The 144,179-nt window shown below is 46.9% G+C and overlaps 2 protein-coding genes across 2 annotated transcripts; one reads left to right on the plus strand and one right to left on the minus strand.

Annotated features, from left to right (window-relative positions):
• Positions 1-1,156: 1,156 nt before the first annotated feature.
• On the minus strand, positions 1,157-31,439 carry C3H10orf143 (chromosome 3 C10orf143 homolog). The gene is made up of 4 exons (XM_038744259.1): positions 31,365-31,439; positions 24,456-24,596; positions 19,243-19,305; positions 1,157-1,605 (listed from the first exon to the last, which is right to left on the minus strand). The coding sequence occupies exons 1-4, from the start codon at positions 31,437-31,439 to the stop codon at positions 1,579-1,581; spliced, it is 306 nt and encodes a 101-aa protein (XP_038600187.1). The 3' UTR covers positions 1,157-1,578.
• A 9,993-nt stretch (positions 31,440-41,432) lies between these two features.
• GLRX3 (glutaredoxin 3) lies at positions 41,433-97,840 on the plus strand. Its single transcript, XM_038743812.1, has 11 exons — positions 41,433-41,533; positions 47,072-47,180; positions 65,309-65,383; positions 66,343-66,553; positions 80,700-80,872; positions 82,019-82,080; positions 86,325-86,382; positions 89,824-89,876; positions 93,111-93,150; positions 93,258-93,350; positions 97,576-97,840. The coding sequence occupies exons 1-11, from the start codon at positions 41,454-41,456 to the stop codon at positions 97,624-97,626; spliced, it is 1,005 nt and encodes a 334-aa protein (XP_038599740.1). The 5' UTR covers positions 41,433-41,453; the 3' UTR covers positions 97,627-97,840.
• The last annotated feature ends 46,339 nt before the right edge of the window (positions 97,841-144,179 follow it).

A 144,179-nucleotide genomic window follows, 5' to 3' on the forward strand; every position in this document is an offset into this window, starting at 1 on the left:
CTACGTGCAAAGCACTGTTCTAAGTGCTGGGGGGGATACAAGGTAATCAGGTTGTCCCACATGGGGCTCACAGTCTTAATCCCCATTTTACAAATGCGGTAACTGAGGCCTAGAAAATAATAATAATAATGATGGCATTTATTAAACGCTTACTATGCGCAAAGCACTGTTCTAAGCGCTGGGTAGGTTACAAGCTGATCAGGTTGTCCCACTGGGGGCTCACAGTCTTAATCCCCATTTTCCAGGTGAGGTAACTGAGGCCCAGAGAAGTGAAGTGACTTGCCCCAAGTCACACAGCAGACAAGTGGCGGGGCGGCGATTAGAACCCACGACCTCTGACTGCCAAGCCTGGGCTCTTTCCACTGAGCCACGCTGCTTTTTAGCGTTAAGCACTTACTATGAGCTAGGCACTGTACTGAGCACTGGGGTAGATACAAAATAATCGGCTAGGATGCCGTCCCTGTCCCACATAGGGCTCTCCATCTTCCGGATGAAGTAACTGAGGCACAGAGAAGCGAAGCGACTTGCCCAAGGTCACACAGCAGACAGGTGGCGGGGCCGGGATTAGAACCCAGGTTCTCTGACTCTCAGGGTCGTGCTCTTTCCATTAGAGCAGCGTGGCTCCGTGGAAAAGAGCCCGGGCTTTGGAGTCAAAGGTCATGGGTTCAAATCCCGGCTCCGCCACTTATCAGCTGTGTGACTTTGGGCAAGTCACTTCACTTCTCTGGGCCTCAGTTCCCTCATCTGGAAAATGAGGACGAAGACTGTGAGCCCCCCGTGGAACAACCTGATCACCTTGTATCACCTCAGCGCTTAGAACAGTGCTTTGCACATAGTAAGCACTTAACAAATACCAACATTATTATTATTATTATTATTAGGCCACGCTGCTTCTCTATAATCCCCGTTCGACGGGGCCTCGTGGACCATCGGACCGGGACCCCTCATGGAGTCTACCAGGCCCGAAAAACACTAAATGCCACCGACGTCAGACTCCAAATCAAACTCCCACGAGAAAACGAGAAATTTCAATTTCTGTTTTAAAAAGCAGGCCTCTATCTGGTCCCCGCAGCTGGCGCGGTGCGAACGACAGAGACCGCGCTGCCTTTAGCTTTCATCCGACGGAAAGAAACGCCACGCAAGCGTCACCGGCAATTTTTATTAAAAATATACACGTGGGCGTACACACGCCAGTGCTTCCTAGAAAACTCTCTGAGAGTATAAAAATATGTCTTCTCTCGGTTTTGAGGCTGAAATTTATAATGCCTTTCAGACGAGTTCAGTACTGTCTTCTAGGAAGTTGTAATACTGCTCGGAATTCTTATTAAAAAGACGCCTGATTTACCAACTTATTACCTGCTGCTAGAAGAGACGATTGGAAATACCGTCTCCCGAAAATTGTTTTTTGGGGGGTCTTAAAATTGAAGGCGGAGGGTGGGTCTGCGACGGAACGAATCTGCGGAAGATCCCATCTGGCTGCGCTGAGGAGGACTGTGCCGGTCTCTCGGGACTCTCCCTGTGTAGACCGTCGTGGCCGGATCACAGTCCAAACGTCCATCCCCGTCCTTCGTGCTTCTCCTAGCTGGAGGTGTGGTTAAAATGACCCTGAAATGATAATAAATCATAATGATGGCATTTATTAAGTGCTTACTATGTGCAAAGCACTGTTCTAAGCACTGGATAATGACGGCATTTGCTAGGCGCTTACTATGTGCAAATCACTGTTCTAAGCGCTGCGGGGGGATACAGTGTGATCGAGTTGTCCCAGGTGGGGCTCACAGTCTTAATCCCCATTTTTACAGATGAGGTAACTGAGGCTCAGAGAAGTTAAGTGACTTGCCCAAGGTCACACAGCAGACATGTGGCGGAGCCGGGATTTGAACAGTGCTTTGCACATAGTAAGCGCTTAATAAATGCCATTATTATTATAATATTATTATCGTTATTACTTGAACCCATGACCTCCGACTCTAAAGCCCGGGCTCTTTCCACTGAGCCATGCTGCTTCTCAAGGGCTTATCGAGGGCTTTCTGTGTGAAGAGCACTGTAATGAGCTCTCTCTCTCTGGGCTGGGTTGCAGTATTTGTATTTATTGAGCTCTTACTATGTGCGGAGCACTGTTTTAAGCCCTTGGGAGAGTCCAATAGAACAATAAGCAGGCATATTCCCAGCCCATAGTGAGCCGACAGTCTAAATGGTAGGAAACCAGCTAAATAAGATACAAGGGACACAGCTGAATGAGTGCTTTAAAGCACCATATCTAGCCCCTGGGAGAATGCGTTACAAGAGAGTGTGTAGATAGGATCTACACACAAAGAGCTTTCAGTCTAATAAAATAATTATAATTATGGTATTAGTTAAGTGCTTACTATATGCCAGGCACTGTACTAGAGAAGCAGCGTGGCTCAGTGGAAAGAGCAAAGGCTTTGGAGTCGGAGGTCATGGGTTCAAATCCTAGCTCCACCGATTGTCAGCTGTGTGACTTTGGGCAAGTCACTTAATTTACCTGTTCCTCAGTTCCCTAATCTGTAAAATGGGGATTAAGACCGTGAGCCCTCCGTGGGACAACCTGATCACCTTGTAATCTCCACAGAGCATTGAAGCAGCGTGGCTCGATGGAAAGAGCATGGGCTTTGGAGTCAGTGGTCGTGGGTTCAAATCCTGGCTCCGCCAACTGCCGGCTGTGTGACCTTGGGCAAGTCACTTAACTTCTCTGGGTCTCAGTTACCTCATCTGTAAAATGGGGATTGACTGTGAGCCCCCCGTGGGGCAACCTGATCACTTTGTACCCCCCCAGCGCTTAGAACAGTGCTTTGCACATAGTAAGCGCTTAATAAATGCCATTATTATTATTATTATTAGAACAGTGCTTTGCACATAGTAAGCACTTAATAAATGCCATCATTATTATTATTACTAACTACTGGGGTGGATACAAGCAAATCGGCTTGGACGCAGTCCCCGTCCCATGTGATGTTGAACATTCTCTGTGCAGAGCACTACACTTAGGGCTTAGGAAAGTGTACAATATAAGACAAATACGGTATTTGTTAAACCCCGGCAGAGCCAAGATTAAAAAAAAAAACTTTTTTAACGGTATTTGTTAAGCACTTACTACGTGTCAAGCACTGTTCTAAGCGCTGGGGTTAGTACAAGCTAATCAGGTTGGGCACAGTCCCTGTCCCACATGGGACTCACTCCCCGTTTTGCAGATGAGGTAACTGAGGCCCAGAGAAGTGAAGTGACTTGCGCAAGGTCACACAGCAGACAAGTGGAGGAGCCGGGATTAGAACCCATGACCTTCTGACTCCCAGCCCGAGCTCTAGCCGCTAGGCCATGCTGCTTCCCACCGCTCCCTACTCTCTCCTGAACTCTGCAGGCATTTTCTACCCGGATTCTGCTTTAAAAGAGCCCCCGCCTCCTTCCCAGATTGGCTTCGCAATCAATCAATCAATCAATCAATCAATCGTATTTATTGAGCACTTACTATGTGCAGAGCACTGTACTAAGCGCTTGGGAAGTACAAATTGGCAACACATAGAGACAGTCCCTACCCAACAGTGGGCTCACAGTCTAAAAGTCGCAAATGTTCGCGCGACTGTGGTTTTGTTAGTTTTGCTTTCGGCTAAATTTCTGCAAGCAGATATGCTAGCGAGTCGTACCGCTAAATCAGCCAGCTGCTCCGGACCCACGACCGGGATGAAGAAAACCGAAGCCGGAATGGCCCTGTACCGGGAAAAACTTCTTCGGCCGCGCACCGACGCAAAGCAGCATTGTAGGATTTGATTCCCCGGGCATGCGGGATGAAACGAATCGCGAGTAGAAATGGCCTTTGGGAGATTCAGATCTCATTTGGTAGAAAACCATCGCCTCCACCTTCCCAATTTCAGAAGCAGTGTGGTCTCATCGAGAGAGCGGCATGGCCTAGTGGGAAGAGCCGGGCTTTGGAGTCAGAGGTCGTGGGTTCTAATCCCGGCTCTGCCACTCGTCAGCTGGGTGACCTTGGGCAAGTCACTTTCTCTTCCCAGTGCTTAGAACGGTGCTTTGCACGTAGTAAGCGCTTAATAAATGCCATCATTATTATTATTATTATTACCTGTACCTCAGTTACCTCATAGGGATTGAGACTGTGAGCCACAAGTGGGACAGGGACTGTGTCCAGCTTGATTACCTCCTATCTATTGCAGCGCTTAGAACAGTGCTTTGCACATAGTAAGCGCTTAATAAATGCCATTATTATTATTATTATTCTCTGTACCTCAGTTACCTCATAGGGATTGAGACTGTGAGCCGCAAGTGGGACAGGGACTGTGTCCAACTTGATTACCTCCTATCTATTGCAGCGCTTAGAACAGTGCTTTGCACATAGTAAGTGCTTAATAAATGCCATTATTATTATTATTATTATTACCTGTACCTCAGTTACCTCATAGGGATTGAGACTGTGAGCCACAAGTGGGACAGGGACTGTGTCCAACTTGATTACCTCATATCTATTGCAGTGCTTAGAACAGTGCTTTGCACACAGTAAGCGCTTAAGAAATGCCATCATTATTATTATTATTATTCTCTGTACCTCAGTTACCTCATAGGGATTGAGACTGTGAGCCGCAAGTGGGACAGGGACTGTGTCCAACTTGATTACCTCATATCTATTGCAGCGCTTAGAACAGTGCTTTGCACATAGCAAGCGCTTAATAAATGCCATCATTATTATTATTATTATTCTCTGCACCTCAGTTACCTCATAGGGATTGAGACTGTGAGCCGCAAGGGGGACAGGGACTGTGTCCAACTTGATTACCTCATATCTATTGCAGTGCTTAGAACAGTGCTTTGCACACAGTAAGCGCTTAAGAAATGCCATCATTATTATTATTATTATTCTCTGTACCTCAGTTACCTCATAGGGATTGAGACTGTGAGCCGCAAGTGGGACAGGGACTGTGTCCAACTTGATTACCTCATATCTATTGCAGCGCTTAGAACAGTGCTTTGTACATAGCAAGCGCTTAATAAATGCCATCATTATTATTATTATTATTCTCTGCACCTCAGTTACCTCATAGGGATTGAGACTGTGAGCCGCAAGGGGGACAGGGACTGTGTCCAACTTGATTACCTCCTATCTATTGCAGTGCTTAGAACAGTGCTTTGCACATAGTAAGCGCTTAATAAATGCCATCATTATTATTATTATTATTATCTGTACCTCAGTTACCTCATAGGGATTGAGACTGTGAGCCTCAAGTGGGACAGGGACTGTGTCCAACTTGATTACCTCCTATCTATTGCAGCGCTTAGAACAGTGCTTTGCACATAGTAAGCGCGTAATAAATGCCATTGTTATTATTATTATTATTCTCTGTACCTCAGTTACCTCATAGGGATTGAGACTGTGAGCCGCAAGTGGGACAGGGACTGTGTCCAACTTGATTACCTCATATCTATTGCAGCGCTTAGAACAGTGCTTTGCACATAGCAAGCGCTTAATAAATGCCATCATTATTATTATTATTATTCTCTGCACCTCAGTTACCTCATAGGGATTGAGACTGTGAGCCGCAAGGGGGACAGGGACTGTGTCCAACTTGATTACCTCCTATCTATTGCAGTGCTTAGAACAGTGCTTTGCACATAGTAAGCGCTTAATAAATGCCATCATTATTATTATTATTATTATCTGTACCTCAGTTACCTCATAGGGATTGAGACTGTGAGCCTCAAGTGGGACAGGGACTGTGTCCAACTTGATTACCTCCTATCTATTGCAGCGCTTAGAACAGTGCTTTGCACATAGTAAGTGCGTAATAAATGCCATTGTTATTATTATTATTATTCTCTGTACCTCAGTTACCTCATAGGGATTGAGACTGTGAGCCGCAAGTGGGACAGGGACTGTGTCCAACTTGATTACCTCTTATCTATTGCAGCACTTAGAACAGTGCTTTGCACATAGTAAGTGCTTAATAAATGCCATCATTATTATTATTATTATTATTCTCTGTACCTCAGTTACCTCATAGGGCTTGAGACTGTGAGCCCCATGTGGGACAGGGACTGCGTCCAACTTAATCACCTCGTATCTGTCGCAGCGCTTAGAAGAGTGCTGGGCACATGGTAAGTGCTTAACAAATACCATCATTATTATCATTATTATTATTTATTATTATTATCAGAACACAGTCAGAAGGATCCGGGTTCTAATCCCAGCTCTGCCACCTGCCTGCTCTGTGACCTTGGGCAAGTCACTTCAGTTTTCTGGGCCTCAGTTTCTTCATCTGGAAAATGGGGTTGAAATCTTCCTCCCTTCAACTTAGACTGTGAGCCCTGTGTGGACAGGGTCTGGGACCAACTTGATTGACTTGTATCTGCCCCAGCGCTTAGAACCGTGCTTGACACAGAGCTCACCTCCTCCAAGAGGCCTTCCCAGACTGAGCCCCCTTTTTCCTCTCCTCCTTCCCATCCCCCCCACAGCACTTGTAGATATATTTGTACAGCACGTGTATATATGTTTGTACAGATTTATTACTCTATTTTACTTGTACATATTTATATTCTATTTATTTTGTTAATGATGTGCATTTAGCTTTAATTCTATTTGTTCTGACGACTTGACACCTGTCCAGTGTTTTGTTCTGTTGTCTGTCTCCCCCTTCTAGACTGTGAGCCCGTTGTTGGGTAGGGACCGTCTCTATATGTTGCCAACTTGTACTTCCCAAGCGCTTAGTACAGTGCTCTGCACACAGTAAGTGCACAATAAATACGACTGAATGAATGAATGAATGAATGAATGAATGAGTAAGCGTGACCTAGCAGGTAGACCCGGGGGCTGGGAGTCAGAAGGATGTAGGTTCTAATCCCGGCTCTGCCACTCGTCTGCTGGGTGGATGACCTTGGGCAAGTCATTCCACTTCTCTGTGCCTCAGTGATCTCATCTGTAACATGGGGATTAAGAATGTGAGCCCCATGAAGGACATGGATTATGTCTGAACTGATTCTAGACTGTGAGCCTTTTGTTGGGTAGGGACCATCTCTATATGTTGCCTACTTGTACTTCCCAAGTGCTTAGTACAGTGCTCTGCACACAGTAAGTGCTCAATAAATAGGACTGAACGAATTAGTTTGTATCTACCCCAAGGCTTAGTGCAATACCTGACAAATAGTAACCGCTTAGCAAATACCATTAAAAAACCCCAAAACAATGGTATTTATTGATGCTCACTATCATGAATTTCATCTCTAAAGTTAAACTCCTCAAACTTAACATGCTCAAAACAGAGCTCCTTTTCTTCCCACCCAAACCCTGGCAATCAATCAATCAATTAGTCATATTTATTGAGCACTTACTGTGTGCAGAGCACTGTACTAAGCGCTTGGGAAGTACAAGTTGGCAACATATAGAGACGGTCCCTATCCAACAGTGGGCTTACAGTCTAGAAGGGGGACATAGAGAATGAAACAAAACATATTAACAAAATAAAATAAATAGAATAGATATGTACAAGTAAAATAGAGTAATCATCATCATCATCATCATCATCATCAATCGTGTTTATTGAGCACTTACTGTGTGCAGAGCACTGTACTAAGCATTAGGGAAGTACAAGTTGGAAACATATAGAGACAGTCCCTACCCAACAGTGGGCTCACAGTCTAAAAGGGGGAGACAGAGAACAAAACCAAACATACTAAGAAAATAAACAGAATAGATATGTACAAGTAAAATAAATAAATAAATAAATAGAGTAACAAATATGTACAAACATATATACATATATACAGGTGCTGTGGGGAAGGGAAGGAGGTAAGATGTGGGGGTGGAGAGGGGGACGAGGGGGAGAGGAAGGAAGGTGCTCAGTCTGGGAAGGCCTCCTGGAGGAGGTGAGCTCTCAGTAGGGACTTGAAGGGAGGAAGAGAGCTAGCTTGGCGAGTGGGCATAAGGAGGGCATTCCAGGCCCGGGGGATGACGTGGGCCGGGGGTCGATGGCGGGACAGGCGAGAACGAGGTATGGTGAGGAGATTAGCGGCGGAGGAGCGGAGGGTGCGGGCTGGGCTGGACAAGGAGAGAAGGGAGGTGAGGTAGGAGGGGGAGAGGTGATGGATGGACAGCCTTGAAGCCCAGGGTGAGGATTTTCTGCCTGATGCGCAGATTGATTGGTAACCACTGGAGATTTTTGAGGAGGGGAGTAACATGCCCAGAGCGTTTCTGGACAAAGACAATTCAGGCAGTGGCGTGAAGTATGACGTGGGGAGAGACACGAAGATGGGAGATCGGAAAGGAGGCTGATACAGTAAGAGGCCGTCCTCTCTCGGACTTTCTCATCACTGCAGATGGCACCACCAACCTTCCCATCTCACAAGCCCGTAACCTTGGTGTTATCCTTGACTCCTCTCTGTCATTCAATCCGTCACCAAATCCTGTCAGTCTCACCTTCACAACAATGCTAAAATCTGCCCTTTCCTCTCCATCCAAACTACCACCTCGATAATACACTCATTCATCCTTTCCCTAGATGACTACATCAGCCTCCTTGTTGACCTTCCAACCTCCTGCCTCTCCCCACTCCAGTCCATACTACACGCTGCTGCCCAGATCATCTTTCCACAGAAATGCTCAGGTCATGTCACCCAACTCCTCAAAAATCTCCAGTGGTTGACCACCCACCTCCATACCAAACAAAAGCTCCTCAACATTGGCTTTAAAGCAGTCCATCCCCTTGCCCCCTCCTACCTCACCTCCTTTCTCTCCTTCTCCATCCCAGCCCACATACTCCGCTCCTCTGGTGCTGCCAACCTTCTCCCTGGGCCTCCATCTCGCCTGTCTTGCCACAGACCCCTGGCCCATGTCCTACCTCCGGCTTGGAATGCCCTCCCTCCTCAAATCCCACAGATGTTGACCCTCCCCTCCTTTCAAAGCCTTCAAAGGCCCACCTCCTCCAAGAGGCCTTCCCAGACTAAGCCCCGCTTTTCCTCATCTCCCACTCCCTTCTGCGTCATCCTGACTTCCTCCCTTTTTTCTTCCCCCCTCTCCCTACCCACAGCACTTACATATATACCTGCCATTTTATTTATCTATGTTGACAATAATAAAAATAGTAATGGCATTTGTTAAGTGCTTACTATGTGCAAAGCACTGTTCTAAACGCTGGAGGGGATACAAGGTGATCAGGTTGTCCCATGTGGGGCTCACAGTCTTCATCCCCATTTTACAGATGAGGGAACTGAGGCCCAGAGAAGTTAAGTGACTTGCCCAAAGTCATCCAGCTGACAAGCGGCAGAGCTGGGATGCTACTGATGCCTGTCTACTTGTTTTGTTTTGTTATCTGTCTTTTTTTATGATGGCATTTGTTAAGCACTTACTATGTGCAAAGCAGTGTTCTAAGCGCTGGGGAGGTTACAAGGAGATCAGGTTGTCCCACGGGGGGCTCACAGTCTTCACCCCCATTTTACAGATGAGGGAACTGAGGCACAGAGAAGTGAAGTGACTTGCCCAAAGTCACACAGCTGACAATTGGCGGAGCCGGCATTCGAACCCATGACCCCCCGACTCCAAAGCCAGGGCTTTTTCCACTGAGCCACGCTGCTTGTGAACCCATTGTTGGGTAGGGATTGTCTCTATCTGTTGCCAATTTGTACTTTCCAAGCGCTTAGTACAGTGCTCTGCACACAGTAAGTGCTCAATAAATACGACTGGATGAATGAATGAATGAATTTATTGGTATTGCTGTCTGTCTCCGCCCCCCATGCGCGCCCCCGCCAGACTGCGACCTCTTTGTGGGCAGGGATTATCTCTGTTTATCGTTGCATTGTTCTTTCCCAAGTGCTTAGTACAGTGCTCTGCACACAGTAAGCGCTTAATAAACACGACTGAATGAATGAAAGTATTCTTGAGTAAAACGCTTTGGCAAAAGAAGGAAACTGAAACTGAAGTTTCCATAAAAGATTTGCCACATTCATTTTCCCCATGGAACAAAAAAGCTGGAAATAATCTTTGGAGTAAAGATATTGTTATTTATATTAATGGGTCTTAGGTTAAACATTCAATTGATGGCTAGAAATATTATTTAGCTTTACAATGTGCTTTCAGAAAGATGGGTGATGTGGGCTGTGCTGCTAATTGGGGGACTTTTCAGAGTAACAGTGATAGATTGGATCCTTCTGGGCTCCCCGGAATTATACTTGTCTGGAGCAGGCCGGAGGTTGGCGGGTGACGGGAAGGAAGGTGGAAACGGAGGTTGGCTAGTCTCATCACCATCATCATCATCAATCATATTTATTGAGCGCTTACTGTGTGCAGAGCACTGTACTAAGCGCTTGGGAAGTACAAGTTGGCAACACACAGAGACAGTCCCTACCCAACAGTGGGCTCACAGTCTAAAAGGGGGAGACAGAGAACAAAACCAAACATATTAACAAAATAAAATAAATAGAATAGATATGTACAAGTAAAATAAATAAATAGAGTAATAAATATGTACAAACATATATACATATATCTCCAGTTCAATCAATCAGTGGTATTTATTGGGACTTCATTCTTCAACAGCACGTTCATCATTTAGTCACAAGCCAGGTCCATCCTTCCTCAGCGGAATTCTGCAAAGTCCTACACTGGGAATTTGGGTTTAGGAAGCGGTGTGTCCATGTGGAAAGAGCCCAGGCCTGGGAATCAAAGGATCTGGGTCCTAATACTGGCTCCACCACTTACCAGCTGGGTGACCTTGGGCAAGTCACTTCGGTCAGTCAATCTTATTGAGCGCTTACTGGGTGCACAGCACAGAGAAGCAGCGTGGCTCACTGGAAAGAGGATGGGCTTGGGAGTCAGAGGTCATGGGTTCAAATCCCAGCTCCGCTACTTGTCCGCTGTGTGACTTTGGGCACGTCAGTTAACTTCTCTGTGCCTCAGTTACCTCATCTGTAAAATGGGGATTAAGATTGTGAGCCCCACGTGGGACAACCTGATCACCTTGTATCCCCCCCAGCTCTTAGAACAGTGCTTTGCACATAGTAAGTGCTTAATAAATGCCATCATTATTATTATTATTTATCCTTTGTAAAATGGGGACCAAATTCTCCTCCTTAGTCGATCATATTGAGTGCTTACTGGGCGTGGAGCACTGTACTGAGTGTTTGGGAGAGGAGAGTAAAACAATATAAAAGACACATTCCCTGCCCACAGTGAGATTACAAGTTTATAATAATAATAATAATGATGATGGCATTTATTAAGTGCTTACTATGTGCAAAGCACTGTTCTAAGTGCTGAGGGGGGGGGATATAAGGTCATCAGGTTGTTCCGCGTGGGGCTCACAGTCTTCATCCCCAATTTACAGATGAGGCAACTGAGGTCCAGAGAAGTGAAGTGACTTGCCCAAAGTCACACAGCTGACAAGTGGTGAAGCCGGGATTTGAACCCATGACCTCTGACTCCAAAGCCCGGGCTCTCTCCACTGAGCCACGCTGCTTCTCTATAGGTTTATGGGTCCCATGTGGTACAGGGACTGTGTCCAACCTGATTATCTTGTATCTCCCCCAGCGCTTAGTACAGTGCCTGGCATGAAGAATAACAAGGTGCTTCCCCACAGCACCTGTATATATGTATATATGTTTGTACATATTTATTACTCTATTTATTTATTTATTTTACTTGTACATATCTATTCTATTTATTTTATTTTGTTAGTATGTTTGGCTTTGTTCTCTGTCTCCCCCTTTTAGACTGTGAGTCCACTGTTGGGTAGGGACTGTCTCTAGATGTTGCCAACTTGGACTTCCCAAGCACCTAGTACAGTGCTCTGCACACAGTAAGCGCTCAATAAATACGATTGATGATGATGATGATGATGAAGAATAATAAACAGTAGAAGGAGTTAGCACAGTGTGTTGGCAGGGGAGCGGGGCGTGGTGCGTTGAGGGGAGATATTCCTTCATCTGATGACTCAAATCCCAGGATTAGACCCGAATCCAGTGGCCCCGCCACACCTCAGCCTGGGAATCTGTCGAAGAAAAATGGGGGAGGAAAACGGAAAAGATTCTCCGGGGAGCAAGTGACAGTCCAGTGCCCATTTCCTGGATAGCTTTTGGCCGGGAACACCATGGAAAGCCGGGAATTTGTGAGTTGGCTCTCCTATGGCAATCTGCCTCCTGCTTCAGCGGGTCTACCGTGTCCAATAATCATAAAAATAAGGACGGCATTCCTCAGGCGATTACGCCATGCTGGGTTGTCACCGTCCAGGACTCACCAGCCAAGGCGAAAGCGAAGAGTGCAGGCGACGGGAATAATATTGATCAGATTCATTGCTGCATTGTGAAATTTATTATTCAGCAGGGGCCACAGCATTGTGCTCAGTGCTGGAGTCGGTTCAAGGTAACGCACTTTCATTCATTCAATCATATTTATTGAACGCTTGCTGTGCATAAAGCACTGTCCCCTTCTAGACTGTGAGCCCGCTGTTGGGTAGGGACTGTCTCTATATGTTGCCAACTTGTACTTCCCAAGCGCTTAGTACGGTGCTCTGCACACAGTAAGCGCTCAATAAATACGATTGATTGATTGATTGATAGTAAGCACTTGGGAGGGTGCTTCCTGCCCACGACGAGCTCACAGTCTAGAGGGGAAGACAGACATTAATATCAATAAATAAATAAATAGATAAATGACAGATATACACAGATCATCATCATCATCATCATCAATTGTATTTATTGAGCGCTTACTACGTGCAGAGCACTGTACTAAGCGCTTGGGAAGTACAAATCTACATATGTGCTGGGGGGCTGGGAGGGAAGATGAATGACGGGGCAAGAAAGCAGCGCAGAAGGGAGTGGGAGAAGGGAAGAGGAGGGCTTGGTCAGGGAAGGCTTCCTGGAGGAGGTGGGCCTTGGATTTGCCCCCTATTTTCAACCCTCCTTCAGTTCCACGGCTCTGATGTAAAGACCCGTGATTTATGTATATTCGTGTCGGTCCCCCCCCGTCTAGACTTCAAGCTCGGAAGAAGGTGGAACCCCATTTTCTGATGAGGAAACTGAGGTCCAGGGTGGTTCTGTGACTTGCTTTGTTTTGTTGTCCATCTCCCGCCGTCTATACTGTGAGCCCGTTGTTGGGTAGGAATGTGGGCAGGAAGTACTCTCCCAAGTGCTTACTACAGTGCTTTATACACAGTAAGCGCTCAATAAGTACGATTGAATGAATGAATGAACTTGCTTGTTGTCAGTCTGCAGGGCAGTAGTGAGGCCGGGATTAGAACACTGAACAGTGCTTTGCACAGTGCTGAACAGTGCTTTGCACAGTAAGCGCCCCATAAATACGACTGACTGATAGACTGACTTTAAATGCTATTTATTTATTTATACGCTATTAGAGAAGCAGCGTGGCTCAGTGGAAAGAGCCCGAGCTTGGGAGTCATGGGTTCTAATCCCAGCTCCACCACTTGTCAGCTGTGTGACTTTGGGCAGGTCACTTGACTTCTCTGTGCCTCAGTTCCCTCATCTGTAAAATGGGGATGAAGACTGTGAGCCCCACGTGAGGCAACCTGATCATCTTGTATCCCCCCCCCAGTGCTTAGAACAGTGCTTTGCACAGAGTAAGCGCTTAACAAATACCATCATTATCATTATTATTCTCTGGGCCTCAGTTACCTCATCGGTAAAATGGGGATTAAAACTGTGAGCCCTGCATGGGACAACCTGATTACCCCAGTGCTTAGAAGAGTAAGCGCTTAACAACTACCATCATCAAGCCGAGAAGCAGCGTGGCTCAGCGGAAAGAGCCCGGGCTTTGGAGTCAGAGTTCATGGGTTCAAATCCCGGCTCCGCCAATTGTCAGCTGTGTGACTTTGAGCAAGTCACTTCACTTCTCTGGGCCTCAGTTACCTCATCTGGAAAGTAGGGATTAAGACTGTGAGCCCCACGTGGGACAACTGATCACCTTGTATCCCCCCAGCACTTAGAACAGTGCTTTGCACATAGTAAGCGCTTAACAAATACCATCATTACTATTATTATTATCAAGCACTTAGTACAGTGCTCTGCACACAGTAAGTGCTCGATAAATACGATTGAATGAATGAATAAATATTACTGCTTCTCCTCTCCCAGGTGCTTCGTCCAGAGCTCTGCACGCAGTAGACTGTGAGCTTCTCAAGGGCAGAGATCATGCCTATTCATTCATTCATTCAGTCAGTCGTATTTATTGAGCACTTACTGTGTACAAAGCACTGTACTAAGCACTTGGGAGAGTACATATATACACATGCCTAACTCTATTGTCACAAGCATTCCATCCAGGGCTCTGCACACTGCAGACTGGAAGCTTCTCAAGGGCAGGGATCGCGCCTACCAACTCCCTTGTCCTCTTCCAAGTGCTTAGCGCAGCGCTCGATGCCCAGCAGACTGTAAACTCCTTGAGGGCAGGGATCATGTCTACTAGCTCTACTGCCCTTTCCCACTTGGTACAGTGCTTCTGCACATAGTAGCCACTCCTCCTGCCTTCTCTCAAAATCCATCCCCTCCACCTGCACCTCCTACCCCATTTCTTCACACCTTATAGTAATAATAACGATAGCATTTATTAAGCACTTATTATGTGCAAAGCACTGTTCAAAGCGCTGGAGAGGTCACAAGGTGATCAGGGTATCCCACGTGGGGCTCACAGTCTTAATCCCCATTTTACAGATGAGGTAACTGAGGCACAGAGAAGTTAAGTGACTTGCCCAAAGTCACACAGCTGACAATGCGCGGAGCCGGCATTTGAACCCATGACCTCTGACTCCAAAGCCCGTGCACTTTCCACTGAGCCACGCTGCTTCTCACCTTATCAAAGCTTTATCCCCTCCCTTCTTCCCTCCTTGCCTGCCATCTTCTCCAGTTCACTCTCCCATGGCTTCCTGCCCAATGCTTTCAAACATGTTCGTGTCGCCCCATCCTAAAAAAAAAAAAAATTCCTCGACCCCACGGCTCCGACCAGTTATCTCCCCATCTCCCTTCTCCTATTCCTCTCCAAACTCCCAGGGCAGGTTATTTACACCTGCTGGCTCAAGTTCCTTTCCTCCAATTCTCTTCTTGACCCCCCTTCCAATCTGGCTTCCGCCCCCTTCGCTCCACCGAAACCGCCCTCTCAGAGGTCACCAATGACCTCCTTCCTGCCAAATCCAATTGGCTCTGCTCCATCCTAATCCTCCTCGACCCCTCAGCTATTTTCAACACCGCGGACCACCTCCTTCTCCTGGAAACGTTATCCAACCTCGGCCTCACTGACACCCCACCTCTCCTGGTTCTCCTCCTATCTCTCTGGCCGTTCATTCTCAGTCTTCTTTGCGGGATCCTCCTCTGTTTCCCACCCCCTAAATGTGGGGATCCCTCAAGGATCCGTTCTGCATCCCCTTCTATTCTCCCTCTCCACCCATTCCCTTGGCAAACTCATTCACCCTCAAGGCTACAACTTCCCTCTCTGGGCAGATGATTCCCGAATCTCCATCTCCAGCCCTGATCTCTCTCCCTCTCTGCAGTCTCGCATTTCCTCCTGCCTTCAGGACATCTCTACCACCAACACCTCAAACCTACCATGTCCCAGACAGAGCTCCTCATCTTCCCATCCAAACCTGTCCTCCCCCGACTTTCCCATCACTGTAGACAGCACCACTATCCTCCCCATCTCACAAGCCTCTACCCTTCGAGTTATCCTTGATTCACCTCTCTCATTCAACCCACATACTCAATCTGTCATGAAATCCTGTCGATTCAACTTTTACAGCCTTGCTAAAATCCACCCTTCCCTCTCCGTCAAAACTGCTGCCACATTAATCCAAGGACTTTTCCTCTTCTGCGTTGACTGCTGTATCAGCCTCCTTGGAGACCTCTAATTCACTCATTCAATTGTATTTGTTGAGCGCTTACTGTGTGCAGAGCACTGTACTAAGCGCTTGGGAAGTACAAGTTGGCAACATATAGAGACACTCCCTACCCAACAACAGGCTCACAGTCTAGAAGGGGTGACAGACGACAAAACAAAACATGTGGACAGGTGTCAAGTCATCAGAATAAATAGCAATGAACCTAGATCATCATCATCATCAATCGTATTTATTGAGTGCTTCCTGTGTGCAGAGCACTGTACTAAGCGTTTGGGAAGTACAATTTGGCAACAATGCAAAATGCACATCATTAACAAAATAAATAGAATAGTAAATATGTGCAAGTAAAATAAATAGAGAAATAAATCTGTACAAACATATAGACAGGTGCTGTGGGGAGGGGAAGGAGGTAGGGCTGTCTCTCCCGACTCCAGTCGGTACTTCACCCTGCTGCATGGGTCTTTTTTCCACAAAAACGTTCAGGCCATGTTTCCTCACTCTTCAAGGACCTCCAGTCGTTGCCAATCCACCTCCACGTTGAACAGAAACTCCTCCCGCTCGACTTTAAAGCCATCCATCCCCTTGCCCCCTCCTACCTCACCGCGCTATTCTCCGAGTCTAACCCAGCCCACCCACTTCACTCCTCTAACGCCAGCCTATTCACTGGGTCTCCATCTCCTCTATTTCGCCGCCGTTTTTTTTTTTTTTCTTTTTTTTTTAGTATTTGTTAAGTGCTTACTATGTGCAAAGCACTGTTCTAAGCGCTGGGGGGAACACAGGGAGATGAGGTTGTCCCATGTGGGGCTCACAGTCTGAATCCCCATTTTACAGATGAGGGAACTGAGGCACAGAGAAGTGAAGTGACTTGCCCAGGGTCACACAGCAGACATGTGGGGGAGGTGGGATTCGAACCCATTCACTCGCCCACGATCTGCCTCTGGCCTGGAATGCCTTCCCTCCTCAAATCTGCCAGACAATGACTCTCCCCGACTTCAAAGCCTTATTAAAATCATATCTTGTCCAAAAGTCCTTCCCCGACTAAGCCCTCATTTCCTCTTTTCCCACTCTCTTCGGCCTCACCCTGATTTGCTCCCTTTATTCACCCTTCCTCAGCCTCACACCACTTAGGTATATAACCGTATTTTATTTATATTCATGCCAGTCTCCCCTTCTCCACTGTAAGCTCTTTGCCGACAGGGAACGAGTGTGTCTTTTTCAACTCTGTAACACTGTACCATCTCCCAAGTGCTTAGCGCTTAGTACAGTGCTCTCCCCCTTTTAGACTGTGAGCCCACTGTTGGGTAGGGACTGTCTCTATATGTTGCCAATTTGTACTTCCCAAGCGCTTAGTACAGTGCTCTGCACATAGTAAGCGCTCAATAAATACAATTGATGATGATGACGATGATGATATGTTGCCAACTTGTACTTCCCAAGCGCTTAGTACAGTGCTCTGCACACAGTAAGAGCTCAATAAATACGATTGATTGATTGATTGATTGATGGCACACAGTAAGTCTGAAATAATACCACTGATTGATTGTTTGATTGATTATTCCCAGTTTGCAGCCTCTCAGGGTGACTGCAGGGGCGGGCAGCATTGGCAATTGATACAATTGGCAACTGTACATATTTACTCTTCTATTTATTTTATTTTGTTCATATGTTTTGTTTTGGTGTCTGTCTCCCCCTTCTAGACTGTGAGCCCGCTGTTGGGTAGGGACCGTCTCTATATGTTGCCAACTTGTACTTCCCAAGCGCTGAGTACAGTGCTCTGCACACAGTAAGCGCTCAATAAATATGATCGAATGAATGAATGAATGAATGAATGAATGAATGAATGAAATGAGTGTCCGGTCATCTTGAAGGCCATAACAATAACTGTGGTATTTGGTAAGCGCTTACCGTGTGCCAGGCACTGTACTAAGCACTGGGGTGGACACCAGCAAAATTAGGTTGGACAGAGTCCCTGTTCCACGTGGGGCTCACAGATGAGGGAACTGAGGCCCAGAAAATAATAATAATAATAATAATGGCATTTATTAAGCACTTACTATGTGCAAAGCACTGTTCTAAGCGCTGGGGAGGTTACAAGGTGATCAGGTTGTCCCACGTGGGGCTCACAGTCTTAATCCCCATTTTACAGATGAGGTGACTGAGGCACAGAGAAGTGAAGTGACTTGCCCAAAGTCACACAGCTGACAAATGGCAGAGCCAGGATTTGAACCCATGACCTCTGACTCCAAAGCCCGGGCTCTTTCCACTGAGCCGCGGAAGTGAAGTGACTTGTCAGAGACACACGGCAAACAAGTGGAGGAGCCGGAATTAGAACCCAGGACCTCATGACTCCCAGGCATGCCGCTTCTGCATCAGATGCCACCCTAGCTACGCATGGCTCCCTTGGGGGACACGATCCAATGACATTGGAAAACTGGGGGGGAATGGGAAGGGGGCTTGTCTTTGGGGGGGGCCAATAAGTGTGAACGTCTTTGGTTTGTTTTTGTGCACGCCCAGCTACCTCTCCAAAGTCATAGGAGCCAAAAAGAGTCACGTGAATAAAGAAATAGCCTTTATCCTGCCCCCTTAATCTGAATTTGAGAGACTTTTTTTTATTATTTTTACATGGACCTCGTCTGTGGCCTGTCGAGCTATGGCACTGCTCATCTTTGACTCGGTTGCTTTAAATATGCAATTTCGATGAGGGAGGTTTTATCCCGCAGTTCGTGTCTGAATTTTATGCGTAAAGGAAGAGAAAAAGAGAATATTAAAAAAAAATTATTTTTACGGCCACGGGATCTGGGGAAGATATTGTAGAATTTACTTCCCTTAATTCTTACCTCTAAACCAGATACGTGCGGAACCATTTGGGTGATTCTATCTCCAGTCGTGGCCTGATTTTTGATTAAACTGTTTTATCAATCAATCAATCAATCGTATTTATTGAGCGCTTACTATGAGCAGAGCACTGTACTAAGCGCTTGGGAAGTACAAATTGGCAACACATAGAGACAGTCCCTACCCCACAGTGGGCTCACAGTCTAAAAGGGGGAGACAGAGAACAAAACCAAACATACTAACAAAATAAAATAGATAGAATAGATATGTACAAATAAAATAGAGTAAAAAAATTAATAAATAGAGTAAAAAAAAAAAAGGACGTGTGGAAATACATTTTCAAGTTCTCCTTTCAGACTGAAGCAAGGGGGCTGTTAGTTTGCTCTCCGCAGCGAGACGGAGGCACGCCTGAATCGAATCTCTTCTTTTTTATTTACATGCCTTCTTCCTGGGCAACCTCATCGTGTTTTTTATTAACTTGGTTTTATGGATGTAATATCTGAGGACGAGTCCGTCGTCTTTTCGGGCCCGGCAAGGAGGGGAAGGTACTCACGGATTCTCCGGCGAGGCAGCGTAGGCAAGGGTGGCCAGGCCGCCTTCCCTGGCTTGGAAACATCTACTGGACAAAGCACGGAGGCAACAAATCACGATGGTGCCCCAGGAACCTCGCTCTCCAACTTGGTTGGATTTGTCTCCCCGTGGGATTTGTCCCCTTTATCATCATCATCATCATCACATCAATCGTATTTATTGAGCGCTTACTGTGTGCAGAGCGCTTGGGAAGTACAGGTTGGCACCCTTTCCTCAGCTCCACGGCACTTGTGTGCACAGCCATTCATTCATTCGATCGTATTTATTAATATCCTCCTCATCATCATCAATCGTATTCATTGAGCGCTTACTGTGTGCAGAGCACTGTACTAAGCGCTTGGGAAGTACAAGTTGGCACCCTTTACTCACCCTTTCCTCAGCTCCACGGCACTTGTGTGCATAGCCATTCATTCATTCGATCGTATTTATTAATATCACCATCATCAATCGTATTTATTGAGCGCTTACTGTGTGCAGAGCACCGTACTAAGCGCTTGGGAAGTACAAGTTGGCACCCTTTACTCACCCTTTCCTCAGCTCCACGGCACTTGTGTGCATAGCCATTCATTCATTCGATCGTATTTATTAATATCCTCCTCATCATCATCAATCGTATTTATTGAGCGCTTACTGTGTGCAGAGCACTGTACTAAGCGCTTGGGAAGTACAAGTTGGCACCCTTTACTCACCCTTTCCTCAGCTCCATGGCACTTGTGTGCACAGCCATTCATTCATTCGATCGTATTTATTAATATCCTCCTCATCATCAGCAATCGTATTTATTGAGTGCTGACTATATGCAGAGCACTGTACTAAGTGCTTGGGAAGTACAAATTGGCAACGTATAGAGACAGTCCCTACCCAACAGTGGGCTCACAGTCTAAAAGGGGGAGACAGAGAACAAAACCAAACATACTAACAAAATAAATAGAATAGATATGTACAAGTAAAATAAATAAATAATAAATAATATGATTAATACAGTGCAGAGTGCCGTACTAAGCGCTCGGGAAAGTGCAGTACAACAATAAAGAACAACATTCCCTGCCCACAATGAGCTTGCAGTCTAGAGGGGGGAGCGTTTCTTTATTTAAATTCATGTCCGACCCCACCTCTAGACTGTCAGCTCATTGCGGGCAGGGAGTGTGTCCGTTTATTGTTGTAGTGTCCTCTCCCAAGTGCTTACTAATAATGACAGCATTTGTTAAGCGCTTACTATGTGCAGAGAACTGTTCTAAGCGCTGGGGGGATACAAGGTGATCAAGCTGTCCCACGTGGGGCTCACAATCTTAATCCCCATTTTACAGATGAGGGAACTGAGGCTCAGAGAAGTTAAGTGACTTGCCCAAGGTCACACAGCAGACATGTGGCTGAGCAGGATTCGAACCCATGACCTCTGACTCCAAAGCCCGGGCTCTTTCCACTGAGCCACACTGCTTTGTACACAGTGAGTGCCCAGCTCTGCAATTTATCTGCTGTGTGACCTGTGCCTTGGTTACCTCATCTGTAAAATTCATTCATTCAATCGTATTTATTGAGCACTTACTGAGTGCAGAGCACTGTACTAAGCGCTTGGGAAGTACACGTTGGCAATATATAGAGACGGTCCCTACTCAACAGCGGGCTCGCAGTCTAGAGGGGGGAGACAGACAACAAAACAAAACGTATTAACAAATGGGGATTAAGTAGGGACTGTCTCAATCTGTTGCCAAATTGTACTTTCCAAGCGCTTAGTACGGTGTTCTGCACTCAATAAGCACTCAATAAATATGACTGACTGAATGAATGATTGAATTTTGAGCCCCACGTGGGATAACCTGATTACCTTGAGTCTACCCCAATGCCTAGAACAGTGCTTGACACATAATAAGCGCTTAACAAATATCATCATTATTTATTATTAATAAATACAACTGAATGAATAAATGAATAATAATAATAATGATGGTATTTGTTAAGCGCTTACTATGTGCCAAGCACTGTTCTAAGCGCTGGGGAGGTTACAAGGTGATCAGGTGGTCCCACGTGGGGCTCACAGTCTTAATCCCCACTTTTTTTACAGATGAGGTGACTGAGGCCCAGAGAAGTGAAGTGACTTGCCCAAAGTCACACAGCTGACAGTTGGTGGAGCTGGGATTTGAACTCATGACCTCTGACTCCAAAGCCCAGGCTCTTTCCACTGAGCCACACTGCTTCTCATAATGAACGCTTAGTACAGTGCTCGGCACACAGTAAGCGCTCAATAAATACGATTGATTGATTGACTGATTGATAATGAACCTCCAGACTGTAAGCTCACTGTGGGCAGGGAATGGGTCTGTTTATTGTTATACTGTCCTCTCCCAAGTGCTTAGTACAGTGCTTTGCACACAGTAAGTGCTCAATAAAGGCAATTGAATGAATGAATGAACCTCCAGACTGTAAACTCCAGTTGCCCACCAACTCTATACTACCGTCCTCTCCCAGGCTCTTAGTAAAGTGCTCTGCACACAGTAAGTGCTCAATAATAATAATAATAATTATGGCATTTGTTAAGTGCTTACTATGTGCCAAGCGCTGTTCTAAGCCCTAGGGTAGACTCAAGATAGTCAGGTTGTCCCATGTGGGGCTCACAATCTTAATCCCCATTGTACAGATGAGGTAACTGAGGCCCAGAGAAGTTAAATAATAATAATAATAATGATGATGATGATGATGGCATTTGTTAAGCGCTTACTATGTGCCAAGCACTGTTCTAAGTGGTGGGGGGGATACTAGGTAATCAGGTTGTCCCACGTGGGGCTCACAGTCTTAATCCCCATTTTACAGGTGAGATAACTGAGGCCCAGAGAAGTGAAGTGACTTGCCCAAAGTCACATAGCTGAGAAGTGGCGGAGCCGGGATTAGAACTCCTGACCTCTGACTCCCAAGCCCGGGCTCTGTCCACTAAGCCCTGACTTGCCCAAGGTCACACAGCAGACCAACGGCAGAGCCGAGATAGACTCCCAGGCTGGGCTCTACCCACTAGGCCACGCTACGTCCCTCAATAGACACTGAATTCAATAGACATTGAATGAATGAATGAATTAATTAATTAATACGAGCTCATCAGGTTGGACACGGTCTGTATCCCATGTGGGGCTCACGTACTTATCCCCATTTTACAGATGAGATGATCGGGATGCAGTGAAGTGACAGGCCCATAGTCACAGTAGGTGAGTGGTGGAATTAGAATTAGAACCCAGGTCCTTCTGACTCTCTGCCCCTGGGATCTATCGATTATTATTATCATCCTTTTAGACTGTGAGCCCACTGTTGGGTAGGGACTGACTCTATATGTCTCTATACTGTCTCTGTCCTAATCCTCCTCGACCTCTCAGCTGCCTTCGACACAGTGGACCACCCCCTTCTCCTCACCACGCTATCTGACCTTGGCTTCACAGACTCCGTCCTCTCCTGGTTCTCCTCATACCTCTCCGGTCGTTCATTCTCAGTCTCTTTTGCAGGCTCCTCCTCCCCCTCCCATCCTCTTACTGTGGGGGTTCCCCAAGGTTCAGTGCTTGGTCCCCTTCTGTTCTCGATCTACACCCACTCCCTTGGTGACCTCATTCGCCCCCACGGCTTCAACTATCATCTCTACGTTGATGACACCCAGATCTACATCTCTGCCCCTGCTCTCTCCCCCTCCCTCTCTCCAGGCTCGCATCTCTTCCTGCCTTCAGGACATCTCCATCTGGATGTCCGCCCGCCACCTAAAGCTCAACATGTCGAAGACTGAGCTCCTTGTCTTCCCTCCCAAACCTTGCCCTCTCCCTGACTTTCCCATCTCTGTTGACGGCACTACCATCCTTCCCGTCTCACAAGCCCGCAACCTTGGTGTCATCCTCAACTCCGCTCTCTCGTTCACCCCTCACATCCAAGCCGTCACCAAAACCTGCCGGTCTCAGCTCCGCAACATTGCCAAGATCCGCCCTTTCCTCTCCATCCCTACCGCTACCCTGCTCATTCAAGCTCTCATCCTGTCCCGTCTGGACTACTGCATCAGCCTTCTCTCTGATCTCCCATCCTCGCGTCTCTCTCCACTTCAATCCATACTTCATGCTGCTGCCCGGATTATCTTTGTCCAGAAACGCTCTGGACATATTACTCCCCTCCTCAAAAACCTCCAATGGCTACCGATCAATCTGCACATCAGGCAGAAACTCCTCACCCTGGGCTTCCAGGCTGTCCATCCCCTGGCCCCCTCCTACCTCACCTCCCTTCTCTCCTTCTCCAGCCCAGCCCGCACCCTCCGCTCCTCCACCACTAATCTCCTCACTGTACCTCGCTCTCGCCTGTCCTGCCATCGACCCCCGGCCCACGTCCTCCCCCGGGCCTGGAATGCCCCCAATCCCTCTGCCCCTCCGCCAAGCTAGCTCTCTTCCTCCCTTCAAGGCCCTGCTGAGAGCTCACCTCCTCCAGGAGGCCTTCCCAGACTGAGCCCCTTCCTTCCTCTCCCCCTCATCCCCCTCTCCATCCCCCCATTTTACCTCCTTCCCTTCCCCACAACACCTGTGTATATGTATATATGTTTGTACATATTTATTACTCTATTTATTTATTTTACTTGTACATATCTATTCTATTTATTTTATTTTGTTAGTATGTTTGGTTTTGTTCTCTGTCTCCCCTTTTAGACTGTGAGCCCACTGTTGGGTAGGGACTGTCTCTATATGTTGCCAATTTGTACTTCCCAAGTGCTTGGTACAGTGCTCTGCTCATAGTAAGCGCTCAATAAATACGATTGATGATGATGATGATGATGATACACAGTAAGGGCTTTCCCCAGACTGAGCCCCCTCCTTCCTCCCTCTCCCCCTCGCCATCTCCCCCCTGCCTTACCTCCTTCCCCTCCCCACAGCACCTATATATATGTATATATATATGTTTGTACATATTTATTACTCTATTTATTTTACTTGTACGCATTTATTCTATTGATTTTATTTCGTTAATATGTTTTGTCTTGTTGTCTGTCTCCCCCTCCTAGACTGTGAGCCCGCTGTTGGGTCGGGACCGTCTCTATATGCTGCCAACTTGTCCTTCCCAAGCGCTTAGTACAGTGCTCCGCACACAGTAAGCGCTCAATAAATACAACTGAATAAACAAATGAATGAAACGGTCGGTCGATGGATCGCTGGGCGGATGGGAGCGTACCGTCGCGTTTGGCTTCTCGGGCAGATTTCCTGGAGTGGATTCCGGGCTGAAGGCAGGGAGCGGTGACTGGCTCTCCGGGCCCCAAAACTCCATCGGACAGTCCTCGCCGGCTGCGATTTCCAAACGCCTGCATGCTCGTTTCTGCACAAATAACCCGGGAGGATGCCGCTGATGATGATGGGTCATTCGTTCAGTCATTCAATCATATTTTTTGAGCACTTACGGTGTGCAGAGCACTGTACTAAGCGCTTGATTGTTCCCCTTCCCCTCCTCAGGCTTGTGCTTTGGGTCAGAGAGGTGAGCCCCGCCTGCTCTCTAACCCAGAGCCCCACTCATCATCATCAATCGTATTTATTGAGTGCTTACTATGTGCAGAGCACTGTACTAAGCGCTTGGGAAGTACAAATTGGCAACATATAGAGACAGTCCCTACCCAACAGTGGGCTCACAGTCTAAAAGGGGGAGACAGAGAACAAAACCAAACATACTAACAAAATAAAATAAATAGAATAGATATGTACAAATAAATGAAATAAATAAATACATAGAGTAAAAAAAAATATGTACAAACATATATACATATATACAGGCGCTGTGGGGAAGGGAGGGAGGTGAGATGGGGGGATGGAGAGGGGGATGAGGGGGAGAGGAAGGAAGGGGCTCAGTCTGGGAAGGCCTCCTGGAGGAGGTGAGCTCTCAGCAGGGCCTTGAAGGGAGGAAGAGAGCTAGCTTGGCGGATGGGCAGAGCCTTGGCTGCCTCGGGGCATCCCCAATCAATCAATCAATCGTATTTATTGATACGATTATCCCCAGGCCTTATCCCCCACTTATCCCCAGGCCTTCCCCCACTCCCCACTTATCCCCAGGCCTTCGGAGCCCACCTAAAGCCCAAAGGTTCTTCTTCATTTCCATCCCCGCCATGGCTCCAAACCACAGTCTGGCACGGTTCATTCATTCAGTCATTCAATCATATTTATTGAATGCTTACGGTGTGCACAGCACTGTACTAAGCGCTTGATTGTTCCCCTTCCCCTCCTCAGGCCTGTGCTTTGGGTCAGAGAGGTGAGCCCCGCCTGCTCTCTAACCCAGAGCCCCTCTCAGAGCCTTGGCTGCCTCGGGGCATTCCCAATCATCATCATCATCAATCGTATTTATTGAGCGCTTACTGTGTGCAGAGCATCCATCATATCATATTTATTGATACGATTATCCCCAGGCCTTCCCCCACTCCCCACTTATCCCCAGGCCTTCAGAGCCCACCTAAAGCCCAAAGGTTCTTCTTCATTTCCTTCCCCGCCATGGCTCCAAACCACGGTCTGGCTTGGGCTCCATCCTCAATCGTATTTATTGAGCACTTACTGTGTGCAGAGCACTGTACTAAGCGCTTGGGAAGTACAAACTGGCAACATATAGAGACAGTCCCTACCCAACAGTGGGCTCACAGTCTAAAAGGACGTGACGTGAGGGGAAGGGGTTTCAAACTGCCTTGTCCCGTTCTGCCCTCGCCGTCCAAGTAGGGCCTACAGTGCAGAGAGGGGGCTTTCTCCCATCCCCAGGCCACATGGCTCTAAGATAATAATAATAATAATAATAATAATAATAATAATAATGGCATTTGTTAAGCGCTTACTATGTACAAAGCACTGTTCTAAGCGCTGGGGGGGATACAAGGTGATCAGGTTGTCCCACGGGGGGCACACAGTCTTAATCCCCATTGTACAGATGAGGGAACTGAGGCACAGAGAAGTGAAGTGACTTGCCCAAGGTCACACAGCAGACGAGTGTGGATTAGAACCCACGACCTCTGACTCCCGGGCCCAGGCTCTACCCACTAGGTCACACTGCTTCTCCTGTTATAAGCGCTTACTGTGTGCCAGACACTGTTCTAAGAGCTGGGGAAGGTCCAAGTTAATCAGGTTGGACCTGGTCCCTGTTCCACATAGGGATCACAGTCTTCACTCCCCCATTTTACAGATGAGGGAACTGAGGCCCAGAGACATGAAGCGACTGGCCCAGGGCCACACAGCAGACAAGTGGCGGAGCCGGGATTAGAACCCAGGACCTTCGGACCTCCAGGACTGGGCTGTTCCCACTAGGCCACGCCACTTCTTGCTGTTTATAGGAATCAATCAATCAATCATATTTATTGAGCGCTTACTATGTGCAGAGCACTGTACTAAGCACTTGGGAAGTACAAGTTGGCAACATCTAGAGACAGTCCCTACCCAACAGTGGGCTCACAGTCTAAAAGGGGGAGGCAGAGGACAAAACCAAACATACTAACAAAATAAAATAAATAGAATAGATATGGACAAGTAAAATAAATAAATAAATAAATAGAGTAATAAATATGTACAAACATATATACATATATACAGGTGCTGTGTATATACATATATACAGGAACCCAGGCTACCTGGGGAAGTCAGACTGGGAGCCCGTTGTTGGGTAGGGACCGTCTCTATCCGATGCCGATTTGGACTTTCCAAGCGCTTAGTACATAAGCACCGTGGCTCGGTGGAAAGAGCCCGGACTTCGGAGTCAGAGGTTGTGGGTTCTAATCCCCCTTCTAGACTGTTCTCCCCCTTCTAGACTGTGAGCCCACTGTAGGGTAGGGACCGTCTCTATATGTTGCCAAATTGTACTTCCCAAGCGCTTAGTACAGCGCTCTGCACTCAGTAAGCGCTCAATAAATACGATTGAATGAATGAATGAATGAATAATCCCAGCTCTGTCACTTGTCACTTCATTCATTCATTTATTCCGTCGTATTTATTGAGCACTTACTGTGTGCGGAGCACTGTACTAAGCGCTTGGGAAGTAGGGAAGCAGCGTGGCTCAGGGGAAAGAGCCCGGGCTTCGGAGTCAGAGGTCATCGGTTCAAATCCCGGCTCTGCCACTTGTCAGCTGGGTGACTTTGGGCAAGTCACTTCACTTCTCTGGGCCTCAGTTACCTCCTCTGTAAAATGGGGATTAAGACTGTGAGCCCCACGTGGGACAACCTGATCAGCTTGTAAATTCCCCAGCTCTTAGAACAGTGCTTTGCACATAGTAAGCGCTTAATAAATGCCATCATTATTATTATTATTATTATTATTATTGTCAGCTGTGTGACTTTGGGCACGTCACTTTGCTTCTGTGTGCCTCAGTTCCTGCATCTGTAAAATGGGGATTAAGACCGTGAGCCCCACGTGGGACAACCTGATCACCTTGCATTCCCCCCAGGCTTAGAACAGTGCTTGGCACATAGTAAGCGCTTAACAAATGCCATCATTATTATTATTATTATTCATTCATTCAATCGTATTTACTGAGCCCTTACTGTGTGCAGAGCGCTGTACTAAGCGCTTGGGAAGTACAAGTTGGCAACATATAGAGACGGTCCCTACCCAACAACGGGCTCACAGTCTAGAAGGGAGAGACAGACAACAAAACAAAACATGTGGACAGGTGTCAAGTCATCAGAATAAATAGAAATAAAGCTAGATGCACATCAGTAACAAAATAGAATAGTAAATTACAGTACTTTGCACACAGTAAGTGCTCAATAAATGCTTGAAAGAATGAATGAACAGACAAATAATAATAATAAGGATGGCATTTATTAAGTGCTTACTACGGGCAAAGCACTGTTCTAAGTGCTGGGAAGGTTAAGAGGTGATCAGGTTGTCCCACGGGGGGCTCACAGTCTTCATCCCCATTTTACAGATGAGGTAACTGAGGCCCAGAGAAGTGACTTGCCCAGAGTCACACAGCTGACAATTGGCAGAGCTGGGATTTTTTTTTTTTTTTTGGCATTTATTAAGTGCTTACTATATGCAAAGCACTGTTCTAAGCACTGGGGAGGTTACAAGTGTCACCCGTCGTCCGGGGACGGGTTCGTTCAGTGATTGGCGAGGAGAGAAAGAGAGAGACTGGGGACGGAAAGCCTATATACATTCATTCATTCATTCAATCGTATTTATTGAGCGCTTACTGTGTGCAGAGCACTGTACTAAGCGCTTGGGAAGGCCAAGTTGGCAACATATAGAGACGGTCCCTACCCAACAGCGGGCTCACAGTCTAGAAGGGGGAGACAGACAACAAAACATATTAACAAAATAAAATAAATAGAATAAATATGTGGAAGTGAAATAGAGTAATAAATACATACAAACATATATACATATATACAGGTGCTGAGCCCCCTCCTTCCTCTCCCCCTCCTCCCCTTCCTCATCCCCCCCCCCCCCCCCCCCCCCCCCCGCTTTACCTCCTTTCCCTCTCCACAGCACCGGTATATATGTATATATGTTTGTACGGATTTATTACTCTATTTATTTATTTTATTTGTACATATTTATTCTATTAATTTTATTTTGTTAATATGTTTGGTTTTGTTCTCTGTCTCCCCCTTCTAGACTGTGAGCCCGCTGTTGGGTAGGGACCGTCTCTATGTGTTGCCGACTTGTACTTCCCAAGCGCTTAGTACAGTGCTCTGCACACAGTAAGCGCTCAAATACGACTGAAGGAACGAATGAACTTATACTTCCGAAGCGCTTAGTCCAGTGGTCTGCACACAGTAAGCGCTCAATAAATAGGATTGAATGAATAAATGAACTTGTACTTCCCAAGCGCTTAGTCTAGTGCTGTGCACACAGTAAGCGCTCAATAAATACGACTGAATGAATGAATGAACTTGTACTTCCCAAGCGCTTAGTCCAGTGCTCTGCACACAGTAAGCGCTCAATACATACAATTGAATGAATGAACTTGTACTTCCCAAGCGCTTAGCCCAGTGCTCTGCACAAGGTAAACGCTCAATAAATATGATTGAATGAATGAATGAATGAACTTGTACTTCCCAAGCGCTTAATATAGTGCTCTGCACACAGTAAGCGCTCAATATGATTGAATGAATGAACTTGTACTTCCCAAGCGCTTGGTGCAGTGCTCTGCACACAGTAAGCGCTCAATAAATACGATTGATTGATTGATTGATATTTATTTCTTTTACTGGTACATATCTATTCTATTTATTTTATTTTGTTAATAATATGTTTTGTTTTGTTCACTGTCTCCCCCTTCTAGACTGTGAGCCCGCTGTTGGGTAGGGACCGTCTCTCTATGTTGTCAACTTGGACTTCCCAAGCGCTTAGTACAGTGCTCTGCACACAGTAAGCGCTCAATAAATACGATTGAATGAACGAACTTGTACTTCCCAAGCACTTAGTCCAGTGCTCTGCACACGGTAAGCGCTCAATAAATACGATTGAATGAACGAACTAACTTGTACTTCCCAAGCACTTAGTACAGTGCTCTGCACACAGTAAGTGCTCAATACGATTGAATGAATGAATGAACTTGTACTTCCCAAGCGCTTGGTGCAGTGCTCTGCACACAGTAAGCGCTCAATAAATACGATTGATTGATTGATATCTATTTATTTTACTAGTACATATCTATTCTATTTATTTTATTTTGTTAATATGTTTTGTTTTGTTCTCTGTTTCCCCCTTCTAGACTGTGAGCCCACTGTTGGGTAGGGACCGTCTCTATATGTTGCCAACTTGTGCTTCCCAAGCGCTTAGTCCAGTGCTCTGCACACAGTAAGCACTCAATAAATATGACTGATGATGATGATGAAGAATAACAAACAGTAGTAGTAAATATGATTGAAGGAATGAACTTGTACTTCCCAAGCGCTTAGTCCAGTGCTCTGCACACAGTAAGCGCTCAATAAATACGACTGAATGAACGAACTAACTTGTACTTCCCAAGCGCTTAGTACAGGGTTCTGCACACAGTAAGCGCTCAATATGATTGAATGAATGAACTTGTACTTCCCAAGCGCTTGGTGCAGTGCTCTGCACACAGTAAGCGCTCAATAAATACGGTTGATTGATTGATATTTACTTATTTTACTGGTACATATCTATTCTATTTATTTTATTTTGTTAATATGTTTTGTTTTGTTCTCTGTCTCCCCCTTCTAGACTGTGAGCCCGCTGCTGGGTAGGGACCGTTTCTATATGTTGCCAACTTGTACTTCCCAAGCGCTTAGTCCAGTGCTCTGCACACAGTAAGCACTCAATAAATACGACTGATGATGATGATGAAGAATAACAAACAGTAGTAGTAAATATGATTGAATGAATGAACGAACTTGTACTTCCCAAGCGCTTAGTCCAGTGCTCTGCACACAGTAAGCGCTCAATAAATACGATTGAATGAATGAATGAACTTGTACTTCCCAAGCGCTTAGTCCAGTGCTCTGCACACAGTAAGCGCTCAATATGATTGCATGAACTGGTACTTCCCAAGCGCTTGGTGCAGTGCTCTGCACACAGTAAGCGCTCAATAAATACGATTGATTGATTGATTGCTATTTATTTATTTTACTGGTACATATCTATTCTACTTATTTCATTTTGTTAATAATATGTTTTGTTTTGTTTCCCTGTTTGTTTCACTGTTTCCCCCTTCTAGACTGTGAGCCCGCTGCTGGGTAGGGACCGTCTCTATATGTTGCCAACTTGTACGTCCCAAGCGCTTAGTACAGTGCTCTGCACACAGTAAGCGCTCAATAAATACCATTGAATGAATGAATGAATGAATGAATGAAAGGAACGCTGGGGGGGGTTGGTAGGGGGCTCTTCAGGCAGGGAGCCCTCGGATTGGCGGGCGGGTTGATTGGCAGGCGGAGGTGCCCCCGGATTGGCGGGCGGGACGAGCCCCCCGATTGGCGGGCGGATTGATTGGCGGGGAGCCGGCCCCGCCCCCGCGCCCCCGGATTGGCGGGCGGACTGATTGGCAGGCCGCCGAGGCCCCGGATTGGCGGGCGGACTGATGGAGGGCGGCAGGCCCCGCCCACTCCCCCCCACCGCGGGTCTCAGGCCCCGCGCGCCCTCAGCGCCTCGCGCTCCTCACCGCGTCCCCGCAGTCTCCCTGCTGGTCCGAGACCTCCGGACAACGACGCCGACGCCGCAGCCCCAATCCGTCCATGCGCGCGCGCTTGCGCATGCGCACACCCGAAACCTGCCCGGGCGCGCGCGCTCCCTCGCGCATGCGCACACGCTCCCTAGGCCGGCCGCGTGGAAAGCCCCGCCCCCTGCTCCGTCCACCGCCCCGGGGACCATTCATTCATTCAGTCAATCATTCATTCATTCATTCAATCGTCTATTGAGCGCTTACTACGTGCAGAGCACTGTACTAAGCGCTTGGGGAGGACAAGTTGGCAACATATAGAGACGGTCCCTACCCAACAGCGGGCTCACAGTCTAGAAGGGGGAGACAGACAACCAAACAGATTAACATGATAAAATAAATAGAAAAAACATGTACAAATAAAATAAAAGAATAAATAGAATAATAAATACATACAAACGTATATACAATCGTCTTTATCGAGCGCTTACTGTGTGCAGAGCACTGTACTGAGCGCTTGGGAAGGACAAGTTGGCAACATAGAGAGACGGTCATTCATTCAATCATATTTATTATAATAATAATAATGGCATTTGTTAAGCGCTTACTATGTGCACAGCACTGTTCTAAGCGCTGGGGGTAGATACAAGGTGATCAAGTTGCCCCACATGGGGCTCACAGTCTTAATCCCCATTTTACAGATGAGGTAACTGAGGCTCACAGAAGTTAAGTGACTTTCCCAAGGTCACACAGCAGACACGTGCCGGAGCCGGGATTCGAACCCATGACCTCTGACTCCAAAGCCCGGGCTCTTCTCCACTGAGCCTTGTGGTATTTGTTGAGTGCTTACTGTGTGCAGAGCACTGTACTAAGCGCTTGGGAAGGACAAGTTGGCAACATAGAGAGATGGTCATTCATTCAATCGTATTGAGCGCTTACTGTGTGCAGAGCACTGTACTAAGCGCTTGGGAAGGACAAGTTGGCAGCATAGAGAGACGGTCATTCATTCAATCATATTTATTGAGCGCTTACTGTGTGCAGAGCACTGTACTAAGCGCTTGGGAAGGACAAGTTGGTAACATATAGAGATGGTCATTCATTCAATCGTATTGAGCGCTTACTGTGTGCAGAGCACTGTACTAAGCGCTTGGGAAGGACAAGTTGGCAGCATAGAGAGACGGTCATTCATTCAATCGTATTGAGCACCTACTGTGTGCAGAGCACTGTACTAAGCGCTTGGGAAGTACAAGTCGGCAACATAGAGAGACGGGCCCTACCCAACAGCGGGCTCACAGTCTAGAAGGCAGCTCTCATACTACATAATAATGATAATGATAATAGCGGCATTTGTTAAGCGCTTACTATATGCCAAGACTGTCCTAAGCACTGGGGGCGACACAAGGTGATCAGGTTCATTTATTCATTCATTCAATCGTATTTATCGAGCGCTTACTGTGGGCAGGGCACTGTACTGAGCGCTTGGGAAGGACAAGTTGGCAACATACGGAGACGGTCATTCATTCATTCATTCAATCGTATTTATTGAGCACTTACTGTGTGCAGAGCACTGTACTAAGCGCTTGGGAAGGACAAATTGGCAACTTATAGAGACGGTCATTCATTCATTCAATCGTCTTTATTGAGCGCTTACTGTGTGCAGAGCACTGTACTAAGCGCTTGGGAAGGACGTCGGCACATAGAGAGACGGTCATGCATTCATTCATTCGATTGTATTGAGCGCTTACTGTGTGCAGAGCACTGTACTTAGCGCTTGGGAAGGCCAAGTCGGCCACATAGAGAGACGGTCCCTACCCAACAGCGGGCTCACAGTCTAGAAGGCGGCTCACATATTACATAATGATGATAATAATAATAATAATAGTGGCATTTGTTAAGCGCTTACTATGTGCCAAGGCTGTTCTAAGCGCTGGGGGGATACAAGGTGATCAGGTTCATTCAGTCATTCAATCGTATTTATCGAGCGCTTACTGTGTGCAGAGCACTGGACTAAGCGCTTGGGAAGTACAAGTTGGCAACATATAGAGACGGTCATTCATTCATTCATTAATCATATTTATTGAGCGCTTACTGTGTGCAGAGCACTGTACTAAGCGCTTGGGAAGGACAAGTGGGCAACATATAGAGAGGGTCATTCATTCATTCATTCAATCGTATTTACTGAGCGCTTACTGTGTGCAGAGCACTGGACTAAGCGCTTGGGAAGTACGAGTCGGCAACACATAGAGAGACGGTCCTTACCCAACAACGGGCTCACAGTCTAGAAGGCGGCTCACATACTACATAATAATAATAATAATAATAATAATCATAATCATAATAGTGGTATTTGTTAAGCGCTTGCTATGTGCCAAGACTGTTCTAAGCGCTGGCGGGATACAAGGTGATCAAGTTCATTCACTCATTCAATCGCATTTATCGAGCGCTTACTGAGTGCAGAGCACTGTACTAAGCGCTTGGGAAGGACAAGTTGGCAACATATAGAGACGGTCATTCATTCATTCATTCAATCGTATTTATTCATTCAATTATATTTATTGAACACTTACTGTGTGCAGAGCACTGTACTAAGCGCTTGGGAAGGACAAGTCGGCAACATATAGAGACGGTCCCTACCCAACAACGGGCTCACAGTCTAGAAGACGGCTCACATACTACATAATAATAATAACTATAATGATAATAATGATAATAATAACAGTCGTATTTGTTAAGCGCTTACTATGTGCCAAGACTGTTCTAAGCGCTGGGGGGATACAAGGTGATCAGGTTCATTCATTCAATCGTATTTATTGAGCGCTTACTGTGTGCAGCGCACTGTACTAAGCGCTTGGGAAGTACAAGTCGACAACCTAGAGAGACGGTCCCCACACAACAACGGGCACACAGTCTAGAAGAGGGAGGCAGACAACAAAACAAAACATGGAGACAGGTGTCAAGTTGTCAGAACAAATAGAATTAAAGCTAGATGCACATCATTAACAAAATAAATAGAATAGTAAATATGTACAATTAAAACAGAGTAATAAATCTGTACAAATATATATACAACACCTCACCACTTATGTCCCCATCATCATCATCATCGTCATTCATTCAATCGGATTTATTGAGCACTTACTGTGTGCAGAGCAGTGTACTAAGCGCTTGGGAAGTACAAGCCGGCAACGTATAGAGACGGTCCCTACCCAACAACGGGCTCACAGTCTAGAAGGGGGAGACAGACAACAAAACAAAACATGGAGACAGGTGTCAAAATCGTCAGAACAAAAAGAACTAAAGCTATATACACGTTAACAAAATAAATAGGATAGTAAATATGTACAAGTAAAACAAAGAGTAATAAATCTGCACAAATATATATACGACACCTCACCACTTATGTCCCCATCATCATCATCATCATCATCATAATTCATTCAAATGTATTTATTGAGCGCTTACTGTGTGCAGAGCACTGGACTAAGCGCTTGGGAAGGACAAGTCGGCAACGTATAGAGACGGTCCCTGCCCAACAACGGGCTCACAGTCTAGAAGGGGGAGACAGAAAACAAAACAAAACATGTAGACAGAGAAGCAGCGTGGCTCAATGGAAAAAGCACGGGCTTTGGAGTCAGAGGTCATGAGTTCAAATCCTGCCTCCACCAACTGTCAGCTGGGTGACTTTGGGCAAGTCACTTCACTTCTCTGGGCCTCAGTTACCTCATCTGTACAATGGGGATGAAGACTGTGACCCACCGTGGGACAACCTGATCACCCTGTAACCTCCCCAGCGCTTAGAACAGTGCTTTGCACATAATAAGCGCTTAACAAATGCCATTATTATTATTACACAGGTGTCAAAATCGTCAGAACAAATAGAATTAAAGCTATATACACATTAACAAAATAAATAGAATGGTAAATATGTACAAGTAAAACAGAGTAATAAATCTGTACAAATATATATACCAGACACCTCACCACTTATGTCCCCATAATAATAATAATAATAATAATAATTCATTCATTCGTATTTATTGAGCACTTACTGAGTGCAGCACACTGTGCTAAGCGCTTGGGAAGTATAAATCGGCAACATATAGAGACGGCCCCTACCCAACAACAGGCTCACAGTCTAGAAGGGGGAGACAGACAACAAAACAAAACATGTAGACAGGTGTCAAAATCGTCAGAACAAATAGAATTAAAGCTATATACACATTGACAAAATAAATAGAATAGTAAATATGTACAAGTAAAAGAGTAATAAATCTGTACAAATATATATACAAGCCACCTCACCACTTATGGCCCCCATCATCATCATCATCATCATCATCATCATAATGATAATTCATTCAATCGTATTTATTGAGCGCTTACTGTGTGCAGAGCACTGTACTAAGCGCTTGGGACGTACAGGTTGGCAACATATAGAGACGGTCCCTATCCAATAATAGTGGTATTTGTTAATCAATCAATCGTATTTATTGAGTGCTTACTATGTGCAGAGCACTATGTGTCAAGCGCTGGGGGAGAAACAAGGTGATCAGCTTGTCCGCCTTGGGGCTCACAGTCTTCATCCCCATTTGACAGATGAGGGGACTGAGGCCCAGAGAAGTGAAGTGACTAGCCCAACGTCACCCAGCTGAGAATAATAATAATAATGATGGCATTTATTAAGTGCTTACTATGTGCCAAGCACTGTTCCAAGCGCTGGGGAGGTTACAGGGTGAACAGGTTAGGTTGTCCCACGTGGGCTCACAGTCTTCATCCCCATTTTCCAGATGTGGGAACTGAGGCCCAGAGAAGTGAAGTGACTCGCCCAACGTCACCCAGCTGAGAATAATAATAATAATTATGCCATTTATTAAGCGCTTACTATGTGCAAAGCACTGTTCTAAGCGCTGGGGAGGTTACAAGGTGATCAGGTTGTCCCACGGTGGGTCACAGTCTTCATCCCCATTGTACAGATGAGGGAACTGAGGCCCAGGGAAGTGAAGCGACTTGCCCAAAGTCACCCAGCTGACAATTGGTGGAGCCGGGATTTGAACCCACGACCTCTGACTCCATTGAGCCACGCTGCTTCGCACAGCTGTTCTCCTTTGTACTTAGGAACTATCTTTCCTCCCTCTAGACTGAAAGCTCGTTGTGGGCAGGGATTGTCATTCTTTATTGCTGTGCTGGACGTTTCCAAGCGCCTAGTACAGTGCTCCGCACGCAGTACGCGATGAACGAATGAATGTATGTAGGGAGGTAAGTATGTATGTGGAAAGAGCCCGGGCTTTGGAGTCAGAGGTCATGGGTTCAAATCCCAACTCCGCCAGCTACTACTACATAATAATAATGATAATATTATATATATTATTATATATAGAGTGGAGCAGGGATTTGAACCCGTGACCTCTGACTCCAAATCCCGGGCTCTTTCCTACTGAGCCACTCTGCGTCTCAATAAATGCCATCATCATTATTATTATTAATAATAATATTTGTTAAGCGCTTACTACGTGCCAAAGACTGTTCTAAGTGTTGGGAGGGATACAAGGCGATCAGGTTGTCCCACGCGGGGCTCACAATCTTCATCCCCATTCGACAGATGAGGGAACTGAGGCCCAGAGAAGTGAAGTGACTTGCCCAAGTCACGCAGCTGACAATTGGCGGAGGCGGGATTAGAACCCATGACCTCTGACTCTCAAGCCCGGGCTCTTTCCACTGAGCCACGCTGCAAATCTTAAAGTCAAGCAGGGAAGACGGATATTGCAAAAATTTGCAGATAGGAGGAGGGAAAGAGTGCTACATATGCAGAGAAACAGCCTAGCTAGTGAATAGAGCGCTTAGAACAGTGCTTTGCACATAGTAAAAGCAGCGTGGCTCAGTGGAAAGAGCCCGGGCTTTGGAGTCAGAGGTCATGGGTTCGAATCCCAGCTCTGCCACTTGTCAGCTGTGTGACTTTGGGCAAGTCGCTTCACTTCTCTGGGCCTCAGTTCCCTCATCTGGAAAATGGGGATTAAGTCTGTGAGCCCCATGTGGGACAACTTGATTACCTTGTATCTACCCCAGCGCTTAGAACAGTGCTTTGCACATAGTAAGCGCTTAATAAAATGCCATTATTATTATTATTAGTAGTAGTAAGCGCTTAATAAATACCATCATTATAGAGCATGGGCCTCGGTGTCAGAGGACCAGGCTCTAAACCCAGCTCGGCCAACTGTCTGGTTTTGGCTCAGTGGAAAAGAGCTTGGGCTTTGGAGTCAGAGGTCATGGGTTCAAATCCCGGCTCCACCAACTGTCAGCTGGGTGACTTTGGGCAAGTCACTTCACTTCTCTGGGCCTCAGTTCCCTCATCTGTAAAATGGGGATGAAGACTGCGAGCCCTCCGTGGGACAACCTGATCATCTTGTAATTTCCCCAGTGCTTAGAACAGTGCTTTGCTCATAGTAAGCGCTTAATAAATGCCATCATCATCATTGTGACCTTGGCCAAGTCATTTAACTTCTCCGTGCCTCAGTTTCCTCCCTGGCAAAATGGGGATTGGATACCTTTCCTTCCTCCTACTTAGAATGCAAGCCCCGTGTAGCACAGGGATTGTGTCCAACCTGATTAATTTATATAAGGAAGCAGCGTGGCTCAGTGGAAAGAGCCCGGGCTTTGGAGTCAGAGGTCATGGGTTCAAATCCCAGCTCCGCCGCTTGTCAGCTGTGTGACTTTGGGCAAGTCACTTCACTTCTCTGGGCCTCAGTTCCTTCATCTGGAAAATGGGGATTAAGTCTGTGAGCCCCACGTGGGGCAACATAGTAAGCGCTTAATAAATGCCATCAAAAAAATAAATAAAAAATCCCGGCTCCACCACTTGTCAGCTGTGTGACTTTGGGCAAGTCACTTCACTTCTCCGCGCCTCAGTGACCTCATCAAGTCACTTCACTTCTCTGTGCCTCAGTTACCTCATCTGTCAAATGGGGATGAAGACTGTGAGCCCTGCAGGGGAGAACCTGATTATCCTGTGTCTCCCCCAGCGCTTAGAACAGTGCTCTGCACATAGTAAGCGCTTAACAAATACCAACATTATTATTATCTCCCCCCAGCGCTTAGTATAGTGTTTGGTGGATAGCAAGTGCCTCACCAGTCCCATCATCGTCATAGTCAATCAATCAATCAACCGTATTTATTGAGCGCTTACTGTGTGCAGAGCACTCTACTAAGCGCTTGGGAAATACAAGTTGGCAACATAGTCATTATTATGAGAAGCAGTGTGGTGAGCCCACTGTTGGGTAGGGACCGTCTCTATATGTTGCCGACTTGTACTTCCCAAGCGCTTAGTACAGTGCTCTGCACACAGTAAGCGCTCAATAAATACGATTGAATGAATGAATGAATGGAAAGAGCCCGGGCTTTGGAGTCAGAGGTCATGGGTTCAAATCCCAGCTCCCCCACTTGTCAGCTGTGTGACTTTGGACAAGTCACTTCACTTCTCTGGGCCTCAGTTCCCTCAACTGTAAAATGGGGATTAAGACTGTGAGCCCCATGTGTGGGACAACTTGATTACTTTCTATCTATCCTAGCATTTAGAACAGTGCTTTGGACATGGTAAGTGCTTAATAAACGCCATCCAAAAAAAAAAATAAAAAATCCCGGCTCTGCCATTTGTCAGCTGTGTGACTTTTAACTTCCCTGTGCCTCAGTTCCCTCATCTGTCAAATGGGGACGAAGACTGTGAGCTGCCCGTGGGACAACCTGATCACCTTGTATCCCCCTCAGCGCTTAGACTAGTGATTTGCACATTAGTAAGTGCTTAACAAATGCCATCATCATCATCATCATCATTATCATGATTATTATTATTGTAGCTATGTATATATGTTTGTACGTATTTATTACTCTTTTTTCTTTGTACATATTCATTCTATTTATTTTATTTAGTTAATATGTTTTGTTGTCTGTCTCCCCCTTCTAGACTGTGAGCCCGCTGTTGGGTAGGGACCGTCTCTGTATGTTGCCAACTTGGACTTCCCAAGCGCTTAGTTCAGTGCTCTGCACACAGTGAGCGCTCAATAAATACGATTGAATGGATGAATGAACAGTAAGCGCTCCATAAATACGATTGAATGAATGACTGAACAGTAAGCGCTCCATAAATACGATTGAATGAATGACTGAACAGTAAGCGCTCCATAAATACGATTGAATGAATGACTGAACGGTAAACGCTCCATAAATACGATTGAATGAATGAACAGTAAGCGCTCCATAAATACGATTGAATGAATGAACAGTAAGCGCTCCATAAATACGATTGAATGAATGAACAGTAAGCGCTCCATAAATACGATTGAATGAATGAATGAACGGTAGGCGCTCCATAAGTACGATTGAATGAATGAATGAACGGTAAGCGCTCCATAAATCCGATTGAATGAATGACTGAACGGTAAGCGCTCCATAAATACGATTGAATGAATGAATGAACGGTTAAGAGCTCCATAAATACGATTGAATGAATGAATGAACGGCAGGCGCTCCATAAATACGATTGAATGAATGAACGGTAAGTGCTCCATAAATCCGATTGAATGAATGAATGAACGGTAAGCGCTCCATAAATCCGATTGAATGAGTGAATGAACGGTAAGCGCTCCATAAATGCGATTGAATGAATGAATGAATGAAGGGTAAGCGCTCCATAAATCCGATTGAATGAATGAATGAAGGGTAAGCGCTCCATAAATCCGATTGAATGAATGAATGAACGGTAAGCGCTCCATAAATCCGATTGAATGAATGAATGAACGGTAAGCGCTCCATAAATCCGATTGAATGAGTGAATGAACGGTAAGCGCTCCATAAATGCGATTGAATGAATGAATGAATGAAGGGTAAGCGCTCCATAAATCCGATTGAATGAATGAATGAACGGTAAGCGCTCCATAAATCCGATTGAATGAATGAATGAACGGTAAGCGCTCCATAAATCCGATTGAATGAATGAATGAACGGTAAGCGCTCCATAAATCCGATTGAATGAGTGAATGAACGGTAAGCGCTCCATAAATCCGATTGAATGAATGAATGAACGGTAAGCGCTCCATAAATCCGATTGAATGAATGAATGAACGGTAAGCGCTCCATAAATCCGATTGAATGAATGAATGAACGGTAAGCGCTCCATAAATCCGATTGAATGAATGAATGAACGGTAAGCGCTCCATAAATCCGATTGAATGAGTGAATGAACGGTAAGCGCTCCATAAATGCGATTGAATGAATGAATGAAGGGTAAGCGCTCCATAAATCCGATTGAATGAATGAATGAACGGTAAGCGCTCCATAAATCCGATTGAATGAATGAATGAACGGTAAGCGCTCCATAAATCCGATTGAATGAATGAATGAACGGTAAGCGCTCCATAAATCCGATTGAATGAATGAATGAACGGTAAGCGCTCCATAAATACGATTGAATGAGTGAATGAACGGTAAGCGCTCCATAAATGCGATTGAATGAATGAATGAACAGTAAGCGCTCAATAAATGCGATTGAATGAGTGAATGAACGGTAAGTGCTCCATAAATACGATTGAATGAATGAACGAACGGTAAGTGCTCAATAAATGCGACTAAATGAGTGAATGAACGGTAAGCGCTCCATAAATACGACTGAATGAATGAATGAACGGTAAGCGCTCCATAAATACGACTGAACGCTTAGGCCAGTGTTCTGCACGCAGTCGGCGCTGCATAAATACGATTGACGACGATCCATCCATTCATTCATTCGTATTCATTCGTATTGAATGAATGACATCGATCGAATCGTAGTTCCGGAACGCACACTGAGCGGTCGGGGGCCCGGCCCGAGCTCGGCGGTCGTCTATGGGGGCCTGGGGGGGGGGGGCCCTTCGGGCGCTGCCTCGGCGCTCGATTGTGCGGGCCTGCCTGGCGGGCGGGCGGAGGGGCCCGAGCTCGGCGGTCATCTAGCGCTGCCTGGGGTGGGGCGGGGCGGGGCTCGGCGTTCGGCCGGCGCTGTCTGGGCCGGGGGGGGGGGAGGAGGAGGAGGAGGAGGAGGAGGAGGACGGTGGTGCGGCCCTGGGCACGATGGCGGCGGCGTTGACGGGTGTGCTGCTGGACGTGTCCTCCCCCGGACAGTTTGAGGAGCTGCTCCGACTCGCCGACAGGTCACACACATACACACACGGGGACACACACACACACCCACACACACACACACACACACCCCGCACGAAACAGCCCAACGCCCCCCCTCCTCCTCCTCCTCTTTCCCTTCTCTTCCCCCCCTCCTCCTCCTCCTCCTCCTCCTCCTCCTCTTTTCTTCCTCCCCCTCCCTTTTCCTTCTCCTTCTCCTTCCCACAGCCCAGCCCGCCCCCTCCGCTCCTCCACCGCTGTCCTCCTCCCCGTACCTCGTTCTCTCCTGTCCCGCCATCGACCCCCGGGCCCGGAATGCCCCCAATTCCTCTGCCGATCCGCCAAGCTCGCTCTCTTCCTCCCTCCAAGACCCTGCTGAGAGCTCACCTCCTCCAGGAGGCCTTCCCACACTGAGCCCCTTCCTTCCTCTCCCCCTCGTCCCCCTCTCCATCCCCCCCATCTTACCTCCTTCCCTTCCCCACAGCACCTGTACATATGCATATATGTTTGTACATATTTATTACTCTATTTATTTATTTATTTTACTTGTACCTATCTATTCTATTTATTTTATTTTGTTAGTATGTTTTGGTTTTGTTCTCTGTCTCCCCCTTCTAGACTGTGAGCCCGCTGCTGGGTAGGGACCGTCTCCATCTGTTGCCAACTTGGACTTCCCAAGTGCTTAGTACCGTGCTCTGCACACAGTAAGCACTCAATAAATACGATTGATTGATTTCCCATCTTCTTTCTCTCCCTTCTTCTCCCCTTCCTCCTCTTCCTCCTCTTCCTCCTCCTCCTCCTCTTTCTCCTCCTCTTCCTCTTTCTCCTCCTCCTCCTCCTCTTTCTCCTCCTCTTCCTCTTTCTCCTCCTCCTCCTCTTCCTCCTCCTCCTCCTCCTCTTCCTCCTCCTCCTCCTCTTCCCCTCCCCCTCTTCCCCTCCTCCTCTTTCTCCCCCTTCCCTCTCCCTCCTCCTCCCTTCCTCCCCACCTTCCCCCCCTTCCTCCCCTTCCTCCCCCACCTTCCCCCTCCCCCTTCTTCCCCTTCTCCTCCTTCCCCTCCTCCTCTTCTCCCTCCTCTTTCTCTTCCTCCTCTTCCTCCTTCTCTTCCCCTTCCTCCTCTTCCTCCTCCTCTTCCCCTTCCTCCTCCTCTTTCCCCTCCTCCTCCTTCCTCTTTTCTTCTCTTCCCCCTTCCTCCTCCTCTTCCCTTTCCTTCTCCTCCTCCTCCCCCTCTTCTCCTCCTCCCCCCCTTCCTTTTTTCTCCCCTTCTCCTCCTTCTCTTCCCCTTCCCCCACCTCTCCTCCCTCCCCCTCCCCCCATTTCTCCCTCCCCCCCATCCATCAGTCAGTGTTACCTATTGGACACGCTTCCCCCCCATTCGTTCCATCACATTTACTGAGCGCTCCCCGCCTACAGAGCGCTGCAGTGAGCAGTTGGGAGAGGACAGTGGAAGGACCAGCAGACCCCTGGCCTGCCCACAGCAAGCAGACAGTCCAGAGGACCGGCTGACATCCATCTCCCCCTCCTCACCCCCGGCCCCGTCCCCCCCCCGGACCCCCAAGAAGTGGCGTGGCCTAGCCGGGAGAGCCCGGGCCTGGGAATCGCAGGGACCTGGGTTCTCGTCCCGGCTCTGACACTTGCCTTCTGCGGGACCTTGGACAAGCCCCTTCCCTTCTCTGGGCCTCAGTTCCCTCATCTGTCAAATGGGGATGAAGACCGTGAGCCCCACGTGGGGCAACCTGGTTACTTTGTATCTGCCCCAGCGCTTAGAACAGTGCGTGGCACATAGTAAGCTCCCCATTGCACCTGTATATATGTTTGTATAGATTTATTACTCTATTTATTTTGCTTGTACATATTTACTATTCTGTTTACTTTGTTAATGATGTGCATGTAGCTTTCCTTCTATTTATTCTGGTGTCTTAACCCCTGTCCACATGTTTTGTTTTGTTGCCTGTCTCCCCCTCCTAGACTGTGAGCCCGTTGTTGGGTAGGCACCATCTCTATATGTTGCCGACTTGTACTTCCCAAGCGCCTAGTACAGTGCTCTGCACACAGTAAGCGCTCAGTAAATATGATTGAATGAATAAGCAAATGCCATCATTATTATTGTGATTATTATTTTCCTCCTCCCCTTTTCATTCTCCCCCCCACCTCTCCTCTCCCATCTCCCTCTCCCCCCAACCCATTCCCGGGAGTAATAATAATATTAATGATGGTATGTGTGAAGCGCTTACTATGTGCCAAGCACTGTTCTAAGCACTGGCACAGATATAAGGTGGTCAGATTGTCCCACCTGGGGCTCACGGTCTTCATCCCCATTTTACAGATGAGGGAACTGAGGCCCAGAGAAGTGAAGTGACTTGCGCAAAGTCACCCAGCTGACAAGTGGCGGAGCCGGGATTAGAACCCAAGGCCTCTGACTCCCAAGCCCGGGCTCCTTCCATTAAGCCACGCTGCTCCTCTGAGGAGGAGGACCCTGCAGATTTCTCCCCCTGGCTTAGCCTGGTGCCAGTCGTGCCCCAAAGCTGAGGGGGAGGAGGGGAGAACCATCCCCATCCAGCCCACCAATCAATCAATCAGTTGTATTTATTGAGCGCTTACTGTGTGCAGAGCACTGTACTAAGCGCTTGGGAAGTACAAGTTGGCAACATATAGAGACAGTCCCTACCCAACAGTGGGCTCAGAAATCAATCTAGACTCCGGTCTACGCCATCTGTAGACAATCGGACCCTCCACCTTGTGTCACGAGCTCCCGGCCCCACAGTGCTCCTCCGTCCCTTTAGACTGTGAGCCCACTGTCGGGTAGGGACCATCTCTGTATATTGTCAACTTGTACTTCCCAAGCGCTTAGTACAGTGCTCTGCACACAGTAAGCGCTCAATAAATACGATTGAATGAATGAATTCAGCTCACACATTCAGTCCATCCCTAAATCCCGTCAGTTCCGCCTTCACGACGTCGCTCCAATCCGCCCTTCCCTCTCCAGCCAAACGTGCGCTGCCACGTTAGTACGGTCGCTCGTCCTCTCCCGCCTGGATGACTGCATCGGCCTCCTCGCTGACCTCCCAGCCTCCTGTCTCTCCCCACTCCAGTCCGTACTTCACTCTGCTGCCCCGATCGTTTTTCATCATCGATCGTATTTATTGAGCGCTTACTATGTGCGGAGCATATGTAGAAAAACATATGTACGATGTTTTTCTACAGAAGCGTTCAGTCCGTGTTTCCCCACTCCAGAAGAACTTCTGGTGGTCGTCCACCTAGACTGTAAGGCAGGATAGCGAGCTAATTCTCTTGTATTGTACTCTCCCAAGCCCTAACCACCCCCTTCTTCTGGAAACATTATCCAACCTCGGCTTCACTGACCACTCTTCGCCTAGGCAGCTCTTTGAGTTGTCTCCACCCGCTGTCTCAAATTCCTCTCTTTGAGTTCTCTGGCCCCCTCCAATCTGACTTCCAGCCCCTTCGCTCCACAGAAACCACCCTCTCGAAGGTCACCGTTGACCTCCTTCTGGCCAGATCCGACGGCCTCTACTCCATCCTAATCCTCTTCCGCCTCTCAGCTGCCTCGGACACTGTGACCCACCCCCTTCTCCTGGAAACATTATCCAACCTGGGCTTCCCCGACCCTGTCTTCTCCTGGTTTTCCTCCCAACTCTTGGCTGCTCCTTCTCAGTCTTCATCATGGGCCCCTCCTCTGCCTCCTACCCCCTAATTTCTTCAGTGTTCATTTCTGGGTCCCCTTCTGTTCTCTCTGCCCACCCATTCGCTCCCTTGGCTTCAACTCCCATCTCTGTGCAGATGATACACAAATGTACCCCTCCAGCCCTGATCTCTCTCTCTCTCTCTCCCTCCAGGCTCGCATCTCCTCTTGTCTTCAAGACATCTCTACTTGATTGTCCTCCAGTCACCTCAGTCTTAACATGTCCAAAACGGAGCTCCTTATATTCACCCCCAAACCCTGTCCTCCCCCTGAATTCCCATCACTGGGAGTGGCACCACCATCCTTTCCGTCTCACACGTCTGTAACCTTGGCGTTATCCTCGACTCCTCTTGGTCAACCCACATAGTCAATCCGACACTAAATCCTGGTTGTTCCACCTTCCCAACGTCACTAAAATCCATCCTTTTCTGTCCATCCCAACTGCTACCCATCCCAAGCGCTTAGTACAGTGCTCTGCACATAGTAAGCGCTCAATAAATACGATTGATTGATTGATTGATTGCTACCACATTAATCCAGTCACTCATCCTCTCCTGCCTAGATGACTGCATCAGCCTCCGCGCTGACCTCCCAGCCGCCTGTCTCTCCCCACTCCAGTCCAGACTTCACCCCGCTGTCCGCATCATTTTCCTACGAAAACACCGAGTCCGCATCTCCCCACTTCTCAGGAACCTCCAGTGGTTGCTCATCCACCTCACCCAAAAACCCCTCACCATCGGCTTTTAAAAGAAGCAATCAATCAATCAGTCGTATTTCAATCAAGCAGCGCGGCGTTGTGGTTACAGCCCGGGCCTGCGAGTCAATCAATCATTCAATCGTATTTATTGAGCGCTTACTGTGTGCAGAGCACTGTACTGAGCGCTTGGGAAGTACAAGTTGGCAGCATATAGAGACAGTCCCTACCCAACAGTGGGCTCACAGTCTAGAGTCAGAAGGTCGTGGCTTCTGACCGCGGCTGTGCCACTTGTCGGCTGTGTGACCCTAGGCAAGTCGCTTTACTTCCCTGGGCCTCAGTTAGCTCAGCTGTAAAATGGGGATTGAGACAGTGACATGGGACAGAGACTGTCCAGCCCGATTTGCTCGTATCCACCCCAGTGCTTAGTACAGTGCCTGGCTAAGCACTTAAATATCATCATTATTATTATTATTTAAAGCCATCCATCACTTCCCCCCCCGTCCTACCTCACTTCGCTCCTCTCCATCTACAACGCAGCCCACACGCTCCGCTCCTCTGGTGCCGCTAACCTTCTCCCCGGGCTTCCATTTCTCCCGTCTCACCACCGACCGCGGCCCACGTCCCGCGTCTGGCCCGGAACGCCCTTTCTCCTCAAATCCCACCGACGATGATCCTCCTCCATTTCAGAGCCTTACTGAAGGCCCATCTCCTCCAAGAGGCCTTCCCTGACTAAGCCCCCCATCTTCTCTTCTCCCACTCCTGCGTCGCCCCGACTTGCTCCCCTCATTCATCCCCCCTCACAACCCCACAGCACTTACGTCCATGTCGGTCATTTATTTCTGTTCACGTCTGCCTCCCTCTCTAGACTGAAAGCTCACCGTCGGCAGGGCACGGGTCTGTTCTGTTGTCCTCTCCCAAGCGCTTAGTACAGTGCTTGTACACAATAAGCGCTCAGTAAATGTGATCGATAGCCTGCCCCTGGTTAGGGCTCACTGGATACAATTGGTGGGTTGACTGATGGACGGATTCCCGTCCCGTGCCGGGTTTGGCGTTTTCGGGGTTGCTGGTTGTTATTACTATCACGGTATTTGTTAGGCGCTTACTGTGTGCCAGGCACTGTTCTAAGCGCTGATTGAGAAGCGTGTTTTGCGCCTTATGTGTGTCATTCCGTGCAGGCCTCTGGTGGTGATCCATTTCTGGGCCCCGTGGGCTCCGCAATGCGCCCCCATGAACGACGTCATGGCTGAGCTGGCCAAGGAACACCCGCAGGCCGCCTTCGCCAAGGTAATAATAATCATCATCATCATCATAATAGTATTTATTAAACACTTACTATATGCCAAGCACTGTTCTAAGCGCTGGGGTACATACAAGGTAGCCCACCCCTCCCCTCTCGCCACGGATCCATGCCCAGCCCGGGAGGCGTCCCCACCCGAATGCCGTGTGGAAGTGGGGCAGACGAGAGAAACGGGAAGTGGGGAGTTTTTTGGGATGCATGGAGATCTGGGTTTGCGGAGGAAAATGAACCATATTGGCATTTATTAGACTGTGAGCCCACTGCTGTGTAGGGACTGTCTCTATATGTTACCCACTTGTACTTCCCAAGCGCTTAGTACAGTGCTCTGCACACAGTAAGCGCTCAATAAATACGATTGATGATGATGATTTATTAGTGACGGAAGCAGCGTGGAGGAGGGGATAGAGCCCGGGCCTGGCGGTCCAAAGGTCATGGATTCTAATGCTGACCCCGCCACTCGTCTGCGTTGTGACCTTGGGCAAGTGACTTCATTTCTCCGGGCCTCAGTTCCCTCATCTGGAAAATGGGGGTTGAGACGGTGAGGCCCACGTGCGACAGGGACTGCGTCCAGCCCGATTTGCTTGTCTCCACCCCAGCACTTCATATAGTGCCTGGCACATAGTAAGCGCTTAACAGATACCATCATTATTATGATTATTATTAGGTCCTTACTGTGGGCCAAGTACCGAGGTACGTGTAAGAGAAGAATCAGTCAATCGATAGTATTTATTGAGCGCTTACTGTGTGCAGAGCACTGTACTAAGCGCTTGGGAAGTACAAGTTGGCAACATATAGAGACAGTCCCTACCCAACAGTGGGGTAGAATAATCGTGATGGTATCTTTTAAGCACTTACTGTGTGTCAAGCACTGTTCTAAGCACTGGTGAAGATACAAGCAAATCGGGTTGGACACAGTCCCTGTCCCGCGTGGAGCTCTTGGTTTTTGCCCCCATTTTACAGATGAGGGAACTAAGGCCTGGAGAAGTGAAGTGACTTTCCCAAGATCCCACAGCAGACAAGTGGCAGAGCCGGGATTAGAACCCAGGACCTTCTGACCCCCAGGCCTGGGCCCCAGCCCCGAGGCTGCCTTGCAGATTCCCCGTCCTCGTGGTGTGTGTTTGGCGCTTACTGTGCGCCAAGCCCTGTACTAAGCGCTGGCATAGATAGAAACTCGTCAGGTTGGACACCGTCCCCGTCCCACCTGTTGGGCTACCAGGCTAAGAGGAAGGAGGATGTCCCATTTCACAGCTGAGGAAACTGAGGCTCAGAGAAGCGAAGAGGCTTGTGCAAGGTCACAGCAGACGCCTGGCAGAGCCGGAATTTGAATTCAGGGCGGGGGTTTGGCCCACGGATGACTGACGGCCAAGAGCCAGGGAGCGGCCTCCTGCTCAGCAGGGAATGTGTCTGGCTGTCATTGTCTGGTCCTCTCCCGAGCACTTAGTACAGTGCTCCGCACACACAGTCAGTGCTCCCTAAATAACATTGAATGAATAAAGAGTTGGGGCCGGCTTGGGGAAAACTGGGAATCCGCAGTCGGGAAAGGGAGCGGGAGCTGGAGGGAGGCGACGGGGCGGAGGTTTGGAGGGAGGATGCGGCTCGGCTCTGTGCCCAGCCCCCTGCCCTGCCTGCCTCCACTCTCTCCGGGGCCGCTTTCGAACCATAGCAGGGTCACTTGAGAGCGGCGTGGCTCAGTGGAAAGAGCCCGGGCTTGAGAGTTAGAGGTCCTGGGTTCTAATCCCGGCTCCACGAATTGTCAGCCGTGTAACCATGGGCAAGTCACTTAGCTTCTCTGTGCCTCAGGTACCTCGTCTGTCAAATGGGGATTAAGACTGTGAGCCCCACGTGGGACAATCTGTTAACCTTGTATCTATCCCAGAGCTTAGAACAGTGCTTGGCACGTCGTAAGCGCTTAATAAATGCCATCATTAGTATTATTGTTTGAGGGAACTTGGGAGGGTGTTGGCCCCGCTGGCTGTCCCGTCCAGGTCGGTCTGGGCTGGGATCCCACCGTCGGTGGTCCGGAGGGAGAGGAGGAGGAAGAAGAAGAGGAGGAGGAGGACAACGATGACGAAGAAGAGGAGGAGGGAGAGGAGAAGGATGATGGTTTAGTACAGTGCTCTGCACGCAGTAAGCACTCAATAAATACGATTGAATGATGAAGAGGAGGAGGAGGAGGAGGGAGAGGAGAAGGAAGAAGAAGAGGAGGAGGGAGAGGAGAAGGATGATGGCTTAGTACAGTGCTCTGCACCCAGGAAGCGCTCAATAAATATGATTGAATGATGAAGAGGAGGAGGAGGGAGAGGAGAAGGAAGAAGAAGAGGAGGAGGGAGAGGAGAAGGATGATGGCTTAGTACAGTGCTCTGCACCCAGTAAGCGCTCAATAAATACGATTGAATGATGAAGAGAGGAGGAGGAGGGAGAGGAGGAGGAAGAATAAGAGGAGGAGGACGACGATGATGAAGAGGAGGAGGGAGAGGAGAAGGATGATGGCTTAGTACAGTGCTCTGCACACAATAAGCGCTCAATAAATACGATTGAATGATGAAGAGGAGAAGGAGAAGGAAGGAGACTGAGACTTTTAGACTGTGAGCCCACTGTTGGGTAGGGACTGTCTCTATATGTTGCCAATTTGTACTTCCCAAGCACTTAGTACAGTGCTCTGCACATAGTAAGCGCTCAATAAATACGATTGATGATGAAGGAGAGGAGGAGGAGGGAGAGGAGGAGGAAGAATAAGAGGAGGAGGACGACGATGATGAAGAGGAGGAGGGAGAGGAGAAGGATGATGGCTTAGTACAGTGTTCTGCACACAATAAGCGCTCAATAAATACGATTGAATGATGAAGAGGAGAAGGAGAAGGAAGGAGACTGAGACTTTTAGACTGTGAGCCCACTGTTGGGTAGGGACTGTCTCTATATGTTGCCAATTTGTACTTCCCAAGCACTTAGTACAGTGCTCTGCACATAGTAAGCGCTCAATAAATACGATTGATCATGAAGGAGAGGAGGAGGAGGGAGAGAAGGAGGAAGAAGAAGAGGATGATGATGACGAAGAGGAGGAGGGAGAGGAGAAGGATGATGGCTTAGTACAGTGCTCTGCACACAATAAGCGCTCAATAAATACGATTGAATGATGAAGAGGAGAAGGAGAAGGAAGGAGACTGAGACTTTTAGACTGTGAGCCCACTGTTGGGTAGGGACTGTCTCTATATGTTGCCAATTTGTACTTCCCAAGCGCTTAGTTCAGTGCTCTGCACATAGTAAGCGCTCAATAAATACGATTGATGATGAAGGAGAGGAGGAGGAGAAAGAGAGGAGGAGGAGGAAGGAGAGGAAGAGGAGAAAGAGGAGGAGGAGGAAGGCAGGAGGCTGGCCAACACCTTGGAGCGACAGGGAGGAGGAAGCAACCTAATTGAGAAGCAGCATAGCCTAGTGGATAGAGCACAGGCCTGTGAGTCAGCAGGACCTGGGTTCTAATCCCACCTCCGCCACAAGTCACTTCACTTCTCTGCGCCTCAGTCCCCTCATCTGGAAAATGGGGATTAAGACTGTGACCGTCCCGTAGGGGACAGGGACCGTGTCCAACCTGATTACCTTGGATCCGCTCCAGCGCTTACAACAGTGCCTGGCACCTAGGAAGCGCCCTACGAATACCCTAAAAATAAAGAGAGGGTCGGTCAGAGTCCGGACGGTATCGCGTCTTTCGGTCGGGAGGTTTTTAAAATCCGAGGAGGAGAATCTGTCAGATGGGCAAGAAGGAGCCGAGGCGTCGGCTGCCGTAACCTGAACGCGCCCACTCGTGAATCATTTGAAGGAGCAGTTAAAGCTGCGTGTTTGGACCGGGATGAAAGATCACCACAACAGGCCAGAGTCACCCCTCATCATCATCAATCGTATTTATTGAGCGCTTACTATGTGCAGAGCACTGTATTAAGCGCTTGGGAAGTACAAATTGGCAACATATAGAGACGGTCCCTACCCAACAGTGAGCTCACAGTCTAAAAATCACCTGGTCAACCAAGACAGAGATCAGCGTCTGGCTTGGTTTTTACGAGTGGGATGTTACTGGTTTTAGCACCACGTTGTCTCCGTCCTTCATTCAATCGTATTGATTGAGCGCTTACTCTCTGCAAAGCACTGTACTAAACTCTGTCGGCAGCCAGGGCCTGATTTATTCCCACCGCATATGCAAGAGATTTCTCACTTTGGTCCCTTCTCTTTTAAATTGACATTTGTCACACGATCGCCGCGCGCCCAGCCCTGTACTAAGCGTCGGGGTAGAGGCGAGATCATCAGGTTTGTACATATGTACCTATGTTTGTACATATTTATTACTCTATTTTACTTGTACATATCTATCCTATTTATTTTATTTTGTTAGTATGTTTGGTTTTGTTCTCTGTCTCCCCCTTTTAGACTGTGAGCCCACTGTTGGGTAGGGCCTGTCTCTAGATGTTGCCAATTTGTACTTCCCAAGCGCTTAGTACAGTGCTCTGCACATAGTAAGTGCTCAATAAATACGATTGATGATGATGATGATCAGGTGTCGCACGATCTAAGCCGGAGGCGCTAGGGTTTCATCCCCATTTTACAGCGGAGGATGCTAAGGCAGAGAAGAGCAAAGGTGACTTGCCCGGGGTCACACTACAGACAAGTGCAGACAAGTGGCCGGGCCGGGATTAGAACCCAGGTCCTCTGACTCCCAAGCCTGTGCCCTTCCCACTCCCTTCCCCCCAACTCCCAAGCCGGCTAAGGTTGAGCTGCCGGAATGTCGGCCTCCTCCACGGGGATTGGGGAAATCTGCAGGGAAACTGGTTTCAGAAAAACTAGCCAGAACCCTGAACGGTCTTGTCAAGGGCTGAATCCCATTGATAGCAATCAGTCAGTGGTCTTGATTGAGCGCTTACTATGTGCAGAGCACTGTACTAAGCGCTTGGGAGAGTGCAATAGAAATAGCGGACACGATCCCTGATGTCAAGGAGCTGCTAATAATAATAATAATAACGATGGTATTCGTTAAGCGCTTGCTATGTGCCCTCCTTCCTCTCCCCCTCTCCACCCCCCGCCTTACCTCCTTCCCCTCCCCACAGCACCTGTATGTATGTATGTATGCATTTATTACTCTGTTTTATTTGTACATCATCATCATCATCATCAATCGTATTTATTGAGCGCTTACTATGTGCAGAGCACTGTACTAAGCGCTTGGGAAGTACAAATTGGCAACACATAGAGACAGTCCCTACCCAACAGTGGGCTCACAGTCTAAAAGGGGGAGACAGAGAACAAAACCAAACATCCTAACAAAATAAAATAAATAGAATAGATACGTACAACTAAAATAAATAAATAGAGTAATAAATCTGTACAAACATATCTACATATATACAGGTGCCGTGGGGAAGGGAAGGGGGTAAGATATTTATTCTATTTATTTTATTTTGTTAATATGTTTTGTTCTCTGTCTCAACCTTCTAGACTGTGAGCCCGCTGTTGGGTAGGGACTGTCTCTATATGTTGCCAGCTTGTACTTCCCAAGCGCTTAGTACAGTGCTCTGCACACAGTAAGCGCTCAATAAATACGATTGAATGAATGAATGAAGGTGGCGGATCCGGGATTGAAAGCCCGGTTCCTCTCACCCCCGGGCCCGGGCTCTAGCTGCCCACCGTTAATTTTGGATCGGGAGAGAGATCAACTGCTCTCTGAGACCCGCATTTTGACAGAACTCGGGCCGGGCCCCCAAACTCCCTCGGGATGTTCTCGGCTCTGCGTTCTGGATACCGAAGCGCTTAGTACAGCGCTCCGCACACAGTAAGCACTCAGTAAATGCGATCGATTGATAGCCTCGGCCGGCTCCCGCCCTTTATCCTCTCGGGGAACGTTATCAGAGGTAGGTCACGGAGGTGATGGGGAAGCGGCGTGGCCTGGTGGACCGAGTCCCGGCCCAGGAGTCAGAAGGACCTGGGTTCTAATCCCGGCTCTGCTGCTTGTCTGCTGGGTGACCTTGAGCAAGTCACTTCATTACCCTGGGCCTCTGTTCCCTCATCTGTCAAATGGGGATTCATTCATTCATTCAGTCGTATTTATTGAGCGCTTACTGTGTGCTGAGCACTGTATTAAGCGCTTGGGAAGTACAAGTTGGCAACATATAGAGACGTTCCCTAATCCAACAGTGGGCTCACAGTCTAGAAGGGGGAGACAGAGAACAAAACAAAACATTAACAAAATAAAATAAATAGAATAGTACATATGTACACGTAAAATAAATAGAATAATTAATATGTACAAGCAAATATACAGGTGCTGTGGGGCGGGGAAGAAGGTGGCGGGGGGATGGGGAGGGGGAGGAGGGGGAGAGAAAGGAGGGGGCTCTGTGGGAAGGCCTCCTGGAGGAGGTGAGCTCTCAGTAGGGCTTTGAAGGGAGGAAGAGAGCGAGCTTGGCGGATGGGCGGAGGGAGGGCATTCCAGGCCAGGGGAAGGACGTGGGCCGGAGGTCTATGGCGGGACAGGCGAGAACGAGGTGCTGTGAGGAGGTGAGTGGCACCGGAGGAGCAGAGGGTGTGGGCTGGGCTGTAGAAGGAGAGAAGGGAGGGGAGGTAGGAGGGGGCGAGGGGATGGACAGCCTTGAAGTCGAGAGTGAGGAGTTTTTGCCTGATGCGTAGGTTGATTGGTAGCCACTGGAGATTTTTGAGGAGAGGAGTGACATGCCCAGAGCGTTTCTGCACAAAGACGATCCAGGCAGCAGCGTGAAGTATAGATTGAAGTGGGGAGAGAAAGGAGGATGGGAGATCAGAGAGGAGGCTGATGCAGTGATCCAGTCGGGATAGGATGAGAGATTGAACCAGCAAGGTAGCAGTTTGGATGGAGATGAAAGGGCGGATCTTGGCGATGTTGCGGAGGTTGAGACTGGCACGTTTTGGTGACGGGTTGGATGTGAGGGGTAAATGAGAGAGCGGAGTCGAGGATGACACCAAGGTTGCGGGCTTGTGGGACGGTAAGGATGGTAGTGCCGTCAACAGTGATGGGAAAGTCAGGGAGAGGGCAGGGTTTGGGAGGGAAGATAAGGAGTTCAGTCTTGGACATATTGACTTTTAGTGACGGGCAGACATCCAGATGGAGATGTCTTGAAGGCAGGAGGAGACACGAGCCTGAAGGGAGGGAGAGAGAGCAGGGGCAGAGGTGTAGATTTGGATGTAGATGTAGATTGAGAGTGTGAGCCCCATGTGGGACAGGGAATGTGTCCAACCTGATTGGCTTGTGGCTACCCCAGTGCTTAGTATAGCGCTTGGTGCATCGGAAGCTCTTAAATACCAATATTATTATTTTTATTATTATTAATAGGACAGATCCATTTTCCATTATATAGACTGCCCAAGTCTTGTGATTAGTGCCCTTAAGCCATCTGTAAATTTTGCCCAGTTTTGGACCTTTCTTGGTCGGGGGCGGATGGAAAAAAAGAAGACACTGGAAAGTTTCTTTGGCTGCAAACGTTGGTGGCTTGAACTGTGGTTTGGGTGGAGGAAGGGTCTCATTCATTCATTCAATCATATTTATTGAGCGCTTACTGTGTGCAGAGCACTGTACTAAGCGCTTAGTCCCGAGCAGGAAGAACTTCTAATCCCGACTTTCAACAGAGCCTGGGTTTGGGAGTCAGAGGTCGTGGATTCTAATCCCGGCCTCGCCACTTATCAGCTGTGTGACTTCAGGCGAGTCACTTCACTTCTCTGGGCCTCAGTTCCCTCATCTGGAAAATGGGGATGAAGACTGTGAGCCCCACGTGGGACAACCTGATGACCTTGGATCTACCCCAGCGCTCCGTACAGTGCTTGGCACGTAGTAAGCGCTTAACAAATGCCATGATTATTATTATCATTAAGTCATCTCACTTCTCGGGGCCTCAGTTCCTTCATCTGGAAAACGGGTTCAATCCCTGTCAATCAGTCAATCAATCAATCGTATTTATTGAGCGCTTACTGTGTGCAGAGCACTGTACTAAGCGCTTGGGAAGGACAAGGTGGGTCCTCTCCCTTTGACGCGAGGCCCATGTGGGACTGGAACTGTGTCTGATCTGATGATCCCGTATTAACCCCCACTGTTTAGCGCGGTGCTCATCACGCAGTAATAGCGGACAGTTATCTCAGCGACGAGGCGTTGAGCCCGTTATCTTCTTGTGGGCAGGGTATGCGTCATTCTCTCCTCTTCCAAATGCTCTCCCAAACGATTGGAGAAACCGATAAAGCATCATACCGCGTTATAGCTGCAGGAACTCAAAGATATCAGTCAATCAGACGGGCCGGGGAAAGGGTTCTTAAAAATGTAGTAGACGCTTCTCTTTGTTTCCACAAAGCCCACAGATTTCCGCCGGATTCTCCGTCGGAAACTTTGCCCGGGCAGCCCGGGTTGCCGAAGTTGGGCCTTGCCTTGCCTCTTTCAGCGAGGAGATGAAGTAAAACCCGAGACCCCTTTGGCCCCTGGGTGGACTGCGTTTGATGTTATAGCGTCCTCTCCCAAGCGCTTACTATAGTGCTCTGCACAATAATTAATTATATGAATTATAATTAATAATAATAATAGACTCTAAGGTCATTGTGGGCAGAGAATGTCGCTGTTTATTGTTGTGTTGTCCTTTCCCCAGCGCTTAGTACAGCGCTGAGCACACAGTAAGCACTCAATAAATACGATTAATAACACTGGTCACTGTATCATCATCATCAATCGTATTTATTGAGCGCTTACTATGTGCAGAGCACTGTAGGCAGAGAATGTCACTGTTTATTGTTGAATTGTCTTCTCCGAAGCGATTATTACAGTGCTCCCCACCCAGTTAGCCCCCAGCCCCTCGATATCTCCGGTTTAGGTTTCTGAGAAGCAGCCTGCCCTAGAAGGCAGAGCGCAGACTTGGGAGGCCCAAGGACCTGAGTTCTAATTCCGGCTCTACCCCGTATCTGCCGTTGACCTTGGGCCAGTCACTTGTCTTCTCTGGGCCTCAGCTATCTCACCTGTCAAATGGGGCTTAAGAGCGTGATCCCCACGTGGGACAGGGACTGCGTCCGACCTGATGAACGGGCGTCTACCCCGGCGCTTCGAACGGCGCCGACGAGTACCGTAATATTAATTATTATTGTGATTATAAGCGGTATGTACCCCTGATCGGTTGTGGAACAAAGAGCAAAGTCCAGTGCTCTGCACACAGTAAGCGCTCAATAAATACGATTGATGAAGGGCCGAAGGCTCACGGGAAAAGAGAGCGGAGAGGAAAAGAGGTAAACCAGCTCACCGGAGAGGGCTTTTGGGTCGAGGGAGCATCAGAGCAGAGGGAGGCGTCGAGTAAGTTAGCAGAGTTAGTCATAATATTCGAACCAAGGAGCCTTGATTTCCGTGGAGTTTGGTAGAAGAGAATAGATAAATACATGGTACTGAGGAAATAGTAATAGTTTTTTTTTTAATGGCATTTATTAAGCGCTTACTATGTGCAAAGCACTGTTCTAAGCACTGGGGAGGTTACAAGGTGATCAGGTTGTGCTTTGCACAGTGAACAAGGTGAACAGTGCTTTGCACATAGTAAGCGCTTAACAAATGCCGTCATTATTATTATTATTATTATTATCAGGTTGTCCCACGGGGGGCTCACAGTCAATCCCCATTTTACAGATGAGGGAACTGAGGCACAGAGAAGTTAAGTGACTTGCCTGAAGTCACACAGCTGACAAGTGGCGGAGCCGGGATTTGAACCCCTGACCTCTGACTCCAAAGCCCGGGCTCTTTCCACTGAGCCATGCTGCTTCTCTCAGTAATTGTGGTATTTGCGAAGCGCTTAGTCTGGGCCAGGCACTGTACTAAGCGCTGGGGTGGGTACAGTACCTATCCCACAGGGGACTCTCAATCTCTGTGGAAAGCAGTGTTGTATGGCGGATAGTAATAATGATAGTGATGGCATTTATTAAGCGCTTACTATGTGCAAAGCACTGTTCTAAGCGCTGGGGAGGTTACAAGGTGATCAGGTTGTCCCACAGTGGGCTCACAGTCTTCATCCCCATTTTACAGATGAGGTAACTGAGGCACAGAGAACTGAAGTGACTTGCCCAGAGTCACACAGCTGGCGGTTGGCGGAGCCGGGATTTGAACCCATGACCTCTGACTCCAAAGCCCGTGCTCTTTCCACCGAGCCACGCTGCTTCTCTGCGTACTCTGGTTAGAGTACAGACCTTGGAGTCAGGAGGTCCTGGGTTCTAATCCCAGTTCTGCCACTTGTCTGCTGTGTGGCCTAGGGCCAGTCACTTCACTTCCCTGGGCCTCAGTTCCCTCATCTGAAAAATGGGGATGAAGACTGTGAGCCCCATGTGGGACAGGGACTGTGCCCCGCCCGGTTTGCTTGTATCCACCCCAGTGCTTAATACAGTGGCGGGCACACAGCGCTTAACAAATACCACTATTATTATTATCATTATTATTGATGGAGGTGCAGTAAAATCATAGTAATAATTGTGGCTTTTATTAAGTGCTTATTATCTACCAGGCAGTGTACTGAGCGCTGGCCGGGGTAGAAGTAGAAGATAATAAGGTCGGATCCAGTTCCCATCCCTTTTGGGTATCCCAGTCTTCTCTGCTAAGCCATCTTCTAGACCGTGAGCCCGTTGTGGGCAGGGACTGTCTCTATTTGTTGCTGCATTGTTCTTTCCAAGCGTTTAGCACAGTGCTCTGCTCACAGTAAGCACTTAGTTTGTGCCAGGCACTGTACTAAGCGCTGGAGCAGTTGCAAGATAAGGGCTAACGAATACCATTTCAAATAACTCCTATCTAGCCCAGCGTCTACTGTAGTACCCGATGCCCAGCGAGGGCTTAACAAATACCATTTGCAACTATATATATATATATATATATACACACATATATATACACAAATACCATTTGGAACTATATATATATATATATATATATATATATATATATATATATATATATATAGTTGCAAATGGTATTTGTGTATATATATATATAGTTGCAAATGGTATTTGTGTATATATATGTGTATATATATATATATATATACACACACATATATATACACACACACATACCATTTGCAACTATATATATATACACATATATATACACACACATATATATATGTATATATATGTATATATATATATATATATATATATATCTCTCTCTCATATACATGGACTTCAGACATACTCACAACTCCAAATTAGAGCAGTTGCAAGCACTTATTGGAGCAGTTGCAAGATAATGGCTAACGAATGCCATTTCAAATAACTCCTATCTAGCCCAGCATCTACTGTAGTACCCGATACCCAGCGAGGGCTTAACAAATACCATTTGCAACTATATATATATATATATATATATATATATATATATATATACACACACACACACACACACACACATATATGCATATATATATACACATTATATATATATATATATATATATATATATATCTCTATATATATCCTATACATGGACTTCAGACATATTCACAACTCCAAATTAGAACTCAGTGCCAGTAAACTCTTCTAGATTGGATTTTATAAACGGATCCTTCCGAAGAAAAATAGCCATATCTGATCTTTCTCCTTCCCAACCCTGTCAATTTCGTATGATCGGAGAAACCAATAAAGCATCACACCACGTTATCATCATCATCATCATCATCATCAATCGTATTTATTGAGCGCTTACTATGTGCAGAGCACTGTACTAAGCGCTTGGGAAGTACAAAGTACACGTTATACCATCAGAGAAGCAGCGTGGCTCAGTGGAAAGAGCCCGGGCTGGAGAGTCAGAGGTCGTGGGTTCTAATCCCGGCTCCTCCACTTACCAGCTGTGTGACTTCGGGCAAGTCGCTTCACTTCTCTGGGCCTCGGTTCCCTCATCCGGAAAATGGGGATTAAGACTGTGAGCCCCACCTGAGACAACCCGATTACCTTGTATCTCCCCCAGCGCTTAGAACGGTGCTTGGCACATAGTAAGCGCTTAACAAAAACTGTCGTTATTATTATTGTACCTGCAGGAACTCAGATGTATCGATCAATCAGACGGGCCCGGGAAAGGGTTCTTAAAAATGTAGTAGACGCTTCTCTTCTTTCCACAAGGCCGACACATTTCCGCCGGATTCTCCGTCGGAAACTTTGCCCGGGCAGCCCGGGTTGCTGAAGTTGGGCCTTGCCTTGCCTCTTTCAGCGAGGAGATGAAGTAAAATCCGAGACCCCTTTGGCCCCCGGGTGGAACGCGTTTGATGGTATAGCGTCCTCTCCCAAGCGCTTAGTACAGTGCTCTGCACACAGTAAGTGCTCAGTAAATAATAATAATAATAATAATGGCATTTATTGAGCGCTTACTATGTGCAAAGCACCGTTCTAAGCACTGGGGAGGTTACAAGGTGATCAGGTTGTCCCACGGGGGGCTCACAGTCTTAATCCCCATTTTACAGCTGAGGCAACTGAGGCACAGAGAAGTTAAGTGACTTGCCCAAAGTCACACAGCTGACAATTGGCAGAGCCGGGATTTGAACCCGTGACCTCTGACTCCAAAACCCGGGCTCTTTCCACTGAGCCACGCTGCTTCTCTTAATTATTATTAAAATAATAATTTTATACTTATTAAATATGATTAATAATAATACTAATAGACTCTAAGATGGTCGTGGGCAGAGAATGTCACTGTTTATTGTTGTATTGTACTTTCCCAAGAGCTCAGTACAGTGCTCTGCACCCAGTGAGTGCTCAATAAATGCGATTAATAATAATAGACTGTAAGGATGTCATGGGCAGGGAATGTCATTGCTTTATGGTTGTATTGTCCTCTCCCAAGCCATCAGCGCTTAGTACAGGGCCTGGCACGCAGTAGGTGCTTAACAAATACTATCTCTGTCATTAGTCTAGGGGTTTGCATACAGTAAGCGCTCAGTCAATCCGAGGGATTGTTTGGATGACACCGACTCCAGGCTGGGTGCCTTGGTTCCTCCCCCACCCCCTCCATGGGTGGTCAATCAATCAATCAATCAATCGTATTTATTGAGCGCTTACTGTGTGCAGAGCACTGTACTAAGCGCTTGGGAAGTACAAGTTGGCAACATATAGAGACAGGGTAAGGGGGGGCACGGATCACCCCCGGCCCGGGACCTTCCCACGCCTGTTGCCCAGCAGCCCCCCGAGATCTTAAGAGCCCGCAACTAATAATAATAATAATAATAATAATAATAATAATGATGGGATTTGTTAGGCGCTTACTGTGTGCCACACACTGTACTAAGCGCCGGGGTGGATACAAGCAAATCAGGTTGGACACGGTCCCTGTCCCACATGGGGCTCGCAGAATCAATCCCCATTTTCCAGATGAGGTAACTGAGGCGTAGAGAAGTGAAGTGACTCGCCCAAGGTCATACAGCAGACCAGCGGTGGAGCCGGGATTAGAACCCATGATCTCTGGCTCCCAAGCCCCGGCTCTTTCCATTCATTCATTCATTCATTCATTCATTCAGTCGTATTTATTGAGCACTTACTGTGTGCAGAGCACTGTACTAAGCGCTTGGGAAGTACAAGTTGGCAACATATAGAGATGGTCCCGACCCAACAGTGGGCTCAATCAATCAATCAATCGTATTTATTGGGCGCTTACTGTGTGCAGAGCACTGTACTAAGCGCTTGGGAAGTACAAGTTGGCAACATATAGAGATGGTCCCGACCCAACAGTGGGCTCACAGTCTAGAAGTGGGGGACAGAGAACAAAACAAAACATAAACAAAATAAAATAAATAGAATAAATATGTACAAATAAAATAGAGTAATAAGTACGTACAAACATACATACAAACATATATATTTCCACTGAGCCACGCTGCTTCTCAAAAGTAATAATTATGGGATTTATTAAATGCTTACTATGTTCTAAGCGCTGGAGTAGATAGAAGGTAATCAGGTTGTCCCACGTGAGGCTTACAGTCTTCATCCCCATTTTCCAGATGAGGGAACCGAGGCTCAGAGAAGTGAAGGGGCTTGCCCAAGGTCACACAGCAGACAAGCGGCAGAGGGGGGGATTAGAACCCACGTCTTCCGACGCCCAGGCTCTTTGAGCTACACTGCTTCTGTAATAATACCAACGATTATAGTCATGATCATCATCATCAATCGTATTTATTGAGCGCTTACTGTGTGCAGAGCACTGTACTAAGCGCTTGGGAAGTACAGGTTGGCAACATATAGAGACAGTCCCTACCCAACAGTGGGCTCACAGTCTAAAACGGGGAGACATGATGTTTGTTAGGTGCGTACTATGTGCCATCATCATCATCAATCGTATTTATTGAGCGCTTACTGTGTGCAGAGCACTGTACTAAGCGCTTGGGAAGTACAAGTTGGCAACATATAGAGATGGTCCCTACCCAACAGTGGGCTCCAGTCTAAAAGGGGGAGACATGATGTTTGTTAGGTGCGTACTATGTGCCATCATCATCATCAATCGTATTTATTGAGCGCTTACACTGTACTAAGCGCTTGGGAAGTACAAATTGGCAACATATAGAGACAGTCCCCACCCAACAGTGGGCTCACAGTGCCAGGCACTGTACTAAGCGCTGGGTCAGATACAAGCTATTCAGTTTAGATGCAGTCCCTGTCCCAGATGGGGCTCCCAGTCTTAATCCCCATTTTAGGGTTGAGGGAACTGAGGCCCAGAGAAGTGAAATGACTGGCCCGGGGTCACCCAGCAAGGCGGGATGAGAACCCAGGCCCTGCTGACTCCAATTTCCGGGCTTTCTGCACCATCATCATCAATCGTATTTACTGAGCGCTTACTGTGTGCAGAGCACTGTACTAAGCGCTTGGGAAGTCCAAGTTGGCAACATCTAGAGACGGTCCCTACTCAACAGTGGGCTCACGGTCGAAAAGGCCGCGCTGCTTCTCGTGGCGCCTCCTCCGAGCCGCGCCCCGGATTACTCCCTTCCCTTCTGAATCTGGCGGTGATCTATTCGGCGCCTACCGTGCGCCAAGCGCTGGGGTGGCCACCGGCCCAGTCCCCGCCGGGCCTTCGTCCACCTCGCGGTCCAAGTGGGGAGAGAGGCAATGTCCCCCATCCCCCTTTGTACCCAGGAGGAAACCGAGGCACAGAGCAGTTGAGGGACCTGGCCGGAGTGGCCCAGCAGGGCCAGCGGCGGGGCTGGGGGGAGACCGTCCGGCCTGGGCGTCCTCTCCATCCCCCCCATCTTACCTCCTTCCCTTCCCCACAGCACCTGTATATATGTTTGTATATATTTATTACTCTATTTATCTATGTATTTTACTTGTACATATCTATTCTATTTATTTTATTTTGTTGGTATGTTTGGTTTTGTTCTCTGTCTTCCCCCTTTTAATAATAATAATAATAATGATAGCATTTATTAAGCGCTTACTATGGGCAAAGCACTGTTCTAAGCGCTGGGGAGGTTACAAGGTGATCAGGTTGTCCCACGGGGGGCTCACAGTCTTAATCCCCATTTTACAGATGAGGTAACTGAGGCCCAGAGAAGTGAAGTGACTTGCCCGAAGTCACACAGCTGACAATTGGCAGAGCTGGGATTTGAACCCATGACCTTTTAGACTGTGAGCCCACTGTTGGGTAGGGACTGTCTCTATATGTTGCCAATTTGTACTTCCCAAGCGCTTAGTACAGTGCTCTGCACATAGTAAGCGCTCAATAAATACGATTGATGATGATGATATCTATTCTATTTATTTGATTTTGTTAGTATGTTTGGTTTTGTTCTCTGTCTCCCCCTTTCAGACTTTGAGCCCACTGTTGGGTAGGGACTGTCTCTGTATGTTGCCAATTTGTACTTCCCAAGCGCTTAGTACGGTGCTCTGCACATAGTAAGCGCTCAATAAATACGATTGATGATGATGGATGATGGGCGCTGCCCGCTAGGCCACACTGCCCCTCGTTCCTGCAGAGGACTAGCCCAGCCCCGGGCTGCCCCGGCTCCGGCCCGCCCCTTCCCGGGAGAATCAATCGATCGTATTTATTGAGCGCTTACTGTGTGCAGAGCACTGTACTAAGCGCTTAAGAGAAGCAGCGTGGCCTAGCGGAGCGTGGAGCCCCTCGGGCCCGGGAGACGGAAGGACCTGGGTTCGAATCCCCAGCTCCGCCACTTGTCTGCTGGGTGACCTTGGACAAGTCACTTCACTTCTCTGGGCTTCAGTTCTCTCACCTCATCATCATCATCATCATCGTATTTATTGAGCGCTTACTGTGTGCAGAGCACTGTACTGAGCGCTTGGGAAGTACAAGTTGGCAACATATAGAGACAGTCCCTACCCACCAGTGGGCTCACGGTCTAAAAGGGGGAGGCAGAGAACAAAACCAAACATACTAACAAAATAAAATAAATAGAATAGATATGTACAAGTAAAATAAATATATAAATAGAGTAATAAATATGCACAAATATTTATATACATATATATAGGTGCTGTGGGGAAGGGAAGGAGGTAAGATGGGGGATGGAGAGGGGGACGAAGGGGAAAATGGGGATGAAGACTGTTCATTCATTGATTCAGTCGATCGGATTTATAGACCACCTACTCCATGGAGAGCACTGTACCGAGATGGAGAGCACTGTACTAAGCGGTTGGGAGAGGACAATAGAATAATTAATAAATATGTACAAATATATATATATACATATATATAGGTGCTGTGGGGAAGGGAAGGAGGTAAGATGGGGGGATGGAGAGGGAGACGAAGGGGAAAATGGGGATGAAGACTGTTCATTCATTGATTCAGTCGATCGGATTTGTTGACCACCTACTCCATGGAGAGCACTGTACCGAGATGGCGAGCACTGTACTAAGCGGTTGGGAGAGGACGATAGAATAATGAACAGGCATTCCCTGCCCGTAAGAGAAGCAGCTTGGCTCAGTGGAAAGAGCCCAGGCTTGGGAGTCAGAGGTCGTGGGTTCTAATCCTGCTCCGCCACTTGTCTGCCGTGTGACTTTGGGCAAATCACTTACCTCCTCTGTGCCTCAGTTCCCTCATCTGTCCAATGGGGATGAAGACTGAGCCCCGCGCGGGACAACCTGATGACCTTGTATCCCCTCCAGTGTGTAGAACGGTGCTTGGCACATAGTAAGCGCTTAACAAATACCATTATAATAATAATAATAATAATAATAATGTTGGCATTTTGTTGGCATTATAACAAGCTTGCAGCCAAGAGATGAGTTTACAGATGGTGAGACAGGGACTGTGTCCAGCCCTGTTTGCTCGTATCCATCCAAGCGCTTCGTAGAGCGGCTGGCACGTAGTAAGCGCTTAACAGGTACCGTGATGATGTTATTAGTAGCATTTTTATTGTGTCTTAACGCGGGGTTCTTTGAGTACAGTTGGGGAAAATCACCCAGTTCGGTGAGTCTCCTCTTTCAGCTCTCCGAGATTGTCAGTCAGGCGTATTTATGGAGTGCTTAGCGTGTGCAGGGCAGATTTCAACGCGGGAGAAACCGGTGGGGTCCCCGACGGGCTCCTTCGGCTTCCTCTCCGCTAGCCCGGCAGGAGTTAACGGTCAAATTGAGCAGACATCAATAGTTTATTGAAGAAAGACTCCTCTTTGCTTCATAATTTGCAGAAGGCTGCAGCTGTCAGTCATGATCTACTGCCTCTTGAAATTAGTCAATAGAGCCAACAGCGAGAATCGCTGTGGGCGGAAAATAAGCACTGTAATCATGACATAACTGGGGTCAGTGATTTATGGATTTCAATATAGCAGTCGCTGCATATGATTGAAAATTTACTAGGTCACTAGTGCGCCCCAAATTTTATTCGGCGCCCGCGGGCATCCTTTGAAATGTGCAACAAAATAAAAACCTCTGAACCTGTTTTGACACCGCCGACTCGGCGGATGACAGGCCCCGGCCCCTGCGAGCCTCATTTAAATGCAAATGACCCAAAGTGTCCCAGGAATCTCTTTTTTTAAATCGAAAATCCCGGCGGCAGCCGCCAGCCGGGTCCGCTCTAGGAAAACCGCCCAGGTGGTTTTGGTTTTTTTGGGTTTTTTTTTTTTTTGGCTTTTTCTCTCCTTTAACCATCACCACTTTCTCTTCTCTCGTTTCCAAGCTGGAAGCCGAGGCCGTCCCCGAAGTGTCGGAAAAATACGAAATCAGCTCCGTGCCAACGTTTTTGTTTTTCAAGGTAAGGCGGAAGCTGAGGTCTCCGGGGGATTTGGGGCCCGCGGGAAGGGCCGGAGGGCTCGTCCCTTAATAGACGCTCCTCGCCTGTAAATTCATTCATTCATTCAAGCGTATTTATTGAGCGCTTACTGTGCGCAGAGCACTGTATTAAGCGCTTGGCAACATATAGAGACAGTCCTTACCCAACAACGGGCTCACGGTCTAGAAGAATCCTCCCCTCCACCGGTCCTCCACCCCGGGGTCCGCCTCCTGAGCTTTTTGCCCTCGGAGACCGGTTTGTGATGGACGATAGTTGGCGGCGTCCCGGGCCTGAGCCGGCAGGTTGGTTGCCTTCTCCCTCCCCGCTTCCCTGAGGCGTCGGAAGCTCCAGGGTCCGCTCCGGTGGGAATGGCAAGGCCTGCTGGAAGCGCCGCTCCCCTCCAATAATAATAATAATAATAATAATGATGGCATTTGTTAAGCGCTTACTATGTGCAAAGCACTGTTCTAAGCGCTGGGGGGATACAGTGGGATCAGGTTGTCCCACGCGGGGCTCACAGTCATTTTACAGATGAGGGTAACTGAGGCTCAGAGAAGTTAAGTGACTTGCCCAAGGTCACGCAGCAGACGTGGTAGAGTCGGGATTCGAACCCCTGACCTCTGACTCCAAAGCCCAGGCTCATTCCACTGAGCCACGCTGCTTCTCAAAACGTCTGGGGGTCTTCTCCTCAGGGCCCGTCGCGCTCGGCCCTCCGAGAGGCCTGGGCCGGTGGGCGCCGCGGGCCCCAGCGTGGAGATCCCGGCGGATCCGAGTCCGTCCCCTGCCTCCCTCCCTCCCTCCCCGGGGCTCGTTTCGGGGGGCCGGGGGCGTCGGACGATCGTTTCGCCCCGAGGGCCGGCTCCCCGGGGGGTTGCCCAGTGGGTCCTCCTGGGGGGCCGAGGGCCGGCCCAGTTTTCCAGGATCCCTTTCGGCTCCCCCAGAATTCCCAGCGCGTGGACCGGCTGGACGGCGCCCACGCCCCGGAGCTGACCAAGAAGGTCCAGCGGCACGTGACTTCAGCCGCATCCCTGGTCCCACCGCCGCCCGGCGCCGCCCGGCGCGGGGAGGACCTGACCGGCCGCCTGAAGAGACTCATCCACGCCTCCCCCTGCATGCTCTTCATGAAGGGGACCCCCCAGGAGCCCCGCTGCGGTAAGACCCTCCCCGGGGCGCGGGCGATGGAGAGAGCCGGAGCCTCACGGTCCCAAGGACCTGGCTTCTCATCCCTGGGAAGCAGCGTGGCTTAGTGGCTAGAGCCTGGGCCCAGGAGTTTCTAATAATAATAATAATAATAATGGCATTTATTAAGCTCTTACTATGTGCAAAGCACTGTTCTAAGCGCTGGGGAGGATGCAAGGTGATCAGGTTGGCCCACGGGGGGCTCACAGTCTTCATCCCCATTTTGCAGATGAGGTAACTGAGACCCGGAGAAGTGAAGTGACTTGCCCAAAGTCACACAGCTGACAAGTGTCACTGTACCTCGCTCTCGCCTGTCCCGCCATCGAACCCCGGCCCACGTCATCCCCCAGGCCTGGAATGCCCTCCCTCTGCCCATCCGCCAAGCTAGCTCTCTTCCTCCCTTCAAGGCCCTGCTGAGAGCTCACCTCCTCCAGGAGGCCTTCCCAGACTGAGCCCCTTCTTTCCTCTCCCCCTCGTCCCCCTCTCCATCCCCCCGTCTTACCTCCTTCCCTTCCCCACAGCACCTGTATATATGTATATATGGTTGTACATATTTATTACTCTATTTATTTATTTATTTATTTATTTATTTTACTTGTACATTTCTATCCTACTTATTTTATTTTGTTGGTATGTTTGGTTCTGTTCTCTGTCTCCCCCTTTTAGACTGTGAGCCCACTGTTGGGTAGGGATTTTCTCTATGTGATGCCAATTTGTACTTCCCAAGCGCTTAGTACAGTGCTCTGCACATAGTAAGCGCTCAATAAATACGATTGATTGAAGTGTCGGAGCCGGGATTTGAACCCATGACTTCTGACTCCAAAGCCCAGTCTCTTTCCACTGAGCCACGCTGCTTCTCTGCCGGCTTCTAATCCCGGCTCTGCCCCTTGTCTGCTGTGGGGCCTTTTTGCAAGTCGCTTCACTTCTCCGGGCCCTAGTTCCCTCATAATAATAATAATAACGACATTTATTAAGCGATTACTATGTGCAAGGCACTGTTCTAAGCGCTGGGGAGGTTACACGGTGATCAGGTTGTCCCACGGGGGGCTCCCAGTCTCAATCCCCATTTTACAGATGAGGGAACTGAGGCCCAGAGAAGTGAGGTGACTTGCCCAAAGTCACAAAGCTGACAATTGGCGGAGCCGGGGTTCGAACCCGTGATCCCCGACTCCAAAGCCCGGGCTCTTTCCACTGAGCCACGCTGCTTCTCATCTGTAAAGTGGGGATTGAGACTCTGAGCCCCATGTGGGATAGGGACTGTGTCCGAACTAGCGCTTAGTACAGTACTAAACTTAGTACAGCACACCTGGGCAGTTTTCCTAGAGTGGACCCGGCTGGCCGCCGGGATTTTCTATTGAAAAAAAGAGTTTCCGGTGACACTTTGGGCCATTTGCATTTAAATTAATCTCGCAGGGGCCGGGGGCCTGTCATCCGCTGAGCTGGCAGTGTCAAAGCAGGTTAAGCCAAGCACTTAACAAATACCATAATTTATTATTATGATTATTATCGTTATTATTATGATTATTATCCCGGCTGTGCCCCATTTCTGCTGGGTGACCTTGGCCAAGTCACTTGATGATGATTATGATATCCATTAAGCACTTACTGTGTGTCAAGCACTGTTTTGAGCGCAAGCACTGTTTTGAGCGCTGGGATAGATAAAAGTTAATCAGGTTGGACCATGTCCCATGTGGGGCTCACAGTCTTCACCCCCATTCTCCAGATGAGCGAACTGAGGCTCAGAGAAGTGAAGTGAGTTGCCCAAGGTCAGTGGCAAGAGGTGATGACAGGATTAGAACCCGGGTCCTTCCAACTCCCAGGCCTGGGCTCTATCCACTAGCTATTCATTCAGTCGTATTTATTGAGCGCTTACTGTGTGCAGAGCACTGTACTAAGCGCTTGGGAAGTACAAGTTGGCAACATATAGAGACGGTCCCTACCCAACAGCGGGGTCACAGGCTATGCCGCTTCCTTATGCTATGCTGCGCACTTCACTTCTCTGGGACTCGGTTTTCGCGTCTATTACTCTATTTATTGATTTATTTTACTTGTACATATCTATTCTATTTATTTTATTTTGTTAGTATGTTTGGTTTTGTTCTCTGTCTCCCCCTTTTAGACTGTGAGCCCACCGTTGGGTAGGGACTGTCTCTATATGTTGCCAACTTGTACTTCCCAAGCGCTTAGTCCAGTGCTCTGCACACAGTAAGCGCTCAATAAATACGATTGATTGATTGATTGATCTATTAAATGGGGATTGAGGGTGTGAGCCCCATGTGGGACAGGGGCTGTGTCCAACCCGATTTGCTGGTATCCACTGGAGCACTTAGTACAGTGCCTGGCACCTAGTTAAGTGCTGAACAAATATCATAAAAAACTCCCCCAAAACCCCCAACAACCAGTTTCCAGGTTCCATTCTTCCTCTCCCCATCCTTCCCCTGCCACTGGACCTATCATCATCAATCGTGTTTATTGAGCGCTTACTATGTGCAGAGCACTGTACTAAGCGCTTGAGAAAGTCCAATAGGAGTTGGTAGGCCCGATCTCCGCCAGAAAGGGGGAGACAGATGTTAAATTAGATGAGGGAGTGGGGAAATAGTAGAGTGTAATAGTTACCTAAATATTGGAGGGCAGGGTGGATATCCACGCGCAAAAGGGAGCTCACAGCCAAGTTCCTAGTCGACGCAGAAGGGAGGGCGGAGAGGGGAACCATCATCATCATCAATCGTATTTATTGAGCGCTTACTATGTGCAGAGCACTGTACTAAGGGCTTGGGAAGTACAAATTGGCAACATATAGGGACAGTCCCTACCCAACAGTGGGCTCACAGTCTAAAAGGGGGAGACAGAGAACAAAACCAAACATACTAACAAAATAAAATAAATAGGATAGATATGTACAAGTAAAATAAATAAATAGAGTAATAAATATGTACGTACATATATACAGGTGCTGTGGGGAAGGGAAGGAGGTAAGATGGGGGGGATGGAGAGGGGGACGAGGGGGAGAGGAAGGAAGGGGCTCAGTCTGGGAAGGCCTCCTGGAGGAGGTGAGCTCTCAGCAGGGCCTTGAAGGGAGGAAGAGAGCTAGCTTGGTGGAGGGGCAGAGGGAGGGCATTCCGGGCCCGGGGGATGACGTGGGCCGGGGGTCGATGGCGGGACAGGCGAGAGCGAGGCCCGGTGAGGAGATTAGCGGCGGAGGAGCGGAGGGTGCGGGCTGGGCTGGAGAAGGAGAGAAGGGAGGTGAGGTAGGAGGGGGCCAGGGGATGGACAGCCTGGAAGCCCAGGGTGAGGAGTTTCTGCCTGATGCGCAGATTGATTGGTAACCATGAGGGTTGGAGTCTGGGAAGGCTTCTCGGAGGAGACGGGATTCTGAGGAGGGAGAGTGGAGGATATGAAGGGGGAGAGAGGATGTGGGCAAGGTGCCCGGTGGCGAGCCAGGCGAGGTGGAGGTACAGTGAGAAGGTTGTGTTAGAGGAGCCAAGTGTGCGGGCTGGCTTGGAGTGGGAGAGCAGCGAGGTGAGGTAGGAGGGCGGCGGGGGCGAGGGGATGGACGGCTTCAAAGCCGCTGGTGACCAGCTTCGGTTTGATGTGGAGGTGGATGGGCAACCGCTGAAGGTTCTTCAGGGAGGGAGGGAGACACGGCCTGAACGCCTCTGTAATAATAATGATAATAATGAAGGTTTTTGATAAGCGCTTACTATGTACGTATTCATTACTCTATTTATTTATTTAAATAAATAAATTTTATTCATTTATTTATTTACTATTCACTATTTATTTATTTATTTATTCATTTATTCATTTATCTACTATTTACTATTTACTATTCATTTATTTATTCATTTAATTTATTTATTTATTCACTATTTACTATTCATCTATTTATTTATTTATTTATGTATTTACTATTTACTATTTATTATTTATTTATTTGTTTATTCATTTATTTATTTACTATTTATTATTATTTATTTATTTATTTACTATTTACTATTTATTATCTATTTATTTATTTACTATTGTTTATTTATTTATTTACTTATTTACTGTTTACTATTTACTACTTATTTATTTATTTATTTACTATTTACTATTTATTTATTGTTGCTTATTTATTTATTTATGTATTTACTATCTACTATCTATTATTTATTTATTTATTTACTATTATTTATTTACATTTATTTATTTATTTATTTACTCATTTATTTATTTATTTATTTATTTATTTATTTAAGCTCTCAGCATGGCTCAGTGGGAAGAGCCCGGGCTTGGGAATCAGAGGTCATCAGAGGTTCTAATCCCGGCTCTGCCACCTGTCTGCTGTGTGACCTTGGGCTAGTCACTTCAATTCTCAGAGCCTCAGTGACCTCCTCTGTAAAATGGGGATTAAGACTGTGAGCCCCACGTGGGACAGTGCGATCACCTTGTGTGCCCCAGCGCTTAGAACAGTGATTCGCACATAGTAAGCGCTTAACGAATGCCGTTATTGTTCCCCTTTTAGACTGTGAGCCCACTGTTGGGTAGGGACTGTCTCTATATGGTGCCAATTTGTACTTCCCAAGCGCTCAGTACAGTGCCCTGCACACAGTAAGCGCTCAATAAATGCGATTGATGATGATGATGATGATTTATTTATTTTACTTGTACATATCTATTCTATTTATTTTATTTTGTTAGTATGCTTGGTTTTGTTCTCCGTCTCCCCCTTTTAGACTGCGAGCCCACTGCTGGGTAGGGACTGTCTCTCTATGTTACCAACTTGTACTTCCCAAGCGCTTAGTACAGTGCTCTGCACACAGTAAGCGCTCAATAAATACGATTGATGATGATGATGATGTGCAAAACACTGTTCTAAGCTCTGCGGGGATTACAGGGTGATCAGGTTGTCCCACGGGGGGCTTACGGTCTTAATCCCCATTTTACAGATGAGGGAACTTGCCAATTTGTGCTTCCCAAGCGCTTAGTACAGTGCCCTGCACATAGTAAGCGCTCAATAAATGCGATTGATTGATTGATTGATTGAAGCGACTTGCCCAGAGTCACACAGCCGACAAGTGGCGGCGCGGGGATTAGAATCCACATCCTCTGGCTCCCAAGCCCGGGCTCTTTTCTTTTAGACTGTGAGCCCGCTGTTGGGTAGGGACTGTCTCCATGTGTTGCCAACTTGTACTTCCCAAGCGCTTAGTACAGTGCTCTGCACACAGTAAGCGCTCAATAAATACAATTGATTGATTGATTGATTGACTTTCACTGAGCCACCGCCGCTCGTCTCTGTAGAAAAGTGATCCGGGCAGCAGAGCCAAGTATGGACTGGAGTGGGGCGAGACGGGAGGCCGGGAGGTCAGCGAGGAGACCGATTCAGTAGTAGAGCGTTTGGACCAGCGTGGTAGCCGCTTGGATGGAGAGGAAAGGGTGGACCCTTGAGGGTCGCGGAGGGACTGACAGGATTTCTCGACGGCTCGAACGGCGGGCTCGAACGATAGAGCCGAGCCAAGCGTCTGGCCTCGGTTCTGGCCTTCCGGGCCGGGGAGGATGGTGGTTTCGTCTACACTGCTGGGAAAGTCAGCGGGAGGCCGGGGTTTGGGCGGGCTGACTCTGTTCTCATTTCTTCCTAGGCGACGAGCTCCGGGTATAGTCCCCTCCCGAGCACTCGGTTCGGTGCCCCGTGCACAGTAAATAATAATAATAATAATAATAATAAAGGCACTTATTAAGCGCTTACTATGTGCAAAGCACCGTTCTGAGCGCTGGGGGATACAAGGTAATCAGGTTGTCCCACGGGGGGCTCACAGAGAATCAATCAATCAATCGTATCTATTGAGCGCCCGCTGTGTGCAGAGCGCTGTACCGAGCGCTTGGGAAGTCCGAGTTGGCAACATAGAGAGCCGGTCCCTACCCAACAGTGGGCTCACAGTCTAGAAGGGGGAGGCAGAGAACAAAACCGAACATACTGACAAAATAAAATAAATAGTATAGAAATGCACAAGTTAAATAAATAGAGTAATAAATCTGTACAAACATATATACAGGTGCTGTGGGGAAGGGAAGGAGGTAAGATGGGGGGGCATGGAGACGGGGATGAGGGGGAGAGGAAGGAAGGGGCTCAGTCTGGGAAGGCAAGGGAATAATAATAATAGTAATAATAATAATGGCACTTATTAAGCGCTTACTATGTGCAAAGCACTGTTCTAAGCGCTGGGGGATGCAAGGTCATCAGGTTGTCCCATGGGGGGCTCACAGAGAATCAATCAATCGTATTTATTGAGCGCTTACTATGTGCAAAGCACCGTTCTAAGCGCTGGGGGATGCAAGGTAATCAGGTTGTCCCAATGGGGGCTCACAGAGAATCAGTCAATCAATCGTATTTATTGAGCGCCTACTGTGTGCATAGCACTGTACCAAGCGCTTGGGAAGTCCAAGCTAAATAGCTTTGGTGGACTCTTCCGTTGCAGGGAGCGGCTAGTTTTCCCTAAATCGGGTTCCCACCGTGCTCCCGTCCTGTCACCGGCTTCTGTGGAAGAACAAAATCTCCGCCGTGTTCAATGGAAGCGATTCGTCCCTGAAGCCGTCCCTCACCAGCCCCCTCCCCTCTTACTTTGCTCCCCCGGGTGAGAAGCAGCGTGGCCTCATGGAGAGAGCCCTGTCCTGGGAGGCCGAAGGACCTGGGTTCTAATCCCGGCGCGGCCCCCTGTCTGCCTGGGTGACCTTGGGTCAGTCACTTCTCTGGACCTCAGTCCCCTCATCTATAAAATGGGGATTGAGACTGTGAGCTCCCACGTGGGATAGGGACTGTGTCCAACCTGATTACCTTGTCTCTATCCCAATGCTTAGTACAGTGTCTGGCATATAATAATAATAATGATGATGGCATTTATTAAGCGCTTACTATGTGCAAAGCACCGTTCTAAGCGCTGGCATATAATAAGCATATAATAAGCCCCTAACAAATGACAAAAAAAAAAGGCTACACTCAATCTGAAGCTGGCCCAGTGGTCCTCCCCTCATCCCTTCTCCACAACTCCTAATAATAATGAGTAATAATAATTATGGAATTTAAGTGCTTACTGTGTTCCAGGCACTTTACTAAGCGCTGAGTGGATACGAGCAAATCGGGTTGGACACAGTCCCTGTCCTGCATAGGGATCACAGTCTTATTCCCCGTTTTACAGACGAGGTAACTGAGGCACAGAGAAGGGAGTGGCCCGAGGTCACATAGACAAGTGGCCGAGTCAGAATTAGAACCCATGACCTGACTCCCAGCCCTGGGATCCTACTACTCCTCTCCTAATCTGGGGAGGCCCAAGAGCTGAGAAACCCAACTCTTAGAGTATTTCTCGTGCCCGCTACAGAGTATGTGGTGGGATGTAGTAATGATAATAATAATAATAATGATAATAATAATAATAATAATAATAATAACTGTGGTGTTTGTTAAGCACATACTATGTACGAACCACTGTTCTAACCTCTGGGGTAGGCACAAGATAATTGAGACGGACACAGTCCCTGCCCCACAATAGGGCTCACTGTCTTAACCCCCATTTTACAGATGAGGGGACTGAGGCTCAGAGAAGTGAAGTGCCTCGCCTAAGATCAGACAGGTGGCAGAGCCGGGATTAGAACCCAGGTCCTTCGGAGTCCCAGGCCCGGGCTCTGTCGACAGCTATTACTAGAGAGAAGCAGCGTGGCTCAGTGGAAAGAGCCCGGGCTTTGGAGTCAGAGGTCATGGGTTCGAGTCCCGACTCCGCCACCTGTCTGCTGTGTGACCTTGGGCAAGTCACTTAACTTCCCTGAGCCTCAGTTCCCTCATCTGTAAAATGGGGATTAGGACCGTGAGCCCCACGTGGGACAACGTGATCACCTTGTATCCCCCCAGCGCTTTGAACAGTGCTCTGCACATAGTAAGCGCTTAAATGCCATCATTATTATTATTACTAGGAATTCTGAAGTTGACGGGAGTGTCCCGTAGGCTGGGAAAGCTTGCCGTCCTTTTCGGATTATCGATCGATGGTATTTATTGCGCGCGGCACTGAACTGAACGTTCCGTCTGTCGTCGGATATTTATCGTAAATGCGTAGTATTAAAGTTCCACAAAGTTTCATTTTTCCTTAATGTAGCCCCGGACCTCCAGAACAGCTCTCTGGTTGAGAGAGAACGATGAGGCCGTGAAGTTCCCTGGGTAGAGAACAGAACCTGGGCCCTGGAGTCCGAGGGTCCTGGGTTCCAATTCTGGCTCCTCCACTGGTGCGCCCCGTGATCGTGGGCAAGTCGCTTCACTTCTCCGTGCCTCAGTTTCCTCATCTGTAAATGTGATCTTTTAGACTGTGAGCCCACTGTTGGGTCGGGACTGTCTCTATATGTTGCCAATTTGTACTTCCCAAGCGCTTAGTACAGTGCTCTGCACATAGTTAGCGCTCAATAAATACGATTGATTGATTGATTGATCTAGAGGGTAGAGCAGGGCCCTGGGAGTCAAAAGGTCCTGGGCCCTAGTCCCCGTTCCTCTGCTTTTCTGCTGTGTTACCTGGGGCAAGTCACTTGACTTCTCTGTATATATTTGTTACTCTATTTATTTATTTATTTATTTTACTTGTACATATCTATTCTATTTATTTTATTTTGTTAGTACGTTTGGTTTTGTTCTCTGTCTCCCCCTTTTAGACTGTGAGCCCACTGTTGGGTAGGGACTGTCTGTATATGTTGCCAACTTGTACTTCCCAAGCGCTTAGTACAGTGCTCTGCACACAGTAAGCGCTCAATAAATATGATTGATGATGATGATGACCTCGTCTGTAAAATGAGGATCAAGACTGTGAGCCCATGTGGGGCATGGACTGTGTCCCACCTGATCAGCCGATATCTACCCCATTGCTTAGAGCAGTGCCTGGCACATAATGATAATGGTGGCATTTGTGCAGAGCACTGTTCTAAGCGCTGGGCGGGGGATACAAGGGGATCAAGTTGTCCCACGTGGGGCTCACAGTCTTAATCCCCATTTTACAGATGAGGTAACTGAGGCTCAGAGAATTTAAGTGACTTGCACAACGTCACACAGCAGGCAGGTGGTGGAGCGGAATTCGAACCCACGACCTCTGACTCCAAAGCCCGGGCTCTTTCCACTGAGCCCCGCTGCACATTGTAAGCGCTTAACAAATACCACAATTATTATTATTGTTGTTATTACTAAAATGGGGGCTAAGGCAGCGAGCCCCACGAGGGACACGGACTGTGAGTCTTTTCGACTGTGAGCCCACTGTTGGGTAGGGACTGTCTCTATATGTTGCCAATTTGTCCTTCCCAAGCGCTTAGTACAGTGCTCTGCACATAGTAAGCGCTCAATAAATACGATTGATGTGTCCAGCCTGATTATCTTGTATCTGGCCAGTGTGCCCGGCTTGTAGTAAGCGCTTAACAGATACCATAAAATAGCCGCTCAGTAAATTTGATTGAATGAATGAAAAAAATTCTCTGTGAGATGTGGAGAACTATAGGGCATTTTTGCTTCTTGTTCGTTTGTAGAAGCCAAGCGTGGTGTTAAAAATCGGGCCCTTCCTCTAACCAGGTGAAAGCTGACTTTTCACATTTTTCAGCCGTGGGTTTAGTGTTGTAAGGTTATAATTTTTCCTTTTGCCTTATGTCTCTTTTGTCTTTTATAGTTGGCCCTACTCCCGGTAGAATGCAGGTTAGAAAGAGTGTTACCGGGGACACGGAATTTAATACGTTCCCCCGTCCCCCTCCCCGCCAGCTTCAGTTATTCTTCTTCCATTCACGGGTCCCTCTTCCCAAATCCAGCGTAAATCTTTTGTTACGAGAGTAACCCGGCGTTACTCTTTTACCCCTCGGCGTGACATTTCCAGCCCGCTCCTTTAACCCTTAAAAATGAAACGCCACCAATCAATCTTCCCAACCCGCCCGCAGCCGCCTCAGGCGAAACCGGAGTTGCGTCTCGCCCGGTTACAGTAGAAGTAGGTTAATATATCGGCAACGGAAGAACTACGGGCCATCAGCCGTTAGCTGTTTACTAATGAAGTCCCGGATGAATGAGAAATTTCGGCATCGGTGTTTCGCTCCAGGCGGTACACGAACTTAACACTTCGGTCGGTTGGAAGAAGGAGGAAAAAACAACAAAAAAATATAGAACTTTAGGGGTAGTACGAATAGATACCGGTACTTCATATGTCAGTAAATTGTAGACCTTGTGAAAGCTCCGCGGAGCCGAACGGCGAATCCGTATTTCGAAACTTTAATGGAGGTGACTGAGCAGAGGCTAATTCTTCAGCGGTTCGTCCAAGCGGATATCTAAAACGATTTCAAAGCTAGGTCGTCTAGCGGGATTTATAACGGGTCAGAAGTCGGTTTAAGGGCCCAGCCTGGTTTAGAAAAGCGGGAACCTCGCTCCATTCTGGGGGGAAAATCACCGGCGTTGCCCGCCCCCCGGTTTGGGACGACGAAGAGACGGGCCCGTCGTGGAAGGAGAGATCCGCCGTATTGAAAGGCGGGCGTTCTTCCAGGCCCGACTCAGGGTGTTAGCGGAGGAGGGTGTTTGTTCTCTTCTTATCGTTTGGTGCCAAAGTCATCATAAGAAAGTAATGTCAGAAAAGCGCCTACCAGCAATGTGACACCAAAGTATCATAAAATCAGAGTACGTAATAAAAAACGGTCACCGCAGTGCCATAAAAATCACATTCCATACTTTGGGGAGGGTAAATGGTTTTAAAAATGAAACTGTCAAGTTCCTGGGCCGGGGCGGGGGGGGGAGAAGGGACCATCGCGGGTAGTCGACACCTCCCTTGCGGCACGGAGACCCCTTCATCATCATCAATCGTATTTATTGAGCGCTTCCTGTGTGCAGAGCACTGTACTAAGCGCTTGGGAAGTACAAGCTGGCAACACACAGAGACAGTCCCTACCCAACAGTGGGCTCACGGTCTAAAAGACCCCTTCCATCCCACCTCGTTCCCTTTCCTTTAGTCCTCCGCTTGTCCGGGGCGGAGAGACACAGACACACAGAGAGACACCCATGGGAGCTAAAGATGGAGGGAAGAGTAGCCGGCTGTAGCCAGGCGGCTCGCTCAGACAGCCTGTCACTCAATCAATCAATCAATCAATCAATCGTATTTATTGAGCGCTTACTATGTGCAGAGCACTGTACTAAGCGCTTGGGAAGTACAAATTGGCAACACATAGAGACAGTCCCTACCCAACAGTGGGCTCACAGTCTAAAAGGGGGAGACAGAGAACAGAACCAAACATACCAACAAAAGAAAATAAATAGGATAGAAATGTACAAGTAAAATAAATAAATAAATAAATAGAGTAATAAATATGTACAGCCATATATACATATATGCAGGTGCTGTGGGGAAGGGAAGGAGGTAAGATGGGGGGATGGAGAGGGGGACGAGGGGGAGAGGAAGGAAGGGGCTCAGTCACTCGCTCGTATTTACTAGCGCCGACTCGGTGCAGAGCCCTGTGCTCAGCACTTGGGAGAGTCCAGCGCGACAGAATCAACAGGCACACTCCCGGCCGGTAACGAGCTGAAGTCAGAGAAGGAAATGGAGTGCCACCTCATTCGGCGCCTGTATATATGGTTGTACATATTTATTACTCTATTTATTTATTTTACTTGTACATTTCTATCCTATTTATTTTATTTTGTTGGTATGTTTGGTTCTGTTCTCTGTCTCCCCCTTTTAGACTGTGAGCCCACTGTTGGGTAGGGACTGTCTCTATATGTTGCCAATTTGTACTTCCCAAGTGCTTAGTACAGTGCTCTGCACATAGTAAGCGCTCAATAAATACGATTGATTGATTCGGCGGTGCATATGGAGCGCTTTGTTCCAGGCGCTTGGGAGAGGACAACCCCGCGGGGTCGGAGGGCACGCTCCCCCGGGAGTTGGGAGCTTCCCGACCCTCTCCTGGGAAGACGGACCCGTCGTGGATGCGAGGGGCCGCGGATGGGCACGGGGAGAGACGTGACCGGGCCGAGCGGCGTCCGGGGCACCTTGGTACCTCGTTCTCTTGACTCGCGGCAATCAGGCAGGTCGTGTTTATCGAGTGCTTACTCCGTGCAGAGCGCTGGACTAAGCGCTTGGGAGAGTCCAGCGGCATTCGAACCCGTGACCTCCGACTCCAAAGCCCGTGCTCTTTCCACTGAGCCACGCTGCTTCTCCAAACCTCATAAGACATAAACCTCACTAAGCAACATCTCGGTGAACTCTGTAGACGGAGGGAGACTTGGTATGCCATGTGATCCAGGCATCGATCCGCAGCCAGACTGTAAACTAGATATTTTTAATTCTGCTTGTTCTGATCATTTTGACACGTGTCTCCATGTTTTGTTTTCATTCATTCATGTTTTGTTTTGTTGTCTGTCTCCCCTGTATAAACTGTGAGCCCGCTGTTGGGTAGGGACCGTCTCTATATGTTACCGACTTGTACTTCCCAAGCGCTCAGTCCAGTGCTCTGCACACAGTAAGCGCTCAATAAATACGATTGAACGATTGATTGAACAGACACAGTCCCTGCCCTCAGTGAACTTATGTTCTAGAGGGAGCTTAACTTATAAATATACCTGTAATTTGTGAGTATTAATGTCTGTCTCCTCCTCTGTAAGCTCGTCGTGGGTAGGGAATGTGTCTGTTTATTGTTACATTGTACTCTTCCCCAGTGCTTAGTAGAGTGCTCTTCACACAGTACGCGCTCGATAAATGCGTTCGATTGTTGTCCTTTCCATCATTCATTCAGTCGTATTTATTGAGCGCTTACTGTGTGCAGAGCACTGTACTAAGCACTTCATCATCGTCATCATCAATCGTATTTATTGAGCACTTACTGTGTGCAGAGCACTGTACTAAGCGCTTGGGAAGTACAAGTTGGCAACATATAGAGACAGTCCCTACCCAACAGTGGGCTCACAGTCTAAAAGGGGGAGACAGAGAACAAAACCAAACATACTAACAAAATAAAATAAATAGAATAGATATGTACAAGTAAAATAAATAAATAGAGTAATAAATATGTACAAACATATATAATAATAATAATAATAATGGCATTTATTAAGCGCTTACTATGTGCAAAGCACTGTTCTAAGCGCTGGGGAGGTTACAAGGTGATCAGGTTGTCCCACGGCGGGGCTCACAGTCTTAATCCCCATTTTACAGATGAGGGAACTGAGACCCAGAGAAGTGAAGCGACTTGCCCAAAGTCACACAGCTGACAATTGGCAGAGCTGGGATTTGAACCCATGACCTCTGACTCCAAAGCCCGGGCTCTTTTCCACTGAGCCAGGCTGCTTCTCATCTATATATATACATAAGCACTTGGGAAGTACAAGTTGGCAACATATAGAAACGGTCCCCGCCCATCAATGGGCTCACAGTCTAGAAGGGAGAGACTTAGTACAGTCTTAGTACATCGCACTTAGTACAGTGCTCTGCAAACAGTAAGCGCTCAGTAAATCATCATCATCATCAATCGTATTTATTGAGCGCTTACTATGTGCAGAGCACTGTACTAAGCGCTTGGGAAGTACAAATTGGCAACATATAGAGACAGTCCCTACCCAACAGTGGGCTCACAGTCTAAAAGGGGGAGACAGAGAACAAAACCAAACACACTAACAAAATAAAATAAATAGAATAGATATGTACAAATAAAATAAATAAATAAATAAATAGAGTAATAAATATGTACAAACATATATATATATATATATATATATATATATATAAGCAATTGGGAAGTACAAGTTGGCAACATATAGAAACGGTCCCCGCCCATCAATGGGCTCACAGTCTAGAAGGGAGAGACTTAGTACAGTCTTAGTATATCACACTTAGTACAGTGCTCTGCAAACAGTAAGTGCTCAATAAATGCGACTGACTGTTGTATGGCCTCTCCCAAGTGCTTAGTCCAGTGCTCTGCACGTAGTGCATGTTCAATAATCACCATTGTTTGATTAAGAAAAAAAAATCCGGGGCAGAGGAGGTGGGTGACAGAGCGAAACGGGAGAACGGTGAGTGTTTCGTAAAGTCAGCCCGGTGTCCTTCCGCCCTCAGTACAGTAACAGTGATGGTAATAATCAGAATAATCCTTCCGTGTCGCGCAGGCTTCAGCAGACAGATGGTGGAGATCCTGACCAAACACAACATCCAGTTCGGCAGTTTTGACATCTTCTCGGACGAAGAAGTTCGCCAGGGGCTGAAGGCCTACTCCAACTGGCCCACTTATCCCCAGCTCTACGTGTCCGGAGAGCTCATAGGAGGACTCGACATCGTCAAGGTGGGCGGGTGGGGCCACCCTCTCCCCCTGCTCCTCCGCCTCCCTCCCGCCTGTCCCTCCAGATGGCTTTCCCTCAATAATAATAATAATAATAATGGTATTTGTTAAGCGCTTACCGTGTGCCAACGCACCGATCTAAGCGCTGGAGCAGATACAGGGTAAACAGGTTGTCCCACGTGGGACTCAAGGTCTCAGTCCCCAGAGGAGGTAACTGCACATAGTAAGCGCTCAGTAAATACGATTGATTGATTGATTGATTAACTGAGGCACAGAGATGTTAAGGGGCTCGCCCAAGGTCGGACAGCAGACAGATGGCAGAGCCGGGATGAGAACCCACGTCCTTTTGACTCAAGACGGCCGGGGAGCGGGAGCCTTTTAAGACTGGAAGGTGGTGGTGGGTGGGGAACGGCGTCCGCTGGTTCGGTTGGACTGGACTCTCTCAGGCGCTTAGCATGGTGCTCTGCACCTAGGAAACCGTTGATCGATCGAGAGTGAATTTAATAATCATTTATTGAGCGCGTCCTGTGTGCTGAGCACCGGACAGAGTGCCTCGCCCGCGAGGAGCTTGCAGGCCTCCGTAAGCGATGTCATGCGAGCCCTAAGGAGGAGCTTTTTAGACTCAATATCTGACAATAATAATAATTATGGTATTTGTTAAGCGCTTGCTATGTTCTAAGCACTGTTCTGAGGCAAGGTGCCCCCGGTTAAATACCACTTTCCCGATATTCTGTCAGTCGGTCGCTTGTATTTATGGAGCACTCACGAAGCAGCGTGGCTCAGTGAAAAGAGGCGGGGCTTGGGAGCCAGAGGTCATGGGTTCTAATCCTGGCTCCGCCACTTGTCAGCCGTGTGATTTGGGGAAGTCACTTCTCTGTGCCTCAGTTACCTCCTCTGTAAAATGGGGATGAAGACCGTGAGCCCCACGTGGGGACACCCTGATCGCCTTGTAGCTATCCAAGTGCTTAGAACAGTGCCTTGCACATAGTAAGTGCTTAACAAATGCCATCATTATTATTATTACAGTACAGTGCTCTGCACGTAGTAAGCGCTCAGTAAATGCGATTGATGATTATTGTTACTGTACCGAGCCCCGGGAAGCGGGGTGGGGAGGTTTGCTGAAGCCGTCCATCCACCCATCTCTTTCAGGAACTTGAAGCCTCTCAGGAACTAGAAACAATTTGCCCGAAGGCCCCAACGTTAGAGAAGAGGTAAGATGCTGATTTTTTTGTCTTCCTCCTCTTGCCCTCTCCCATTGCGTGATCGCGTAGGCGCTCAAAACATCTCCCGCATCCGTCGGCCCTCAGCTTGGCTCGCCTGCCGTTTGACCGCCTCGTCAGCCAGACTTCATTTTCACGGCCCGACCCTGGATCCGTTCATTCGTTAGGTCCTATTTATTGAGCGCTTTCTGTGTGCTTACTGGGATGCTTGGGGTACTGGGCAGAAAGGCCCGGGTTGGTGGTGGGGGGTCAGTCATCTTTATTGAGTGCTTACTTTGTGCAGAGCACTGGACTAAGCACTTGGGAGAGGACAATTCAATAATATAGTGCCCATTCCCTGCCCAAAGCGAACTTTCAGTCTAGAGGGGGAGACAGGCAGCAGTAGAAGCAGCATGAGAAACAGCGTGGTGTAGTAGATGATACAGCTTGAGCCTGAGAGTCATAATAATAATGATAATAATAATGATGGCATTTGTTAAGCGCTTACTATGTGTAAAGCACTGTTCTAAGCGCCGGGGGATACAAGGTGATCATGTTGTCCCACGTGGGGCTCACGGTCTTAATCCCGATTTTACAGAGGAGGTAACTGAGGCTCAGAGAAGTGAAGTGACCTGCCCAAGGTCACAGAGCAGACATTTTTGGGAGCCAGGATTAGAACCCATGACCTCTGACTCCCAAGCCCGGGCTCTTTCCACTGAGCCACGCTGCTTCTCAGGAGGTCGTGGATTCTATTCCCACCTCCACCGCCTGTCTGCTTTGTGACCTTAGGCATGTCACTTCACTTCTCTGTGCCTCAGTTACCGCGTCTCTAAAATGGGGATTGAGAGTGTGAGCCCCGCGTGGGACAGAGACTGCATCCAACCCAATTTGCTTGTATCTACCCCAGTGCTTAGTAATAATAATAATGACAGCATTTATTAAGTGCTTACTATGTGCAAAGCACTGTTCTAAGCGCTGGGGAGGTTACAAGGTGATCAGGTCCCACGTGGGGCTCACAGTCTTCATCCCCATTTTACAGATGAGGGAACTGAGGTCCAGAGAAGTGAAGTGACTTGCCCAAAGTCACACAGCTGATGTGGCGGAGTCGGGATTTGAACCCATGACCTCTGACTCCATAGCCTGTGCTCTTTCCACTGAGCCATGCTGCTTCTCAGTGCCTGGCACATAGTTATGGCTTAACAAGTGCCATAATTATTATTATCATTAATAATAGAAAAAAATCAATTATGGATGTGGACACAAGTGCTGTGGGGCCGGGAGGGGGGATTAATCAAGGGAGCAAGTCAGGGCGACACGGAAGGGATTGGGAGAAGGGGATAGGAGGGCTTAGTCAGAGAAGGCCTCTTGGGTCTAGAGCCCGCCTGAGGCTTTGTGGCTGATGTCCATGTGTGATAGATGACCGTCGTTGAAATCCCTCCAGATCAATCAGTCGATCAGTATTTATTGAGCGCTTCCTGTGTGCAGAGCCCCAGACTAAGTGCCCGGGAGAGGGCAGAACGACAGAGTCAGTAGACGCATTCGCTGCCCAAGAGTTTTCCGTCTAGAGGGGTCAGAAGTGGGATTCGAACCCAGGCCTCCATTCGGAGACCAGAAGGCGGCGCGGCGAGGGGAAGTGTCGGCTTGAGGCTGGCTGGCTTAGACGGAGCGGGCCGTCCTCACGCCTGTTGGCTCCAGGCCCCGTTCCCGTCCTGGATGGGCTGGGGCCTGGGCCCGACCGATGGAGCGTGGCTAGGTGGTGGGGGGAGTCAGTCATTCAGTCCAGTTTATTGAGCAATCAATCAATCAATCAATCAATCGTATTTATTGAGCGCTTACTGTGTTCAGAGCACTGTACTGAGCGCTTGGGAAGTACAAGTTGGCAACATAATAGAGACAGTCCCTACCCAACAGTGGGCACCTCCTCCAGGAGGCCTTCCCAGACTGAGCCCCTTCCTTCCTCTCCCCCTCGTCCCCCTCTCCATCCCCCCCATCTTACCTCCTTCCCTTCCCCACAGCACCTGTATATATGTTTGTACATATTTATTACTCTATTTATTTATTTTATTTGTACCTATCTATTCTATTTATTTTATTTTGTTAGTATGTTTGGTTTTGTTCTCTGTCTCCCCTTTTCAGACTGTGAGCCCACTGTTGGGTAAGGACTGTCTCTATATGTTGCCAATTTGTACTTCCCAAGCGCTTAGTACAGTGCTCTGCACCTAGTAAGCGCTCAATAAATACGATTGATGATGATGGGCGCACAGTCTAGAAGGGGGAGACAGAACAAAACCAAACATATTAACAAAATAAAATAAATAGACTAGATATGTACAAGTAAATAAATAGAGTAATAAATATTTACAAACATATATACATATATACAGGTGCTGTGGGGAAGGGAAGGAGGTAAGACGGGGGGATGGAGACTGGACTAAGCGCTTGGGCCGCAGTCAGTAAATCAGTCAAATTGTATTTATTGAGCACTTCTCATGTGCAGAGCACTGTACTAAGGGCTTGGTCTTGTCTTATGCTGTCGATTCATCACCGACCCATGGCGACTCCACGGACGCATCTCCCAGAACGGCCCACTCCCCGTCTGCGATCGTTCTGGGAGTGGATCCAAGAGAGTTTTCTTGGGAAAAATCTGGAAGTGGTTTCCAGTTGCTGCCTTCCGTGCGGTCAGCTTGAGTCTCCTCCCTCGACTCAGTAAATACAATTGATTGATTGATTGATTGATTGACTCTCTCGCGTGCCGCCGCTGCCCAACACAGGGGAGTTTTGCCTTGTAGCCGATGGCCGGCCACTCGCTCGCCACTGCCCAAGCTAGGAATGGCATGGGTAGGCCTCTGCTTGACTCTCCCTCCCATAGCTGAGACGGGTAGAGGAGTGAAAACTCTCCAGGGGCCATTCTGAGAGGGTTGCTTGGTAATAAAAATAATAATAATAATAATAATAATAGCATTTATTAAGCGCTTACTATGTGCAAAGCACTGATCTAAGTGCTAGGGAGATTACAAGGTGATCAGGTTGTCATTCATTCATTCAATCGTATTTATTGAGCACTTACTGTGTGCAGAGCACTGGACTAAGCGCTAGGGAAGTACAAGTTGGCAACATATACAGACAGTCCCTACCCAACAGTGGGCTCACAGTCTAGAAGGGGGATACAGAGAACAAAACATATTAACAAAATAAAATGAATAGAATAAATATGTACAAATAAAATAGAGTAATAAATGCGTACAAGCATATATGCATATATACAGGTTGTCCCACGGGGGGCTCACAGTCTTAATCCCCATCTTACAGATGAGGTAACTGAGGCCCAGAGAAATTGTGACCTGCCCAAAGTCACACAGCTGACAATTGGCGGTGCCGGGATTTGAACCCATGACCTCCGACTCCAAAGCCATTGCTCTTTGCACTGAGCCACGCTGCTTCTTTTACTTCTTTTGGTAGGGTACACTCTAACAATATAACAGACGTATTCCCTCCCCACGGGACAACAGAAGTAGCAGTAACATTATCTGCCCGCAGCGAGCTTACAGTCCAGTAGGGGAGACGGACATTAATAGGAATAAGTAGGTTATTTATAATATAAAATTTAAAGATGCGTACAAACGAGATGTACATATACATCTCTAGAAAGTTGCATTTTTTTCCCATTTTTTTTTCTCCTCTTCCTTGCCAAACTCCACTGGCCCCGGTAGGTGCCATCCATCAAAATTCCTGACAAAAGTAGATCATGCCGTTCGCGGGTTTGGAAGCAAATATCAAACGTAATAAAAATATGAAGATAAATGCATCTGACCCCGGTGGTTTCAGCAGCCAAAGCCCGTCCCCGCTCAGCCTTCCCAAGATTTCACGTCGCAACCCCGGCTTCAAAACGAGCAGGAGAAGGGCCCGCTTCGCACGGAACGAGGCATCCCGGAGCCGATCCCGGAAAAAGTCTCCGCAAACTCCCTTACTGGTTCCTTTTTTTTTTTTTTCTCCTCGGGACTCTTGAGTTTCAAGGCTTAAATTGCGACTTTTAGAAACCTCACTGCTTCAGAAGTAATATTGTCGTTTACAGCGGCTTAGGGAGAGGAGGAAATAAAAGGAAATATCAATTTGTTGGCTTGGCGACTGCATCACGAGGAAGCGGCAAACCGTCCTCCCCTCGCCCCTCAGATATGAACGTTAATCATGGAGTAGGAGCCGAAGTAGACTTTAATCATTGGACGGAGGCATTTCATCTCTCTCTCTCCTCTCTTTAGGCTTAAAGAACTCACGAATAAAGCTTCCGTGATGCTATTCATGAAGGGAAACAAACAGGTAAAGAACTCAGAAATGGTCGCGCCTGTCATCTCTTTGGGTTTTAAAAATGGCAGCAAGGGGGTCGTTAGCCAATCTTCTCCCGCTCGAGCTAATGGAGCCGTGGCGGTTTCAGGAAGCCATCCCGGTTTTAATCGGTGATTATGTAGCCCGCAAGACGTATGCTGCAACTTTCAGGACTCTGTTGGCAACGTCTCAGCGGGCCGCGTTTCCTTGCCTTGACAAACCCCGGGAGTCAACTCGGTCAGCTCCGCCGAAACGCCTTGGTAGCTCCCTCGCGATGTCTCCATTGCGGCGTCGTGTGTTTCAAGTGATTTCTAGTGATCCCCGGTCATCGCGGTTCACGGGTGTGAAGGTACTATATCGAATCGATCGGCCTTTACGACATTGGGTGAGCGATTCTAGGTGTGGGGCTCGGAGAGCGTACCAGAGAAGGAAAAGATCTGATCCCGGCCCCGTTCGGCAGGAATACAGATGTCGGTCTAAAGTAAGCGACTGGATGGGCTTAAAACTTGCATTTCAGAATTGATAGGTTTTAATCCTTCCTTTCAGTTTAACAGCTGGAGATTCGAAAATGTCAGTTTGTGAAGAGCCACGTCAGCACTGTTTTCTCAGTGCTGGATGGTATCATTTAAAAAAAAAAATTGTAGCGGCCTTTGTTAAACACTTACTGTGCTGAGCCCTGGGGTAGATAGAAGATAATCAGGTCCCATATGGGGCTCACAGTCAAAGTTGGAGGGAGAAAGGGGATTGAATCCCCGTTTTGCAAATGAGCGAAATGACTTGCCCCAGGTCAGCAAGGAGGTCGATGCAGTAATCAAGGTGGGATAGGAGAAGTGCTTGGATGAACGTGGTGGCAGTTTGGATGGAGAGGACAGGGGGGATTTTAGCGATGTTGTGAAGGTCCAACTGACAGGATCTGGTAACAAATACGTGGGTTAGTACAGTGCTCTGTACACAGTAAGTGCTCAATAAATACGATTGATGATGTGGGTTGAATGAGAGATGAGTTGAGATTACGGGTTTATGAGACGGAGGATGGTGGGAAAGTCCAGGGGGAGGACAGGGTTTTGGGGGGCACATGCGCAGTAGTGTTTTGGGTATGTTAAATCAGAGATGTCAGTGGGATATGCAAGTAGAGATGTCTTGAAGGTAGGAGGAAATGTGAAGCTGCAGAGAAAGAGGGAGATCAGGGCTGGAGATGGAGATTTAGTAATTATCTGCACAGAGACGGTAGTCGAAGACACAGGAGCGAACGAGGTCCCCAAGGTTTAGACTCAACTCTAAAAGAGTTTGACCTCTAACTCAAAGAGGTCCCCGGCTTTGTACCCCATTCTTTCACTCCGTCCCCGACTTTCACTCTCTCTCTTTTTTTAAAAGTATTTGTTAAGTGCTTATTATGTGGCAGCCTCTGTCCTAAGCCCTTGGGTAGATAGAAGCTAATCAGATTGGACGTAGTTCCTGTCCCACAAGAGGCTCACCGTCTTGATCCCCATTTTATAGATGAGGGAACTGAGTCCCAGGGAAGTGAAATGACTTGCCCAAGGCCACCCAACAGGCAGAGTTGGGATTAGAACCCAGATCCTCTGACCCCCAGGCTTGGGCTCTTTCTGCTCGGCCACACTGCTGCTTCCCCCTTCTCTGTCCCAGGTTTGGTTCCCACCTCCGTCCCCCGCAGATGGAGATCTTGGCCGTGAGTCCCATGAGGAACAGGGGACCACCTCTGATCATAATCCCACCTCTGCTTCTTGTCTACTGCGTGACCTTGGGCCAGTCATTACACTTCTCTGGTCCTCAGCTCATCTCTAAAATGCGGATGAAGACTGTGAGTGAGCCCCATGTAGGACAGGGACTGTGTCATCATCATCATCATCATCAATCGTATTTATTGAGCGCTTACTGTGTGCAGAGCACTGTACTAAGCGCTTGGGAAATACAAGTTGGTAACATATAGAGACAGTCCCTACCCAGCAGTGGGCTCACAGTCTAACCCAATATGTTTGTAATAATAATAATAATAATAATAATGATGGTATTTGTTAAGCGCTTACTATGTGCCAAGCACTGTTGTAAGCGCTGGGGTAAATACAGAGTTGTCAGGTTGTCATTTATTCAATCATGTTTATTGAGCGCTTACTGTGTGCAGAGCAGTGTCCCACGTGGGGCTCCCAGTCTTAATCCCCATTTTACAGATGAGGCAACAGGCACAGAGAAGTTAAGTGACTTGCCCAAAGTCACACAGCAGACAAGTGGCGGAGCCAGGACTAGAACCCAAGACCTCGTTAACTCCCAAGCCCGTGCGCTTTCCACTATGCCGCGCTGCTTCTCTACCCACCCCGGCGCTTAGTACAGCGCCTGGCGCATAGTAAGCACTTAAAAAAATACCGTCATTATTCATCATCATCATCATCATCATCAATCGTATTTATTGAGCGCTTACTATGTGCAGAGCACTGTACTAAGCGCTTGGGAAGTACAAATTGGCAACATATAGAGACAGTCCCTACCCAACAGTGGGCTCACAGTCTAAAAGGGGAAGACAGAGAACAAAACCAAACATACTAACAAAATAAAATAAATAGAATAGATATGTACAAGTAAAATAAATATATAGAGTAATAAATATGTACAAACATATATACATATATACAGGTGCTGTGGGGAAGGGAAGGAGGTAAGAAGTGGGGGATGGAGAGGGGGACGAGGGGGAGAGGAAGGAAGGGGCTCAGTCTGGGAAGGCCTCCTGGAGGAGGTGAGCTCACAGTAGGGCCTTGAAGGGAGGAAGAGAGCTAGCTTGGCGGATGGGCAGAGGGAGGGCATTCCAGGCTCGGGGGATGACGTGGGCCGGGGGTCGATGGCGGGACAGGCGAGAGCGAGGTACGGTGATTATTATGATGATGATGATGATAAGCTAGCCCCTGCAGCCAGCCCTCAGCACTGGGCCGGACACGTAAGCAATAGCCCCTTTCCCGTGCACAGCTGAGGAGTCCGAGCCGTCCGTCGGCCCTGGCATCTCTGTCTGGACCCTGTGTGCCTCTTCCTGCGGGCTTGGGGGAGGTCCCTCTGCTCTCAGAATGCTCCAGCGGGGCATAACTCGGTTTCCCGGGGCACCAGTTTGTTGGGCCCTGCCTTGCCCAGGTCTGTGGGCTTCTGGCTCATTTTTTTGCCTGCCCGGGCCTGGGCTGTCGCACGTTCGCCCACACTGGCTCCCGCCAGGTCTCTCCCACCTCCTGGGGAGTCTTCCAAGCCCTCCTCCTCCTCTTCTTTCTCTTCCCCCGCCGGTCACCCTCCTCTCCTCCTCGCCGTGCGGCCCCGACTCGTTGCCCGCCGCCAACAGAGCCAGAGAAGCAGGCGTCCGTGGCCCCGGTCCCAGCTGCGGGCTTGTAGCTTTTGTTCCCCGGACTGAGCCTTCAGCCGGGTTTCCATTTTCTCTTCTTGCAGATGGCCAAGTGCGGATTCAGCAAACAGATTCTAGAAATTCTGAACAGCAGCGGGTAGGTGAATTCTTTTTTTCGTCGGTTTCGTTCCGCACGCCCCCCCAGATGGCACTCGAAGAAGGGGCGCTTCCTCTCCTTTCGGGTCACGGATGCTGTGGTTTGGATGCCCGCCGGACTCATTGGTTGGTTAAGGGCTGGTTGTTGTCAGGGCCGATTGGCTATGGGCTGGTGACAGCCGGTGACAGGTGACAGCTGGTGAAAGCTGTGCACAGCTTTTAGACTGTGAGCCCACTGTTGGGTAGGGACTGTCTCTATATGTTGCCAATTTGGACTTCCCAAGCGCTTAGTACGGTGCTCTGCACATAGTAAGCGCTCAATAAATACGATTGATGATGATGATGGTGAGGCTCGGGTCCGATTGGCAACGAACTATTATAGGTCCTCGGGGCTGATTAGCTGAGAGCTAAGAGATCGGCTAAGAACTTGTAGTCTTCAGGGCCGGTGGACCTAGGTCCTCGGACCAATTGGCTAAGAACTATTGGTCCTTGGGGTCAATTGCCTAAGAACAATTGGTCCTCGGGCCCAATTGGCTGAGAACTATTGGTCCTTGGGGCCCGATTGGCTAAGAACTATTGGTCCTCGGGCCTGATTGGCTAAGAACTATTGGTCCTCGGGGCCGATTGGCTAAGAACTATTGGTCCTTGGGGCTGATAGGCTAAGAACTGTTGGTCCTGTGGGCCGATTGGCTAACAACTCTTGGTCTTCGGGGCCGATTGGCTAAGAACAATTGGTCCTCTGGGCTGATTGGCTACGAACCACTGGTCTTCAGTGCCGGTTGGCTAAGAACTATTCATTCAGTCGTATTTATTGAGCGCTTACTGTGTGCAGAGCACTCTGCGAGCCGCTTGGAAGGTACAGTTCAGCAGTAAAGAGAGACAATCCCTGCCCACGATGGGCTTGGTCTTCGGGGCCGATCGACGAAGAGCCACCGGTCTTCGGGGCCGATTGGCTAAGAACTGGGGGTCCCCAGGGTGGATTAGCTAAGAATTGGTGGTCCCCGGACCTCTGAGGAGAAGCCCCCGGCGTGACTCTTCCTCTCATTTGTCACCTTTGGCTCCAGACCCCCATGGCGATGTCCAATAAGCAGGAGGAGCTGAGGGTGGAGGGGCTGGGATCAGAGCCGGGGGTCTCCCGCCTGCTGGCTGTGCCAACCTCAACTCCGAAACAGAGAAGCAGCGGGGCCTAGGGGAGAGAGCCCGGACCTGGATTCTAATCCGGCTCCGCCACCTGTCTGCTGTGTGTGCCCTTGGGCAAATCGCTTACTTAGTAATAATAATAATAACGATGGCATCTATTAAGCGCTTGCTATGTGCAAAGCACTGTTCTAAGCGTTGGGGAGGTTACAAGGTGATCAGGTTGTCCCACAGGGGGTTCACAGTCTTAATTCCCATTTTGCAGATGAGGGAACTGAGGCACAGAAGTGACTCGCCCAAAGCCACGCAGCTGACAAGTGGCGGAGCCGGGATTTGAACCCATGACTTCTGACTCCAAAGCCCGTGCTCTTTCCACTGAGCCATGCTGCTTCTCTGTGATATTTATTGACAGCGATAGTGATATTTATTGGGCGCTTACTATCTGCAGAGTACTGTACTAATTTGGGCGAGCGCCATACAACAGAATGAGCAGACACATTCCCTGCCCATAATGAGCTAAACTTCTCTGTGCCTCAGTTCATTCATTCATTCATTCAATCGTATTTATTGAGCGCTTACTGTGTGCAAAGCACTGTAGTAAGCGCTTGGGAAGTACAAGTTGGAAACATATAGAGATGGTCCCTACCCAACAACGGGCTCACAGTCTAGAAGACATGTTCTTCCTTTCTCCCTCCTCCTTAGACTGTGAGCCCCATGTGGGTTGGTGTCTGTCCGACATAATTGACTTTTATCCACCCCAACGCTCAGAACCGTGTTTGACACATAGTAAGTGCCTAACAAATACCCTAAAAAAATAAAGTAAAATCTTTCCACCCACTACAACACTCTCCTCCTTGCCTCACAAGCCCATTACCTTGGTATTATCGTCGCCTCATCTCTCTCACTCAACCCACATATTCAATCTATCACCAAATCCCATCAGTTCGACCTTCAGCGTATGGCTAAATCCATCCATTCCTCTCCACCCTAACTGCTTTCCGTGTCGATCCAAGCCCGCCTCGACTGAAATCCCAGCCTCCTGTCTCTTCCCTCTCCAGTCCTTCCTTCATTCTGCTGCCCAGATCATTTTTGTAAAAAAAAAAAAAAAACAATTCAACCCACATAATAATAATAATTATGGTACTTGTCTGCTGTGTGGCCTTGGGCAAGTCACTTCACTTCTCTGGGCCACAGTTCCCTCGTCTGTCAAATGGGGATTGAGCCTGTGAGCCCCACGTGGGTCGGGGACTGTGTCCAACCCGATTTGCTTGTATCCACCCCAGCGCTTAGTACAGTTCCTGGCACATAGTAAATGTTTAACAAATACCACAGTTGTTATTATTATTGTGGCCCCCTTAAGCATTTGATACTTTCCATATTCCTCTTCATATCCTTATCCTCTGCCATTTCCTCTATCTGAAATCTTTTGTCTCTGAAATTCATTCAGTCATTCAATCGTATTTATTGAGCACTTACTGTGTGCAGAGCACTGTACTAAGCGCTTGGGAAGTACAAGTTGGCAACCTATAGAGATGGTCCTTACCGAACAACGGGCTCACAGTCTAGAAGGGGGAGACAGACAACAAAACATATTAACAAAATAAAATAAATAGAATAGTAAATATGTACAAGTAAAATCTCAGGGACTGTAGGCTACTGGTGGGCAGGGGTCATGTCTACCAACTCTGTTGTATCCTACTTGACTAAGTGTTTAGTCCAGTGCTCTGCCCACAAGAAGTGCTTAATAAATACCGTGGATCGACTGAGGGCAAGCGGGAGGCAAATAGGGATTGGTCTAAGGGAAACTCAACTGTAGAAGAAGTAGAACTGTAGAAGATTTGCCAACTTGTACTTCCCAAGCGCTTAGTACAGTGCTCTGCACACAGTAAGTGCTCAATAAATATGATTGAATGAATGAATGAATGAATGGTCCCTTGTCTAAAAGAGGAATCTTGCTTTTCGGTCAAGTATATGGGCTCCGAATAGATGAGGTTATGAAGGATATAAAATCAATTTTGGCAAATCGGGCTATTGTAAAGGAAAAGAAAATAATGTCCTAAAAGATCTTGTAACTTTTCCAAAACTTTATTTCTTGCAGCGTGGAGTATGAGACCTTTGATATATTAGAGGATGAAGAGGTAGGCTGTGCGCCCTTGATTCATTCTCTCAGTTCTCTTTATTTAACGTAATTGCATCGCGGGCTGCTGGGGAAAGTCTTAATATGTTAAAAAAATGATTTCTTTAGGTGAGGCAAGGATTAAAAACCTACTCAAACTGGCCAACGTACCCTCAATTATATGTGAAAGGTGAGCTTGTCGGAGGATTGGATATCGTTAAGGTAAGAACCAAAGTCTTTTTTTTTTAATTTTTCATTGAAAGAATGATCCTTTTCTAGAAGCAGTCTTGCCGGTCTGTAATAATGCTTTTAGGGCTGCAGTCGTCGATAGGATCACATTAATTCATCTTCAGTTAATAATAATGATAATCACTGATTTCTTAAGCCTTTAATATATGCTAAGCACTGTTCTAAACACTGGGGTAGGTACAAGGTAATTAGGTTGGACAACAGTCCCTGTCCCACGTGGGGCTCACGCTCTTAATCCCCATTTTACAGATTAGATAACTCAGGACCAGAGAAGGACAGTGACTTGCCCAGGGTCACACAGCAGACATGTGGCAGAGCTAGGATTAGAACCCAGGTCCTCTGACTCCCAGGACCGTGCTCTTTCCACTAGGCCTCGGTAGGAAGTATCAGCGACTGTGCTGTTTGTGGGGGTAGCAGTTCATTCATTCATTCAGTCGTATTTATTTATTGAGCGCTTACTGTGTGCAGAGCATTGTGCTAAGCGCTTGGGTAGTACAAATAGAGATGTTCCCTACCCAGCAACGGGCTCACAGTTGTTACCGTTTAGCAGAAATGTTACTCGAGTATGCGGCAGGACAATTTTTTCTTTGTTTTCTGACTTTAGACGTGACGTAGCTCTTCCCACGTTTCAAAAGGAGAGATTTATCTTTAGTTGACCATCTCCTTCCCGAAAAAGTCGGAAAGTGGTCGGATTTTGGAGAGGTCCCACCCTCTCCTCCCTCCCGAAGCACCAAAGAGCAGTCTGCGTTTACTCCCGAGGTTTTCATTTTTCTTCTGTGGAAGAAGCAAGCCCGGAGTCCAAAATCCTGGGTGCCAGATCTCGTATGAAGGTTTCTCTGGGCCCCAGCTAATCCCTGCATCACTGTTACACGATTATAATTTACTGTTACAATTTACTATTCTATTTATTTTGGTAATGATGTGCATTTAGCTTTAATTCTTTTCGTTCTGACGACTAGACACCCGTCCACCTGTTTTGTTTTGTTGTCTGTCTCCCCCTTCTAGGCTGTGAGCCCGTTGGTGGTTAGGGACCGTCTCTATATATTGCCGACTTGTACTCTCAAGCGCTTAATACGGTGCTCTGCACACAGTAATCAATCAATCAATCAATCATATTTAATAAATACTGTAATAAATAATTACAGTATATAATAAATTAATATATAATGATATATTATTGTAATATAATATATAATTATATATACAATATATAATAATATGTTACAGTAAATAATAAATACTGTAATAAGCGTACTGTAATAAATACGCTTAATAAATATGATTGAATGAATGAAAGAATTAGTTCCAAAAACAAACCAAGTAGGGTGAAAAGGTGTCAGCATCAGCTTATTTCTTCCCAGAGCCGCTAGCGTGCCCTGTCGATTTAGGCAGATGGGAAGGTTTGACCGCCATGCTCTTCTTGCTTGGAAACATCACCGACCTAAAGGGGAGGATTTGGAAGCGATCCCCCGATCTTGGGGGTTTGGAGGGGGACGAGTTGGGCCCCCTGGAAATCCATTCATTAAATCAATCATATTTATTGAGCGCTTACTGTGTGCAGAGCACTGGACTAAGTCGGCAACATAGAGAGACGGTCCCTACCCAACAACGTGCTCACAGTCTAGAAGGGAGAGACAGACAACGCAACAAAACATGTGGGCAGGTGACAAGTCGTCAGAACAAATCATCATCATCATCATCAATCGTATTTATTGAGCGCTTACTATGTGCAGAGCACTGTACTAAGTGCTTGGGAAGTACAAAGTGGCAACATATAGAGGCAGTCCCTACCCAACAGTGGGCTCACAGTCTAAAAGGGGGAGACAGAGAACAAAACCAAACATACTAAGAAAATAAAATAAATAGAATAGATATGTACAAGCAAAATAAATAAAGAGTAACAGAATTAAAATAGAATATAGAATTAAAGCACAAGACTGGGAGTCAGGAGACTTGTAACTTCCAACTTGTACTTCCCAAGCGCTTAGTACAGTGCTCTGCACACAGTAAGCGCTCAGTAAATCCGATTGATTGATTGAGACTTGGGTTCTAGTCTCAGCTGTGCCCCGGCCTCACGTGTGACCCTGGGCAAGTCACTTAACCTGTATGTACCTCAGCCTCATCCTCTGTAAAATGGGGATGAGAGGTAACTGTTGTCCATCCTTACAGGGTGAGCCCCGTAGGGGAGGGGGACGGGGACTGTGTCCGATGTAATTGTCTTTGTATCTGCCCCAGTGCTCAGTGAAGGGCTTGGCACAGCCTCATTCATTCACTTGTATTTATTGAGTGCTTACTATGTGCAGAACACTGTACTAAGCGCTTGGGAAAGTGCAATTAAACGAACATTCCCTGCCCACAGTGCCTGACACGTAGTAAGTGCTGAACAAATACCACAATAATTAGTGAAATCATCTGTAAAAGGGGATTAAGCAGTCTTTTAGTCTTTTAGACTAGTCTTTAGTCTTTTAGACTGTGAGCCCAATGTTGGGTAGGGACTGTCTCTATATGTTGCCAATTTGTACTTCCCAAGCGCTTAGTACAGTGCTCTGCACATAGTAAGCGCTCAATAAATATGATTGATTGATTGATTAAGACTGTGAGCCCCTTGTGGGACATGGGCTGTGTCCAAAGTGATTAGCATGTATCGAACCTAGTGCTTAGAACAGTGCTTGGCACATAGTAACATACTTTCCCCCCCATCCCCCTCTCCATCCCCCCATCTTACCTCCTTCCCTTCCCCACAGCACCTGTATATATGTATATATGTTTGTACATATTTATTACTCTATTTATTTATTTATTTTACTTGTACAAATCTATTCTATTTATTTTGTTAGTATGTTTGGTTTTGTTCTCTGTCTCCCCCTTTTAGACTGTGAGCCCACTGTTGGGTAGGGGCTGTCTCTATATGTTGCCAATTTGTACTTCCCAAGCGCTTAGTACAGTGCTGTGCACACAGTAAGCGCTCAATAAGTACGATTGATGATCTGTAAAATGGGGATGAAGGCTGTGAGCCCCGTGTGGGACATGGACTTGATTTCACCCCAGCCCTTAGCACAGAGCCTGGCACATGATAAGCGCTTAACAAATGCCACAGTAATTAGTGACCTCATCTGTCAAATGGGGATTAAGACTGTGAGCCCCATGTGGGACAGGGGCTGTGTCCAACCCGATTGCCTTGGGTCTACCACAGTGCTTAGAACAGTGCCTGGCACATAGTAAACGCGTACCAAATACCAAAGTAACAAATAAAAAAGCCTCCCATTCACCTCGGGGGGAGAGTCTTCCCGGCGGGGAAGGAGGGGCATGAACCCAGGCATAAATAAATAAATACTCTATTTATTTATTTATTTGTTTATTTTACTTGTACATATCTATTCTATTTATTTTATTTTGTTAGTATGTTTGGTTTTGTTCTCTGTCTCCCCCTTTTAGACTGTGAGCCCACTGTTGGGTAGGGACTGTCTCTAGATGTTGCCAATTTGTACTTCCCAAGTGCTTAGTACAGTGCTCTGCACACAGTAAGCGCTCAATAAATACGATTGATGATGATGATGATGATGATCCAGGTGCCCCCCCACAGGACCGGGGCGGGAACTCTCTGTGCCTCAGTTGCCTCATCTGTAAAACGGGAATTAAGACTGTGAGCCCCACGTGGGACAACCTGATTACCTTGTATCTACCCCAGCGCTTAGTGCTTGGTACATAGTAAGCGCTTAGCAAATACCATGATTATTATTATTATTTCCCCTCCACCACCTCTGTGGCCTCTTTCTCGGCCCCTCTCCTCTCCTCTACCCAGTTTTCCTCCTTTTCCACCCTTTGCTCCATCCGTCCGTCTCTGTCTTCCTCCATCCCTCTTCTCTCCCCGCCCTTCCTCCATCTCTTCATCTCCTCCCGCCCTCCCCCTTTTCCACTTTTCTCACTTAAATGAGGGCATGCATAGAGATGGAACTTCAGTGCCGAACTCCCTTATTTTAGCTCAAGGTTTACGCATTTTAATCCAGCAGGATTCTATTTTAAAACCGTGTGATGGGATTTAAATGTCAGATTCCATTTGATATTTTCGGTTTCATCCTCAGAGGGCTTGCATTTTTGCATTATTTTTGCAATCTTGTTGGGTTTTCTTTTAATCCTTCAGGTGGGTTTTAGCTTCCGAATGTGTTCTGTAAAGTTTTTCATTCTGTTTTTTTCTTAGGAATTGAAAGAAACTGGAGAATTGCTATCTACGCTAAAGGGGGAAAATTAATGCACGTTATTGATGAAAACCTAAAAGTCGCCAGAAAAGTTGAATAAACGTGGAACGATACATGATTTAGTTCCAGGGAGTTGACAAGGAGTAGGAAAAAGATTCGGAACCTGCTCGGCGTACTTCACGGAATTGTGCTAAATTAATTTTTTTTTCCCCCCTTACCCAACGCAGTGCTGTATAAACCTTGAAATACAATGAAAGTGGTCAAAAACTTGTTTCCTTTGGTTGCTCTGTGTACCTAGTCACGTTCTACACAACTTTAAGATTTTTTTCCACCATTAAAGCCAGAGAAGCGGCCTGGCTTAGTGGAAAGAGCATGTGCCTGGGAGTCGGAGAACCTGGGTTCTAATCCTGACTCCACTACGTGTCCGCTGTGTGATCTTGGACAAGTCACTTCACTTCTCAGTTCCCTCATCTCCAAAATGGGGATTAAGACTGTGAGCCCACGTGGGACAGGGACTGTGTCCAACCTGATTATCCTGTCTGGGTAGTGAACGTTTCTGCTAATTCTGTTGCAGCGTTCCCTCCGAAGCACTTAAATACTCCTCACATCAATCAATCAATCAATCAATCGTATTTATTGAGAGCTTATTGTGCGCAGAGCACTGTACTAAGCGCTTGGGAAGTACAAGTTGGCAACACATAGAGACAGTCCCTACCCAACAGTGGGCTCACAGTCTAAAAGGGGGAGACAGAACAAAACCAAACATACTAACAAAATAAAATAAATAGAATAGATATGTACAAGTAAAATAAATAAATAAATAGAGTAATAAATAATTGAGCACATACTAAGTGCTCAATAAATACGATCGATTGATAATAATTCTGGTGCTAGTTAAGTGCTTACTATGTGCCAGACACTACTAAGCACTGGGGTGGATATAAGTAAACTGGTTTGGACACAGTCCCTGTCCCGCGTGGGGCTCACGGTCTTGATCCCCGTTTTGCAGAAGAGGGAAGTGAGGCACAGACAAACGAAGTGACTTGCCCAGGGTCACACAGCAGACGTGCGGTGGAGCCAGGATTAGAACCCATGACCTATAATGGGAATACCCATTATTCCATGCTGCTCCAGGGAAGCAGGGTGGCCTAACGGGAAGAGCCCGGGCCTGGGAATCAGAGGACCTGGGTTCTTCTCTCTGCTATGTCATTACCTGCTTTGTGGCCTCGGGCTAGTCACTTAGCATCTCTGGGCCTCTGTTTCCTCATCTGTAAAATGAGGATTCAATATCTGTTCTGTCTTCTGCTTAAACTGTAATACCCATTGCGGAGCCTGATTATCTTCTACCTACCGCAGTGCTTAGTACAGTGCTTGACACATAGTAAGTGTCTATACCCAGACTGAGCCCCCTCCTTCCTCTTCCCCTTCTCCCCCTCCCCATCCCCCCCACCTTCCCTCCTTCCCCTCCCCACAGCACCTGTATATATGGATATATGTTTGTACGTATTTATTACTCTATTTTATTTGTACATATTTTGTTAATATGTTTTGTTTTGTTGTCTGTCTCCCCCTTCTATTATTTATTTATTTATTAACGCCGTTTATTAAGCGCTTACTGTGTGCAAAGAACTGTTCTAAGCGCTGGGGGGATACAAGGTGATCAGGTGGGGCTCACAGTCATCATCCCCATTCTACAGATGAGGGAACTGAGGCTCAGAGAAGTTAAGTGACTTGCCCAAGGTCACACAGCAGACATATGGTGGAGCCGGGATTCGAACCCATGACCTCTGACTCCAAAGCCCGGGCTCTTTCCACTGAGCCACGCTGCTTCCTTCTAGACTGTGAGCCCGCTGTTGGGTAGGGACCGTCTCTCTATGTTGCCAACTTGGACTTCCCAAGAGCTTAGTACAGTGCTCCGCACACAGTAAGCGCTCAATAAATACGATTGAATGAATGAATGAATGAAGTGCTTAACAAATACCATGGTTATCATTTATTCAGTCGTATTTATTGAGCACTTACTGTGCAGAGCACTGTACTAAGCGCTTGGGAAGTACAATTCAGCAACATATAGAGACGGTCCCTATCCAACAATGGGCTCACAGTCTAGAAGATAATAATGATGGCATTTATTAAGCACTTACTATGTGCAAAGCACTGTTCTAAGCGCTGGGGAAGTTACAAGGTGATCAGGTTGTCCCACGGGGGGCTCACCGTCTTCATCCCCATTTTACAGACGAGGTAACTGAGGCCCAGTGAAGTGACTTGCCCAAAGTCACTCAGCTGAGAAGGGGCGGAGTTGGGATTTGAATCCATGACCTCTGACTCCAAAGCCCGGGCTCTTTCCACTGAGCCACACTGCTTCACTCCTACTGTCTAGAAGCAATGTGGGTTAGTGGATAGAGCCCGGGCCCGGGAGTCAGAAGGTCCTGGATTCTAATCCCGGCTCCGCCACATGTGTGGTGTGTGACCTTGGGCGAGTGTCACCCGTAACCCGGGGATGGGTTCAGGAATCGGTGTGGCGCGAGAGAGAGACTGCGGTCAGAAAGGCTGAGTTTATACACATTTATCACGTGCGGCGAATTGAACTTCCTTTTTGGGAAAGGTACGATTTAATTATTTTGGACGTGGCGAGTCGGACTTCCCTTTCGGAAGGAATATGATCATTCAGTTATTTGGACGTGGCGAATTGAACTTCCCTTTCGGGAAGAACGTGATCATTCAATTACTCGGACATGGCGAATTGAACTTCCCTTTTGGGAAGATGATTATTCAATTACTTCGACGTGGCGAATTGAACTTCCCTTTCGGGAGGAATATGGTTTATATAATTATTTGGATGCGACGAATCGAACTTCCCTTTTGGAAAGTATATGATTATTCACTTATTTGGATACGGCGAATTGAACTTCCCTTTAGGGAGGAATATGATTAATGATATTGGAGCTTCCCTATCGGGAGGGATAATACTTAAACACCTTAGTTGCATGTTCCGTGCCATGTTTATTCTGATGGTATTATTGACACCTGTCTACTTGTTTTCTTTTGTTGTCTGTCTCCCCCTTCTAGACTGTGAGCCCGTTGTTGGGAAGGGACCGTCTCTATACGTTGCCGACTTGTACTTCCCAAGCGCTTAGTACAGTGCTCTGCACACAGTAAGCGCTCAATAAATACGATTGAATGAACGTGGCGAATATGCAGTGGAAAAAGCCACCCACCCACCAACGCTTTCCACCTGGGAGGACTCCATTTGTGCGTTCCCTGCCCGTGGCAGAGCGGCCTGGTTTCCAGCCTCCCGACCATTGAGCGGGATGCTGTCCCATCCCATGGCTCCTCACTGAGTTCAGGGCGAGTGGACACCCCATGCTCCGGGCAGAGGGGACCCGCAGCCTGTTGCTGGGAGATGGGTTCGAATCCCGGCTCTACCAATTGTCAGCAGTGTGACTTTGGGCAAGTAACTTCACTTCTCTGCACCTCAGTTACCTCATCTGTAAAATGGGGATGAAGACTGTGAGCCCCCTGAGGGACAACCAGATCACCTTGTAATCTCCCCAGCACTTAGAACAGTGCTTTGCACATAGTAAGTGCTTAATAAATGCCATTATAAAAAAAAAGTTCTCTGTGCCTCAGTTTCCTCATCTGTAAAATAATGATAATAATAATAATAATGGCATTGAGGCCATTATTAATCCCCATAAGGCTTTGAAGGAGGGGAGAGTCAACGTCTGTCGGATATAATAATGATGGTATTTGTTAAGCGCTTACTATGTGCCAAGCGCTAGGTATGAGGAGGGCATTCTAGGCCAGAGGCAGGATGTGGGCGAGGGGTCAAAAAATGGGGAAAAATGGGGAAAAAATGGGGATTGAGACTGCGAGCCCCCCATGGGACAACCTGGTAATAATAATAATGGTATTTATTAAGCGCTTACTATGTGCAAAGCACTGTTCTAAGCGCTGGGGAGGTTACAAGGTGACCAGGTTGTCCCACGTGGGGCTCACAGTCTTCATCCCCATTTTACAGATGAGGGAACTGAGGCCCAGAGAAGTGAAGTGACTTGCCCAAAGTCACACAGCTGACAAGTGGTGGAGTCGGGATTTGAACCCATGACCTCTGACTCGAAAGCCCTGGCTCTTTCCACTGAGCCACGCTGCTTCCCTGTAACCTGATCTCCTTGTAACCTCCCCAGCGCTTAGAACAGTGCTTTGCACATAGTAAGCGCTTAATAAATGCTATCATTATTATTATTATTACCCAGGAGGTCAGAGGCCGCAGGGTTACACAACCGACAGAAGCAGCCTGGCGTCGTGGGTAGAGCACAGGCCTGGGAGCCAGAAGATCGTGGGTTCTAACTCATTTTCCAGATGAGGTAACTGAGGCCCAGAGAAGTAAAATGACTCACCCAAGGTCACACAGCAGTCACGTGGCAGAGACGGAATTACAACCCACGTCCTCTGACTTCCAAGCACTTCTCTGTGCTTCAGTTTCCTGTAAAAAGGGGGTTGATACCTCTTCTCCCTCCCCTTTAATAATAATAATAATAATGGCATTTATTAAGTGCTCACTATGTTGTAAGCGCTGGCTTGTTTGTTTGCGAACCCTATTTAGGGAAGGGATTGTGCCCTGCTCAATTATTTTGTATCTGCTCCAGGTTTTAGAACAGTGCTTGACACAGAGTCAGCGCTTGACGAAGACCACAATTATTATATTATTTTAGGATTCTCTCCACTGACCCCTCGCCCACATCCTGCCTCTGGCCTAGAATACCCTCCTCATACCTAGAGCTTGGCACGTAGTAAGCGCTTCCAACAAATACCATCGTTATTATATCCGACAGACGATGACTCTCCCCTCCTTCAAAGCCTTATTAAAGGCACATCACCTCCAAGAGGCCTTCCCAGACTAAGCCCCCCTTTTCCTCATCTCCCCCTCCCTCCTGCATCCCCCTGACTCTGAGCTCCCTTTGCTCTTCCCTTTTCCCCACCCACACCACGTATCCGTATCTGTACTTTACTTCTATTCATGTCTGTCTCCTTCTCGACTGTCAGCTTGTGTGGGCAGGGAATGTGTCTGTTATAATGTTATATTGTACTCTCCCAAGCCCTTTGAATAGTGCTCTGCACACAGTAAGTGCTCCATAAATACCACGGACTGACTGTCTGACTGACAAAGGCCACACATCCAAGATGATGCAGAAGGGAGAGGGAGGCGGGGAAAGGAGGGCTTCAACTGGGAAGACCTCTTCGGGAGTCCACATCTTGCCCCAATGTTGGGTAGGGACTGTCTCTATGTGTTGCCAATTTGTACTTCCCAAGCGCTTAGTACAGTGCTCTGCACATTGTAAGCGCTCAATAAATATGATTGATTGATTCCCACTCCTCAAGAACCTCTTGAAGTTGCCCATCCACCTCCACATCAGAGACTCCTCCCCATCTTATCCTGCTTTGATTATTGTATCAGCCTTCTTGCTGACTTCCTTGCCTCCTGTCTCTCCCCACTCCAGTCCATACTTCACTCTGCTGCCTGGGTCATTTTTCTACAAAAACGTTTAGTTTACGTTTCCCCATTCCTCAAGAACCCCCAGTGGTTGCCCATCCACCTTGGCATCAAACAAAAACTCCTCACCACTGCCTTTAAAGCACTTAATCACTTTGCCCCCCCCAATACCTCACCTTGCTACTCTCCTGCTCCAACCCAGTTTGCACACAACCTTCTCACTGGGCCTCCATCTCGTCTTCCTCGCTGCCAACCTCTTGCCCACATCCTGCCTCTGGCCTGAAACACCCTTCTCCCTCCTCCCTCCTCGTATCCGACACCCTTAATTGAAGGCCCACCTCCTCCAAGAGGCCTTCCCTGAATAAGCATCCTTTTCCTCTTCTCTCACTCCCTTTTGCGTCTCCCTAACTTGCTCCCATTATTCATCCTCCTTCCCAGCCCTTCAGGACTTAATAATGATGGTATTTGTTAAGCGCTTACTCGCTTACTCTGTGCAAAGCACTGTTCTAAGCGCTGGGCACTGTTCTAAGCACTGGACTTATGTCCATACCTGTTATTTATGTATTTCCATTTGTGTCTGTCTCCCCCTCTAGACTTTAAGTTCATTTTGGGCAGGGAATGTGTCTGTTTGTTGTATTGTTGTGTCTGTTGTATTGTTTGTTGTATTTTAGACTGTGAGCCCACTGTTGGGTAGGACTGTCTCTATATGTTGCCAATTTGTACTTCCCAAGTGCTTAGTGCAGTGCTCTGCACACAGTAAGCGCTCAATAAATACGATTGATGATGATTGTCCTCTCCCAAGCACTTTAGTGCAGTGCTCTGCACACAGTAAGTGCTCAATAAATATGATTGAATGACTGACTTTAAAGCAGTCAATCCCCTTGCCCCCTCCTATTTCACCTCACTACTCTCCAACTACAACCCAGCCCACAAACTTTGTTCCTCTAATGCCAACCTACTCACTGTAATATAATAATAATAATAGTAACTGAGGTATTTGTTAAGCACTTACTATGTGCCAGGCACTGTACTAAGCACAGGGGTGGCTGCAAGCAAATCAGGTTGGACATAGTCCCTGTCCCGCGTGGGGCTCACAGTGTCATCCCCATTTTCCAGATGAGGAAAGTGACATGAAGTGAAGTGACATGCCCAGGGTCACACAACAGACAACTGGTAGAGCTAGGATTAGAACCCATGACCTCCTGGCACCCAGGCCTGGGCTCTTTCCACTGCATCAGGCTGTTTCTCATTCATTCATTCATTCGTTCATTCATTCATTCGTTCATTCATTCATTCATTTGTATTTATTGAGCGCTTACTGAGTGCAGAGCACTGTGCTAAGCGCTTGGGAAGTATAAATTGGCAACATACAGAGACAGTCCCTACCCAACAATGGGCTCATAGTCTAGAAGGGGGAGACTGACAACAAAACAAAATAAGTAGACAGGTGTCAACACTATCAAAATAAATAGAGTTCATTCATTCATTCAATCATATTTATTGAGCGCTTACTGTGTGCAGAGCACTATACTAAGCGCTTGGGAATACAAGTTGGCGACATAAGTTTTAGCTAACATATATACCATAAGAGTTATAGCTATATACACATCATTAAGAAAATAAATATGTAGAAATATGCACAAGTGCTGTGGGGAGGGGAAGGGGGTAGAGCAGCGGGGGTGGCGATGGGGAGGGGAGGAGGAGTAGAGGAAAAGGGGGGCTTTAGTCTGGGAAGGCCTCCTGGAGAAGGTGAGCTCTCAATAGGGCTTTGAAGGGAGGAAGAGAGCTAGTTTGGTGGAGGGAGGGCATTTCTGGCCAGGGGGAGGACATGGGCCGGGGGTCGATGGCGGGACAGGCGAGCACGAGGCCCGGTGAGGAGGTTAGTGGCGGCAGAGGAGTGGAGGGTGCGGGCTGGGATGGAGAAGGAAAGAAGGGAGGTGAGGTAGGAGGGGGCGTGGGGATGGACAGCCTTGAAGCGGAGGGTGAGGAGTTTTTGCTTGATTCGTAGGTTGACAGGCAGCCACTGGAGATTTTTAAGGAGGAGAGCGACATTCCCAGAGCGTTTCTGTACAAAGATAATCCAGGCAGCAGAATAAAGTATAGACTGAAGCGGAGAGAGACAGGAGGATGGGAGATCAGAGAAGAGGCTGATGCAGTAATCCAGTCGGGTTAGGATGAGAGAGTGAACCAACAAGGTAGCAGTTTGAATAGAAAGGAAAGGGTGGATCTTGGCGATGTTGCAAAGATGAGGTTCCCACTGTTCCTCAATCTCGTCTTTCTCGCCGCTGACCTCTTGCCCACATCCAGCTTCTGGCCTGGAATTCCTTTTCCCTTCATCAGTCGATCAATGATATTTACTAAGAGCTTCCTGTGTGCTGAGCATTGTACTAAGGGCTTGTAAGGGTACCACACAACAGCGTTGGGCGACCCGTTCTCGGCCCACAGTGAGCTTCCAGACTAGAGGGGAGACAGATGTAATTATAAACAAATGATTGATGGATCTGTATAGAAGGGCTCTGGGGCTGAGGTTGGGGCGAAAATCATACGTCCAAAAGGGACATATAGTTGACAGAACACTACCCTCCTTATCTTCAAATCATCATCATCATCAATCGTATTTATTGAGCGCTTACTATGTGCAGAGCACTGTACTAAGCGCTTGGGAAGTACAAATTGGCAACATATAGAGACAGTCCCTACCCAACAGTGGGCTCACAGTCTAAAATCATTACTATAATCACATCTCCTCCAAGAGGCCTTCCCTAATACCTCATTTGTATTATTATTATTATTACTATTATTATTATTATTATTATTATTATTATTATTATTTACTTCCCCAACTCTTCACCCTCTCTTTGTGTCACCTATACACTGAGGTCTGAACCCCCTAAAAGCTGGATTCCCCAGCCCCAGAGCCCTTCCTCATCTAACCTCTACTTATTTAAATATCCATCTTTCCCACTAGACAGTAAGCTCCTTGAGGGCAGGTATCATGTCTACCAATTCTATTGTACTCTAGTACTTAGAATAGAGAGGCAGCGTGGCCTAGTGGGTACAGCCCGGCCCTGGAGTAAGAAGGACTTGGGTTCTAATCCCAGCTCTGCCTCTCGTCTGCTCTGTCACCTTAAGCAAGTCATTTCACTTCTCTGGGCCTCAGTTCCCTCACCTGTAAAATGGGGATGAAGACTGTGAGCCCCAAGTGGGACAGGGACTGTATCCAACCTGATTATCTTGTATCTACCCCAGCGTTTAGAACAGGGCCTAGCTCATATTTAGTGCTGAACAAATACTATATACTCAAAAGAAAACAAAACAAAACCCCAAGGTCACACAATAGACAAGTGGCAGAGCTGGGATTAGAACCCAGGTCCTTCTGACTCTCAGGCCCTGTGGTCTATCCGTTAGGCCACACTGCTCAATGGAAAATAAAGGCTATCTGAGAGGAGAGACCTCCAGATACCAGAATCATTCATTCGGTTGTACTTATTAATAATAATAATGATGGCATTTATTAAGCGCTAACTATGTGCAAAACACTGTTCTAAGCGCTGGGGAGGTTACAAAGTGATCAGGTTGTCCCACTGGGGGCTCACAGTCTTAATCCCCATTTTACAGATGAGGTAACGGAGGTACAGAGAAGTGAAGTGACTTGCCCAAAGTCACACAGCTGACATTTGGCGGAGTCGGGATTTGAACCCATGACCTCTGACTCCAAAGCCCGGGCTCTTTCCACTGCTTCTCTATTGAGCGCTTACGGTAAGCAGAGCTGTGTACTGAGCACTCGGGAACGTAGGTTCTTCGATGGGTTCTTCTCCAAAGCCTTGTCTACCAAGGTACCAAGACTTGGTGGGGGGGAAATTTACTTCCAAAGCCGGCATGATGCAAATGACTAAATAATGAAAAAATAATAATAATTGGAGCAAAGTAAGAAATGCGTCACCCCCAGCTTCTGACTCCTTGTGGTTACAGCAACAAAGGTTGCTCAGCGAAAGAGCTCATCACTAAGTAAGAAGCGCTAAATAAAATGTTGTTTCCCAAAGGAGAAATAGGACAAAAACGCACTCCTAAAATCCAAAAAAATTGACCCAAGCACTGTAAACAGATTCTCGAAAAGGACTGAAAAAAATTACAGTAGAGTTGCATCCTCAAATAGGAGTGTAAATATGTACCAATAAACAACGTTCTTCTTTGAGTACACATGTAAATATTAAATATTCAAAGTGTTTGCTTTTGCCTTCTATTCAGCAGAGGGACGCCGTCTACTGACACGCTGAAGATTCATTATTTAGCTAATGCAAAGTGGAAAAAAAAATGACCGTTGAAGTGGATTTTTAATCTCTCGATTCAAGTCAGATCAATTTAGAGAAGCAGCGTGGCTCAGTGGAAAGAGCGTGGGCTTTGGAGTCAGAGGTCATGGGTTCAAATCCCGCCTCCCCCACATGTCTGCTGTGTGACCTTGGGCAAGTCACTTCGCTTCCCTGTGCCTCAGTTCCCTCATCTGTAAAATGGGGATTAAGACTGTGAGCCCCACATGGGACAACCTCATCTCCTTGTATTCCCCCCAGCGCTTAGAACAGTGCCTTGCACATAGTAAGCGCTTAACAAATACCAACATTATTATTATTATTATTCGAGAAGCAGCGTGGCTCAGTGGAAAGAGCCCGGGCTTTGGAGTCAGAGGTCAGGGGTTCGAATCCCAGCTCTCAATTATTATTTCCTTATTTTTAATCTCACTAGAAAAAGGCCACTTGAGAGCAACGAAAAGCACACGTTGGCGCCTGCAGACCATAAGCTCCTTCTGGGCAGTGATCATGTCTGCCAATTCTGTGGTATCATCCTCTTCATCATCATCATCATCATCAATCGTATTTATTGAGCGCTTACTATGTGCAGAGCACCGTACTAAGCGCTTGGGAAGTACAAATTGGCAACATATAGAGATAGTCCCTACCCAACAGTGAGCTCACAGTCTAAAAGGGGAAGACAGAGAACAAAACCAAACATACTAACAAAATAAAATAAATAGAATAGATATGTACAAGTAGAATAAATAAATAAATAAATAGAGTAATAAATATGTACAAACATATATACATATATACAGGTGCTGTGGGGAAGGGAAGGAGGTAAGATGGGGGGGATGGAGAGGGGGACGAGGGGGAGAGGAAGGAAGGAAGGGGCTCAGTCTGGGAAGGCCTCCTGGAGGAGGTGAGCTCTCAGCAGGGCCTTGAAGGGAGGAAGAGAGCGAGCTTGGCGGATGGGCAGAGGGAGCAGGGCATTCCAGGCCCGGGGGAGGACGTGGGCCGGGGGTCGATGGCGGGACAGGCAAGAACGAGGAACGAGGTACGGTGAGGAGAACTAGGTACGTTCCAAGTAATTATTCCAAGTAATAATAATAATGATGGCATTTGTTAAGCGCTTACTATGTGCAAAGCACTGTTCTAAGTGCTGGGGGGGATACAATGTGATCGAGTTGTCCCACGTGGGGCTCACAGTCTTAATCCCCATTTTTACAGATGAGGGAACTGAGGCTCAGAGAGGTTAAGCGACTTGCCCAAGGCCACACAGCAGACTTGTGGTGGAGCCGGGATTTGAACCCCTGACCTCTGACTCCAAAGCCCGGGCTCTTTCCACTGAGCCACGCTGCTTCTCTACTTAATACAGTGCTCTGCACACAGTAAGTAGTCAATAAATGCCGTCGATTGATCGACTTTAAATAGCGTTCTTTGGTGTAACGGGAAAATCTAGTGTTAATGATTGTCCTCGTAAAAGGAAACTATGTCCCTGTCCAAAAAAAAAAAGTTTTATTTCATCTCTGAAAGTGACTTCCACTGTATTCCAGTCTCTTGGAACTGCAAAGCATTTACCTCCCTCATCAGAGAAGCTTGTACAAAAAAGTGTTTTCCCTGCGGTCACATTAGACGTTGAGAGCGTAATTAAACCAAGTTTTAAATGGGAAAATAATTTCAGGGTTAATTATTTCATTAAATCAGTTTTCTTGCATTTGATAACTTGTTCCTTCAGTTCGATCCATCCTATTTTAAGTTTTCGCCGTCTGCACGCACGGGCTCGTTTAGTTGGAGTTTATTTGGTTTTTCTTCGCCCCAAGGGAAATGTTGATTTCTCCTGATGCACGTGAATTGACACAGCCTCTTTATGTTTCGCGGATTGAGGGAATCATTCAACTCCGCCACCGCAACGTGTTGTCAGGTATTCGAATCATCATTCAAACTTCAGCATTCGCAGAACCGACTGCGAAGTTCTGAGGGGGATAAAGAGCCCGGGCTTTGGAGTCGGAGGTCGTGGGTTCAAATCCCGGCTCCGCCACTTGTCAGCTGTGTGACTTGGGCAAGAAGTTAAGTAACTTCTCTGGGCCTCAGTTCCCTCATCTGGAAAATGGGGATTAATTAAGACTGGGAGCCCCCCGTGGGACAACCTGATCACCTTGTAGCCTCCCCAGCGCTTAGAACAGTGCTTTGCACATAGTAAGTGCTTAATAAATGCCATTATTATTATTATTATTATTATTATTATTATTATTGTTATTATCATTATTATTATTTCCACTCGATGTCAGTTCTGCTCAGCACGTGTTAAAGATTGTTGGGTGAGGACTGGTGTTTGGAGGAAATCAGGGAAGCGGCGTGGCCTAGTGGAAAGAACCCGAGCCTGGGAGTTAGAAGGCCTTGGGTTCTAATCCCGGCTCTTTCACGTGTCTGCTGTGTGACTTTGGGCAAGTCACTTCATTTCCCTGGGCCTCAGTTACCTCATCTGTAAAATGGGGATTAATTAAGACTGTGAGCCCCCCGTGGGACAACCTGATCACCTTGTAGCCTCCCCAGCGCTTAGAACAGTGCTTTGCACATAGTAAGTGCTTAATAAATGCCATTATTATTATTATTATTATTATTATTATTATTATTATTATTATCATTAGTATTATTTCCACTCGATGTCAGTTCTGCTCAGCACCTGTTAAAGATTGTTGGGTGAGGACTGGTGTTTGGAGGGAATGAGGGAAGCGGAGTGGCCTAGTGGAAAGAGCCCAGGCCTGGGAGTTAGAAGGCCTTGGGTTCTAATCCCGGCTCTTTCACGTGTCTGCTGTGTGACTTAGGGCAAGTCACTTCATTTCTCTGGGCCTCAGTTACCTCATCTGGAAAATGGGGATTAATTAAGACTGGGAGCCCCCCGTGGGACAACCTGATCACCTTGTAGCCTCCCCAGCGCTTAGAACAGTGCTTTTCATATACTAAGTGTTTAATAAATGCCATTATTATTATTATTATTATTATTGTTATTATTTCCACTCGATGTCAGTTCTGCTCAGCACCTGTTAAAGATTGTTGGGTGAGGACTGGTGTTTGGAGGGAATCAGGGAAGAGGCGTGGCCTAGTGGAAAGAACCCGAGCCTGGGAGTTAGAAGGCCTTGGGTTCTAATCCCGGCTCTTTCACGTGTCTGCTGTGTGACTTTGGGCAAGTCACTTCATTTCCCTGGGCCTCAGTTACCTCATCTGTAAAATGGGGATTAATTAAGACTGTGAGCCCCCCGTGGGACAACCTGATCACCTTGTAGCCTCCCCAGCGCTTAGAACAGTGCTTTGCACATAGTAAGTGCTTAATAAATGCTATTATTATTATTATTATTATTTCCACTCGTCAGTTCTGCTCAGCACCTGTTAAAGATTGTTGGGTGAGGACTGGTGTTTGGAGGGAATCAGGGAAGAGGCATGGTCTAGTGGAAAGAGCCCGGGCCTGGGAGTTAGAATCAATCAATCAATCGTATTTATTTAGCGCTTACTATGTGCAGAGCACTGTACTAAGCGCTTGGGAAGTACAAATTGGCAACACATAGAGACAGTCCCTACCCAACAGTGGGCTCACAGTCTAAAAGGGGGAGACAGAGAACAGAACCAAACATACCAACAAAATAAAATAAATAGGATAGAAGTGTACAAGTAAAATAAATAAATAAATAAATAAATAGAGTAATAAATATGTACAACCATATATACATATATACAGGTGCTGTGGGGAAGGGAAGGAGGTAAGATGGGGGGATGGAGAGGGGGACGAGGGGGAGAGGAAGGAAGGGGCTCAGTCTGGGAAGGCCTCCTGGAGGAGGTGAGCTCTCAGCAGGGCCTTGAAGGCCTTGAAGGCCTAGAAGGCCTTGGGTTCTAATCCCGGCTCTTTCACGTGTCTGCTGTGTGACTTTGGGCAAGTCACTTCATTTCTCTGGGCCTCACTTACCTCATCTGGAAAATGGGGATTAATTAAGACTGGGAGTCCCCCGTGGGACAACCTGATCACCTTGGAGCCTCCCCAGCGCTTAGAACAGTGCTTTGCACATAGTAAGTGCTTAATAAATGCAATTATTATTATTATTATTATTATTATTATTATTTCCACTCAATGTCAGTTCTGCTCAGCACCTGTTAAAGATTGTTGGGTGAGGACTGGTGTTTGGAGGGAATCAATCAATCAATCAATCATATTTATTGAGCACTTACTGTGTGCAGAGCACTGTACTAAGCGCTTGGGACGTACAAGTTGGCAACATATAGAGACAGTCCCTACCCAACAGTGGGCTTACAGTCTAGAAGGAATCAGGGAAGCGGCGTGGCCTAGTGGAAAAAACCCGGGCCTGGGAGTTAGAAGGCCTTGGGTTCTAATCCCGACTCTTTCACGTGTCTGCTGTGTGACTTTGGGCGAGTCACTTCATTTCTCCGGGCCTCAGTTCCCTCATCTGTAAAATGGGAATTCAATCCTACTCTCTCCTACTTAAACTGTGAGCACCACGTGGGACTCTGTCCAACCTGATGAACTTGTATCTACCCCAGTGGCTCAGAGAGTGCTTGGCACATAGTGAGTGCTTAACCAGGATCAGAATGACTTGTATCTACCCCAGTGCTTAGCACAGTGCCTGGCACATAGTAAGCACTTAAGAAATACCACAGTTATTATTATTCTCCCGCTACAACCCACTTTTAGGGCCAACCTTCTCGCGGTAACTGGATCTCGCCTGTCTCGCCGCCGACCCATACTTGTTGCCAGCTTGTACTTCCCAAGCGCTCAGTACAGTGCTCTGCACACAGTAAGCGCTCAATAAATACGATTGATGATTGATGATGATGATGATGACCCCTCGCCCGCGTCCTGCTTCTGGCCTGGGACGCCCTACCTCCTCAAACCCAACGGACAGACAGGATCCGACACGTCACGGGGTTGGGAGAATTGGCTTCCCTGGCTGCCATTGGGAGGGCAGTGGTGGTGATCGACTGATCGATTGGCAGGCCTCCCAATCAAGCTCAATCAATCGTATTTATTGAGCGCTTCCTGCACGCAGGGCACTGGACTAAACGCTTGGGAGAGGGCAATGGAACAGTAAACAGACACATTCCCTGCCCACAGTGAGCTTAGAGAGTTTTGTGGCTGCCACTGGGAGGTGGCAGGCCCCCATTAATTGGTTGATTCCCTCCCCCTCCTCCCCTGTAATAGTCACCCAATTGAATTATTTTTTGAAAGGAATTGATGAATTAAAATTAATTAATTAATTGATTAATTAAATTGATTAAATACGATTGATTGATTAAGCACTTACTATGTTCCAGGTGCTGTCCCAAGCACTGGAGTTTTGTTTGTTTAGTATTTGTTAAGCGCTTACTATGTGCCAAGCATCATCATCATCATCATCAATCGCATTTATTGAGCACTTACTATGTGCAGAGCACTGTACTAAGCGCTTGGGAAGTACAAATTGGCAACATATAGAGGCAGTCCCTACCCAACAGTGGGCTCACAGTCTAAAAGGGGGAGACAGAGAACAAAACCAAACATACTAACAAAATAAAATAAATAGGATAAATAGGATAGAGCACTGTTGTAAGCGCCAGGGGAGGTACAGGGTAATCAGGTTGTCCCACGCGGGGCTCATGCTTTTAATCCCCGTTTTACAGATGAGGCAACTGAGGCACAGAGAATCAATCATCAATCATATTTATTGAGTGCGTACTGTGTGCAGAGCACTGTACTAAGCGCTTGGAAAGTACAATTCAGCAACAGATAAAGACAATCCCTACCCAACAATGGGCTCACAGTCTAGAAAGGGGAGACAGACAACAAAACAAGTGACTTGCCCAAGGTCACACAGCAGGGAAGTGGCGGAGTCGGGATTAGAACCCACGTCCTCTGTCTCCCAAGTCCAGGCTCTTTCCACTAAACCATGCTGCTTCCCGTGATCATCAGCATGACGGGGTGGATTCAGAACAGGCCAAGGACTCATAAGGTCATGGGTTCTAATCCTGACCCTGCCACCTGTTTGCCGTGTGTGGTCTTGGGCAAGTCACTTCACTTCTCTGGGCCTCAGTTCCTTCATCTGTAAAATGGGGATTGAGACTGTGAGCCCCACGTGGGACAGAGACTGTGTCCAACCCAATTTGCTTATATTCACCCCAGCGCTTCGAACCGTGCCTGGCACGTAGTAAGCGCTTAACAAATACCACAATTATTATCAGGTTGGACTCAGTCCCTGTCCCACATGGGGCTCACTGTCTAAATAGGAAGGAGAAGGGGTGTTGCATCCCATTTTACAGATGCTGAAACTGAGGCCCAGAGAATAATAATAATAATAATAATAATAATAATAATAATAATAGCATTTATTAAGCGCTTACTATGTGCAAAGCTCTGTTCTAAGTGCTGGGAAGATAAGGGACTTGCCCAAAGTCACACAGCAGGCAAGTGACAGTCCAAGGATTAGAACCCAGGTCCTTCTGACTCCCAAGCCACTGTTTCTCAGGTTTCATTTCATCCAATCAGAAGTCATGGGTTCAAATCCCGGCTCCGTCAGTTGTCAGCTGTGTGACTTTGGGCAAGTCACTTAAGTTCTCTGGGCCTCAGTTACCTCATCTGGAAAATGGGGACGGAGACTGTGAGCCCCACATGGGACAATCTGGTCCCCTTGTATCCTCCCCAGCGCTTAGAACAGTGCTTCGGACATAGTAAGCGCTTAACAAATGTCATCATCATCATCCAATCACCCAAACACTTTGGTGGGACCAGAACAATCAGTCAATCAATCAGTGGTGTTTGGGGAGCGTTTAGTGTGTGCAGAGCATTGTTCTAAGTGTTCGGGAGAGCAAGATATAAGTGTATTGAATCAATGTCAGTCAATCAAAGGTATTTATTGAGTGCTTACAGTGTGCTGTGCTAAGCATTTGGCTGAGCACAATATGGCAGAGCTGGTAGACACTTTTCCTGCCCACAATGAAGTCATAGTTTAAAGGGGGAGATGGACATTCACATAAATAAATTCCAGATATGGACCTAAGTGCTGTGGGGCTTCCCCCCATGCCCCCCCAGACTGTAAGCTTGTTGAGGGCAGAGAATGCCACTGTTTATTGCTGTATTTTCTTTCCAAGTGCTTAGTACAGTGCTCTGCACACAGTAGGCGCTCAATGAAAACAAGACACATCTCCAAGAGGCCTTTCCAGACTAAGCCCAACTTTTCCTCATCTCCCACTCCCTTCCGCATCACCCTGACTTATTCCATTTGCTCTTCCCCCATTCCCAGCCCCACACCACTTATATCCATATCCGTCATTTTGTTTATTTATATTGATGCCTGTTTATTTGTACTGATGTCTGTCTCCCCAACTCTAGACTGTGAGCTCCTTGTCACTCTTTATTGCTGGATTGTACTTTCCCAAACGCTTAGTACAGTGCTCTACACAAGTAGGTGCCCAACCCCGGCTCCCCCCACTTGTCTGCTGTATGACTTTGAGCAAGTCATTTCACTTCTCTGGGCCTCAGTTACCTCATCTGTAAAATGGGGATTGAGACTGTGAGCCTCACATGGGACAGGGACTGTGTTCAACCCAATTTGCTTGTATCTACTCCAGCGCTTAATACAGTGCCTGGCACATAGCGCATAACAAACACCACAAAAAAAAAAATACAATCGAATGAATGCAAGAATGAATACAAATGATGATGATGATGATAATGGTAATAATAATAATGATGATGGCATTTATTAAGTGCTTACTATGTGTAAAGCACTGTTCTAAGCGCTGGGGAGTTTACAAGGTGATCAGGTTGTCCCAAGGGGCGCTCACAGTCTTAATCCCCATTTTACAGATGAGGTAACTGAGGTACAGAGAAGTGAAGTGACTTGCCCAAAGTCACACAGCTGCCAATTGGTGGAGCCAGAATTTGAACCCCTGACCTTTGACTCTAAAGCCTGTGCTCTTTCCATTGAGCCACACTGCTTCTCTTAATTATTATTCAAATAAGAATTATTATTCTTCTTAATAATGGTATTTATTAAGCACTTACTATGTTCCAGGCAGCGTACTGAGCGCTGGGGTAGCTATGCAAGGTAATATGGTTGGACACAGTCCCTTCCCACCTGGGGCTTACAGTTTCAGTCTCCATTTTCCAGATGAGGCAACTGAGGCCCAGTGAAGTGGAGTGACTTGCCCAAGGTCACCCAGCAGACAAGCGGCGGAGGCAGGATTAGCACCCGGGTCCTTCTGACTGGCAGGCCGGGGCTCTAGCCACTATACCATCCAAGTGCCAGGCCGCTGCAAATCCAAGTGCAAGTTCAGCTGATAATCCGGCTCTTCTAATAATATAATAATAACGATGGCATTTGTTAAGCGCTTACTATGTGCAAAGCACTGTTCTAAGCGCTGGGGAGGTTACAAGGTGATCAGGTTGGCCCACGGGGGCCTCACAGTCAATCCCCATTTTCCAGATGAGGTAACTATTTATTTTATTTGGCTTATATGTTTTGTTTTGTTGTCTGTCTCCCACTTCTAATAATAATAATAATAATAATAATAATAATGATGATGGCATTTATTAAGTGCTTACTATGTGCAAGGCACTGTTCTAAGCGCTGGGGAGGTTACAGAGTGATCAGGTTGTCGCACGGGGGGCTCACAGTCTTAATCCACATTTTACAGATGAGGTAACAGAGGCCCAGAGAAGTGAAGTGACTTGTCCAAAGTCACACAGCTGACAATTGGCAGAGCCGGGATTTGAACCCATGACCTCTGACTCCAAAGCCCGGGCTCTTTCCACTGAGCCACACTGCTTTTCTAGACTTCTCTAGACAATCTTCTAGACTGTGAGCCCACTGTTGGGTAGGGACCATCTCTATATGTCGCCAACTTGTACTTCCCAAGCGCTTAGTACAGTGCTCTGCACACCGTAAGCGCTCAATAAATAAGATTGAATGAATGAATGAATGAACTGAGGTCCAGAGAAGTTAAGTGACTTTCCCAAGGTCACACAGCAGACACTTGGCGGAGTCAGGATTAGAACCCATGACCTCTGACTCCCAAACCCGGGCTCTTTCCACTGAGCCACGCTGCTTCTAGCACTTACTCCAAGCACTGTTCTAAGCGCTGGGGGAGATACAAGGTGATCACGTTGTCCCACGTGGGGCTCACAGGCGTCATCCCCATTTTACAGATGAGGGAACTGAGGCCCAGAGAAATGAAGTGACTTGCCCAACGTCACACAGCTAAGTTCATTCATTCATTCATTCAATCAAATTTATTGAGCGCTTACTGTGTGCAGAGCACTGTACTAAGCGCTTGGGAAGTACAAGTTGGTAACATATAGAGACGGTCCCTTGGGCTCACAGTCTAGATGGGGGAGACAGACGACAAAACAAAACATCTTAACAAAATAAAATAAATAGAATAAATATGTACAAATAAAATAATAAATAGAGCAATAAATCCATACAATCATATATACAGGTGCTGTGGGGAGGGGAAGGAGGTAAGGCGGGGGGATGGGGAGGGGGAGGAGGGGAAGAGGAAGGAGAGGGTTCAGTGTGGGAAGGCCTCCTGGAGGAGGTGAGCTCTTAGTAGGGCTTTGAAGGGAGGAAGAGAGCTAGTTTGGCGGACAAGTAGCAGAGGCAGGATTAGAACCCATGTCCTCTGACTCTCAAGCCCGGGTTCTTTCCACCTGGCCACGCTGCTTCTCTTGGTTTTTCGTTTCGATCCCGGTGAGGGACAGAAGAGGTCTGAAAATTCAAGGTCAATGGGCTCAATGCCCTCCCTCTGCCTATCCGCCAAGCTAGCTCTCTTCCTCCCTTCAAAGCCCCACTGAGAGCTCACCTCCTCCAGGAGGCCTTCCCACACTGAGCCCCGCCATTCCTCTCCCCCTCCTCATCCCCCCCCCCCCACCTCCTTCCCCTCCCCACAGCACCTGTATATATGTATATATGCTTGTACGGATTTATTACTCTATTTATTTATTTTACTTGTACATATCTATTCTATTTATTTTATTTTGTTAATTAATTAATTTATTTTGTTATTTTATGTTGCCAATTTGTACTTCCCAAGCGCTTAGTACAGTGCCCTGCACACAGTAAGCGCTCAATAAATGCGATTGATGATGATGATGATGATGATAATATGTTTGGTTTTGTTCTCTGTCTCCCCTTTACAGACTGTGAGCCCACTGTTGGGTAGAGACCGTCTCTATATATTGCCAACTTGTACTTCCCAAGCTCTTAGTACAGTGCTCTGCACACAGTAAGCGCCCAAGAAATACGATTGATTGATTGATTGATTGAGCATGCTTTTGTAGGCCGCGGTTTAAGACAGACAATTTTGGGTGCCGCGCACTACTGCGAAATGTCCACCAGAGGGCGCCGCAGGCCACAATATTCCCGCCACGTCGGGCGGCCCGCGCTGTTATAACCACATGTGGCCACGAGGTGGCAGGCAAATCCCAGCAGTCGCCGAACTAATCATAATCATCATCATTCATCCATTCATTCATTCATTCAGCGTGGCTCAGAGGAAAGAGCCTGGACTTTGGAGGCAGAGGTCATGGGTTCAAATCCGTACTCCGCCACTTGTCGGCTGGGTGACTTTGGGCAAGTCACTTCACTTCTCTGGACCTCAGTTCCCTCATCTGTAAAATGGGGATGAAGACTGTGAGCCCCCCGTGGGACAACCTGATCACCTTGTAACCTCCCCAACGCTTAGAACAGTGCTTTGCATACAGTGAGTGCTTAATAAATGCCATTATTTATTATTTTATTATTCATTCATTCGATCGTGTTTATTGAGTGCTTACTGTGTGCAGGGCACTGTACTAAGCGCTTGGGAAATACAAGTTGGCAACACATAGAGACGATCCCTACCCAACAACAGGCTCACAATCTAGAAGGGGGAATAATAATGGTATTTGTTAAGCGCTTACTATGTGCCAAGCACTGTTGTAAGTGCTGGGGTGGATACAAGGTAATCAGGTTGTCCCATGTGGGGTTCATAATCTTCATCCCCATTTTACAGATGAGGGAACTGAGGCCCAGAGAAGTTAACTGACTTGCCCAAAGTCACCCAGCTGACAAGTGGCAGAGCTGGGATTAGACCCACGACGGCTCCCAGGCCCATGCTCTTTCCGCTACGCCACACTGCTTCTCTGTATCATCATCATCATCATCATCATAGTATAATGACAGTTGTTAAGCGCTTACTATGTGCCAAACTCTGTTCTAAGCGTTGAGGTAGATTCAAGTTCCTCCTCCTCCCCTCCCCATTGCCCTTCCTCCTTCCCTCTGCTCTACCTCCTTCTCCTCTCCACAGCACTTGTGTGTATTTGTACATATTTATTACTCTATTTCATTAATGATGTGTATATAGCTATAATCGCGTGGCTCAGTGGAAAGAGCAAGGGCTTTTGAGTCAGAGGTCATGGGTTCAAATCCCAGCTCTGCCACCTGTCAGCTGTGTGACTTTGGGCAAGTCACTTAACTTCTCTGTGCCTCAGTTACCTCATCTCTAAAATGGGGATGAAGACTGTGAGCCCCACGTGGGACAACCTGATCACTCTGTAACCTCCCCAGAGCTTAGAACAGTGCTTTGCACAGAGTAAGCGCTTAACAAACACCCACATTATTATTATTATTATTTATCTATTTTGATGGTATCAGTGCCAGTCTACTTGTTTCGTTTTGTTGTCTGTCTCCCCCTTCTAGACTGCAAGCCCGTTGTTGGGTAGGGATTATCTCTATTTGTTGCAGAATTGTACTTCCCAAGCACTTAGTACAATGCTCTGCACACAGTAAGTGTTCAATAAATACGATTGAATGAATGAATGAATGAATAATAATAATAATGATTCATTTGTTAAGCACTTACTATGTGCAAAGCACTGTTCTAAGTGCTGGGGGGGATACAATGTGATCAAGTTGTCCCACGTGGGGCTCACAGTCTTAATCCCCATTTTTACAGATGAGGTAACTGAGGCTCAGAGAAGTTAAGTGACTTGCCCAAGGTCACACAGCAGACTTGTGGTGGAGCTGGGATTCGAACCCATGACTTCTGACTCCAAAGCCCGGGCTCTTTCCACTGAGCCACGCTGTTTCTCTAATGAATGATTGAAGGAATACAAGTTAATCAGGTTGGATGTAGTCCCTGTCCCATAAGGAGCTCACACTCTCATCTTCAAGACTGTGAGCCCGTTGTTGAGTAGGGATCGTCTCTATCTGTTGCCAAATTGTACTTTCCAAGCGCTTAGTACAGTGCTCTGCACACAGTAAGCGCTCAATAAAAGCGATTGGATGAATTCATTCATTCATTCATCTATTCATTCAATTGTCAGGGCCCTGCTTCCTGCTTTCTGTTTGTCATGGCCTGTTGCCCAGCTCAAGAATCCAGCATCTGTTTCAGGAACAGGTTTTAATTTGGGCCCTATCACGGCAGATCTACGTTCTCTGGAGACATTACATTCCCTCCCCGTACATATCCAACAGATCCTCACTTTCCCAATATTCCAAGCCCTCATAAAATCTTGTCTCCTCTGAGATAATAATAATAATAATAATGATAGCATTTATTAAGCGCTTACTATGTGCAAAGCACTGTTCTAAGCGCTGGGAAGATTACAAGGCAATCAGGTTGTCCCACAGGGGGCTCACAGTCGTAATCCCCATTTTACAGATGAGGGAACTGAGGCACAGAGAAGTTAAGTGACTTGCCCAAAGTCACACAGCTGACAAGTGGCGGAGCCGGGATTCAAACCCATGACCTCTGACTCCAAAGCCCGGGCTCTTTCCACTGAGCTACACTGCTTCTCTAAGAGATGCTCTCCCGGCTCCGCCCTCGTTTGCCCTACTGCCTCTCCCTTCTGCATAACCCTTGCACGAGAATCCGTACCCTTTAAGCGTACCATCTAAGTTTACCAGCGCTTAGAACAGTGCTTTGCACATAGTAAGCGCTTAATAAATGCCATTATTATTATTATTATTATTCTTTAAGCACTTGATATTCACCCCAGCTTCAGCCCCACAGTACTTATGAGAAACAGCGTGGAGTAGTAGTTTGAGCAGGGGCCTGAGTGGGCGTGACCTCGGACAAGTCACTTCACTTCTCTGGGCCTCAGTTACCCCATCTGTAAAATGGGGATTGAGACTGTGAGACCGGCATAGGATGGGGACTATGTCCACCCCGATTTACTATTTTTTATGATGGCATTTATTAAGCGCTTACTATGTGCAAAGCACTGTTCCAAGCACTGGGGAGGTTACAAGGAGATCAGGTTGTCCCTTGGGGGGCTCACAGTCTTAATCCCCATTTTACAGATGAGGGAACGGAGGCACAGAGAAATTAAGTGACTTGCCCAAAGTCACACAGCTGAGCCAGGACTCGAACCCATGACCTCTGACTCCAAAGCCCGGGCTCTTTCCAGTGAGCCACGCTTCTTCCCGATTTCCTTGAATCCATCCTAGTGCTCAGAACAGTGCCTGGCACATAGTGCTTAACAAATGCAACAATAATAATAATAATTAGATCCATAATGTATTTTAACGTCTGTCTCCCCCTTTCGATTCTACCCTCTTTGTGTACAGGGAATGTTCTACCAATCCTGTTTTTTTTGTATCTTCCAAGTTCTTAGTGCAGTGCTCTGCATTCAGTCAATCAGTTGTATTTATTGAGCGCTTACTGTGTGCAGAACACAGCACTAAGCACTTGGGAGAGTACACTATAACCGAGTTGGTAGACATGTTCCCTACCCACAGCGAGCTTACAGGCTTGAGGGGTTGACAGATATTAAGAATTAAATTGCAGGTGTGTATGAAATGCTGTGGGGCTGAGGGAGCGTTGAATAATGGAAGGGTATCCAAGTGCAAGGGTGATGCAGAAGGGAAATGAAGGCTGGATGTGCCTTCAATAAGACTTTGAAGGAAGGGAATAGGAGAAGAGGAAATGAAGGCTTGATGTGCCTTCAATAAGACTTTGAAGGGGAGGAGGGTGATTGTCGGATATTAAGAGGGTGGGCATTCCAGGACAGAGGTGGGATGTGGGCGAGAGGTCGGTGCCATGTACTAGGCACGTGGGAGAGTAACAGAGTTGGTAGACACATTCCTTGTCCACAAAGAGGTTACAGTCTAGAGGGGGAGACAGACATTACAGTAATGTGTTCAACTCACAGGTCAGGTTGGAAACATCCTTCTTTGGAGACAGAGTTCCAGCCCCACCAGCCCCCCCATTGATTGATTGATAAGTTCTGTGGGGAGGGGAGGGGGGGGAAGAGCAAAGAGTCCAGATGACGTGGAAGGGAGGGTGAGCTGAGGAAAAGGAGGCTTAGTCTGGGAAGGCCTCTTGGAGGAAGTGAGCTGTCAGTAGGGCTTTGAAGAGGAGAAGAGTTATTGTTTGGTGGATTTGAGGAGGAAGGGCATTCCAGGCCAGAGGTAGGACATGGGCCAGGAGTTGGCAGAGAGACAGGTGAGATGGAGGCCCAGGGAGGAGTAGTTGTTGGGTAGGGATTATCTCTATCTGTTGCTGAAATGCACTTCCCAAGCACTTAGTACAATGCTGTGCACACAGTAAGTGCTCAATAGATACGATTGAATGAATGAATGAAGGAAGGAAGGAATACAAGTTAATCAGGTTGGATGTAGTCCACCATCCAAGAGGAGGTTAGCGGCACCAGAGGAGCGGAGTGTGCGGGCTGGGATGGAGAAGGAGAGAAGGGAGGTGAGGTAAGAGGTGGGCGAGGTGAGGGACAGATTTGAAGCCAATGGAGAGGAGTTTTTGTTTGATACCCAAGTGAATGGGCAACCACTGGAGATTTTTGAGGAGTGGGGTGACATATCCGGAAAGTTTTTGTAAAAAAAAAATGATCTGGGCTGAAGAGTGAAGTAAGGAATGGAGTGGGGAGAGACAGGAGGCTGGGAGGTCAGTAAGGAGGCTGATGCAGTCATCTAAGCGGGAGAGGATGAGTGATTGTACTAACCTGGTAGCAGTTTGGATGGAGAAGAAAGGGTAGATTTTAGCGATGTTGTGGAGGTGAGACCGACAAGATTTGGTGATGGATTGAATATGCGGGTTGAATTCATTCATTCAATATTTATTGAGCACTTACTGTGTGCAGAGCACTGTACTAAGTGCTTGGGAAGTACAAATGGGCAATAGATAGAGACGGTCCCTACCCAACAATAGTCTAGAAAGGGAAGGCAGACAACAAAACAAAATATGTAGACAGGTGTCATAATCGTCAGAACAAATAGAATTAAAGCTGTTTGCACAGAGAATGAGAGAGAGGAATCTAGGATAACACCAAGGTTGCAGACTTGTGAAATGGGAAGGATGGTGATGCCATCTACAGTGAAGGGAAAGTCAGGGGGAGGACAGGGTTTGGGTACCCAAGGTCACACAGCAGACAAGAAGCGGAGGCTGGATTAGAACCCATGTCCTTCTGACTCCCAAGCCCAGACTCTATCCACTAAGCCATGCTGCTCCTAAGCCCAGGCCCAGACCCAGACTCCAAACCAACGATAGTAATGATAATAATTGTGGTATTTGTTAAGCGCTAACTGCATGCCAGACACTGTACTGAGCGCTGGGGTGGATACAAGCTAATCAGGTAGGACTCAGTCCCTGCCCTACATGGGGCTCAGTCTCAAGCCCTGTTTTACAGATGAGGTAGCAGAGGCCCAGAGAAGAGAAGTGATTTGCCTAAGGTCACACAACAGACCACTGTTAGAGGCAGGATTAGAACCCATGACCATGTGATTCCCAGGCCCAGGCTCTAGCCACTAGGCCATGCTGCTTCTTCTACCCTGGACCCAGGCCCAGGTAGTTCCTCACAGATCTTGTACATATTTACTATTCTATTTATTTTGTTAATGATGTGCATCTAGCCTTACTTCTATTTATTCTGATGACTTGGCACCTGTCCACATGTTTTGTTTTGTTGTCTGTCTCCTCCTTCTAGACTGTGAGCCCATTGTTGGGTAGGGACCGTCTCTATATTTTGCCAACCTGTACTTCCCAAGCACTTAGTACGGTGCTCTGCACACAGTAAGCACTCAATAAATGAGGTTGAATGAATGAATGAATCCTCACCTCACACCCATGTCTACATTCCTGTGAACCATGAATTTATAATAATAATAAAAGTCCCCTTTTAGACTGTGAGCCCACTGTTGGGTAGGGACTGTCTCTATATGTTGCCAATTTGTACTTCCCAAGCGTTTAGTACAGTGCTCTGCATATAGTAAGCGCTCAATAAATACGATTGATGATGATGATGATGATAATAATAATGATGGCATTTATTAAACACTTACTATGTGCAATGCACCGTTCTAAGTGCTGGGGAGGTTACAAGGTGATCAGGTTGTCCCACTTGGGGCTCACAGTCTAAATCCCCATTTTCCAGATGAGGGAACTGAGGCCCAGAGAAGTGAAGTGACTTGCCCAAAGTCACCCAGCTGACAAGTGGCAGAGCCGGGATTTGAACCCATGACCTCTGACTCCAAAGCCCGGGCTCTTTCCACTGAGCCACGCTAATTTCTTCCTGGGTGGCTCTGTGGCAGAAGTCACCGAAGCGGAAGCAGCCCTGACTCTGTCCCACCAACAGAGCGGTGGAAGGGGATGTGGGGTGGGGGGTGTTTGTCCCATTTTCCTCCTGATTGGTACAGTGCTCTGCACATAGTAAGCGCTTAATAAATTGATTAGGTTCTCCCACTCCTTTCCACGTCACCCTTGTACTTAGACTTGCGCCCTTCATTCATTCATTCATTCATTTAATCATATTTCTTGAGCACAGGCCTGAGAGTCAGAAGGACCTGGGTTCTAATCCTGTCTCCGCCATTCATTCATTTAATCATATTTCTTGAGCACAGGCCTGAGAGTCAGAAGGACCTGGGTTCTAATCCTGTCTCCGCCATTCATTCATTTAATCATATTTCTTGAGCACAGGCCTGAGAGTCAGAAGGACCTGGGTTCTAATCCTGTCTCCGCCACTTGTCTGCTGTGGGATTTGGGGCAAGTTGCTTAACTTCTCTGTGCCTCGGTTCCCTCATCTGTAGAATGGGGATTAAGACTGTGAGCCCCCCGTGGGACCACCTGATTACTTTGTATCTATCCCAGTGCTTAGAACAGTGCTTGGCACGTAGGAAAGGCTTAACAAATGCCATTATTATTATTATTATTGTTCTTCACTTCTCTGGGCCTCAGTTCCCTCATCTGTAAAATGGGGATTAAGACTGAGGCCCAGGTGGGACAGGGAGTGTAACCAACCTGATTAACTTGAATCTACCCCAGCGTTTTGAACAGTGTTTGGCACCTAGTAAGCTCTTAACAGGTACCATAATTATTATAATTACACATCATATATTTTAGTGTGCTTGTTCCCAATTCTCTGTGTTTTGACTGTGAAAGCAGGAACTATTGTGAATCCATACAATAAAATCAGTGTACTGTACAGAAAGAATCAAAAGCACTCACTCTCTCTTTTAATTACATCTGTTCATCTTGTATCCATATTCACTGGGGATTTTAGTATATTGGGAAATGCATCAAAGGTGGCAATTAAGAAAGTATCTTCATCAGACATGTGTTGCCTAATACATTTTTCTTTGGAGGAAACCACAGAGAAGGAATATTGTAGGTTATAAAAAATCCTGAAAGGCAGGAATCTTGCTTGACTTTTAAAGGCAGAGAATAAGGGTTTAGCATCCTGTTGAATTTTATGCCTTTTGGAGTCTTGCAGTGTTTTTGTGCATAATAAATTTCCAACAATATATGTATATATGTTTGTACGTATTTATTACTCTATTTATTTATTTATTTTACCTGTACATCTCTGTTCTATTTATTTTATTTTGTTAACATGTTTTGTTTTGTTCTCTGTCTCCCCCTTTTAGACTGTGAGCCCACTGTTGGGTAGGGACCGTCTCTATATGTTGCCAACTTGTACTTCCCAAGCGCTTAGTACAGTGCTCTGCACACAGTAAGCGCTCAATAAATACGACTGATTGATTGAATAGTGATAATATGTTTTGGAGAGGGCAGATAAAAATAATTAAAAATGAGTAGTTGGTGGTTCATATGGTCTAGTGGAAAGATCCCTGGACTGGGGGTCTGAGGACCTGGATTATAATCCCCGCTTTACCACTTGTCTGCTATATGACCTTGGGCAAGTCATTTAACATCTCTGACCCTGTTTCCTCATTGGAAAAATGGGGATTCGATCCCCGTTCTCCCTCCTCCTACTTAGATTATGAGCCCCACGTGGGACAGAGACTGTCTGACCATTTTTTTTTCTTTAAATGGCATTTGTTGCATGCTTACTTTGTGCCAGACACTGTACTTAAACTCTGGGGGAGATTCTTTCATTCATTCAATCGCATTTATTGAGCGCTTACTGTGTGCAGAGCACTGTACTAAGTGCTTGGGAAGTACATGTTGGCAACAAATAGAGACGGTCCCTACCCAACAATGGGCTCACAGTCTAGAAGATAGAGATAGAAGGTGGTCAGGTTGGACACAGTCCCTGTCCCACATGGAACTCATAGTCTTAATCCCCATTTTACAGATGAGATGACTGAGGCCCGGAGAAGTGAAGTGACACACCCAAGGTCATAGAGCAGGTAAGTGGTGGAGCTGGAATTAGAATCTAGATCCTCTTACTCCCAAGCCAGGCTCTTTCCACTAGGAAACCCTGGTTCTCTGACCCAATTATCTTGTATCTGCTCTAGCTATAATAATAATAATAATAATGATTAATAATTGTGGTATTTGTTAAGAGCTTATTATGTTACAGGTACTGTACTAAGCGCTGGGGTGGACACAAGCAAATTGGGTTGGACATAGTCCTTGTTCCACGTGGGGCTCACAGTCTCAATCCCGTACTTGACACATAGTAAGAGCTTAACAAATCCTATAATATTATGACTATTATCATAGGTAGGATTTAAACTTTAATTAAATTTAACTTAATTTAAACTTAATAATCCTAAACAGCATGGTGTAGGGCCCGGGCCTGGGCACCAGAAGGTCATGGATTCTAATCCCAGCTCTGCCAAACGTCTGCTGTGTGACCTCGGGCAAATCACTTCACTTCTCTGGGCCTCAGTTACCTCATCTGAAAAATGGGGATGGAGACTGTGAGTCCTAAATGGGACAAAGGACGGTGTTCAGCCCAATTTGCTTGTATCCACCCCAGCGCTTAGTACAGTACCTGGCACATAGTAAGTGCTTAACAAATACTATTATTATTAGTGATAATAATGATAGTAATAATGGTATTTGTTGAGAGATTACCATGTGGTATGCACTGTTGTCAGCGCTGGTGTAGATACAAAATAATCATGTCCCACAGGAGCTCACAGTCTAAATAGGAGGAAGAACAGGGATTATTGAATACCCCTTTTGCAGATGAAATTAAGGAGGCACAAAGAAGTGAAGCGACTTGCCCCAGGTCATTCATTCATTCATTCGATCATATTTATTGAGCGCTTACTGCATGCAGAGCACTGTATAAGCACTGGGAAAAGTACAATACAGCAATAAAAAGAGAAAATCCCTGCCCACAACGAGCTCACAGTCTTGAGGAGGGGAGACAGACATCAATACAAATAAATAAAATGACAAAATGTTAAAACAGGAATTAGACTCCCAAGTCCTCTCACTCCCAGGCCTGGCCTTTTTCCACTAGGCCACGGTACTAGAAGGGGGACACGTGCGCTAAAATAACCTTATAGCTAAGAGGAAAGAGAAAAAGGAATGTGTATACGAGTTACCACTTATTATGTATTCCACAAAATCGCAAACCGCCTAACATTTCGTTTTGGATATGCACACAGTAATGATTTATTTCTGTTCTTTTCTATCAGAAACAAACATATTTTCTGCTCCATTATCCAAGAACTGAAGAAAATAAAAGCAGCACTAAATCATAGTTGGTTTCTCTTTGGTTGATGGACGTAAAGAACTTCGGCCGCATTGGAAGGATCGTCAAGTGATTAACAGGTGTGGGGTTTTACTGTGAGCTCCTTAAGGGCAGGAATAGTGTCTTCTAACTTTGTTGCACTCTCCCAAGTGCTTAGTACAGTGCTCTACTCACAGATTGGAGGTGCTCAATAAATGCTATTCCGTATGATTGTGGTGGCCCCATCCCCCCCATCTTACCACCTTCCCTTCCCCACAGCACCTGTATATATGTATATATGTTTGTACATATTTATTACTCTATTTATTTATTTATTTATTTTACTTGTACATATCTATTCTATTTATTTTATTTTGTTAGTATGTTTGGTTTTGTTCTCTGTCTCCCCCTTTTAGACTGTGAGCCCACTGTTGGGTAGGGACTGTCTCTATATGTTGCCAATTTGTACTTCCCAAGCGCTTAGTACAATGCTCTGCACATAGTAAGCGCTCAATAAATACGATTGATGATGATGATGATGATGAAATGAAAAATGAGAAGCAGCGTATCTTAGTGGATAGAGCCCGGGCCTAGCAGTCAGGAGGACCTGGGTTCTAATCCTGGCTCCACCACTTGTTTACCGTATGACCTTGGGCAAGTCACTGTAGCCTTGGGCAAGCCACTTCACTTCTCTGGGCCTCAGTTTCCTCATCTGTAAAATGAGGATTGAGACTGTGAGCCCCACATAGGACAGGGACTGCGGCCAACTCGATTTGCTCGTATCTACCCAAGTTCTTAGTATAGTACTTGGCACATAATAAGTGCTTAACAAATATCATTATTATTATTATTATTATTATTGCTAGCATTTTACACCACCTATTTGAAATGCTACTTTTTTCTGGGGTCAGCTGTGACATTTATTATTATTATTACTACTGTTCATTCATTCATTCAATCGTATTTATTGAGCGCTTACTGTGTGCAGAGCAGTGTACTAAGCGCTTGGGAAGTACAAGTCAGCAACAGATAGAGACGGTCCCAACCCAACAGCGGGCTCACAGTCTAGAAGGGGGAGACAGACAACAAAACAAAACATGTAGACAGGTGTCACGTCATCAGAACAAATAGAATTAAAGCTAAATGCACATCATTAACAAAATAGAATAGTAAATATGTACAAGTAAAATAAATAGAGTGATAAATCTGTACAAACATATATTCAGGTGCTGTGGGAGGGGAAGGAGGTAGGGTGGGGGTGATGGGGAGGAGGAGAGGAAAGAGGGGGCTCAGTGTGGGAAGGCCTCCTGGAGGAGGTGAGCTCTCGGTAGGGCTTTGAAGGGAGGAAGAGAGCTAGCTTGGCGGATGGGCAGAGGGAGGGCATTCCAGGCCAGAGGGAGGATGTGGGCCGGGGGTCGATGGTGGGACAGGTGAGAATGAGTCCCCCTTTTTCCTCTCCCCCTCCCCATCCCTCCCACCCTACCTCCTTCCCCTCCCCACAGCAACTGTATATATGTTTGTACAGATTTATTACTCTATTTATTTTACTTGTATATATTTACTATTCTATTTATTTTGTTAATGATGTGCATCTAGCTTTACTTCTATTTCTTCTGATGACTTGACACCTGTCCACATGTTTTGTTTTGTTGTCTATCTCCCCAATCTAGACTGTGAGCCCGTTGTTGGGTAGGGACCATCTCTATATTTTGCCAACTTGTACTTCCCAAGTGCTTAGTCCAGTGCTCTGCACACAGTAAGGGCTCAATAAATGCTATTGAATGAATGAATGAATGAACGAGGTACAGTGAGGAGGTGAGTGGCGGCAGAGGAGTGGAGGGTGTGGGCTGGGCTGGAGAAGGATAGAAGGGAGGTGAGGTAGGAGGGGGCGAGGGGATGGACAGCCTGGAAGCCGAAAGTGAGGAGTTTTTGCTTCATGCCAAGGTTGATAGGCAATCACTGGAGATTTTTGAGTAGGGGAGTGACATGCCCGGAGCGTTTCTGTAGAAAGATAGTCCAGGCAGCAGAGTGGAGTATAGACTGAAGTGGGGAGAGACAGGAGGATGGGAGATCAGAGAGGAGGCTGATGCAGTCATCCAGTCAGAATAGGATGAGAGATTGAACTAGCAAGGTAGCGGTTTGGATGGAGAGGAAAGAGTGGATCTTGGCGATGTTGCGGAGGTGAGACCGGCAGGTTCTGGTGATGGATTGGGGGTGTGGGGTGAACGAGAGAGCAGAGTCAAGGATGACACCAAGGTTGCTGGCTTGTGAGATGGGAAGGAGGTAGTGCCGTCCACAGTGAAGGGAAAGTCAGGGAGAGGACAGGGTTTGGGAGGGAAGATAAATAAATAAATCCACAATGGTTGTAATTCTTCTGTGTTTTTTCTTTTACATGGAATTTGTGTTTTCCTTGCTTCAGCTTTTCTTGTAGGTCTGTCACTGACCATTCCTTTCCCTCCTCATTCTTTGATTTTTCACCCTCTGTGGGTCAGGAACTGTGTTCACTGAATTGTTTCACAAGGCTTAGAACGATGCTTTGTACGTAGTAGACGCTCGGTAAATAGCATTGATTGATTGAGCATATATTTTATTTAATAAATCTTTGCCCTGGGGTATCTACCCCATGTTAATCATGTTGGACACAGTCCCTGACCCAGAGGGGCTCACACTCTTAATCCCCATTTGACAGACGAGGGAACTGAGGCACAGGGAAGTGAAGTGATTTGCCCAAGATCATACATGGCCTAATGGAAGAGCATGGGCCTGGGGGTCAGAGGATGTGGGTTCTAATCCTGACTCCACCACTTGTCTGCTGTGTGACCTTGGTCAAGTCACTTCACTTCTCTGGGCCTCAGTCACCTTATCTGTCAAATGGGGATTATGACTGTGAGCCCCACGTGGGACAACCTGATTACCTTGTATCTTTACCTTGTATCTACCTCAGCGCTTAGAGCAGTGCTTGGCACATAGTAAGTGCTTAACAAATAATAATAATAATAATTATATTGATGGCATTTATTAAGCATTTACTATGTGCCAAGCACTGTTCTAAGCAGTGGGGAGGTTACAAGATAATCAGGTTGTCCCACCTGAGACTCACAGTCTTAATCCCCATTTTACAGATGAGGTAACTGAGGCCCAGAGAAGTGAAGTGACTTACCCAGAGTCGCACAGCTGACAATTGGCAGAGCTGGGATGTGAACCCATGACCTCTGACTCTAAAGCCCATGATCTCTCCACTGAGCCACACTGCTTCTAATACAATACTATACAATAGACATGTGGTGGGGTCAGGATTAGAACCCAGGTCCTTCTATGTTTCAAACCTGGTCTCTAGCCACTAGGCAATACCGCTTCATGTCTGCACCTGGATGATCCAACAACACCTCTAACTAAATATGTCCAGAACACAACTCCTCATTTTCCTCACCAAACCCTGTCCTCCCTCCATCTTTCCCATCTCTGTAGATGACACCACTTTCCTCCCCACTCTCACAAGTCCATAACCTTGACATGATCCTCGACTCATCTCTGTCATTCGACCCACATATTCGATCTGTCACCCAATCTTGTCAGTTCTGCCTTCATAACATCACTAAAATCCACCCTTCCCTCTCCATCCAAACTGCTGCTATGTTGATCCAAGGACTTATCCCAGCCTCCTGCTTCTCCCCACTCCAGTTTGTACTTTACTCTCCTGCCAAACTCATTTTTCTAAAATAACCATTTGGTCCACCTCTCCCCACTCCTCAGATCCCTCCAGGGGTTGCTCATCCATCTCCACATCAAATAGAAACTCCTCACCATCGACTTTAAAGCCCTCAATCTCCTTGCCCCCACCTAGCTCACCTTGCTTCTCTCCTACTCCAACCCAGCCTGCATACTTTGCTCCTCTAATGCCAATCTTCTCACTGTCCCTCCATCTCGTCTATCTTGCCACTGACCTCTCGCCCATGTCCTGCCTCTGGCCTGGAACGCCTTCCCTCTTCAAATCCGACAGATGATGTCTCTCCCCCACTTCAAAACCTTACTGAAGGCCCATCTCCTCCAAGAGGCCTTCCCTGACTAATCCCTCATTTTCCCTTCAGCCCCTCTGTGTCACCTTACTTAGATCTGTCCCCTTTAAACACTTGATATTCATTCAATCATTCATTCAATTGTATTTATTAGCCTCACTAACCCGCATTAGGCATACACTTTGGAGACAAGAAAACATATCCCCCTTTAGATATCCTGAGTCCTAAATTCATCACTCCCAGAGTGGATGGAGATTCAATTCATCACTCCCAGAGTAGATGGAGATTATTCTTAAATTAGCGCTTAGTACAGTGCTCTACACACAGTAAGCGCTCAATAAATACGATTGAATGAATGAATTAATGAATTTATTGAGCACTTACTGTGTGCAGAGCACTGTATTAAGCACTTGGGAAGTCCAGCGCTTAGAACAGTGCTTTGCACATAGTAAGCGCTTAATAAATGCCATTATTATTATTATTATTACAAGTTGGCAACATATAGAAACGGCCCCTACCCAACAACGGGCTCGCAGTCTAGAAGGGGGAGACAGACATTTCCCCCACGCTCAACACCAGAGCATACATGTATTTATTCATAATTTACTTTAATGTCAGTCTCCCCCTCTAGACTTTAAGCTCCTTGTGAAATGGGAATGTGGCTACCCACTCTACTCTCCCAAGTGCTTAGTACAGTGCTCTGCACACAGTAAGTGCTCAATAAATACCACTGAATGAATCACTGATCCGTAAATGATTTCCACTTACGAGCATTACCCTTTAGATGATCAGCTCCTGATTGTTTTACTTCCATTGTGCTCTCCAAAGCACTTAACACAGGGCTCTGCACTCAGAAGAGCTCAATAAACACCCTGACTAATTACAGTGGTTTTGACTTGGAGAACTTAATTAAAGGGTCGGTTCCCCCCAAGACTGTAAGATCACTGTGGGCAGGGAACGTGACTAACAACTCTTGTGTTGTACACTCCCAACCACTTGGTACAGTGCTTTTATTAAATAACCATTTATTCATTGATTGATTGACCAGTTGCCTTTGGGGATGAGCCATGCCAACATTTTGTTACACCTGCCACCGATAATCCCCACTCAGGATGGAACCTGGAGAGTTTCCAGTACTCCACCAGTCTGGGCTATGGGAGGGAGAGTGGAGCAGAGGCCTGCCCATTCCATTCCTATCTTGGCCAGTGGTTAGCGAGCAGCAGGCCATCTGCTACAAGGCAAAACTCCCCCAGGCTGGGCAGCAGCGGCCAGGGAGAGAGTCGAGGGTGGAGACTCAAGTTAACTGCACGGAAGAAGACAATGGTAAACCACTTCCCAATTTTTCCCAATTTTCCCAATTCTGGATCCATTACCAGAATGATTGCAGATGGAAGTGGGGCGTTCTGGGAGAGATGTGTCCATGGCGTCGCTATGGGTCGGAAATGACTCGACAGCATAAGTCAAGATAGGTCACTGATAAGGTCCGCATTTTTTCAAATTAATCAGATTACTCATTGAATTTGGTCGCCCAAACTCCAAATAGGAATTCCTCCTCTGAGCAGAAGGGGAAGAATGAAGAAATTCACCTAAGTCAATTTCTGAAAAAAGGAATTCATTCATTCATTCATTCAATCGTATTTATGAGCTTACTGTGTGCAGAGCACTGTACTAAGCGCTTGGGAAGTACAAGTTGGCAACATATAGAGATGGTCCCCACCCAGCAATGGGCTCACAGTCTAGAGGGGGAGACAGACAACAAAACAAAACAAGCGGACAAGTGTCAAGGCATCAGAACAAATAGAATTAAAGCTAAAGAATAATCTCCATGTACTTTGGGAGTGATGAATTTAATCTCCATCCATTCTGGGAGTGATGAATTTAGGACTCAGGAGAACTAAGGAGGGATATGTTTTCTTGTCTCCAAAGTATATGCCTAATGTGGGTTAGTGAGGCTTTGCTTTTAAGATTCAAGTTGGGTCCAGTGCAAAGAGCCAGAGGGCTTGGGTTCTAGTCCCAGCTCTGCCACTGGCTAGCTAGGTGACCTTGGGCAAGTCATTTAACTTCTTCAACACTCAGCCCCCTCATGTCTAAAATGGGAAACAATTATCTGCTCACCCCTTCCCCTTAGACTGTGAGCTCTGTCTGGAACAGGGACTGAGTCCCATCTGATTATCTTGTATCTACCCCAGAGCTAAGCATAGTGTTTGGCATGTGTTAAGTGGTTAATAAACACCATAATTATTATCAGTGTTACCATAAGCAGAAGGAACAAAGAAAGTGTGACCTTCCTAGAATGTGTCAACTAAGATATTAAAAAAAGTAGAATTATAAGAAGAGAAGGCTATTTTTAATAACTCACTGGTGATAACGTTTTATAGCTTCAAATCCTTGTCCACAGATGTCCGCTTTATCAGACAATTTATTAGGTCGTTTGAGCAAATGTCCCATAATATAGAAATGCTAAGTCTCCTAGATATTATGTGTCTCTTTTGTCTCTCATTACCTAGGTAGTTCACAGGAAGCACCTTGCTAAACGCAGCCACATAAACGTGACTGGCTCAGATCTTTCCCTACTGCTAAAGGATGATTGTAGGTCTGCAGATAGATAATAATAATAATAATAATAATGGCATTTATTAAACACTTACTATGTGCAAAGCACTGTTCTAAGTGCTGGGAAAATTACAAGGTGATCAAGTTGTCCCACGCGGGGCTCACAGTCTTTATCCCCATTTTACAGATGAGGTAACTGAGGCACAGGGAAGTGAAGTGACTTGCCCAAAGTCACACAGCTGACAAGTGGTGGAGCCAGGATTAGAACCCATGACCTCTGACTCCCAAGCCCGGGCTCTTTCCACTGAGCCATGCTGCTTCTCTAATAATAAATGGGCTTGGAACTAGGGAACTATTCCCAATAGGAAATAATCATACAATTCGATATTGCTTTTCTGGGCTCTGCCCATATATTTTCATAAACCAATTTCTCCCTCCTATCGTTAGAAACTTTCTTTGCAGTCTCAATGCTGAAATAAGAGCAGTCTTGAATTTCAGCTAATCACGGAATCAGAATTTTCTAGTGCATCTTCAGGGATATCTGTTGGGTAGGGACTGTCTCTATATGTTGCCAACTTGTACTTCCCAAGCGCTTAGTACAGTGCTCTGCACACAGTAAGCGCTCAATAAATACGATTGATGATGATGATGATCTTTCGGCTCAACCTTTCCAATATCGTGAAAGTTTGCCCTTTCCTCTCCAACCAGACCGCTACGACAGTAATCCATTCATTTTTCCTCTCCCGCCTTGATTACTGTATCAGCCTCCTCACTGATCTCCCAGCCTCCTATCACTCATTCATTCATTCATTCATTCAATCATATTTATTGAGCGCTTACTGTGTGCAGAGCACTGTACTAAGCGCTTGGGAAGTACAAGTTTGCAACTAATAGAGACGGTCCCTAACCAACAGTGGGCTCACACTCTAGAAAGGGGAGACAGACAACAAAACAAAACATATAAACCAAATAAAATAAATAGAATAAATATCATCATCAATCGTATTTATTGAACGCTTACTGTGTGCAGAGCACTGTACTAAGCGCTTGGGAAGTACAAGTTGGCAACAAATAGAGACGGTCCCTACCCAACAGTGGGCTCACAGTCTAGAAGGGGGAGACAGACAGCAAAACAAAACATATAAACCAAATGAAATAAATAGAATAAATATGTACAAGTAAAATAAATAGAGTAATAAATATGTACAAACATATATCCATATATACAGGTGATGTGGGGAGGGGAAGGAGGTAAGGCGGGGGGATGGGGAGGGAAAGTAAGGGGAGAGGAAGGAGGGGGCTCAGTCTGGGAAGGCCTCCTGGAGGAGGTGAGCTCTCAGTAGGGCTTTGAAGGGAAGCTTCCCTTCAAAGTCTCCCGCACTCCAGTCCAGACTTCACTCTGCTGCCCGGATCATTTTTCTACAAGAACGTTCAGACCATGTTTCCTCACTCCTCAAGAACCTCCAGTCATTGCCCATCCACCTCCACATCAAATAATAACTCATCTCCCAAGTGCTCAGTACAGTGCTCTGCACACAGTAAGCGCTCAATAAATGTGACTGACTGACTGAATGGATTGAATGACTATTGCTCTCCTCAAGTCAGCTTTCTCTTTTTAATTTTTGCATCGTAATTTCTACTAACTTGAACACTTTGTACTACGGACTGTTATGAGAATCGATTGTCTGTTTCAAAGAGTAGTGCACTTCTCTAATTACTCATTAATAAATATGATTCTTAAATTGTTTCATCAATTCAAATACCATTATAAACACGATCCACCATGAGCCTATCAAAAGTCGGGGGCTAGGTCACTTCATCTCGTAGAATTTGAGGATCGGTCGGCTTCACAGAGGGAACTTTGTCTCTCGGATTCACAACCAGATTGTTCGGTGGTATTTATTGAGCCCTTACTGTGTGCAGGGCACTGTACCAAGTGCTTTCAGGAGTAATAATAATGATGGTATTTGTTAAGCGCTTACTATGTGCCAAGCACTGCTTTAAGCGCTGCGGTAGATACAAGGTCATCAGGTTGTCCCACAAAGGGCTCACAATCTTAATCCCCATTTTACAGATGAGATCACTGAGGCCCAGAGAAGTTAAGTGATTCGCCCCAGGTCACGCAGCAGACAAGTGGCAGAGCCAGGATTAGAACCCAGGTCCTCTGACTCCCAAGCTTGTGCCCTTTACACTGAGCTACGCTGCTTCTCTGATAATTATAATTAAAAATTCAATATAACAATAGGCAGATATGTTCCCTGACCATGATGAGATTACAGCCTAGAAATCAATCAGTTAATTAATTGATCAATCAGTTGCATTTCTAGAGTGCTTAGTATGTGCACAGCACTGTACTAAGTGCTTGGGAAAGTAAAAGCAGCATGGTGTAGTGGATAGAGAAAAGGCCTGGGATTCAGAAGGTCATGGGTTCTAATCCCAGCTCCTCCACTTCTCTGCTCTGTGACCTCGGGCAAGTCACTTCACTTCTCTGGGTCTCAGTTCCCTCATCTGTAAAATGGGGACTGAGACTGTGAGCCCCACGTGGGACAGGGACTGTGTCCAACCCAATTTGCTTGTATCTGCCCCAGGACTTAGTGCAGTGCCTGGCACACAGTAAACACTTAACAAAGCAGCGTGGCTCAGTGGAAAGAACCCGGGCTTTGGAGTCAGAGGTCATGGGTTCAAATCCCTGCTCCGCCAATTGTCAGCTGTGTGACTTTGGGCAAGTCACTCAACTTCTCCGGGCCTCAGTTACCTCATCTGTAAAATGGGGATTAAGACTGTGAGCCCCCCGTGGGACAACCTGATCACCTTGTAACCTCGCCAGTGCTTAGAACAGTGCTTTGCACATAGTAAGCGTTTAGTAAATGCCATCATTATCAAATACCATAGTTATTGTTGAGAAGCAGCATGGTCTAGTGGCAAGAGCATGGGTTTGGGAGTCAGAGGACATGGGTTTTACTCCCAGCTCTCCCACTTGTCTGCTGTGTGATCTTGGGCAAGTCACTTCACTTCTCTGTGCCTCAGTTGCCTCATCTATAAAATGGAGATTAAGACTGTGAGCCCCAGTAGGACAACCTGAGTACCATGTATCTACCCCAGTGCTTAGAGCGGTGCTTGGCACATAGTAAGCGCTTCATTCATTCATTCATTCCATCATATTTATTGAGCACTTATTGTGTGCAGAGCACTGTACTAAGTGCTTGGGAAGTACAAGTTGGCAACATATAGAGATGGTCCCTACCCAACAGTGGGCTCACAGTCTAGAAGGGGGAGACAGAGAACAAAACAAAACTTAACAAAATAAAATAAATAGAATAAATATGTACAAATAAAATAAATAAATTAATAGAGTAATGAATATGTACAAACATATATACATATATACAGGTGCTATGGGGAGGGGAAGGAGGTAAGGCTGGGGGGATGGAGGGGGGGGAGGGGGAGAGGAAGGAGGGGGCTCAGTCTGGGAAGGCCTCCAAATACTATAATTATGAATATATTATTATATTATTACATTATTATTATTATTGTTATTATTATATTATTACAACAGAGATTTTAGTCACTTTCCCTGCCCACAGTGAATTTACGGTCTAGAGATCAATCAATCAATCATATTTATTGAGCGTTTACTATGTGTAGAGCACTCTACTAATTTCTTGGGAGAGTACAATATAGTAGAGTTGTTAGACACATTCCCTGCTGCAATGAGCTTATAGTCTAGAGGGGGAGACAGCCATTAATATAAATAAATAAATTATGAATACGTTCCAAAGTGCTGTGGGGCTGAGGGAGGGGAGAATAATGAGTGCAAATTCCAGGGCCAGGGTGATGCAGAAGGGAGTGGGAAAAAAGGAAATGAGGATCGATAAATGAGCCATCTTCTGGATTAATCTCTTCTGCTTAGAGTAGCAGCATGGCTCAGTGGAAAAGAGCCCGGGCTTTGGAGTCAGAGGTCATGGGTTCGAATCCCGGCACCGCCACATGTCTGCTGTGTGATCTTGGGCAAGTCACTTAACTCCTCTTTGCCTCAGTTCCCTCATCTGTAAAATGGGGTTGAAGACTGTGAGCCCCACGTGGGACAACTTGATCACCTTGTATCCACCCCCAGCGCTTAGAACAGTGCTCTGCACATAGTAAGCGCTTAACAAATGCCATTATTATTATTATTATTATTATTATTATTATTATTATTATTATGGAAATCCATGGATTTAGCCTCTTTGCCGTCCGCATATTAATCTATGTTAATGCATTATTCTACATTAAGTTTAGAGTATTCTCTCCTTTGATACTTACCCTAGCTCCACAGCACTTATGTCCATATGGCTGCACTATACTATTTGCCTTATATGTAATTCATTTTAATGTCTGTCTTCCCCTGTGGACTTTTTTGACGTGGTATTTGTTGAACACTTACTCTGTGTCAAACACTGTTCTAAGCGCTGGGGTAGATACGAGTTAATTAGGTTGGACACAGTCCCTGTCCCATATCGGGCTCACAGGAGAATGGAGGTGCAGAGAAGTGAAGCGACCAGCCCAAGGTTTCACACAGCAAGCAATTGGCAAAGCCAGGATTAGAACCCAGCTCCCCTGACTTCAAGGCCCATGCTCTTTCCATTAATAATAATATAATGATGATATTTTTTAAGCTCTTAACGATGTGCCAAGCACTGTTCTAAGCGCTGGGGGGATACAAGGTTGTCCCACATTGGGCTCCCAGTCTTAATCCTCATTTTACAGATGAGGGAACTGAGGCACAGAGAAGTGAAGTGACTTGCGCAAAGTCACACAGCCGACAAGTGGCGGAGCCGGGATTGGAACCCATGACCTCTGACTCCCAAGCCCGGGCTCTTTCCACTGAGCCACGCTGCTTCTCTACCAACTCCATTGTACTGTAGTCTTCAAGGGCTTAGTGCAGTGGTCTGCACACAATGAGTGCTTGATAAATGCCATATCGATTGATTGGCTTGCATCGTGTACTTTTGGTGTACTTTCCCAAATGCTCAGTACAGCACATCGCACTTGGACAGTACTCTGTAAATGCCATTGCTTCCAACCTACTACTATAAAAAGCAAAAATGGGAAGAGGACATCTGTGAAGTCTCCTCCGAAACCTCCAACGGCTGCTTTTTTCACACAAGCAGGAAGTCCTGACTGTGGGCGTTAAAGGTACTCAATCGGCCCCCTCCATCATATTTCTCCTCTCTCTTTTCCCTGGTTCCCAGGCCCCCTGCTTCTTTCCCTCTAGCTAGGCTACTTATCATTCCTTCTTCACTCCTCTCCCACCCCTGACCTCTTACTCCCAGTCTTCCTCCTGTCTGGAATTCCCTCCCTCTTTATATCTCACGGATACCATTCTCCCCATTTTCCAAGCCCCATGGCGGTCACATCAGAATCAGCATGGTGTAGTGGAGAGACCCCGGGTCTGGGAGTAGTCAGAAGGTCATGGGTCTAATCCCGGCTCTGCCACTTGTCTGCTCTGTGACCTCAGGTAAGTCACTTCACTTCTCTGGGCCTCAGTGACCTCATCTGGAAAATGGGGATTGAGACTGTGAACCCCACATAGGACAGGGACTGTGTCCAACCCAATTTGCCTGCATCCACCCCAGTCCTTCGTTCAGTGTCTGGAACATAGTAAGTGCTTAACAAATTTATTTATTTATATTAATGCTCCTGATGGCTGTTTACTTGTTTTGATGTCTGTCTCCCCGCTTCTAGACTGTGAGCCCACTGTGGGCAGGGATTGTCTCTGTTGCTGAATTGTACTTTTCAAATGCTTAGTACAGTGCTTTGCCCACAGTAAGTGCTCCATAAATATGATTGAATGAATGAATGAACAAATACCATTATTAATATTATTATTATCTCCTCCAGAAGACCTGTGGTGATTAATTTCTAATCAATCCATCAATCAACCAATGATATTTATTGAACACTTACATGTGCAGAACACTGTACTAAGCTCTTGGGAGAGTACAATACAACAGAATTGAGAATAATAACGATGATGGTATTTGTTAAGGGCTTATTCTGCGTCAGGCACTGTTCTGAGTGCTGGGGTAGATACAAGGTGTGCTCTCTGACTTCAAGGAGCTGACAGAAGCCTTCTTGGTTTCTTAGCCAAATCCTCCATGATCACCCAAATTAAATATCTCGAAAAGTAGTGTTTACCACACAAACTTTCCCCACACTTCAATAGCAGCAGATTTTTACTGAGCCCTTGCCTAGTACCATGCACTGTACTAAGCACTTGGGAAAGTACAAGGGAGACTCAAGAAACCTTCCTTACCTACAAGGAGATTACACGCTAAAAATCTAAGATGTGCGGCATTCAATACCTTGGGGTTGTTAGTCCTATCATGCAATTTCCCAGTAGTAATGATAATTGTGGTATTCATTAAACACTTACTATGTGCCAAGCACTGTATTAAGCACTGGATAGAGGCAAGATATCGTGGTCAGTCACAGTCCCTCATAAAGTCAGGGAACAGAGGTACTTAATTCCCATTTTCCAGATGAAGAGACAATAATAATAATAATAGCATTTATTAAGTGCTTACTATGTGCAAAGCACCGTTATAAGTGCTGGGGTGGTTACAAGGTGATCAGGTTGTCCCATGTGGGGCTCACAGTCTTCATCCCCATTTTACAGATGAGGTAACTGAGGCACAGAGAAGTGAAGTGACTTGCCCAAAGTCACACAGCTGACAAGTGGCAGAGCCGGGATTTGAACCCATGACCTCTGACTCCAAAGCCCATGCTCTTTCCACTGAGCCACGCTGCTTCTCTGCTGCTTATTGAGATGAGAGCTCAATAAATACCACTGGTTGATCGATCAGTTGAGTAACTTGCTAAAGTCACACAGAACTCAAGGGGTAGAACCAGGATTAGAACTCAGGTCCTCAGACTCCCAGATCCTTGCTCTTGCCATTGGGCCACACTGCTTCTCCAGTGTGTCCGTCATGTGGCTTTTGCTTTTTTCTTCCTTTTCCTTGGCTTCTTTCCTGTAAAATCCTCCGCCTGCACTCACAGGCACCTTCCTTCACCGGCAGAACTGTAGCCGCTTGCAATTACATATGTAGAAGTTTCTGAGACACAAATAAAAGCCCATCAAAATCAAAACAGTTTTGTTCAAGAAGAGAGAGAGGCTAGCTTATGTATGGAAACTGCATTATGATGTGACAGCAGTGAGGGGAAGATAAATAGGACATTACGAGGCTACTGAAAAATGTGTTTAAAAGTTTCTAAAATTTCTCCTTTTGCAGAAAGGTGACAATTATTTGAAAGCAGCAACTGTCACAAGTTTGGTCCTAATCATTTTTTTTTCCCATTTAGTATTCATTCTTGCTGTAGAAGAAACTCCCCGCTTTCACTGTCACAATGGCTGTTATTTTATTCTTTTCTCTAAGGAGAGGGAAAGAGTGGTTGTTAACTAGCAATTACCATTCATGTCTGTCAGGACACGGTTCAAGCAGCCAAAGGGAATTCATGTTAAGCCAGGAAATTCAGGGAGTCTGTCTTGCTTTTCAGAAGAGGGGCCGTTTTGGACATTAGTGGAATGAAAGGTCCCCGAACAAAAGTCGTTTTGGAATCATCTACTAGTTCTAACGAGTCAGAGCCCTGAAACTTCAGAATAACTGGGCGTAGTCTCTGCCTTTGAGGCACTTACAATCTTAATACTGTAAACAGGGTAGCCTAGTGGAAAGGAGCTCGAGCCTGGAAGTCAAAGGGTGTGTGTTCGAATCCTAGTTCTGCTATTTTGCTGTGTGGAATGCAGCCAAATCACTTAACCACTCTGGGCCTCCATTTCCTCAGTCAATCAATCAGTCGTATTTATTGAGCACTTACTGTATGCCGAGAACTGTAATAAGTGCTAGGGAGAGGAAAATAACAGCGGAGTTGGTAGACACCATTCCCCACCCTCAGGGGGGAACTCTACTTCAAATTTATCCTTGCCTGCTTTATCTCTGCCTACTCCTCTGCCCGGCAAAGCTATTTCTCCACCCTTATTGACCCCCATGCCCGTCGCCCTTGCCAGTGGTTCCAAACATTTATGCCCTTCTGTCCTCCCATCTCCCCCATCCCTTGCTCCTAATGACCTGGCCACTTACTTCATCAATAAAGTTGACACTATCAGGTGTGATCTCTTGAAAATCTCCCCTGCCCCTCTCCAGTCCCTCCCCTTTCCTTCCCCTTCTTCAACTCTCCCATCTTTCCCAGCAGTTTCTCGAGAGGTGATCTCCTTCCTTCTCTCGAAATCCACCTCCTCTGTCTGAACATCTGACTCCATTCCCTCACACCTCATGAAAACACTTGCCCATTCCTTCCTTCCCTCCCTAACTGCCATCTTTAACTGTTCACTCTCTAATGGCTACTTCCCCACTGCTTTTAAACTTGCCCATATCTCCTCTATCCGAAAAAGAGCCTTCCCTTGACCTCACTGTTCCCTCCAGTTATCGCCCCATCTCCTTCCTACCCTTCCTCTCCAAACTCCTTGAGCGAGTTGTCTATGCCTACTGCCTCGGGTTCCTCTCCTCCTGTTCTCTCCTTGACCCCTTCCAATCTGACTTCCATCTTCTTCACTCCACAGAATCTGCTGTCCCAAAGGTAATCAATGATTTTTTCTTGCCAAATCTGACAGCCTCTACTTCGTTCTCGACCACTTCCTTCTCCTGGAAATGTTATCTGACCTCGGCTTCATTGACACTGTCCTCCCCTGGTTCTCCTCCTATCTCTCTGGCCTCTCATTCTCAGTCTTTTTTGTGGGCTCTTCATTGGCCACCCATCCCATAACTGTGGGGGTCCTTCAGGGTTCATTTCTGGGACCGCTTCTGTTCTCCATCTACACCCACTCCTTTGGAAAACTCATTCACTCCCATGGCTTCAGCTATCACCTCTATTCTGATGACACCCAAATCTCCACCTCCAGCTCTGATCTCTCTTCCTCTCTGCAGTCTTGCATCTCCTCCTGCCTTCAAGACATTTTAGCTTGGATGTCCTCCAGTCACCTCCAACTTAATATGGCTAAAACAGAAGTTCTTATCTTCCCACTCAAACCCTGTCCTCCCCCAACTTTCCCGTCACTGTTTATGGCAGCACCACTCTTCCTGTCTCACTAGCCTGTAACCTTGGCATTGCCCTTGACTCCTCTCTCTCATTCCACCTACATATTCAAGCCATCACTAAATCCTGTCAATTCTACCTTCACAACATGATCCAAATCTACCCCTTCCTCTCCCTGATCCAAATCTACCCCTTCCTCTCCCTCCAAACTGTTACCACATTAATGCAAACACTTATCCTAGCCCACCATGATTATTGTATCAACCTCCTTGCTGAGCTCCCTGCCTCCTTTCCTCATTCCAGTCCATACTCCATTCCGCTGCCCAAATCATTTTCCTTCAAAAACGTTCAGACCATAATTCCCCACTCCTCAAATAACTCCAGTGGATGCCCATCCACCTCTGCATCAAACAAAAACTCCTTACCTTTGACTTTAAAGCACTTAATCACCTTTTCCCCTTCTACCTCACCTTGCTACTTTCCTACTCCAACCCAGCCAACCTTCTGACTGTCCCTCCATCTCATCTATCTCACCACCAACCTCTCGCCCACATCCTACCTCTGGCCTGGAATGCCCTCCCTCCTCATATCAGACAGGTAATTGCTCTCCCCCACTTCAAAACCTTATTGAAGTCCCGTCTCCTCCAAGAAGCCTTCCCTGATTAAGCCCGCCTCTCCTCTTCTCCCACTTCCTTCTGCACCTCTCTTATGTGCTCCTTCATTCATCCTCCCTCTCATCCATGCGGCATATATGTATATATCTGAAATTAATTAATCAAACCTATTTATTTATTTACATTAATGTCTGTCTCCCTGCCACTAGACTGTGAGCTTGTGGGAAGGAATGTGTCTGTTTGTTGTTGTATTGTACTCACGGGAGTGCTTAGTACAGTGCTTAGCACAGAGGAAATGCTCAATAAATAAGCACTTAGTACAGTGCTCTGCACACAGTTAGCACTCAATAAATATGATTGATGATGAATAAATACAACTGAATGAATGAATGAACAATCTCACAGTCTAGAGGACAAGCTTATAGTCTTAATAGCTTTTTCTGAATACACTATTTGTAAATATTTCTCCATCTGCCTCCTCCATAAATCATAAGAATGATAATAATAATTATGGTATTTTATTAAGCATATACTATGTGCCAGGTCCTATATTATGTGCTGGGGTGGATGCTAGCAAATCAGGGTGGACTCAGTCCCTGTCCCACCTGGGGCTCCCAGTTTCAATCCCTATTTTACAGATAAGGTAACTGAGGCATAGAGAAATG

Source organism: Tachyglossus aculeatus, chromosome 3, assembly GCF_015852505.1.
Source record: "Tachyglossus aculeatus isolate mTacAcu1 chromosome 3, mTacAcu1.pri, whole genome shotgun sequence".
Classification (NCBI taxonomy): domain Eukaryota; kingdom Metazoa; phylum Chordata; class Mammalia; order Monotremata; family Tachyglossidae; genus Tachyglossus; species Tachyglossus aculeatus.

Excerpts from the sequence above, each read along its gene's own strand:
- C3H10orf143 (XM_038744259.1), bottom strand. The coding sequence starts at position 31,439 with ATGGACGGATTGGGGCTGCGGCGTCGGCGTCGTTGTCCGGAGGTCTCG. Across the intron at positions 24,597-31,364 it reads AGGGAGACTGCGGGGACGCG|AAACGAGCATGCAGGCGTTT; the intron begins GTGAGGAGCGCG and ends TTATTTGTGCAG. Across the intron at positions 1,606-19,242 it reads GCTGCCTCGCCGGAGAATCC|GGTCATTTTAACCACACCTC; the intron begins GTGAGTACCTTC and ends TTATCATTTCAG.
- GLRX3 (XM_038743812.1), top strand. The coding sequence starts at position 41,454 with ATGGCGGCGGCGTTGACGGGTGTGCTGCTGGACGTGTCCTCCCCCGGA. Across the intron at positions 80,873-82,018 it reads GAGGACTCGACATCGTCAAG|GAACTTGAAGCCTCTCAGGA; the intron begins GTGGGCGGGTGG and ends CATCTCTTTCAG. Across the intron at positions 89,877-93,110 it reads GAAATTCTGAACAGCAGCGG|CGTGGAGTATGAGACCTTTG; the intron begins GTAGGTGAATTC and ends TATTTCTTGCAG.